Below are 141,939 nucleotides of genomic sequence, written 5' to 3'. Positions count from 1 at the left end.
CCATCAGGGGTAGGGATGGGGCATTCATCCAGGAAAAGTAGATAGAGTTCTAGAAAAACTATTTTTGGAAAAGCCAAAACACATTTTGGTAAGTGGAAATATGAGTATCATTTATGATAAGTAAACATGGTTGTCATCTATCCATTCACTGGTTTTCTTATTAAACTACTGGATGGAGCAGTGAACTGGTGTATCTGTCATGGTCCAAATAGGAAAACAGAAATTGCACTCAGTATTAGAAACAGAAGGAATTTAATACAGAGAATTGGTGACAGCTGGAGAGCTGTGAGGAAACCCAGAGATTAGCAACAGCTGGGAGCTGCTAGGTTGTAGGGACCAAAGGAGGAGATGGTGGTATCAGGTCCCAGGAACTGGAACCACTTAGAGGAAGCTAGAACCACAAGGGGAGAGAAATGGTACAGGTATGTATACCTTCTGAGGCTTCTACAGAAAACAAGAAATACCCTGGCTTCTCCCATCTTTCCATCCTCAGTCTCCTGTCTGTGCCTCCCATCAGCCAAATCCAGACAGGAGCCAACTGCTTCAGGAGGCCAAGACCTGCAGCCTGGAGGGGTCACAAATGCCATACTGCAGAATGAAGCAGGGCAGGGGAAAAGAATGGATCTGCAATCTCTCCAAGGTCAGGCACAAGTGATGAAAGTAGTACAAGAGTAAGTAAGTCTTGTACTAGACTTTCTTTTTTAAAGCTACAGGATGATGAAAAGAAGATGCAACAAGTACTTTGAGGGAGGGTTAGGAAAGCTTTTGGGAAAAGATAACATGAATTAGGTGTTGAGTGAGGAATGACAATTTGAAATGAAGGCATGGAGAAGGGCATCTCAGAAGAGGCAGAGGCATGAGTAGAACCATACCGTCTGGAAACAGCCTGGCCTCCCCAGGGGCTGTGTGTGTGTGTGTGTGTGTGTGTGTGTGTGTAAAGCAGCCACAAAGAAAGCAACAGCAAGACATGTACAGGCTTCAAGTGGTGCATGGAGCAATTCAGACTCAGCTTGGAGACCAGGAGAGTTTTGCTACAGGGTAGTGGTAATGGGTGGGATGGAGTGCATTTTGGATATGGAGGAGAACCTGCCACCTTCCTGCCTCCTTCTCCTTCCCTGTTTTTCCTTCTCTTCTTCTATTAAACAAAATTCATGCATCGACTTGAGTGCTCAGACTTTAGCATTTATTCCAATGTCAGGATCCAAAATATTTTTGTAATTCTCCATGGACAATTTCCTTCCCATCTTAAGATATGTTATTTAAAAGAACAAATCTTTGCTTTGGAGGATAGATTCATTATTTTGGAACCTTTATAGGGAATCAAATCAGATGCATAGTATGGTCTATCAAGCTACTATACTTTTTTAGTTGAAACTGAGGTGTAATTAACAATCTGAGCTGTGGTGCAAATGTTCATTAGAACACGAAGATCACCTCTCTGGGTGGCTGCTCAGAAGAGTGACTCATTCAAATATCTAAATAGCTTTTAAAAATCAGTGTCATTACCTTCTGCTTAAGTATCACTTGTGTTAACCTATCTATGAAGAGCAGACCAGTCCCCTCTGTTTATATAGCACCTTACACTTTCTAAAACACTTGCACAAAATCAAAGGAAGCACAAAGAAATAAAGGAAAGCAGAAAGGCAAGAAAGTAATTTATTCTTATGAGACTTAAAAAAACCCTACACTGTCAAGAGAGACAGGAAGTCAATATCTGAGCATATTTCAAGAAGTCAATATCTAAGGGTATTTTAGAAAACTCATTGTCAGAGGTTAGGAAGTTGTAAACCATAATATCCAGTTAACTAAAAGATTTCTGACAGGTTAGTTTGAGTAATCTCAAGATAACATTCACCATTTACCCCCACTGCTTATTTCTCACTTTAAGGAATGTAAACATATCAGTTGTAGCACACATTTTTGGGAGCCTGCATAGTAACCATTTTCTCCTGCTTACCCTTTCTTTCTGTCCCCAAACTTTTCCCCTCTCTTTTTAAAATGTGTCCCCCTCCTCCTTCTTTCCTAAGCCTATTTGACTTAAGGATTAAAGATGTGAATTCTGATTGGCAGGAAACAGCACATGCTCCTCTTCTCAACAAAGTGATTGGTTCAGGAATGAGCACGGGATCTAAGCCAGTCAGAGGTAGCAGAGGTCTTTTGGCCACCTGTGAGAAGGTTTCCTTTTGCTCTCAAACCCAACTTGGAAATGAAATAACAGAGGCTACTGATGCCAGACTGAAGCTTACCAGACAGAAGAGAGGGTGATCCTTGAGATGCTGGATGTAATAAACCAGCCCTACGGCTTAATACACACTTGCAAGTCCGAGTAACGTCTTCTTTTTCCAGCAAATACAGACTTGGATGATAACAAAATATCCCTTCAGAATGAAAGTATTACTAATGTGAGACCCAGTAGATTTTTTAGCCAGCATTTATTTGAGCTGAGAGTATGTTTCAAATATTTTCACATGCATTGTTTCATTGAATTTTCCTATATTAATGCTACTTTTAGATGAGAAAACCAGGGCACAGAGGGATGATATGGCGTGCTTTAATAGTCAGGATAGTTGGTCACGGCTGCTATAGCAAAGAACTTTCATATCTCAGTGTTACAGGACATGGAAGTGTGTCTTACTCATGTCTTAGTTTGATGAGAATCTGTTGTTCTCCCGGTTGAGTGTCCTTTAAGTGACAATTCATGGATTTAACTCCCTTTCTTTGTGTGATCCTGGCATCCTGAAATACTTATTTCCATTGGTGTGGATGTTGAGACAGAGGGCGTGTGAACATTCACTAGGGGGACTTGTGGGGTAATGACTAGAAATGCTGTTTCCTTTCTGCTCATTGACCAAGAGCCCCACCCCAGCTGTGAGGAAAGCAGGAAAAGACGGCCTTCTACTTGAATAGGGGAAGAGGGAGAGCCACTCCTGAATCCTGCCTGCTGCAGGTTGTACATGGATCCAGGATTCTGTGCACAGTTCCTGTTTCTCCATCTCCTCCCTTTCCCCCTAGCTCATCCCCCCATACTCATTCACGTTTAGTCATTCCCCTCAATAAGTCGTTGTCCTGCTTACCTAAAGGCCAATTTGAATTTCTTTCCTTAGTATCTTCTAAAGCAAAGAGGAAACTCTCAGCCTCCCTGACATTTCACAGGACTACATAAGTGGTTACTACCTCAGAGAAACTTTGCCACACAATGACGAATATGAGGGACTGGTCATTTACTTACTCTCAGAGCACATGGGCTTTATAAGGAGAAGTACTCTGTAATGCAGGCAAGGCTGGGAAGAATAAATCAAATTTCTGTGTGTACTTAGAGGAGAAAGAATTATTCAAATACAAGGTCTGCGGTTTCAGCTCCATGCACTGAGCTGGCAATCCTGCATCATGGCCACCAGGGGGAGCGCTAGGCCTGTCTCTGCCCAGACAACTATTTTTAGAGACTGCTGCTACCCTCAAGGAAGAAGCCAAAGAAATAAAAGACTATTATATTCTCTCTCTTTCTCTCTCTCTTTTTTTTCAAACCGGACCAGCTTATAAATTATTTGTGAGTCCAATAAAAGGCAATTATCAACATTTCCTACTATTTCAAGAGTAATATATTCTATGTAAGAAAAAGATTCAATTTATTTCATGCTATGATTCAGACAATGGGAAATTGGAGGCAACTACAATGAAGAAAAAAAAAAAAAGATGTTGCCCTGCATAACTCTGTCTTTAAAACCCAAATCAGAGCATGTGTTTTGTGGCCCAGGTGGGCATAAGGTATTTTCCCTGAAGGCAGTGGAATTTGGTGGACTTGGGGGTGAAGGTGACTGGAGGTGGGGGGTATGGATGATTGCCTTATTCTTCCTACAGCACAAGGGAGGTGAGTGAGAATCATCTTGTCCAAACAACTGAATAATGAGCATTATAGGATTATTTTACGAGGAAGAGTTGTATTATTTCCAACTCTATAGGAATGCAGTGTAATGGAGCTCAGAAGAGCCCCGGCTGTAACTTATGAAATTGTCTTCACAGATCCCTCCTGCTCTTCCTTCCCAGTCACCAGCATGAACAGGATTCTTTTGCTAAGCAGCAGCATGGCATAATGGGACAAGTGTGGCCCTTGGATTTAGAAGAAATAGCCTGACTCTTGCCTCTGTGAGGCCATTAAAATAGGACTTTGGGCAAATGACCCTCCTGGAGTTTCAGTTTCTGCAATACCTATCTCACAGAATGAACATAAAGATGAAATGTGCGTGCAGACTGAACTCATCATAGGTGTTCCACAAATACTTGCTTTCTTCTTTGTTAAGGTCTCTTACTTCCCTGAGTATGGTACTAGTGGACTTGCATGTTCACAAATTCTGAGTCCATGAGCCTAGATTAATAAACATTTGTTCTGAAGCCATGGCATGAATGAGAAGTGGATGATGGTGGACCCACCTAGGTCTGGAGGTTCTTGTCCTAACTCCCTTAGCTCTAAAGAGAAGGCCTGTTTCTGCAGGTATGGGTTCTCTTGAGAACTTGGGTACTGAACTGAATCAAGGAGAACAAAGCCCTGGACACTGGGAATGAGAGCGCACAGACTCAAGATCACACCCAGCTGCTAGGGCTACTGAGAGATGCTTCCCCTGCCTGTGTGGAGAGCAGACAGTACCAGCTGCTCAGATTAATGCCCTTCTGACTACAATAGCCCAGATGTTTGTGACCCTCCCAAATTCACGTTGAAGTCTAATCCCAATGTGATGGTGTTAGGAAGTGGGGCCTTTGAAGGGTGATTAGGTCATGAGGATAGAGCCCTCCCAGTTAAATTTGTGTCCTTATAAAGGAAGCGCCAGACAGCTCCCTTACCCCTTTCCTATGTGAGAACAGTGAGAAGACAGTTGTCTATGCACCAGAAAGTAGGTCCTCACCAGACAGGCATCTGTCAGTGCCTTGATCTTGGACTCCCAGCTTGCAGAAGTGTGATAAAGAAAGGCTTGTTGTTCCAGCCATCCAATCTGTAATATTCTGAGATCACAGCAGCCCCAGATCAACCCAGTGAGCATCTGAGGACCATGTAGGTGCAAAGCAGGGGTCTTGGAAGAAGAGCGGGTTGCAGGCATCTTGCAAACTTCCAGGACTTAGAGAGTTAAGGCATAGCTCCAGAAATAAAGAAAAGCTGACAATCTTAGTGGGAATATTGTACGTGGCACAAAGTTTACCAGCTAGCCACACAGTGAACTCCCCACTCACAGAATTGGTTTGAGCCACTCAGTTCCTCCTACTCCCATTCTTCCTGGTTTCATCCCTTTGTGACCACATTCAAATCTCAAACCTCATTTTCATCTCTGCTAAGTAGTCTTAATTTCCTTCCATGCCCTCTCCACCTTTTCTCTGAGCTCCTAGAGGCTGACATGCAGAGAACATACCACCTGGACTTCTTTACTCTCTCCTTCAGGGTTGGAAGCTCTAGAAGGAGGTCCTAAAACGAGGGAAGAGGGAAGTCAGGGTAGCTCCCTTGTCCCCTCCCTCTTCCTGCTTTGGTGTGGACCTCAGGCAGTATCTGTAGCCTTCCTGTACTTTCCTATGGCCTTCTCCCTGGCTCTAGGGAAACCCTCTCTTTCCTTGCTTCCTTTAGTCCTGGGTGGTAATGACACCTGCTCTTGCTGGTCTTGGTGCCGCAACCTCCCATGTCAATTTCTCAATCCTATCCACACCTCCTTGACAAGCCCTGTTACTAAAATCTGTCCTTTTGGACCTCCTGGGGTGAATTGTTTTTCACCATGGCCTGATTTCTATATCATCTCTTTGTAAATATTATTTTTATTATCTGTCTTAGAAAGGAACTTATAACAATATGCAAAATGAGAAATCACAAAAACTAAAAGTAGAATTTAAAAAGGCTGAAGTTGTAACCAGAGATAAAACTAAGGAAACTGCCTGGTGTCAGAATCTCTACACTTGATTATTGGAAGGACATAAACTTAGCCCTTGGTTTTCCAGATGCTCACAGAAAAGGTAAAGGGTCTATTCATTCAGAGTCTATGAAATATAACCAAACTGATTGACTTGCACAGCTGCAACTGCATGGAGACTGGAGTTTTGGCAGAGAACTACACAGACAGCATCAAGAAGTGGAAGTGAAGGGCTGACCATGAAGATGTCATTGGCAATAAGGGAGAAGGGGAGGTTCCAGGAATCCCAGAACAGGATCTCTTTGTAACCAGCCCTCCTATCAGGTGCCTGGATCTAGGGACCTCCAGCAACATCAGCTGCAGGGCTCCCTGGATCTGCACCCCAGTGCCTGCCATTAGCACAGCTGAGCTGCATGTCAGCATTGCCTTCTTTCTGTCTCTCCTTCTGCCAACAAATCGCTTGCTGGAATGTCTTTGGTCATCATCCTCAGAGCTCTGATTACTGGAGTTTCCACTTGCCAATAATTTCATTTGCACAACATCAGATTATTCAAAGTCTCAGATCTATCTCACGGCCTTTCTCTGAGCACCCAACCAGCCTCACTTCCTGCTACTAACTGGATTCTCCTTGTTGCTTTTAGTTCAGGTTCCTCAGTGAACATCTGATTGGTCAGCTTGCCCCCTCTTTGGGTAGAACTTCCCATGTTTGGCCACATCCTAATTGGTCTTTCGTCAGGTGTACACCTCTAGAGTGATTGGGGAGTTACCGGGGTGGGCAGAGTCACATGCTACACATGGTGGCTCCAGGGTTGCAGTGTGGGTAGCATGGAGGAGGAAAAGTGACCCATATGGACTGTACCACATGCCTTCCTCCAGTGGACAAGGAAAACCCTGTGTCAAGTTTTGCTCTTTCTAAAGACATTGTGGATGATTTGTGAGCATATGCTGATTGTGGCATATTGCATTTCTCTGGGAGTCTCTACCATGGCCCAGTTCTCTGTAAATCTGCTGGTGTACTCCAGCCCTGGTGGCAGGACCCACACAGGATGGGGAAATATGGTCTGGCCCAGGATTTTGAGTTTAGTGACACCATTGGTCCCAAGTACACCAGAGAGTGAGCTGGAGGCTGCAAGACAAATGCTGAGCAATGAGAAAAGTTTACAAATGTGACTCAACATAGTATGTAATAAATATGGAAACCAGCAGGTGAGGACAGAGCAGGACTCTGGCCTGCAGTGAACTGATCCAAGACATGGAGGAAGTGAGCTATGGACCGAGGCCCTGAAAGGGCTCCAGCTCCACATCACTGGGAAAGCAATGGCAACCACTTATCTGACCTGGAGAGAGGGTTCCTCTACAGAGTGCACTGCCACCAGGGGAGAATTTTCCCCCAGAGTTTAGCAATGGTCAGGGATAGTCAAACTCGAGTTCTGATTCTGCCACATAGCAACTATATGCCCATGGAAAAATTCCCTGATTGTCAAACCTATGTCTGCCTATGTAAAATATGGACATTAAGAGCTACGTTGAGTAGCTGATGCAAGAGATCCATGGTTGAGTGGTTATTGAGCACCTGGAGATCAAACTTTCTAAACGCTGTTTTTATGATTACAATTATTGGTGGGGCTACTGGCCTGTTTTCTGATATTTACAATAGAACTTGGACTCCCAATGACTTGAGAGGAGAACAATCTTTCAAACCAAGGTTGGGGAACTGTGCTACCTACGCCAGGGCTGTGCTAGCCAAGCAGAGGCTCAGGCTATGTGCTTCATGCAGCTCAGTAGGCTGTGGGTTAAATAATCTATTGCGAGGCCCAGATTTGAAAATAAACTTTTTAGAAAGGCAGCAGCATAAGAACAGATAATGGCTCTCCCCAGAGGCACAACAGGCTCGAAAACGTTTTCTTGCATGAAGTCAAGAGAGTGTCTCAGTCCATCATGGCATACCCTTGCCTCTGAAGTCCAAGAGTGGGTAAGGGGAGGCCCAGGCAACCTTGACCTCATATTCCAGTCATCTTCTCTCATAAAACCCCTCCCTCCCGTAACTGAGATCCTTTGTTCAAGAGAGAATTCGAGCCAGGAGCCAAGAACTCTCCCAGTGCTGTCCAGGAGATATATTCTTTTATTATTCATATGTGTATACAAGGCTTGGTTCATTTCTCCCCCCTGCCCCCACCCCTTCCCTTACCACCCACTCCGCCCCCTTCCTCTCCCCCCACCCCCCCAATACCCAGCAGAAACTATTTTGCCCTTATCTCTAATTTTGTTGTAGAGAGAGTATAAGCAATAATAGGAAGGAACAAGGGTTTTTGCTGGTTGAGATAAGGATAGCTATACAGGGCATTGACTCACATTGATTTCCTGTGCGTGGGTGTTACCTTCTAGGTTAATTCTTTTTGATCTAACCTTTTCTCTAGTACCTGTTCCCCTTTTCCTATTGGCCTCAGTTGCTTTAAGGTATCTGCTTTAGTTTCTCTGCGTTGAGGGCAACAAATGCTAGCTAGTTTTTTAGGTGAGCAGGAGACTTTTCTTTCCTGCCTTCTATGGGAAGACACTGTTCCCCTTCAGCCCAAGGGGCCCTTTCTCTGTCAGAAGGGAGGGAGCCCCTGCTTGGTTTTTCTGCCAGGCACAGGCTGAATTGTCTTGCAAGAGTAATTGGAGCCTACCTTGGCTGGAGTCGGTAAGGTTGTAAGCTCACTTCCCCGAGGCACTCCAGCACCCAATTTGGAGATGAGTGGGGATTTACATGATTCACTGAAATGTTTCTTTCCGGTGTCAGGGCTCAGTCAGTCGTGAAGGGGGAATTTGTGAGCAAAGCTTAGCAAGCAGCCACAAATGTGTTTGAGCTTCATTCTTGTCCTGAGGGGCTGATGGAGTGAAGGCTGAAAGGGCTAAATCTTTTGGGGGAGGGAAAAATAAATGATGCTCCAGGGTGGGATATGTCCATCCTATGGTAAGTCTATGGTGGTCTCTCTTATTGGGGTCAGTGAAGAAAACTTTTCTGAGTCTGAATCCATAATAAAAAGGACTCTCAATTTACGGAAGACTTATTATGGGCTAGGTACTATGTTAAGTCATTTACAAAACATTTCTCATTAGGTCTCTACAGCAACTCTGCAAAGTAGGTGTTTTTGTCCTCATGTATAGCTGAGGAAACTGAGGCTCAGGGAAGTTAAGTGGTGAGTTTCAGGTGACATAACTGGAAAGTCACTCAGCTGACTCAGTACTGCCCTAGGAATATACATAGACCTGAATATGTTTATTTCCAGGTACAAATCACTGAATCTGAGAATGCAGTGAACACTTATTTGTTTTGCACTTAAAGTCCATTCAGGGTCTCACTAGAAATGGGTCAACAGGCAGCTGGGAGCTGGAAGGAGATTGTGTCTATCTAGCAGCCCCAAGGGGTGGAGGATAGGCATTGGAGACTTCAACCAACCAGACTGAATTTAGAGCTATATGGATCCGCTACCTAGGCATGGAATATTAAGCAAGTCATTTGTCCTTTCTGATCCTGGGTTTCTTCATCTGTTTAAATGATTGCAATAAAAACCTCAGAATGATTGTCAATAGGATTGCCTAGCTATATAGTATAGGCTCCATAAATGACAGGTTTGCCTCTCTTGCTTACCTATTGTGGTATGACGAGCCATCTCAAAGCATAGTGGTTTAAAATTAGAACAGCCATTTAGTTTGTTCATGAAGCTGCAATTGTCATCTCATTCTTGTTCTGTTCAGCATTGGACAGGGGCTCTTCTCTCCAGAACCCTCTTCCAAGATAGTTCACTCATATGGCTGGCAAATCTGCCTGTCAGTTCCTTTCTACCACAGTCTCTCTGTGGCTTGTCTTGAGCCTCCTCAAAATATGGTGGCTGGGTTAGAAAACCAAGTGGCACAAAAGACAGGAAGCTGAAGCTATAAGTTTATTAAGGCCTGAACTTAGAAACTGGCACAGTGTCATATCATTTCTGCCATACATTATTGGCCAAGAAATCCCAGAGTCCAGATTCAAGGGGAGGAGACATCAGTGACTATGGGAATCATATTTTATAAGGTACTTGTGGGACTGCCCTGGCCACTAATTATTTACATTTATTTCACGGTTTCCCAACAATGTCAAACACCTCATTCCATTGTGGTGTTAGGTTCACGTCAAGGTTCAAAATCAGGTCCAGGTCATCTAATCAAGTTAAGACATCCGCGAAATACCTTGAGTACAGTGCTTAAGACAAAGGTCTTTCTTGAGCAGCAGTGGTATGAGCTAAAACACAAGCCATGTGCATCCACAGCCACTGGTCAGACAGACAAATTCAAATGACAGAGCAGCAGCACGCAGCAGAAGGGGGCTACTGTGTCAGAGCTGGGAGAGAGAGAGCCGCCTAGTGTCATGGACTGAGCTTGAACCTCCCAGTAGAGGATCTACATTCAAACCTTGACTTTACCCCTGACTGTGAGTGGCAATATGTCATTCCATCGCTTAAAACCTCAATTCTCTTTTCTGTAATCTGTTATGCACAGCCTGTGATATTGAAATGAGGTGCTTCATTTGAAACTGCCTGGACTTAAACTTCACGGTATAAACCACATGTCCAGTATGTGAATAAATTAAGCATAACAATACTTACTTGCAGAGTGAATGTAAGACTCAAGATATATCAAAGGGATTTGTAAACTGTAAAGTTTGGGAGAGAATACTGTGTACATTTGCTTCTTTTGCTAACACTCACTGAGAATTCCCAAATCAAGTTCCCAGCACCAGCAAGATAGGGTCCTCTCTGCTCTGGAGCTGGCAACAGCTTGTCTCTGTGGCAGAAGCTGGGAAAAAGACTACTAACTGGAGATTAGCTAGAGGTCATGAGACTTTTCCTTTTCTTTTGTACTTGCTGTGCCTGGAAGTCACCAGATTTCACCTATCTGAAATTTCACTCAAATGTAGTGATCCAGCTTTTTGGTGCTAGGGGAGATTTCTGGAGAGGATGGTCAGGGATGGCAGTGTAGCTCCTCTTTCTGAGAGTCAATGACAAAGCAAAATGAGTATGTTCAGAAAATGGGCAGCCTTTTTTGGCTATGGGATGTGGGAAACAGTTGTTGTAGAAGGTATTGAGGCAATGCATGGAAAGAGTTCGCTTAATGCTTGATGAAGAGGCACAGCCAAGCAGATGTTTCTTTATTATTGGGAGAACACAAGGCCACAATATCCACCTCTTCACCTTGTATGAGGATTGTATGAATTGCATGCTGAACACCTTCTCAGGGCTAGAAAGTGTTCAGGAAATGATGTTGCCATTAATAATTTTAATTTTAGCATTAATAGTGTTAATTGCACTTGACTAACAATCTTTGGGTGTTTCTATAAGCTTGGCAACAAGCAGGTTTAAATTGTGTATACAAATACTACTGGGAAGATTTCTCCCATAAGTGCTAGGTATATAAACAGCTTATTGGCACAAAGCAAGAAAGTAAAATATAAACAGAAAGGGAGTCACATGGAGACCAGTGCCCACAATTTTGTCAGTGGTTCTGGTGATGGTGGATGGTGGAATGTCCACTTTGAAGTTGAAACTGGGAGTTTTAAGCAGGGAGAAATTCTAAGTAGAGAAGGTTTACTGAGCAGTTCAAACTAGGACTACAAACCAGATATGGTTTTATTTTCTAGTACTAACTTCAGTTAAGCTCTGTCTAAATCTACTATCCCATATCTTATCAGTAATTCCATAGCTTTTTGGTCACTTTCAGCAGTGATGAGAGATTCAATCCTATATTTCAACCCCTTATTCTAGCCATACTTCACCATGGTTCCTGCATAACCTGGCTGGCGTGACTACTCCAGCAAGTTTCTTGCCTTCGCCTTCAGAAACCTGTAGAAAAGTAGGTGTCAGTTTCTTTTGAGAACTTCCTTATTCTGGTTTCATCCATATCAGTCTTATGCTGAGACCTCAAATTCTGCAGCTCCATTGACAACAGCCCAGGGAATATAATGCTATCTTGACTAGCTACTGTAGCATAACAGCTATTCCCAAACTCCGAGGCTGAAGTCACGTTATTTCCCACAGATCTGTGTTCAGCTGAGCAGCTTAGTTTCAGGCTGTGGAAACTGAAGGACCAGCTGTGAGTGTGGATTTGATTGAGCAGGTCTATTTCAAGTTGAAGGTGTGTAGGTTTGCTGGGTTGTTCTGTTCTGTCTCTTTTTCTCCAGAACTGGAAGGCTATGCGGGGCATAATCTTTTCAGGATGCTAACAGCATCTTCAAGTATTATGCTATTGTACAACTAGGTCCAAAAGCCTGAAAGGAAGTGAGGATTCTCCTTGAACAGCTCTTCTTTTTCACCAAAACAGCAGGTCTCCCTCAGAAGTTACCCAGCAGATTTCCCTCTGCATCTCATCTGCTAGAAATGGATCCTATATCCATCTTTAAGGGAATCTCTGGAAATGGAAAATAGAAGGCCACATTGGGCTTAGAAAATACTTGTTGAGTGAATTATTTCTCATGAAAAAGAGCAGCTGTCCTTTAGGTTTCAGTGTCTCTTCTAGGAACAAGCAAAAAGTGCATCCAGGTTTATGGTGATTAAATAAAAGGAAATGAGTAGAGGAAGAGGAGAAGGATCTACCTTCATTTTTTGCTGTACTGGGGCTTGAACTCAGGGCCTTCACCTTGAGCCACTCCACCAGCCCAAGTTTTTGTGAAGGGTTTTTTGAGATAGGGTTTCACAAACTATTTGCCTGGGCTGGCTTCAAACTGCGATCCTCCTGATCTCTGCCTCCTGGGTAGCTAGGATTACAGGCGTGAACCTCTGACACTCGGCCTTCTTTTTTTTGGTTGTTCACAACTCAGCTACACAAGCACAATTGCATAGCTTCAGTAGCATAATGTGCTCAAAGTTTGAGGATTACACCAGAAATTCCCAGGTCTGGGGTTTTCATCTTACATTCAATAAAATAAAAATAATAGCATTAAGGAACTTAATAATAATTATAATAATATACTATCATTAGCTTCAATAGTAATTAGTTACTAGTAATACTTATATAGTACCAACTAAGGACCAGGCACCTTCCTAAGTGCTTTGCACATATAAATTCATTGTTATGTGTTGCTCATGAGGATTGATGTGGCCAACTGGCATCAATGAACCATACTTTTTGAAATTCATGTCCTTGTGTGATACATCCCACACTGATCCTGAAAATGCCATGTAATTTGTTTGGTTAAACTGGGAGTGTGAGGTTTACAGAATTCTCTCTTGGGAGTCAGCTCCTATGCTGTAAAGAACCCTAGATTAGATGACTGAATGAGGAGAGGCCATGTGAAAGGAAGTCTGGGAAGAGGGGAGGCCATCTTGCATGTGTTTTACCTTCACTCAAGCACTCAGCTGAATGCAGCCCTATAAATAATCTTCACAGAATACTGGGCAACAATAAATCAATATTGTTTGTGGCCCCTGAGTTCTGGGATGATTTGTTACACAGAGTTTGCTGTAACACATGTGTGCAAATGGCATGGACGATTTATGTGAAGGCTTTTCTTTTCTTTATTATTTGTTACCAGTGGGTGATGATGGGAATCTTGTTGCATGCATTTGACACCTATTTACTGAGTGCCTGCTTATATCCCAGGCAGAAGATGCAGGAGACACTGCAGAAAGTAAGCATATGTTTTAATTAATTCAGAAATTCAGCCTCTCTGTCTGATGCCTCTCTGAAAAGATTCATGGTTCTCGCACAAAATCATTTATTTGCCTCATAGCCTACTGTGTATCTGTCCTCCATCTCAATCTAATATCCATCTCTATAATTCCAAAGACAGGGGGCATAGGCAAACTTTGAAGTCAGACTAACTTGGCCTCATCTAACCTAGCCTCTCTTTCCCCTCACATACTGCTTTTGGCTGGTTTCCTCATCTTTGGACTGCTCACAAGAATTCCCACCTAAAGTGATCATAAAGATTGCAAGAAGAGCGCAGTACTCAAAAATATTTGTGCTTTTCTTTCTGAACATATAGACTGAACACCTACATCCAATTTAGGACAATTTTCATCAGAGGACATTTCACAGGCATCTGGTCTGTATCCCCCTCCTGTTTTCTGTGATTCTGATGTGGGTAAGAACTTTGAAGCTGGCTGATCTGAGTGCTCTGTACCTGCCCTGACTCCCTGATCCTTTGCAATGGAAGGCTGAGCCTGTGATTCTTGATGCTGGGCTCCTGGCCTGCAGAGCTTTGCCAAAGGCTCTTATGTACATTACCTCAATTACCCTTTCCAGCAGGCCTGGGAGGCAGGTGTCCTTACTTGCATTTCACCAAGACACTCAAGGCTTGGAGAGCTGAGGAACTTTTGCAAGGTTACAAAGAAAATGAGTGACTGAGTTTTTCTTGCTACCCAGGTGCCGCCCCCTGCTCTTAGGCTTCTTCTAGATTCTGTGCACGGCCTCCCTGCATACCCTCCCTCAGTGCCCCATACTGCATCACAAAGATGCCAGACAAGTGAAGCCCAAAGCAGGGTGAAGAAAGTGGGGTGGGCACATTATTGTTTTCTTATACTTGTGTACACAGAAGGCATTAACATTCACCCAGGAGCTGCTGAAATCCACTCAACTGGAACTATGACTGGCGAGAAGGGGACTGGCCAAATTTGTTTACAGTGGCTAATCCAGTGCTGTCTCTCGCTCCACACAGCCTGGCTTTATGAGTGGGGAGAAAGTCTAATTACAGACTGACAGCCGGAGTGTCTCACGGGAAGAGAAATCTTGAATAAAAGTATCAAAGGATACTTGAATGGCTTGGAAATGTGTGTGTGTGTGTGTGTGTGTGTGTGTACACAACGTATATATTTTCTCCAGTTTTCAGTTCTAAAAGGTATTACCTAGATCAGGATTCTAGAAGCCTAAGACTCCAGACAAGGAGGCAGTGACAATGGACCAACCCTCAGGAGGGCACTGAAGCCCAGAGAGGTCAAGTGACCATTCCACAGTCACTCAATGAGTTCTTGCACAGGTTAGCATAAGAATCCAGGTACCCAGATCCAGAGCTTCTGAGTTCCTTAGGGTCTTCGTATGGCAGGTGCATGGCATTCCAGCCCTGGGAGCCAGTCTCTAAGCTGGTTTCTCTGCCTCCAGCCTCGGCCCTGCCTGGTCCATCCTCATTATGGCCTACAGAGTTCAAAGTGCAAGTCTGATTGTGGCGCTCTGCAGCTTCAGTTCCTCGGGGATGGACTCTCTCTCATCTTCATGAAGAAACAGAAAACAAATCCACAAGACCCAAGCCCTTTGATGTGAACCTTGCCAGTCATTTCTGCCCCCGAATCCTCTTTGTATAGTCTGTTCTGACCCATCAGGAATGGCCTAGTGATCCCAGCCCCACCCTGCTACACTCCCCTCCTCATTCCTCCTCCACCAGCCAGGCTACTTTGCCTCTTCAGCTTCATGGCTGCTGCTTCCTCTGTCTGGAATGCTCATGTTTCCTTCCTTGATCTGTTCAAAGAAACATCCGCATCAACCAGCTTCCTAGTCCCCCAAGCCCAGGTCACATCTACGCAGCTGATCACTGATGCTCTCAGATCCCAAGGCCACTCTGTCCCAGGCATGGTGCCCTGCATTGGGCAGGGGCTGTGCCCTCTTCATCCCTAAGTGTTTAGTGTCCACCACATTGTCTACTCCAGCCCTCAATGGAATGGATGCTAAACTGACTTATTGCCACGTGTGTTCCATTACTGAAGTGATATAATGGTGAACAAACTGATCAATCCATTGGGTCACTATTGACCCAGGACTTAAACACACAATATCTTTAAGGGACCTTATTTAAATCCACATGCCGACAATAGAAGATATATAAAATATATATAAAAATGGCACCCACACATTGGTCTACTATGTCAGTTTCTTAGTAACCTTCACACCATTATTGACTTCTCAGATGTTATCCTGAGCACTGTCTGACAGCATGTCCCACGTGAGTGACTGCAGGAAGGCGTGTCTGAGGCACAGTGCCTCAGGAAGAGGACTCAGGACAGGAAAAGTAGTAAGTGAGAGGATTACAAATACAAAGAGCATCCATTATGATTTTTCCTGGAAATGTGTGTTCATTATATTTATAAACCTAATTACCACTAAACCCATTATACAGGAAGTGATTAAGGCATGGTAGTGCAATAGTTTATCCAAAGTTGAACAGCTGGATAATGGTGTTGAGATTTCAATCAGGCATGTCAGACTTAAAAGCCAAAATCTTCCTATAATAGCATAAAATGTGCGCCTATTCTGTGTGAGGCCCAGGAATAGGAAGATGATTTAACTCATGGTCCCCACTCTGAAGAAGCTCACAGTGATAGCAAACAGGTAACTTAGTGTGTTGCTGGGAGAGGAGGAATGAGAAGAAACTGTGGGCATTGCTTAGAACTGTCTTCACTTGTGTCTGCACAAAGCTAACCCAGTTCCAGGAGATTCTAGTATAGGTTTTAGTCCTTTGGCACACACCAGGCCTGCTGGAGAACATATGATGCTAACCCAGCTGCAGGAAGCTAGCTTGTTCACTGACTCTCACATACTGATGCACAGAGGCTCTGAGCCAGACACAGCCCTGCCTTCCAGGAGATCACAGAAACCACAAACATGGTAAGTAAGAAACCATCACTTCTGTGGTCTTTAAGCAAGGAAGTGTGACTAGGCTCTGTGGGAAGAGGGGAGGGGCCACCCTGCACCAAGCTGTGAGTGAAGGCATCATACAGGAGATGACTGGCCACCGGAAGGAGCCTGGAGAATTTGCTCAGGTTCAAAATTGACTGCTGCTTATTGCAGCCCAATTCCAAGATGGATTTCCCAAAGGCCCACCCAGATTTGACCAGAGCTGCTTACAATGCTGAATGCCTCTAGGAGAAAAGGTCTTTAATTTCTACTCTAATGAGCCAGACACTGACTCCCTCTCATCCCACCCTGCAAATGCAAATACAGAGCTCAGTATGAAGTGGGGAGCAGTAGGCATGCATTAGCCCATTCGGTGTAAAGTCTCTGATTGAGACCAATTATTTAACCCAACCCCACTTCATTTCCAGTGGAAAATCCACCACTCATGTCTGTTGGCTGCAGCCAGGGCCTGATGAAGCAATCAGGAAGAAAACAGAAATAATAGATATGTAATCTCCCACAGGGTGGAGAGAGGAGGTGGGGAAGGCAGTGGGCGGGATGCTCGTTTACTGTCCGCAGACTGTGCCGGGCACGATACTTCTGCAGTGAGGAGAGGATCATCACCTAGCCCAACGCACCCCTGTGCCTCCCCCTCCCCCCTCAGAGAGACGCCTCAAACAAACCCATAAAATGATATTCACACTACCTGTATTGATGCCAGCCAGTAAGCTGCTGGGAGAAACATGTCTGCGATGGCCATTGTGAGACTGCGTGTCCAAGTTGAAGCAGCTACTTTTAAAGTTTTAAAATTTGGAGGTGCCTTAAAGGTACTGGAACCTAGGCAGAGATAGGGGAGAGGGGCTTTCTACTATTTTGCCACCAGGGTTTGCAGCAGGAGTCCTTTTATGAGCCCCTGCTGATAACATGCACATTTCAGGGTGACTCAGAGTCAGTCCAAGGTACCTGGGTGTGGACTTCCACATTACATTCTCCTTCAGTAGCCTCTTTGACAGAACTGTCCTTTCTACCACTTCTCCCTTTTCTTGGTACTTAAATGAAAACTCCCATTGCATGTAAATCAAGAACGATAGATACAGGGAAGTAGAGCACTGTTTCAATAATGCAGAAACAGCTATTCAAAGTGCCCACTTTGTGAACAGATTTCTTCATTAATGTGCAATCTTACCCTGTTACGTAAGCATTATTTTATCCATTTTACAGATAAGGAAACTAAGGCCAGAAGACAGTAAACTGTTCCTGGCTCTTTCTGACCTATAGCTGTGTTCTTTCCTCTCCAGGGAGCTCTTCATTTTGCATTAGATGTGCAGAAGTTATATCTCCTACATGGCTTGTGCAAGCTTCAGGCCCAGCACAAGGAAACCATCTAAAAGCTTTCCAGAGAGCACAGACCTGGATGTCACCCTGTGGTGGCAGCCTGGGCCAACAGAGAACATGTTCAGTTCTGAGGCCATAACTCATAGTCTGATTTAGATAGTGAAAAGTGTTTCCAAGAGACAGGAGACGCATTTTCAAAATGAATTACCAGTTTGCTGTCTATTCTGCATGGTATTTTATGACTATCTGTCTTTGATAGCAGAATGCTACAATTAAGGTGAAATCCACATATGCAAACTTAACAATTTTTGTCATTTCCTATTCATCTTAGAACATTTTGTCTGAAAGCAGATGGGTGCTCCACCCCCACCCTCCCAGCACACCCAGTGTGCACTCACGTGCTTTCTCTCTCTCTCTCTCTCTCTTTTGCACACACATGCTCTCTCTCTTTTTCAGAGGCATGCAACAATCCCATTTGACTTAGCTTCTCTCTTTTGATTTCATTCTATGACTATCTCTCAGTTCACTTTATTTTGCTTTCCTTGTTCCTTGGGAATTGTATTCATTCACTGCTAAAATATAATGGACAGAGACCTGGACTTGATGCTAGAAGACCTAGCCTTCGTCCTGAAATGGCACTTTATGATTGCACAACTAGGCCAAAATGAGCTCACATTTTGAGTGGGACAGATTATAAATATGATTCTGAGACTAACCAACAGTGTAACCACTCTGAATCTCAGTGACTTCATTGTCAAAATGACATTAGTAGCCAGGCGTGGTGGTAAACATCTATAATTCCAGCACATGGGAGGTGGAGGCAGGAGGATCACAAGTGGTAGACCTGCTTTGACTACACAGCAAGACCCTATCTCAAAAAACCAAAAACCAACCAACAAAGCAACCAAACCCCCCCAAACACAAAAAAATGTACAAGGGTATGGTGTACACCTGTAACCCTAGCTACATGGGAGGCATAGGTAAGAGGATCATGCTTTGAGGCTGACCCTGGGCAAAAACATGAGACCTTATCAGAAAAATAACTAAAAGCAAAAAAAAAAAAAGTAAGCTGGGGGTATGGCTCAAGTGGTAGGGCACTGAGGTCCAGGTTTAAAACCCAATACTGCAAAAAACAAAACAAGACAACCCAAAAATAAAACACACACAAACACACACACACTCACTCTCACACACACTCAAACTCACACATTCACAACTCCATTCGTGTGTTCACGACTTTACAAGATTGCTGTGAGGATTAACTAGACCTGTAAGGTGACAGGGTCTAGTTAATCCTCACAGCAATATTGATACTCAATATATCTTAGTTCCCTTTTCTTCCTCAATCATTGTCTCTGACTCTTAGAATTCTCTTCTAGATAATGATATTTAACTCATAAGATCATTTTGAGCATCAAATAAGAAAAATATTCCTGAAAGTACTACAAAATACTGGGGATTGAACCCAGGGCCTGGGGGATGCTGAGCAAGCACTCTACCACTTGAGCTATACTCCCAGCCTTTTTGTTTCAATTTCGGTTTTGAGATAGGGTCTCAGCTAACTTTTCCCAGGTTGGCATTGAACTCTGGGTCCTCCTGCCTCTACCTCCTAAGCAGCTGGGATTATAGGCATGCATCACCATGTCCTGCTTAGTGATCTATTTTCAGTTGATTCATTTGCTTATTCATTCAGTCAATAAGTATCTCTCATTAAAGGTTCAGCGCTAAATGACATGGGAGATTGCGTGGAGGAATCAGATACAGAATTTGCACTAATGTAAGGTTCATTCTCCAGATAGCCCCACTCCCCTAGAAAACACAACATGAGGCAAAAATTAAAAGTGTTGCTACTGTGTTTATGAAGTTTTGATAACAAGGGGATTCCTTCCAAATGGAGCCATCTGCCTGGGACCCATGATGGACCTGACTTTGGGAAGGCACTTGGTAGAAAGGTAGGGGGGTGATGGCTAAGTGTTGTTTAGGTGCAAGATCCTGTGTGTGAGCAAAGTCACCACTATGACAAAGTGTGAGGAAGACAGGAGGAAACTAGACTCTACTGTTGGGACAACTGGAGAGCTCTGGTCAATGAGAGCAATAATGATGCAACTGGCAAATCCTGCAAGTGAGAGAATCTTCATCTCCCCAAGGTCATGGAGACAGCCGTAAGTCCTTGGGCAGGTTAGTTCTCTGCTCTGGGCCTCCATTTCTCCAACTGCAAAATGGAATTCATAATTTTCATGTCATAGACTTGTTATGAGGACTAAATAAAGTAAGACATATGAAATGCTTGTTATATGCTATGTTTTTCTTTTTCTGTCTCTATATCTACCTATCTATCAATCTGTCTATCTCAACTTAATTTATGTCTAGAAGTATAACAAGTTATGACATTATCAGTGCAGATTTGTGGCCATATTAACATTCTAATTCTAGAGAGTGCTTCTGGAGGTGTATATTTAAGACATCTGGCCCTCTTATGACATAAATAGGCTGTATCTTAATGATACCCACTGCGGGTATGGTAAGTGAAGAGTCCAGTGAATTCATGTAGTTCTCAGGCTCCAGATGTTATGTTTGCCAATATATAGAAGAACCTCCATGTAACTGGCAGCACTGCCTACATTTTCCTGGTTGCTTGTGTCTGAGCCAATACACCAGTATTAACCTTGTTTTGATCTTGCCAAACAGATTGATCTGACTTCACAAGTTTGAAGAGCCATGCAAAAAAACCCAGAATTCTGCAACTGCATCTCGAGTTGGTTTTTGCCTCTCTCTACAAATAAAATCTCTTTAGTAAGCTAATGTTTGTCAAATCTCAGTTTTCCTTAACCACATGGAGATTGTTTTCCAAAAGGTCTAAAGGACAGTGGCCTTTGGTGTTTGGGCCATTTAGAAGGTGTTTGGCCAATCAATGCCTTGGTTACTAGTTAATCACCTCTGAATGGGAATTGAGTGAGTTCTGTTAGTCTTAAACATTCGATAGATGTTACAGGTCCCAGCTTTTAGACATTTTTTGCTGCAATCCCCTAAATAGATAGTTTTATTCCTTCAAGTTTTATGTAAGGGAGGGGCTTCTGGATGAGATGTTTGCTGTTGCTTTCTTCAGCTTGTTTTTGGTGACGTGGTGGCCTGAGGTAACTGCACAAGAGAAGGTGAACCAGTAAGTGGGCCCTATGTCTCTGCGAGATGGGAATCATCTAATGGAAACTAAAACACTTTATGATTGTAACAGGCTGTGTTAGGATGGAATAGAACTTCTTTTCAGGTGTTTTAAGAATCCAGTGAAAAGGATGGGACAGGGAAAAGGCCAGGTACCAGGAGTTGCCCATGTGTGAGTCAGAGCTCTAATGCTTAGAAGTATGATAATCTGGAATAAATCACTTCATCTGTTTGGTCCTGTTTTCCTAGCTATAAAATGAGACTCACAATGCCTCTTTATAAAAGTTAATGCAGAATTACGATCCGGGATTTCAAATGTAGTCAGTATACAGCAGGCACTTAATAAATGGTAGTTCTTTTGAGTGATATTAAACAGTTAACTTCTAGTTTATTATGGATAGAACAGAATCATAAGAATACCTATCTCATAGTGGCTAGGGAGAATAAAATTACATAATGAATGCAAAATTATTTTGGTAAAGACAGGAGACTGTAGAGATGCTCAGTCATGCCATTCTAAATCTGAGTTTACCTCTTGATTTGAGGTAATAAAGGTGATCTTTTCATATGTACATTGCCTTTTACCTATCCAGTTTCCTTGAGACTTCCAACCTGGCTCTGTTTTGTTTACATCTTAACATCCAATAATGTGTTTTGCTTAAACAGACCCTTATTTCACCTTTGGGATAGATTTTAAGCAGTCTCAGTCTCTCAAACCTTGAAGGTTTTAAACAGTTATTTTATTCAAATTCTTATTAGTTGATTCAATTTTAAATCATTATTTCTTTTAAATGTTACAGCAAGAAAGATTTCCTTTAGGTAACCATTCAGAAGAGGGGGAAAGCATTTTTCTAGTTCTTTTTTAACTTGTATTTAAAGCAAATACAATTATTAAAAATCAGAAAATTCATCTCTAATAATTAGAAGATAAAGGCAACAGAGCTGTGGTAAAAGAAATCTCTGCTGAGATAGTCTTAATTATAAAAGCTTATCATTGTAATCCTTTCTGAAAATGAACAAAGAATTTTCATGTTTGATGAATTTATCAAACAAGACAGACCAGTGAAGAAGCAAATTTCAAGTCAAGGCAGAAGAGAACCAATTAAATACTTTACAAAGTGCTGAAAAAAGAAACCATGCAGTTTTTATGTCAAATGCCAGCATGTCTGACATTGGCTTTGAAAAGAGTCTACTAGGTTCATTCTGGCATTGGCGTTTACTAGCTGTGTGATCTGAGCCAAGTTGTTTAACTTTTCTGAGCTCCGCTTTCCTCACTTGTAAAATAGGAGAGAAGTAAGAGCGTGAATTAAATGCAGGAAAAGTACTTAGAACAATGCCTAATGTCAGTAAGCATTCAGGGAATGCTGTTATGTTGCGATTGTTAGTGCTATTTGTTGTTATTTCCGTTCTCTTGGACAGTTGACAATAATCAGACAGAAGACATTTATAATGTGCCAATTGGCATGGGTCTTCCGGATCAATTATGGATTGCGAACTTTTCTTTCTTTCTTTCTTTTGTTTTTAACAATAGCACTCTTCGTCCTCCAAAATAAAATTTCACATGAACCCTAACATGGAAAACAGATCTATATATAGTTACATTTTTAATGGTGCACACCCATTTTTATAGACTCGTGTTTAACATTTGCTTATTACAATGTCTTAATAGAAATATGGGGTCGTTTGAGAAAAACATTTTAAAGCCATGGTGATGGAAAGAGGCTATAATCATTAGTTGCAAAATCAATGGATCTCTATTACATATTTTATACAACTAACACCTTTTGATTTGGGTTGCTTGGAAGATTTTAAATTTTCAATTCTTTTAACTTTTTGTGAATGTAGTTGGACTGACTATTCCATGTGCATACAAAAAAATGTGCTATTGTTGAGGAAGTGGCTTGTGCTTATAATCCCAGCAACTCAGGAAGTAGAAATCAGGAGGATAGTGGTTCAAGGCCAGCCCAAGCAAAAAGTTTGTAAGACCCGCATCTCAACAAATAAACTAGATAGGGTGGCACATGTCTGTAGTCTCAGATACTAGGAGGCATATATAGGAAGACTGTGGTCCAAGGCAAGTCCCTAACAAAATGGTGAGACACTCTCTGAAAAATAACTAAAGCAAAAAAGGATTGGGGGCATAGCTCAAGTGATAGAGCACCTACCCAGCAAGTGCAATACCCTGAGTTCAAACCCCAGTACCACTCCCTGCCCCCAAAATATGTATTCTTCTGTTGTTCAAGTGTATACTATTAAGTCAATTAAGTCAGACTGGTGCTACTAAATTTTCAGTCTCCTTGTGTTATCAGTTACTTGGGGAGGGATGTGGTTATATGAAATTTTCATTGTGGAATGGGTTTGTCTATTTTTCCTGCAGTTCTATCAGTTTGTGCCTCATGCATTTTAAAACTCTGTACTTCCTCATTTTTCATTATGAAGGATTTCCTTATCTCTGGCAACTGTCCTTGTATTTATTGTCTATTAGTAATATTGTCATTCCTTATTTCTCATTATTTATGTATATCTAATATTTTATTTTAATGTATATGTCCATATTTTAAAACATGATTCATGTAGGTAGCCAAAGATAACTCTGGCTTTATTTATCTAGTCTAAAAGTCTCTGTCCTTTAATCATAGAAATTGAACCATTTACATTGAGTGTAATTATTGAAAGACTTGGCTTTGAATCTACCATTATCCTACTTGCTTTCTGTTTTCCATATTTTGTTTCTATCTTCTCTCTTTTGGTGGTCAACTTTTAGGTTTAGAAGTTTTCTAATTTTAAATTGATATACTAAGTATTTTACTTAAGATTAGAACAATGCAGATTATTGACTTATCACAGCCTGCCTTCAAATAACATTATACCACTTCTGATATTTTTCTTCTGCTGTCATAACTCTGACATTTATTATTAGTGCAGGTCTTCTGTCAATGAGTGCTTTTGTTACAGTTGTTCTGAAACTGTCCTTATTTTGATAGATATTCTTGCTTAATATAAAATGCTAAGTGATTTATTTCTTACTGTCCCCTCTCCACAGTACTTACTCTTCTGGATTGCATAAACTCAGAGAAGAAATCTGTTTTGTTTTTTATGTATTCTTTAGCTTCTTTTAAGATTGGCTCCTTATCATTGATTTTTAGTGGTTTTACCATATTGTATCTTAGTTCCATATAGTTATGGTTTTCATTAAATTTGTTTCAAAGAATTTCATTTATTTCCCATCATAATTCAAATATGTCTTCTGCCCAATTCTCTCTCACCTTTCCTTCAAACACCCCAATTGTGGAGATGTAACTTGATATGGTCCCATGAATCACTAAGGCTTGTGTTTTTCTTCATTGTTTTTGGCAATCTTTTTTATCTCTGTGTTTCACTTGGGTTAGTTTCTATCACTGTATCTTCAAACTTATTGATCTTTTCTTCTTCAATGTTTAATCTACTGTTAAGCCTATCCATTGAAATTGCCTTTTCTCTTATTGTAATCTTCACCTTTAATACTTTCAGTTGGAATTTTTTATGTATTCCACTTGCCTCCCTCCTCCTCAGGTTCATAATCATTCATAACTAATTAAAACTTGATTTTGACTCTTTTAAAGCTCTTGTTTACTGTTTTGATTATTTCTGTTTCACAGGTCTTTAGAATTCGGCAGGGCTCAACATCTGTTTTAATCCACTCATGTTCTAGAGAAAGAAACTGAACCCCAGAGAGAGAAAGGAAGCTCTCAATAAAAGACCACTTGGCTAGCATTTTATGAATGTTGGCCAATTTCATCATCATCACATACTGCTAAGATTGTTGTTTTTATGAGTCTCCCAGTTAAAGACCAGAGAAGAACAGCAATTTTCTATGTTCTGTGTCAGTCACACAGCTACTAGTGACACAGTCAGGCTTTCTAGCTCCCAGAGTAGTATTACTAGCTATCCCTCCACTAGGCCCATTCACCAGAAAACAAAACAAATCAATTCCTCAAAAAAAAAAAAAACTGTTTTGACAAGTAAGACACATATTTTATTTGAAGTTAAGATGCTCAAACATTTTCTACCCAGTACTGATGGAAACAGAATCCATTAATGGAGATGCAGATATGTAAATGAGGACCTCAAACACAGAGGAAATAATGTAAATGCTCTATAAGCACCTAATGCTTTTTTCCTTATTTTTTAATAGTTCATATTGGCCTGGGACCCTTAAAGAAGTTTCAATTATATTCCTCCATTTTATTTGATTGATTTTAGGGGTATTAGTATATGTTTGCCAAAGTATCCTAGGATAAGACCATACAAATGTTTTCAGTAGTTGTCCAGGTGAGTAGAAATTGATGCATTCAGGCGGCATGACTTTTTTTAAATCAACATAAATCAGTGGAATACTAGCTATGACTTACAAATGGATCATGGTACATGAAGACTTCTGTTCAGGGTAACTGGTCCTTAGCAATGCACCTAGTGGCATTGAGTATGAGCTCTGGAGTGTGATCAACTGGGGTTTAAGTCTTAACATCACCACTCAGTGGTTGCACAGCTTGGACAATTTACTTAATTTCTGCCAGACTTAAGTCTTTCATCTACAAAACAGTGATTACACATTTCTCAGAGTTCTTATCAGGAGTTAAGAAAGTTCATATCAGTACTTAGTACAGAACCTAGTAGATGGTAAGACTTTAGAAAGTTATTTTTTGTTATTCTATTTCTCTTTTGGTAGAAATTCTTCATAAATACATAATGGAATGCTAAAAAATGCAAAGACTTTGCAGTTCAATGCCTTTACTTAAACCCTGGCTTTGTTACTTACTACCCAAATAACCTTTAGTAAGTCATTTAATTTCCCATGAATCTTTTTACTCATCTATAGAATGAGTGTAATAGTTCCTACCCCATAGCAATATTGTGAACTAATATATTCATATAAAAATTTTGTTATTGAGCTCCCACTGCATGTCAGGTACAATGGAGAGTAATGCATTCTTCCGGGACGATTCACCTGGGGACAAGAATAAAGTGTGAGAAGCTCTATGTTTGTGGCACCATGTGCTAGCATAGTCAAGAGCAGGAAGGTCAAGAAAAGCTATTGGAGGAAATGAACTGAAGGTTTGGCCAGATGAGTGGAGTGTGACTAGCATCTGTGTGGAGGAAATAATATTATGCAGGTACCGCAGAATGGCCTGGCACATGCTTAGAACTAAAAGCGTGTATGGAATTCTGTTTGGCTTAGAGAAGGTAGTTTTTTGCACCATTCGTTTGTTCATCTAATAAATAAATTATTCTAGGTTTTCTAGTTACTAGGTAGTGACCTAAACAAATAATATCCCCTTCCTCATGTAATTTACAGTGTGGTGATGGGTCAGTGAGTAAACAAGTAAACAAAAAATTTCATTAACCATTGTGATAAATACTATGAAAGAATCAAACAGGACTCTGATAGAGAATAGCAGAAAAATCTAAAGAAAAGTAGTTGTATGTATGTGTGTGTGTGTGTGTGTGTGTGCATGCACTCATACGCTTACCCACGTGTAGTGTTCTCTGTGGAGAGGTGAAGGACATTAGGGAGAAATCACACAAAGGGAGGGGAAAGTAGAGCAGTCAGTCTGTGCTATGCCCTGTTGTGGGTAGTAGTTCTTCAAGCAGTAGAATCAAAGATGGGGTAGAATGAAAGCAAGGAATTATGCCATGACAGGATCTCAAGAAGATAGGCAGAGGCTACATCACAGAGGGCCTTGAACACCATGGTAGGGAATTTGGGTTTTAGTCTATGTGGAGCAAAAAAGAAAACCCCAAAAATCTCTAGATGGACTTATAAAGGAGAGGTATTATCTGATTTCTCATTTAAAAAGTCATTCTGTTTGCTCTATAGAGAATGGATTGGAGAAAAATGAAATGGAAGATCTTGGCCCAAGAGAAGTCATATAATCTGATGTGAGATAATAGCGTCTTCAATCAGCATGGTAGCTATAGAGATAGGCAGAAAGGAAGAAATCTGAGATACATGCTGATAGCAAAATTGACAGAAATTTCCAAAGGATGGAATAAAAGAGTGAAGAACAGGAATAAATGAGAAACCACTGTTAGGAGCACCTGCAAGTTATGGTGGTCACATTAATAATGTTGGCAAAACTGAGAGAAGAGTTGGATGAAGGAGAAAATTAGTAGCTTAAACTTTGAGTCATTAAGTTTCCCATGCTTGAGAGGCAACTAGATATAAAATGGGGCAGTTGGGTATACAAAGCAGGATTACAGAGGAGTGGTTCAGGGCGAAGATCTAAATCTAGGCGGTATTAACACAGAAGCCAATGAGATGAATCTTTCTTCACTAGGTAAAGTTAGCAGATGAGAGGGAGAAAAGAAGAGAGGCATGACTTCACCCTGAAGAATTTCAGTGTTTAAAGAAGTCAAAAAGAACTGGTCACAGACATAGAAAGAGCAAAGAAGTATAGTGTTGAGGTATAAAAGAGGAAAGATAGCTTGAAGAAAATAGTGACCAATAGAGGACAAATAAAACAGAGCCAGGAAATTGTCCACTAGGTTTAGAAACATAGAAGTGGCCGGTCGTGGTGGCGCACGCCGGTAATCAACGAGGCGAAGAGGATGAGGCAGGAGGATCACGAGTTCGAGGCTAGCCTGGGCTAAACTAAAGCAGATACCTAGAAACATAGAAGTGGCTGAAGACTGAACAAATTTAAAGTCAAATTTAAAATACCTCCATTTTATGATGTAGCTGAATGGGACTGGCTCAAGTTGATACAGTTAGTGACAATCAGCTTTGACTATAAGCTGAGCCTATTTATTAGGATATCCTCCTGGGAATAATGAGAGCCAGGCTTTCTGACTTTCTAGCCTAGGATCTGTAGGTAATTAATTATTTCCTAAATTGCTGAGTTGGCTGCATTCTGGGGTGAAGCATTTGACTTTCAGATTCCATATTCAATTCTAGGTTTTAAGTCTTTTGCTTAATATGTCAATCTAATTTGAAAGTAAGTGAGAAGTGTCTCACTAGCCCACAGTTATAGACAGAACATTTTTGATGCAGATGGAGAGGTTTGATCAGCATGTATGGGGTCAAGAAGAAGAGGAGAAGGAACTACCATGTGTGCTAGGCTTCTGCTCAGGCTCTATGAACATGATCTCACTCCATATTCAAGAGTCTCGCAAGTCATTATTTCTGGTTTTCAACTATGAGAAAATTGAGTGGCAGAAGTTACATTTTTAAAAAATAAATATGATTCAGTGCTTTTCTTATTCATTTATTCATATGTGCATACATTGTTTGGGCCCTTTTTCCTCCCTGCTCCCCATCCCCTCCCTCTTCCCCCCCACCCCCCTCGCTTTCAGGCAGAACCTGTTCTGTCCTCTTCTCCAATTTTGTTGAAGATAAGACATAAGCAATAACAAGAAAGACATAACATTTTTGCTAGTTTGACATAAGGATAGCTATACAGGGAGATTCCTGGCATTGCTTCCACGAACATGTGTATTACAACCCAAATTGATTCATCTTTACCATACCTCTTCACTACTTTCTGGTCACCTTCTTGTAGTGATCTCTGTCATTTTAAGGTTACCGTATTAGCTCCTCTGCAGTGAAGACATCAAACACTTTCAAGTTTTGGGTTTCCTACCTTTTCCTATTCCTCCTGTATGTGTTCTCCCCTTAGCATGTGACCCATGTCCAGTAATATTACTGCATGTGTTTTAGATCTAAAGTCCACATATGAGGGAGAACATATGATTCTTGGCTTTCTGAGAGTGGCTAACTTCACTTAAGATGATGTTCTCCAGTTCCATCCACTTACTTGGAAATGATAAGATTTCATTCTTCTTCATGGCTGCATAAAATTCCATTGTGTATAAATACCACATTTTCTTAATCCATTCGTCATTGGTGGGGCTTCTCAGCTGTTTCCATAACTTGGCTATTGTGAATAGCGCTGCAATAAACATGGGTGTGCAGGTTCCTCTGTAGTAACTTGTGTCGCATTCCTTTGGATATATCCCTAGGAGTGGGATTACTGGATCATATGGCAGATCTATGTTTAGATTTTTTAAGAAGCCTCCATATAGTTTTCCAGAGTGGTTGTACTAGTTTGCATTCCCACCAGCAGTGTATGAGGTTTCCTTTTTCCCCACATCCTCACCAACATTTGTTGGTGGTGGTGTTCTTGGTGAAAGATATTCTAACAGTGGTGAGGTGGAATCTTAGTGTGGTTTTGATTTGCATTTCCTTTATGGCCAGAGGTGATGAGTGGTTTTTCATGTGTTTTTTGGCCATTTGAATTTTTTATTTTGAAAAAGATCTGTTTAGGTCAGTTGCCCATTTCTTTATTGGTTCATTGATTTTGAGGGAATTTAGTTTTTTGAGCTTCCTGTATATTCTAGTTATCAGTCCTTTGTCTGGTGTATAGTTAGCAAATATTTTCTCCCACTCTATGGGTAATCTCTTCAGTTTAGAGACCATTTCTTTAGTTGTGCAGAAGCTTTTTAATTTCATGAGTCCCATTTGTCCATCCTTTTTCTTAGTTGCTGAACTGCTGGGGTTCTATTGAGGAAGTCCTTGCCTATACCTATTACTTCCAGAATATTCTCGTCTCTTTTCTGTACTAGCTTCAGAGTTTTGGGTCCGATATTAAGGTCCTTGATCCATTTTGAGTTGATACTAGTACAGGGTAATAAACATGGATCTAGTTTCAGTTTTCTGCAGGCAGATGACCACTTTTCCCAGCAACATTTGTTGAAGCGGCTGTCTATTTTCCATCATATGTTTTTGGAGACTTTGTCAAAAATAAGGTGGGCAGAGCTGTGTGGATTCATATCTGGGTCCTCTACTCTGTTCCACTGGTCTTCATGTCTGTTTTTGTGCCAGTACCATGCTGTTTTTATTGCTGTTGCTGTGCAATATAGTTTGAAGTTGGGTATTGTGATACCTCCAGCATTGCTCTTTTTGCTGAGTATTGCCTTGGCTAGTCATAGTCTCTTGTGTTTCCAAATGAACTTTAGGGTAGATTTTTCAATCTCTGTGATGAAAGTCATTGGGATTTTGTTAGGAATTGCATTGAGCATGTAAATTGCTTTTGGTAGTATAGCCATTTTTACTATGTTGATTCTACCAATCCATGAGCATGGAAAATCTTTCCACCTTCTGTAGTCTTCCTCAATCTCTTTCTTCAGAGGTTTGTAATTCTCCTCATAGAGGTCAGTCACATCCTTTGTTAAGTTTACTCCTAGGTATTTGATTTTTTTTGAGGCCATTGTAAGTGGAATTGTTCCCATATATTCTTTCTCAATTTGTTCATTGTTGGTGTATAGAAAAGCTAATGATTTTTGTAATTTGATTTTGTATGCTGCCACCTTGTTGAAGCTGTTTATGGTGTCTAGGAGTTTTTGGGTATAGTTTTTTGGGTCTTTGAGGTATTGGATCATGTCGTCGGCAAGTAGGGATATTTTGACAGTTTCTTTACTATTTGTATTCCATTTATTTATTTATTTATTTATTTATTTATTTATTGCCTTTTTGCCCTGGCTAGGAATTCTGGGACTATGTTGAATAGGAGTGGGGAGAGTGGGCACCCTTGTCTCGTACCCGATTTTAGAGGAAATGGATTCAGTTTTTCTCCATTAAGTATGATGTTACCTACAGGTTTATCATGTATAGCCTTTATAATGTTGAGGTACATTCCTTCTATTCTTAGTTTTCTTAGCACTTTTATCATGAAGTGGTGTTGAATCTTATCAAAGGCTTTTTCTTCATCTATTGAGATGATCAAGTGGTTTTTGTCTTTGCTTCTATTAATGTGCTGTATTACACTTATAGATTTGTGTATGTTGAACCACCCCAGCATCCCTGGGATGAAGCCAACTTGGTGAATGATCTTTCTGATATGTTGTTGGATTCATTTTGCCATTATTTTATTGAGGAATTTTGCATCGATATTCAATAAGGAGATTGGCCTATAGTTCTCCTTTTTGGAGGTGTCTTTGTCTGGTTTTGGGGTAAGTGTAATATTGGCTTCATAGAATGAGTTAGGCAGTGTTCCTTCCCTTTCTATTTGATGGAAAAGTTTAAGGAAAGTTGGTATTAGTTCTTCTTTAAAGTTCTGATAGAATTCAGCAGAGGATCCATCAGGTTCTGCACTTTTCTTTTTTGAAAATGAAAACACAAACTACCAGAATCTATGGGACAAAATAAAGGCAGTCCTAAGTGGAAAGTTTATAGCCATGAGTGCTTATATTAAAAGGACAGAAAGATCTCAAACTAATAACCTAATGCTACATCTCAAATTCCTAGACAAACAAGAACAAGCAAAACCCAAAACAAGCAGAAGTAGAGAAATAATAAAAATAAGGGCCAAAATTAATGAAATAGAGAAAAAAAACATACAGAGAATCAACGAAACAAAAAGCTGGTTCTTTGAAAAAATAAACAAGATTGACATACCCCGGCAAATCTGAGTAAAATGAGGGAAGAAAAAAACCTAAATCAGTAAAATCAGAAATGCAAAAGGGGAGATAACAACAAACACCATGGAAATCCAGGGAATCATCAGAGACTACTTTGGGAAACTATATTCCAATAAATTTGAAAATCTTGAAGAAATGGACAAATTTCTAGATGCTTATGACCATCCAAAATTGAACCAAGAGGATATTAACTATCTAAATAGATCTATAACATGACATGAAATTGTAGCAGCAATAAAGTCTCCCAAAAAAATGAAAAGTCCAGAAACTAAATTTGAATGTATATTTGGTAGACTCTAAAGCTCTTTCTGTTATATTAGTATTTCTTCAACTGTGTTTGTAGTCTTACAGATGGTGCATGAAAAGAAATGATCTGGGCTAAAAGATATTGTGGAAATGCTAGGTTAAGCAAAGGAAAGTGCAGAACTTCTAAGACCCTACAGTACATTTTTAGACATTTTAAATCTCCAAGAATGGTACATTGTACACAGTCAACCCAAATGAATTTTTCTGTGGAACTTTCTTCTCTCCCACTCATATCTGGATGTATATTTCAAGAACCAGTACTCTACAGAATATACTTGGAGAAAGTATGCAACAAATTTTTGACTCCTGCTTTTTCTGCAGATAAAAAAACCATGAAAGTTAGATAAAATCACTTGCTCATGGTAGCACAGAAATGCAGAAGAAAAACTAAAGAGTAGAACGAAATGTTTCTGATTCCTAGTACTCTGTATTAAATGTCTTATTAATTGGGTAGATTCTTGTTAGTTGAGAGCTGCTTTAAAAATATTTGTCAAGATTTTCTAGGCCACAGATTTATTAATGGTTCCTTAAGTGTATTAGCCCATTTTATGTTATAACCAAATAACCCAAGGCTAGGTGCTTTAGAAAGTAAAGAGGTTTGCTTGATTCACATTTCTGGAGGTGCAAGAGTATGGTGCCAGTATCTTCTTGGCTTTGGTGAGGGCCTTTTGTTTATATCACAACAAGGCAGATGGCATCATGATGGGAGCAAGTGTGGGAAGAAACACATAGTGAGACAGGAAGCAAGAGGTTGGAGAGGGGCTAGGCTCACTGTACCTCTAACCCATTCTTGCAGGAACTATATCACTTCTACCAGGCTCAAACCACTTAGAAAGACCAGGACTAATTCCACTGTGAGAGTGGTGCCCCTGTGATGAAATTACCTTCTCCTAAGACTTACCTTTTAAACATCTTACCACCTCAACACCGCAACCCTAGAGACAAAGCCTCCAGCACATGGAGCTTTGGGGTGTGTGAATTGTACCAAACCACAGCATTAAGTAATTGAAAAGTTGACACAATTCCTTTGGAAAGTCATTGGACAATATGTCATAAGCTTGAAAGTCATCCATCGCATTATACAGAATGTATCTTCAGAAAGTAACTTAGAGTACAGAAAAGCTGGGGGCTCAATAATCTGTTTAGTATTAGGGGAGTGGAACAATGGGTAGCCATCATGGTTTATATTTCTGCTCTACTAGTAAGTGGAAAAATCAAGAGGTAAAATGTTATACTCAGTATGATTTCAACTACGTTATGAAAATAGAATGGGAGAAAATACAACAAAAATATTAATAGTGGATTTGAGGTAATGTTTTCCTTTATAATCATTGTTATGTTTTCTTTAATGAGAATGCATTCCACTTATAATCATCAAAAATGAACTAAATTAAATAATTCAGTGGAATAAGAGAAAACATTAGTCATATTGGTACTGGCTGCAGACTGGAGCCCTGTGATGATTTAATGAGTAGTCCTGTGTACCTTCTGTACTCTGGCCTCAGTGATAGCATTACTGTGTGGGTCTCTGTCTAGACATCATGTCACAAGGCTTTTAAAAGTACAACAACACAGCACTTCTCTGTCTAGGCTTGTACTTCCATCCACTAATGCTGTTTCCTTCCATTTTGACTTCATAATGCAGTCTTTTGGCTTACAATGACATTATCTCGGTAATTCTATAGTGAGATGCAGAAGAAATGCTGGAGCCCTTGCTGCCTCCAAACCTTCACCCTGCTCCTTCTCTTCAGACTCCTTCTATTTTTCCATGTTTCTACACTCCATTCTTTTATTGTTATACTGCTGTCAGAAAAATGATGTATGAACTAAACCTTGAGCCATTTGGAATTTTAGATGCCAAAGTTATTTAATTAGATTCTAACTAGGAATCAGGTGCAAACAAACCTCTCAAAATGTCACTGCCTATTTCCCAGAAATTGTTTTTATTTACACCAATTTCTTCTTTTCTCTCCCTTTCTTCTTTTTTCCTTTCATAACTATTTACTGGGCATCTCCCATTTGTCTACCTGTGACAGGTGGTAGCAAGTATACAGGAAGTACCTGCATTCATAGAGCTTAGAATCTGGTGTAAGAGACAGAAGTTATACCAATATTGCAAGTGTGATAATTAAGTGTTGAGAATATTGCAAAAACTGACCAAATCACATAAAAGGTAATGTTTAACTGATCCGAGTATCGGGAAGATTTTTCCTAAGACATTGATGTTTATGATAAGACTGAAATATATCTGAGAGGTAGTGAGGTGCACAGGTGGATAGTTTGATTCACTCAGGATTGGGGTTCACAGGTGTGATGGAGGGGACATACCTGGTAAGATTTTAAAGTGACTTTCTTAGAATCAAAACTATCTATAAAGAAAAACAAAGATTAGAGAGGTGTCGGAGACAGGTAGAAACCCTTGACATCAAGAGGATGGAGGTCCCAATGAGGTCCAAGGAAAAGTGCAGTGGGAGCCCTTGAGTAGATAAGATAGAACAAGAAGAGGCTGTGGAGCCTCACGGAACTATTCACAGATGACTCATGAATTAGAGATTTGGAGAAAGAGCTGTTGCAGAGAGCAGAAGGTCCAGAATGTGAGCATGAAAGTATTAAAGAGAAGATAATGAGCGATAAGGAAAAGGGGCAGTTGAGAGGGCTGAGTGTTGCATGGCTTATTACAGGGGTGATGAGTGATAACAGGAGTTGAGGTAGAGAGGAAGTTTGTGAGCTGGGCACTAAAGTTTTCTTTGACAGAATGGTAGGGCTAGGGTTATATTCTAGCATCATTTTGTATATCAGAGTTCTCTAAGTGTGGTCTGCAGACCTCAGTGCAAGTATAAACACAAGGAAAAGTGAAACTAATGTCCTAGTATTAAGAAGAAATGTGTTTTGAACTTACAAACCAAGGTACCTGCAAACAATTTTTGTACTAATACTTGGATATCAGTTTCCTTTTCATTGTTTTTATACTGGCCTTGATGCTGGATAATGGTGGATAACCTATTGTGGCCTTGGTATAACTCAAAGCAGTGGCACTGGTTTCATAAGGAAAAACTTAAATTTTATTTTAAGAAGTCCTTCTTGAAGTAGAGAGGATTGTTAATTTTTAAAACCTCAATCCTTGAGTAACTACCATTTAAATATTCTATGAGAAAGCAAGAAGAATGCATGAGAATGCCCCATGCACTAATTGCTGGAGCTATAAATCAAAGTAGACACAGACTTCTACACAAATTACCATAGCCTGGGTGGCTTAAACAACAAACACCTATTTTTCACAGTTTAGGAGGCTGGGAAGTCCATCATCATACCACTGGCAGACTCAGTGTCTGGTCAGAGCCCACTTCCCGATTCACAGATGGCTGGGTTTTTCTGTGTCCTCACATGGCAGAAGCTGTGTGGGAGCTCTTTGGGAATTGTTGATAATAAGAACATTAATCCCATTTACAAGGAACCCTCCTGACCTAATCACCTTCCACAAGATCCCACCTCCAAATACCATCATGTTGAGGATTAGGTTTCTATTCATGAATTTTGAAAAGACACAAACAGTTAATCCATAAGACTACTTCCTTTTTGTAGAACACCATTTTATAAACTATGTTTATTCAGGCTTAGAATGAGACATACCTGGTCACAAAAGTGCAGAGAGCTTATTATTAAATACAAAACCAAAACCAAAAAACAAGTAATGTTATTTGTTTCTAATTACAAAATTTGAGCTTTCATGTGAAAATGAAAACATACCCACCACCATGAATTTGATGAGTTCATGGTTTTTATTAGCAAGTATGATTTTTCATATTGTATAAGAGAATGTGTTAATAGTTATGACATTGCATTTTCTGTAAACTATTATTTTCTAAAATTGCAATGCTTTCCGCTGGTAAATGGATGGAATTGGAGAACATCATTCTGAGTGAGGTTAGCCTGGCCCAAAAGACCAAAAATCGTATGTTCTCCCTCATATGTGGACATTAGATCAAGGGCAAACACAACAATGGGATTGGACTTTGAGCACATGATAAAAGCGAGAGCACACAAGGGAGGGGTGAGGATAGGTAAGACACCTAAAAAATTAGCTAGCATTTGTTGCCCTTAACGCAGAGAAACTAAAGCAGATATCTTAAAAGCAACTGAGGCCAATAGGAAAAGGAGACCAGGAACTAGAGAAAAGGTGAGATCAAAAAGAATTAACGTAGAAGGTAACACCCATGCACAGGAAATTAATGTGAGTCAACTCCCTGTATAGCTATCCTTATCTCAACTAGCAAAACCCTTGTTCCTTCCTATTATTGCTTATACTCTTCAACAAAATTAGAGATAAGGGCAAAATAGTTTCTGCTGGGTATTGAAGGGGTGGAGGGAACAGGGAGGGGGCGGAGTGGGTGGTAAGGGAGGGGGTGCGGGCAGGGGGGAGAAATGACCCAAGCCTTGTATGCACATATGAATAATAAAATAAAAATAAAATAAAATAAAATTGCAATGTTTGATGTTTAAAAAAGTCATATATGGACACAAGGTCCGTTCAAAGTGTGCAGAGACTAACGGATTTGAATATTACAAGAGTGTAGAAAAGTTCACTGAGTTGCTTTTGGATTTTTTGTGGCAACTAACACATAAGAAATGGCCATTTGTCAAGTTTTGGTGTAATACCAAAGGAGAACATCCACAGTTATTCAAAAAGACTATTTACAACAGTCCTCTCTTATTCAACTATACCACTGCCTAGGCTAGATTTTTTTAAATAGACTTTAACCACAGCAGCATAATAGCAATAGCTCAAATGGAAAAGTAGGAATGAAAATCCAGCTGCTTGAGGCCAATAGGAAAAGGGGACCAGGAACTAGAGAAAAGGTGAGATCAAAAAGAATTAACCTAGAAGGTAACACACACGCACAGGAAACTAATGTGAGTCAACTCCCTGTATAGCTCTCCTTATCTCAACCAGCAAAAACCCTTGTTCCTTCCTATTATTGCTTATACTCTCTCTACAACAAAATTAGAAATAAGGGCAAAATAGTTTCTGCTGGGTATTGAGGGGGTAGGGGGTAGAGGGAGGGGGCGGGGTGGGTGGTAAGGGAGGGGGTGGGATCAGGGGGGAGAAATGACCCAAGCCTTGTATGCACATATGAATAAAAAAAAAAAAAACAACAAAAAAAGAAAATCCAGCTGCTTTCAGTCAGGCGCCGGTTGTTCACGCCTGTAATCCTAGCCACTCAGGAGGCAAAGATCAAAGGATTGTGGTTCAAAGCCAGTTTGGGCAAATAGTTCATGAGACCCTATCTCAAAAAACCCTATCCCACAAATAGGGCTGGTGGAGTGGCTCAAGGTGAAGGCCCTGAACTCAAGCCCCAGTACCTCCAAAAACAAATGCAAAAAAAAAGAAAATCTAGCTGTTTTCTACTATGCACCACACTGAAAAATATAGAGCAATTATACTCTTCTCACTAATGATTTAATATATTTTAAAATAGAATTATTTTTGGTATGTGTACTGGGTTTATTATAATTTTAAATAAGTACTTTTTTATGGTATGGAATTTGAACTTAGGGCCTTGTACTTGCTGGACAGGTGTTCTACCACTTGAGCCACACCTCCACCCACTTTTTGCTTTAGTTATTTCTCCAATAGGGTCTCGCATTTATGTCTGGGTCAGCCTTTACCACAATCCTTCTAGTTACACTTCCAGCATCGCTGGAATGACAGGTGAATGCCACCACACCTGGTCTTTATTGGTTGAGGGGGTGTCTCATGAACTTTTTGCCTAAGCTGTTCTCTGAGATCTTTCTGATTGACCTCTACTTCTGAGTAAGATTAAGGCATAAGCCACCATGCCTAGCACTAAATGAATATATCTACATTTTATTGGCTGTTTTTGGTGGGACTAGGGCTTGATCTCCATTTTAATTTTAAATTCTGGGCATATCAATAGACCTAGCCCACTCAAAAGCTCTTTGGGGTCTTCAGTAATTTGTTAGGATGTAGACGGGTGCTGAGACCAAAAGGCATTAAAGATAAACATAATTTTCCTGACTACCCATGGCTCTTTACCTAGGGTTTCAACCAGGTGTCATCATTCACATGAATAGCCACTCATAATCAGCATGAGATTTGAAGCACTTTCTTTACTATGCTAACGAGATAACTGTGCCATCCATTGCAGCCCAGGCTGCCTAGCTCCCAGAGGTTGTGGCAGTTCTGATGGGTAAGGGACTACCTTCCACCTTTGTGCAGTGGGATGACCTGGCTTTGAAGCCACAATGGCACTATGGGAAGAAGCAAGGGCCTGGAGACCCAAGCTTGGGACTTGTCCACACTGACCTGAGTGACCTGGGCAAGCTTTGTAACTTGTGAGGAGGCAGCATGGGGTAGGAGAAGGCAGCCTTGGAGACAGACCAGTTCCCACCTCCTGCTTCCATTACCCTGGGCAAGGTCCTTGCTCTCTAACTTCTGAGGGCTGATTTGTATAATGAGGCAACTGCGTGATAAGGACAGGAAGTGGGCTTGGCCATTAAACCAGCTGTCATCCCTGGCTATGACTGCAAGGTTACTAAGCTTTTAGGACTCTCAGATTTCTTATATTTTAAGTTGGACTAGTAATATATACCTCCCATGATTATTATAGACTAACATGATATAGACCAGGTAATATCTCGGCATGTAGTACTCAAAGTCACATTTTAGAAAACACTTCATAAGCTTTTTGACATACTTTCAGTAACTCTATTAGGCAATACGCTTTTAATCATAGTTTTACAGATGGGAAGGCTATCACTAAGAGATGTTAAGTGATTTGCTCAAGTTTTTAAAGTCAGGAAGTGGTTAAGATTCAAACTCAGTCCTTTGACCTCAGAATCCACACTTCTAATCACTGAGCTTTCTGCTACTTTGGCTCATCATAAATTGTTAGCCCTCCTCAGTGCTAATCAGTGTCAGTGATAATGATTTCATCTATTTGGAACTGATATGGCATTAAAGGGATAGTTTACACCCTCCAGAACCAAATCCACCCTCTTCATAAAATGGCACAATAAATATTCTTTCTTCATTTTTATAATCCATGTTTTACTAGCAGAAAAATGTGCATCCTTTTCTCTTTTGATTAAGTTTTCTGTCTCAAAATTGATTCAGGGGCCTTTCCTTCCTTTAGGAGAGTGAGTCGAGCTGCAACCCCTTCAGCAGTTACCTGCCAACTGAGCAACTGGTCAGAGTGGACCAGTTGCTTCCCATGCCAGGACAAAAAGGTAAGCTATTTATGAGCAGTTGGGGAATTCTTCCTATTTAATTTGTGCGTTAGGACTTCAAATGAAAATAAGCAACTGGAACTATAAATCTCAGGCTCTGGGGAAAAACTGAACCTAGAGCTAGAAGCCTTGGGTACATGGATGGTGAAACTTGTTTCTACCTTTTCTGATTCTGTTCATAAGGCATAGTTGGGTGAGGCTGCAGACAATGAGTATGCTATGACTCGTAGGCAGAAAAGTGGTCATCTGGACACAGGCACATTTATCCCCCACAGCCTTTCTGGGTCCTGGCCAAATCATTGCCCTCTAGTGAAGGTCACCTAAAGGGACTTATAATGGCTTAGTAACAAAATGCCAAGCTGTCCACAGGCAACTGAGGAACAAAATGCATAGCTACCCATGGTGGTCCTAGATAAGCCAGGGAATGCCACAGCATTCCTGATTGAAAGCTCAACAAACCCAAGAAACAGAAATGTGTCTATCTTGCCCATCTAAATGTTCTGAATGATCCAAAATGGTCCCTAAACCCATTATCACATGAAGAGAAGGGAGCCCTTTTTTCCAGCAGGGAGGAGTATTACAATTCTAGCTTTGTTCAGAATCACTGGTTCATAGTTATAATAAACAAAAGCAATTTAACTTCTACTCTTTTGTATTATTATTTACAAATTCCTTCAGAGAACAGCTGTCTTTACAGGATGAATCCCTATGAGATGCATCCACTCTCCACCCCACTTCAAATACCACTGCCTGAACTCTGTGCGTAGGGACATTACTGCCAAATTCAAGTGTTGAGTCTTAAATTCTGCAGTATAGATCTGTTGTTGCCTCTTATTTTACTTATTTGATCCTCTCTGGGCCTCCACTTCCTTCTTTGTAACTGGGAGTGATAATGGTACCTGCAGTATAGAATTGTTGAGCAGTAACTGAGTAATGCAGGCAAAGCATTTTCATGATGGAGTAAGCGTTTGGGAAGTACTAGCTGTTTTTTATAATTACTGTCTCTCCAGCCCCATTCCCATGGCCTTGACTCAAGCCCTGCTATTCTCTCAACAGAGCTCCTGCAGGATCTGCTGATGGTCATCCTCCCTCTCGACCCACCTCTCAGTTAGACATATGACTTGTTCAGAGTCACAGAGCTAATAAGTAGTGGAGATGCAATTGGACCTAAATTTGTTCAACTCCAAAGCCTGAACTTTGTCATTCTCTGAGAAATGCCAAAGAATCCTAGGCCAATCCTGTTTAAAGCATCTGGCCCCAACAGTGCCATTTTGCTCTGACGTCTCGTACTTGTTTCCTGAGTCAACTGTAAGAAATTGCCATAAACTTGGTGGCTTGACAAAATGGAAATGTATTCTCTTGCAGTTCTGGCAGCCAGAAGTCTGAAATCAGTTGCCAGCAAGGCTGGTAAGACCTCTGGAGGCTCCAGGGGACAATCTGAGCTTTGCCTCATCTCACTTCTTGTGGCAGTCAACAGCCCTTTATTTGTGATCACATCACTGTCCTCTCTGCCTCCCTGGCCACATTGCCTCTTCTTCCATGGGTCTTCTCCTCTGTGTCTGCTTGCAATCTCCCTTTACCTTCCTCTTGTAAGAACTCTAGGATGGTATTTATGGCCACCCAGATAACCCAAGTAATCACATCTCAAAAACCTTAACCCTGTCTGCAAATAAGGACAAATTTACATGTTCTACAGAGGGGAACTTGATGTCTGTGTGGCCATTAATCAACCTGTTCAGCAATAGGGTCTCATGTGTTTCAGATTGGATGGCAGACAGCACAGGGAAATTCCTTACAGTTTACATCAGAGTGGAATCGCCTTCTTAGTGACTCAAAAAGACACAGGTATCTTTAAAATAATCCTGGAAGTAATTAAATTCTGTTAATTATTTAAGTAAAAGACCACCTTAGTTTCTTTTTATTAATGAGTTTCTTCGTCTCAAAATCACCCAAACAAAGATGTGCATTTCTGGAAAGAAACATTATCTACTAGCTAGAAAAGAAAATTATGTCTTAATGACACCAACCATGGGCAGTGGCACGGAGACATCCCTAAGGGAGTATTGGCACCAACCTTCCTGCAAACACAGTATCTTCATTATTTGATAGCAACTTAGGAAATAGGGAATGGATGGAAGTGAACCTGAAGGCTTACAGCATCATTCCAAGTATAGGAACTATAGCAAGGATGATAATGGTATTAATAGTCACCATTTATCAAATACTCTATTACCAGACATTGCTCTAGTGCTTTAAATAAATACATTGCTTAGTTTGACTTTCACAGACAACTGGAAAGGATAGGCGCCATCCCCCACTCTGTGGAGGCCACACATTAAGAGAAGGGCAGAACCTAGGTTTAAACTGTGGTCAGTCTGACTCGAAAAACCCTGAGAGCTGAGCGCTCCACTCTGCTACAGAGTAATAAGTGACAGTAGCTGTCACCTAATTCAGTCTCTTCTGGAGTGGCCCAATAGCTGGTACAGGATTGATGGACTGAACTAAGGGCCTTGTGGTTGTTACCCAAGCACTCTACAACTTGAGCTATGCTGCTAGCCCTTTTACTTTTAGTTTGTTTCTCATATATATAAATATATATGAGATAAATATATAAAGACTTAATTTTAGGTAAGGGGCTTAATGAAAAAAAAATCTGAAAAAAATCACTACCTCTGCTTGGGCTAGCCTGGAACTTGCAATATTCCTATGTCTGCCTCCTGAGAAGCTGGGATTAAAGTGTGTTCCACCATTACCTGGCCCTGATTTGTCTTCCTTCCTTCCTTCCTTCTTTCCTTCTTTCCCTCCATCCCTACGCTCTCTCACTCCCTCACTCCCTTCCTCCCTCCCCCTCTCCCTCCCTTCTGTTTACTGTATTATTACTAATTCTGGCAAAACTCTATGATTCATCCCTTTTTACAAATGAGAAAATTGAGGATCAGAGACATTAAGCAATTTACCCAGTGATGCCTGTCAGTTGGTGACTAAATTGGAATTCTAATCCAGCTTAAAATGGGGTTCATAAATGCACTTAATTTAATAAACTTGTGAAGAGTAAAGGCAATGTTTGACCAATCATAAGCACTCAATGAATTGTGGCTTCCATCACCAGTGCTATCCTGTTGATCACTACATTGGTAAAAAAAATAACCACTGAACTTTTTAATGAGAAAGGAAGAGAACTGGCTGGAGGTATGAATGCTGACCATCCCTCTATTTGTACACTGAGGGGAAAAATGTGGATAGAAATGGAAATATCTTAATATTCTAGAATTGATCATTAAGTACAGTCTCTTCCTACACAGTCTACAAACCTCTTACTGGTGGTATTAACTGAAAGGCAGGAAAGGGTTTGACCTCTTACCTCTCATTGCTACCCCTGCCTCTTTGCCAGTGAAGTTTGGTGGGCACAGGTAGGCATGCTAAGGTTTTAGTGGCCCCCTCAATTTCTTCATCTGTTGAGATCTGATTCATATTATGAGGTATTAAGTAGGTGGAAACTTAATCCAACTATGGTGTTTAGAGTTGGAGAACTTGGAGGTAATCAGGATTAGATTGGGTCATTTGTGTGGAGCCCCATGATTGAATTCTGTTGCCTTTATAAGAACAAGGAGAAGGAGTAGCCAGATACTACCTATGTGTTTCTTACCATGCAACTCCCTGTGTCACTTCACTTAGTCTGACAACAAAATGGCCCTCACCAGATGTATCCCTAGACCTTGTACCTCCAGAGCTTGGACAAACTTAAATCTCATTTCTTTATAACTTTCAACATCTGTGGTGTTATGCTATTAGCAACAGAAAGTGGATAATTCAGGAAAAGAGGAGAGATGAGTTGCACTTCTCTACGACTCACTCAGCTAAATCATCTGGCAAAGATTTCATGGATATGGTTAGCAATGTGGAAACTACCTGTGTTTACTGATAAGCCAGTCACAGGGCTAGGTACATCTCACATTCTCTTACCTAGATTTCACACAGTCTCTTCAAGGTAAATGGCATGTACCCATCTTACATACTAGGAAGCCCAGGAAAGATAAGCAACTTGGACTGGCAACTGAATCGGGTCAGAACCCAAGTTCACTGAATTCTCATGCCCATCCTCCTTCTACTTTAGGATTCAGGTGAAAGAATGAATTAATGAGGTCTCCTAGGCCAACTTCATTTATAAATTCATTTTACAGATTTGGAAACTAAGGCCCCCAGACCAGGCACTGTTACTTTATAAATCAAATAAGTAGATTCAAGATAGGAACTCACTGCTCCTGAAATTTTTGCTTTCTTAACATACTAACATTCTTGGAGGAAGGACCTCGAGCTGAGCCAAAATCAGAGTCAGCAGAAGACACGAGACTGCACATTCCTTGACCAGACACTCTGCTTGGAAGCTCTCTACACAGTGTGTTTTTTTGTATTATTATACATTTCATCTCCTTAACTATATTCTGTGCTTCTGCAAGGCAGGGATGAGACCTGCAAAGCAGGAATGTATTTCTCTGAATATCATAGGCTTCCACTTCCTCCTTTTACACTAATACCTGATACCACACACAGTTAGAAAGTCTTATCATGAAACCCTATCATCCCAAGAGTGGTATGCATTTTAATTCCATCAATGAGTATTTATTCATCTGCAGACAGGACACAGGGACTCAGATGATATCCTCACAGTTCTCTTTGTCCTTCATCTCTAGCATGGGATCTTTAGATATAACAGGCAAGGCAATCACTTGATACCACAATTCTCTGTAACTCTAGTAAAAAGAAGCTGATTGGCCTGGGTGAGTCATGCCAATCCTTAAAGGAGTTCTTGTAACTAAACAGATGGGATGCTCCAGTCAGCAGGACCTGGCTCAAATCCACGCATCCCTGTGACTGAGAAGAGAGATCACTCCCATCTGAACCATCTAAAATGTATCCTAAGGAAATAGAGGATGTCATGACCAGAAGAGATGCTGAAAAGGAAAAATTGTACCTGACAGTGCATCAGATGCAAATGTATGAAGCTACATAAGACACAGTCCATCCTTCCCTGCCCTCTCCTCTTCCCTCATATGTAAATAACTCACAGACTGGTGGGAGGAATAGACAAATCTATAGATGCTCCATCACAACCTTACATGACAAGTGCTAAGTGAAAGAGAAGCATGCAGACTTATGGAATATTCAACTGAGTTACGGAAGGCTTTTATGATGTTCCAGGAACATCATAACCTGGAAAGAAGACTATTAACTGGTTGAAGAAGGGATCAGAAGTTCTTCCTAACAAGTAGGAAGATCCTCAAAATATCTCTGTCCCAGTCTTTCATTGGTGCTCTGAGTCCTTATGCAGTATTCCAGCTGGTGACTGTGCCACCTCAGGTTGAACACCACTGTTTATACACAGTTGTCCCTTGGGAAGACAGCTCTGTAAGCAGCTCTCAATCATGACACAGTTGTTCCTTGTTGAGCTGAGACCTGTCTGCGTAAATCTTGGTTGATTGATTGACAAAACTGTGTCTGTTTCAAAATCCGATTTAGTACCGGCACCGGAGCCTGTTGCAGCCTAGCAAGTTTGGGGGAAACATCTGCAGTGGTGATGTCTGGGATCAGGCCAGCTGTTCCAGCTCCACTCCTTGTCAAAGAAAAGCACAGTGTGGACAGGATTTCCAGTGTAAGGAGACAGGTGAGTAGCACTCCAGAGAGCTAACAGCTGTGCCGGTCAAACAAAACATACAAAGCATGTACCCCAGGAGCTTGCTAAAATGCAGACTCCTAGTCCCTTCCCTCAGATGTCACTATTCTGAAGGTTTGGAATGGGGCCCAGGAATCTGCATTTTAGGCCAAGCAGCAGCCCATGTTATTTTGACTCAAGGTTGTAGGATCCTTTGTTGGTATAGTTAGAAAAAGTACAATCCATTCATTCATCTTTTGGGCACATATTGTGTGCCAGGCCTTGTGCCACCTGCTGCTAATATAAAGATAAAAATTAATGTACCTGACCTTATGATACTCTAGTCTGTTTGGGAGAGAGACCTACAAAGGGTCAATTACAATATCATGTGATAACCACTGTAATGAGCATATGTACACAACTGTGTGGGACTCTCTAGCAAGAGATTCCCAAATCCATACTGGGGAGTCAAGGCTGGCTGATTGAAAATGGTACTTGAGCTGAGACTTGGAAAATAAGAGTTTCTAGGAGAAGTGCCATGCAAAACCACAGGGATTCAGATCATTCCAGAATTTTTGCAGCTTCAAGACTTTGGAAAGAGAGACCGGTGATGGGCTGCTTTGGGGAACCTATGCTCAGGCGATAACTGGGGACCAGACTGTGGCATTTGGAAGAAGGGGTGTGGGGACCTGCTAGCAGATATGGAGCAATGGCCAGAATGCCATTTTATAAGAACTGTGGTGGGGGGGTTAGGCTCCAATGTGGAGGCTGGAAGACATGAGCAGGCCTGTGCTAGGGACTGCAGAGGGAGCTAAGGAGGCTGGAAGGAGGGCAGAGGCAGCGCAGACAGGATGCAGGGATGGGAAGGCCATCTTATAGGTGGAAAAAGCTTGGTGACTGTGGACATGGGCCATGAGGGGAGCAGGAGTCTCAGCAGCCTCCTCAGCCTTGCCTCCCTCTCTAGGTCGCTGCCTGAAACGTCACCTTGTGTGTAATGGAGACAGGGACTGCCTTGATGGCTCTGATGAGGAAGACTGTGAAGACATCAGGGTCTCTGAAGAAGACTGCAGCCAGTATGAACCAATTCCAGGGTCAGAGAAGGCGGCCTTGGGGTGAGTACTCAGGAGCAGTGGCAGTGGGTGGTTTCTCCTCCACCGTGAGCAGCAGCTTTGAGAACAGATGGCCTGTCCCTCTGGAGTGCACCTAGGAACCCACCCCACTGTGTCCTAAGGTGGCTTGCATGGTCCTGCCCACATGACATTACTCACACTTTACCTCTTCTCTGCATAAGAACCTTCCTCTCCTCTCACCCCTCCCCGGCCTACTACCTCTCTCCTCTCACCCCAATTCCATTTTCAAGGCCTGTTTAAGAAGTCATACCTTCCATGAAGCCATCCCTAATGTCACCAAAAGAGCTTTTCCTGAGACAACTGCCCTTTCCCATAGTCCTGTCTGCAATCTTCTTGCAAGGTAGTTGTGCATGTGAACAGGTTAACAGGGGGATGCAGTACAGAGAAAGAGGGCTTTGGGGAGAGGCACAGAGGGTCTTGAGCATCTATTTGTCATTGCTTGCCTCCACCCCCAGGCTTCAATTTCTTTATCTGTGGGGAGATTAAATCAGCCTCTGTTCTAATTTCTTTTCATCACACGCTTTATATGCTCAGGATCAGTTCTCTGAATGACCCTCTCTCCTTCTAAGCCTTAATAAACCGAGTTCCTTCTTTCTGGAATATCCTTCCCCTTGTTCCTAAGACGGCTGACTCCTTACCCAGTGCACATTGAATACAATCTTATGTCAAAGCCCCTAAAGTGATGGTACTCGCAGATGGGGATCTTAGAGAGGTAATTTAGGTTAAATGACATCATACAGGTGGGACCCTAACTCGATAGGACTGGTGTCCATACACAAAGAGGAAGAGACACCAGAGATCTCTCTTCCCTCATGCATATAGACAACCGTGTGGGCATCTTGATTTTGCACTTCCAGTTTCTAGGGATGTAAAAATAAATTTCTCCTATTTAAGACACTGATATGTGATATTTTGTTAAGATGGCCTGAACATATTAGTACCCCTAGGTATCTCTTCTAGCAAATCTTAATGTTTCCTCCCTCCCACCCCAACTCGCCTGCTCTTGACCCTGCCTAGGCTGACTTACTCCCTTCCTACTGATCCCAGAGACTCCTGCATATCCTACTCTCCCAGCATGTACCCAACAGGGCTTGGGATGACCAATGGGGCATCTTTTTGCTCAGCCTCAGAGTTCTTTATCATCTCTGCTTCTCCAGGTCCCAGCAGAGGGCTTTGTTCATAGTACCACTCTGTCTTTGCCTTGGGCCTTGTCCTTTAACTTAATATAAACTTTTTCAGGGCAGAGATCACTTATGACTCATCTGTTTCATCTCCTTGGCCTTGACAAGAAGACCTTGTCCTGTAAAATTGAGCATGCAATACTATTGGCTGCTTTGACAAACATCAAATAGGACCAACTGGGTCTTTACAGATAAGGAAATGGGGGATAAAGTTATTGTCACATGTGACCCAGCCATTTTGTAGCCCTCTCAGGGGTAGATGTGAGTTCTGTGACAGGCAGCTCTCGTTCATTTGGGTTTAATTGCTCTGAGATCACATCTCACCCACCAGAAGGGATTGAATCCTGTAAGTGCATGTAGACATAAACAATGTTTTCTTTTAGACCAATTCTATTCGTTCGCTAGGATTGTCATAACAAAATACTTGGAACTCTGTGACTTAAACAACAGAAATGCATTTTATCACAGTTCTAGAGGCTGCAAGTCTGAGAACAAGGTGTCAACAGGATGGCTTTCTTCTGTGGCCTCTCTCCTGGCCACTGCTTCCTGTGTCTCCACATGGTCTTCCTTCTGTACATGTTGGTATCCTAATTCTTTCTTCTTGTACAGACACCACTCACACTGGATGAAGGCCCACCTTAATGACCTCAGTTTAACCTAATTACCTCTTTAATGACTGTCTCCAAGAACAGTCACATTTTTGGCAGTAGAACTTCAACCCATGAATACTGGGGAGACAAATTCAGCTCATAATGCAATTGAAGAGGATTCTTGTTGATTTTAAAAGTTATTATGCAATGAACAGAGTAGAAGCATGAAATATTGAGGTGTTGAGCTAAAAAATAATCCCTTCCTTATTGACAAAAAGATCATAGAACGTGATCCTGCTCCTGTGTGACTCAAGTAGGAGCCCTTCCAATTCACTTCCTGATAGCATGTGTTTGTCTCACACTGAATTCCAAAAGCAGTGGTGTAGCCCCACCTCCACTCCCAGCAGTTGACATTTTGTTAATTTTTTACATATCAAGATCTAATGACCATTCTTAATACCTTATTTTTCCCCCTAATTTAAGTATGGCTCAGTTTCGAATTTTAATTTATTATTCAAAAAGTAGTAATATGCTTGAGGTAAAAACTGAGTCTTCATGGTCCCTCCCCTACCCGTGCCTCACCCAATGACCCTCTATCCCTTCCCTCCCTAAAGCTGAACCCTGTTAGCAGCAGGTACTTCCTGATTAGGTTTAAAAGTGTATTGACAACATATATTGTTTGGAAAACAAACCTGTATGCCCTGTGCATTACAGATGCTGGTAAATTTTACATAAATGTGATCATATTTCCTTAGCAGTCTATTACATTCTATATAATATAGCATTCCATAACAGGCACCAACAAACTATGGTCTGAAGGGAAAATTCAGCCTGCTGTTTTTGTAAATAAAGTTTTATTAGAACACAGCTTTCACTCTACAATAGCAGAATTTAGTACCTGCAATGGAGATCTATGGCCTGCAAAGTTTAACATATTTATTATCTGTCCCTTTATTAAAAAAAAAAGTTTGCTGACCTCTTCTATGGTACAACTATCAAATAATTTGACTATTAAAATAATTAGATTCTTCCCACTTTTCCTTTTATAAACAATGCTTCAATGAACATCCTTATACATATATTTTTGCACAGGTATGATGACTTTTATATATCAGCTTTTTAAAAGGTAGAACTTCTCTGATTGCTTTTTCGCTTTCACTGGGGCTTTTCAACCAACTTCTTCAAATTCTCCTCGGTTTTACTAATGTTTAGTGATTACACTCCAATCCAGGCTCACTGTTGCCTTGTGTTTGTGTTAGTCTGTTACAGAGGCTGTATTTATAAGCTATAAGCAGCAATATGTTTGATATGGGTAGGGAGACAGACACCGCAGGGTGGAATAAAGGTAAAAAGTTAGATTTTCTGTCAAAAGTATCTTGGGAAGAAATCTAGCTGTGACTATAGGCAAGTTTTGAGTTTCAACTTCTGCATTTGAAAAATTGTCAGAAGGTTGAAAGTTAATATATGCTAAGTGTCTAGTATATTATGTATTCAATTCATCATAGCTATTATTACATCACTTCTACTAATAAGAAGAAAAGAGACAGAGAAAGGAAGAGAAAAAGGAAGTTAACATACATTGACTTTCAATTCTATGTCAGGTGCTCTGTAATTATCCATTCATTCTTTGGGGTAGGTTGCATTCACAGTTTACCCCTTTCTCCTTTTCTACCATTGTGCCTTGTCAAGAGGACATAGACAATCATGGCAGATGCTATGCCAGAGATAAGTATTGAATACCATGGGAACACAGAGAGGGAACAGCTGTGTTCAGAGCATTCAAGGAAGGTTATGCAGAGGAGGTAACATTTGGGTAGGGTCTTAAAGGATAAATAGGAGTTTGGGAGATAGACACAAGCAATAATCTTTTATTTGTAACATAAAAGGCTTTGATTGTCCTGTCTTAGAATGCTTAGCTTATTCTAACACTTTTGTCACATTCTAACACAATGTCACAATCACTCACAGGAAGTGACAGAGTTGGGAGCTACAAGAGTGTCCCTGTGAACCACCTGACATCCCTGGCTGCCTCAAAGGCAATGAATGGCCTTTCTGAGATTAAGGTCTCAGCCCTAGTACTGTGCCTTACACCTGATATTTCAAAGTCACTTTAGTAGCAGAGCCTTTTCTGAAATAACACAGACAATAACAATAGAACATCTATTCAGTACTTAATGTATGCTAAGCATGGTTGATTATTTTATGTGTTATATCTCATATTTAACTCTGTTAAGGTGGTGGTATCATTAATTGCTTTTTACAAATGACTGAACTGAAGCACAGAGAGATTAAATGATTATCCTGTAGTCACACAGCTGGAGGTGGCAGAGCTGGGATACTGACCCCTGTGCTTGGACTCTAACAATCATGTACATTCCCCTCTAACTTACTCAACATTTAGGGGTGCCTCCTATATAAGGGCACTGGTCCAGATGTGGAGCAGAACTGTGTAGCTGCTCTGGTTAAAGGGAATCTGGCCCTCTCAGGCTTTCAGTGTTGCCTAATCTCCCAGTATAGCCTTAAGGTACTTGGTAGAACCCCAGGACTCCGCAGTGCACAGCTTGCAAGCTCTCACTCAACCTACCAGCTATATCATGTTCCAGAGGATGACATGTTGTATGATCTTTGACTTTCCAAGGCTCTGTCACAGAAGCTGCCTTTTCCACTCAGGTACAATATCCTAACCCAGACAGAAACTCAGAGTGTGTATGATGCCAGGTATTATGGGGGCCAGTGTGAAACCATATACAATGGGGAATGGAGGGAGCTCCGATATGATCCTGCCTGTGAACGTCTGTACTATGGAGATGATGAAAAGTACTTTCGGAAACCCTACAACTTCCTGAAGTACCATTTTGAAGTAAGTCTGAACAGCAATACTTTTAGGCTACTGTGGGGTGAGGCATGGAAGGAGATTCCTGTCAGTGAAGATGCCTTGCTGAGAGGCTTTGCTGGTGACTGAAGTTCCCTTCACACCTGCCGCCAACACATGCCCAGTGTTGAAAGTGCTGAGAGGGGAGGGTGGGACCAGAGAGAGGGATAACATGAATACAGTCACCCACCTGCTCAATCTTCGCTCCATTTCATTCTGATCTGGGACACCAGTCAGAAGACCTATTCTAAGTCAAGGTTCTGTTAGACTAACTACCTGAGCCCATGAGCAACTAACCCACTGCCACTCCCTGGGACACTCTTCTAATCCATAAATTGGGTGCAGATGGACAGGACTCTAGACCTATGCCCCTGCTTCACCAAGAGCAGTTCACAGTGATCATTTTCATGTCTTTTTTTGTCTGTTTATGGCAATGCTGGGTTTGAAATCAAGGCCTCATCTTGCTAGACAGGCACTCTTACTGCTTGAGCCACTCCGCCAGCCCTCATGCCTTTTTTTGTATATGATTTTGTTTAGAAAAAAAGGTTCCTCTGTTCACCAGTGCTTGCAAATTACTGATGTAAGAGTCAACATCTCTAAAATCCTGCAGTCTCCTGGTCAGACAGAGCACCACATAGCTCATAATCAGTTCCAAAGTTTGCTCATGGTCATTCATTTCCCTACTCGCACCCAATGGGACATCCATATGGCAAACATCACTGAATGCTTACAATGAATTAGATATCCTACTTCTGCATAAATTCTCTTATTGCATCCTCATGACAACGAAATGGAACAGATATTATCCTTGTCCCATTTTAGTCATAAAAAGAGATGTAAAGGAATAAAGTATCAAGCCCAAAGCTGTACTGCAGTAGTTGTCAGAGTCAAGACTCAAACCCAGATCTGTCTAAACTAAGGTTAATGATCATTTAGAATAGTGGAGATATCACTGTATATCTACATCTCTATCTATCTACCTATCTGTCTATATAATCATGTACATTGCATAGATTGTATATAATATGCACATTATATCTATAAAGACACACAGTAGGACACCAGAATTCCTAACAACTATCTAGGCATGACCTTTCTTCCCCCAAGTTTGTCAAGAGAAAAATAGTGACAAGATAATGAATGTCAAGCTTATGGGATCTGTTTGTAGGAAGTTTGTTTCTCCAGCCCCATACCCACCTCTATTGCATATGGTGAGCCAAGTCAGAAGACAAAAACACTGCCATTTCTCTAATCTTGAGGAAGACCTGGAATCTGTGTGTCAGGCAAGAGGGACTAGGCTATTTGTTGGCGCAAGGATTCTCAAGTCTTGATGACTATAAATAGCACTGTTCATGCTACTACCTGTTCACCCTCAACGGAAAGGGAATTCTGAGCATCACAGACCCTCAGGGACTCACCCTGATGGATGCTCCATTTCTGCACATGCTCTCAGAGTTGCAGAGTAAATGAGTCACATGCTCTGAAGGTTTACTTCTGTGGCTCAAACAAGGCACAAGACCATCCTTGATTCAAGTCAGCTGAGAAATGAAACCCTATTTTGCAACTGGAATGAAATAACCAAACCTTCATGGGTAGCAATAAAATATACCATTGCCAGAATTGTCATAATCCTCATGGCTTTCTTTGTCTCTTTTTTTTTCCTAGTCCCTGCCTGCTCATGGCTTTTTGTATCTCTCTATTGCAGAGGCAGCAACCTTCCTCCAGGAAGGATAAACCAGCTAGAAAGAAAAATAAAACATTTTATAAGAATCATCATCATCATCATCATCATCTCTCTCTTTCTCTCTCTCTCTCTCTCTCTCTCTCTTTGTGTGTGTGTGTGTGTGTGTATACACACGAGGCATATATTTTAGAGGTACCATGAAACACTTGCATTGCTGTGTTTTCTGTATTTTGGTGAATATCAATCTGATGCATGGGTTAGCCTTGAAAAGAATTATACTAATCTGAAACTTTAGACATTTTATAAAGCAAATATTTAAATGTTAAGTATAAATTGAAAAATAGCTTTGTGTGCACAAAGCTTAACATAAACTTGTTTCTTTTCAGCCCCTGGCAGATACTGGAATCTCCTCTGAGTTGTATGACAATGCAAATGACCTTCTTTCTAAAGTAAAAAATGACAAGTTTGAGTCAAATGGCATAACCATTGGCATAGGTCCAGCAGGCAGTTCTATTACAGCAAGTATGGGTGTATCCTGGTCAAAAGAATCTTCATTCTTTAATAAGTTAAGCAAGTATAATGAGAAGGTATTAAAATGTGTGTGTCTCACAGTATTCCATAATCTACAATGAACACGTATTACCTTAATTGCATTAAAAAGTACAGTAGTAATTGAACCTTAATTTGCTTGTGTAATTGGAAATGTCTGATCAGTGGTAATCATGTTTGTTTTTCTTATTAAGCTTTTGCACACAGAATCATCACAAAGGGAATAAAATTGGATGATAAGACTAGAACTCTTATCACTTTACCCCCCCCCCACCATCCTTTTTCATGGTTACCTGGTGCATATAAGGAAATACATAGAATGATAATGTGTTAAAAAATAATCAGATCCTCTAAATTTGACTTGAAAGATTTCTAAAATAAGCCTTGTTTTCTCAAATAGATCATAAGGAGCATGATCAACGAATCTTTCACTTATCATCAAACATTTACCAATAAGTAGCTATTATCTGGGGGATGGGTGCTTAAGAAATTGTTCTTTGAGGAAGGTACATCCATCTGAACTGAGTTTTAAAGATGAATAGAAGTTGTCCAGCCAAAGGGAAATGGAAGTTAACAAAGGGTACTTACATTAGTCAGCTTTCTGTCACTGTAATGAAAGGTCTGAGATAATTAACTTAGAAGAGACAAAGTTTATTTAGCTTGTCATTCTAGAGGTTCCAGTCCAAGAAGGGGCATGTCAATGGCATTGAGCCTCTGGTGGGACTGCTGGATCAGGAATGTGTAGTGGAGCAATCTGCTCAGATCATGGATCAGGAAGCAAAAAAGGAAAAAAGGAAGGGACCAGGGTCCCAGTCTCCTTCAAGGGTACATCCCCCAAAGACCTAATGACCAACTTGACCCATCTTCCTCAAGCCTAACCCCAGTGCCACTCCAGGGACCAAGCCTTTAACACATGGTCACAGTCAACATGCATACCACAGCGATGTTTTAGGCATGGAATCAGCATGCAAAGGCTTGGAGCTAAGAGAATGCCTCACACAAGTGGGACTGAAAGGGCTCAGCTGGCAGAAGCCCAGGATGCAAAGGCACAGTAGTAATGAAGATGGAGAGGTTATCATGGGGCAGAGAAATAGTTACTGAATTGATTAGAAATTCATCCAAAAGCCTCAGATACCAGGACTGAGGGTCTAGTTGGGCTTCAAAAAGTTAACTTTAATGATGAAAATACAATCATAAAAACTAACTTACTCAACAAATATAAATTAAGTTCTAGAGTTGTGCACAGATTAGATACTGATCTGAAGGATAAGTATTGCTCTGAATTCTGGCTATAGCATGATAATATAGACTTTTCTAAAAGCGGGCAGCCTCTTCAAACTTACCTTATCACTTTGAATCAAGGATTTTATTACCTGGAAGAAAGGACCATAGATGACCATCCTGTTCTAAAAACCTGTTCAACATTATCCTGGTGCTATCTCTTATTAAGTATGCTGCTTTTCTTTGTTATTTAGTTGAACAAGATTACCACTGGAATGGAAGCTCCATGGAGGCAAGAGTCTATTTCATTTAATATCATTTCCTCAGCACCTAGCACCATGCACGCAACCACAGGCACAACTGATATTTGCTCATTACATTAAATTAAGTGACACTTCACAATGTCATCAGAAAACATCCTAAACATGGACATATGTATGCATAGTATATGCGCACAAGACTGTGCAGTTCTTTGAAAAAACTAGGGAAAGTGTGGAGGTGACGATGGGCTGTGGACAGAACAGAAGGGGGCAGCAACCTGAAGAGACCACTGTAGGAACACCCAGGTGGGCGTTGATGTGAACTTGACCCAGGGAGGGCAACAGACATAAACAGAAGACAAACGCATTGGAGATGTCTGGCATACATTTGGAGATGTCTGGTGTCCAATCCATGTGTGTGAAATCTGTTTTATTACACATCTTTATATCAATATATTTTCCTTAGCTACAAAATGCTGACCTTTTGCACTATCTCATGTGGTAAGATGTATATTTCCTTTGTTCTTTTGCCCCAATCAATGGCGGTTGTTGTTGCAGAGATATGGCTTCATGAGAATTTTCACAAAGGTGCAGACTGCCCATTTTAAGATGAGAAGGCACAATATTGTGCTGGATGAAGGAATGTTGCAGTCATTAATGGAGCTTCCAGATCAGTACAATTATGGCATGTACGCCAAGTTTATCAATGACTATGGCACTCATTACATCACCTCTGGATCTATGGGTGGCACTTATGAATACATCCTGGTGATTGACAAAGAAAAAATGGAATCACTTGGTAAGTAGAGCAGAAGCTACACGCACACAGTGGTCAACACTTACACCGAGGCATGGTTTACATTTATCTAAGCAGATTCTGAGTCCCTGGTTGATCTCATTTTAGTTTGCATGACAACTCTATCAAATAGTATAAATGGCTAATTTCCAGTGAGGTGAGATCTATTAAAATGACTTGCTAACAAGCATCACAGACAGGGCCAGACTGGGCTAGGCTCCCTAAACTGTGTGCTTTCTATTACCTCACAGTTGTCTCTTTAAAAGTAATAAAGTGGGGGAGATTTTGTTTGTTGGCATCACTAGGATTTGAACTTCCCTTCAACATGTTAATGTGAATTCCACACTGCTTAGTCTTTAAAAGTTTTTTTCCCCAAACACTTAATATTTCTTCCTCATCTAGACAGCAAGATCTTTGAAAGCAAATAGCATGCCCAACACTTTCCCTTTTTTTTTTATTGTTTTACTATTCATATGTGCATACAAGGCTTGGGTCATTTCTCCCCCCTGCCCCCACCCCTCCCTTACCACACACTCCACTCCCTCCCTCTTCCCCCCACCCCCTCAATACCCAGCAGAAACTATTTTGCCCTTATCTCTAATTTTGTTGAAGAGAGAGTATAAGCAATAATAGGAAGGAACAAGGGTTTTTGCTGGTTGAGATAAGGATAGCTATACAGGGCATTGACTCACATTGATTTCCTGTGCGTGGGTGTTACCTTCTAGGTTAATTCTTTTTGATCTAACCTTTTCTCTAGTACCTGTTCCCCTTTTCCTATTGGCCTCAGTTGCTTTTAAGGTATCTGCTTTAGTTTCTCTGCGTTAAGGGCAACAAATGCTAGCTAATTTTTTAGGTGTCTTACCTATCCTCACCCCTCCCTTGTGTGCTCTCACTTTTATCATGTGCTCAAAGTCCAATCCCCTTGTTGTGTTTGCCCTTGATCTAATGTCCACACATGAGGGAGAACATATGATTTTTGGTTTTTTGGGCCAGGCTAACCTCACTCAGAATGATGTTCTTCAATTCCATCCATTTACCGGCAAATGATAACATTTCGTTCTTCTTCATGGCTGCATAAAATTCCATTGTGTATAAATACCACATTTTCTTAATCCATTCGTCAGTGGTGGGGCATCTTGGCTGTTTCCATAACTTGGCTATTGTGAATCCAACACTTTCTCTTTACTGCTAAGCACAGGGCCTATCTAAAACATAGTGACTGTGCAAACAAGACAGGGAACATTGATTCTGGTTTCTCATTAGAGTCGTTCATTAATTCATTCATAAGTCTACCTATGTTTTCTTTTAAAATAATTCAAGATGCTTTAATTAAACATCTCATATGTTTGTGCTGGGGATTCAATGGTGGTTCCTACTTGCAGCACAGTATTTTTCAAGCTGTGGGTTGCAATCCAATAGTAGGTCTCAAAATCAATGTATGGATCACAAGTAAAATTTTGAATAACACTGACAACAAAGGATAGAATATGAATAACATAGGGGATTATAGTCACTGAAGGTAAATTATTGCTTTAGCAAACTTTTTCCAGTTAAATAAAGACATGGATGCATGTATGCAGGTATACATGTGTTTATTTTGTATAAATAGATCATTGTAAAAAAAGAGTTTGAATAACTGTTCAAGCAGGTCTTTAAAAATTATTGAAAAATGAGTGGAAGGAAAAAGTATTAACATTTGTTGAGCATTTACTAGACTCCAGGTGTAATACATATATTTTCATTTCATTTTATGACAATATTTGGAGGTTGTTGTTATCCCAATTTTAGCCCCCCCACTCCCAACACTGATTCTCATCAAGGATGTGAATTACTTTGCATAGCTCTGCAGGAACCTGACCTCCAAGCCCTGGACTGGTGGTTTTCCCTGTCACAGTGGTTTGGGTATTGTTTTTCATGTGGGTTCCTGTCTTTAGTGTTGGATTACTAATTAATTGCCTGGAGTACATGGTTGCCCCTCCTCTTTAAAATATGTAGGGCAGAAATGGGCTTCCAAAGTGGTTAATATTCAAAAGAAGCCCACCAACAAATTGTCCCAGGGATAATTACCTCAGTTCTGTTTATAGGAACCCATATGTCGATAATAGCACAATTTGCTATTTGTGAAGGGCTGATTTTCTATAAATCGGGAAAGTTAGTGTTGCTTTTCTATAAATATGGAAATGTGCTAATCATCACCTCATCTGCTGGAGACCGCTAATAAATCAGAATGTCATTTACATATTAACCTACAAACGGCAAAAACATTTCTACCTTCTTTCTCTTTGACAAATAGCATCGCACATACATTTTTCCATAACTCATGTTTGGCTAGCTTTCTCTGTCTCTTTCTCACCCCCTCTCACATTTCCTTCCTTTCTAGATATCTGACTCTTTCTCCCCTCCTCTGTCTTTCCCTCTGTCACTGCCTTTTCCTCTTTCTATATCTTTGATCCATATGACTTTAATTTATATCCTATTAAGTGCTTGTTTCTAAGAGACACCCAGGGTGGTGTACATTCATGTCCTCAAATGGCTGAGCTTGGTGTGGGATGATTTAAATGAACATACTGGTCTGCACTGGGGGAGTCCTTTGTCCTTGGCTTTGCTTCAGATCCTCTCTGGGTTTTTCCCACAGGATGCACAGGCTGTTTTCTTTAATGTGTCTTTTAGATCAAATGCTTCTTCCCCAAAGACAGCACAGAATCATGCATCAAAAAATCAAGAGAAGTCTTGCATGTCGGGGAGGTGATATTAGACTTCAATGGGATCCTAAAACTTCCTCAAGGGCTATACCTGACAGCTTTCTGCCTTCTGCAGGAATCTTTGGACTTGAATTTCTGGATCAGGATTTTTTTCTCCTTCTTTGGAGCTTTCATTATTTGTCTTTGTATCAAGGTATAACAAAGAGAGAAGTGCATTTTCTATTCTGGCTTCTCTGGAGCATAGTCCACTTACAGAGCTGACAATTTACCTTGGACAGATCAAGGATTTCAATGACATCATTCTGCTTGTGTTGTATGTTTTCTGCCTCCTCTGCAATGCCATTCTTTCATTCTGTGAGATTCTTCCCTGTCTTGCTTACCTGACAAGCTTCAACTCACCTTTCTGAACCATGTACAGGCATCCCCACCTCTGTGAACCCTGCCCTGACATGTCTCTGCCTCTTCTCCTCTAGTTCTGTTTGTTCATACATTCATTCATTCAAACATGATTATTGAGTTTGCATGATGTGCCAGGTAAGAAAGATTGTATGGTTCCTCTTTTTGTAAAGCTCATGGTCCAGGAGAGGAAACTAAGTAATAGCCTTCCTTTTCCTCCCTGCCTCCTATCAGCAAGATCAGTGGACTGTACTTCTAAAGTCCACGTGGACATCTGTCTTCCCTTCTTTTTTGCTGTATCTCTAATGCAAAACATCAGTGTCTTTCATCTGGATACTACATGGCAGTCTTTTCTTTTTGCTTTTATTTATTTTCTTTCTTTTGTGGCCACCATTGTTGCTCCCGAGGAACTTTAATTATTTAGCCTAAGGTCTTTGTATTGGCTGTCTCCACTATCTCTGCTGCCCTTTCCTCTGAGGTTTACATAGTGATATTTCTATCACCCAGACCTCAACTTAAATCTCATCTTTTCAGAGAGACTTTGTTTGACCATGTTGCCAAATCCCTCTTTGTATGATCTGGGAAAATCTCTTTGGGAAGAGAGCTGAGAAAAGAGCTGAAGGATAAAGAGGAGATACCAAAGCAAGGGAGAAGGGCAGTTCTATGGTCTAACCCCTGTGTCAGCAGATCATTTGTCTACTCTCTAGAGCACAGACTAAAGAGGGCAAGAGAGGACTCAGGAAGAATACTTGCTTGAAGTCCAGGTAAGCAATAAGGAACAGAGATAGAAGAATATGGCAGATTTGGGACATATTTTGCAAAAGAATTAGAGAATTTATAGATGGACTGGGTACGGATTATGAGATATAAATTACCTTTCCTCTGAAGTAATATTTCTACTATACAAACACAGGTGGTGTTACACACACACTGTGGCAAGGACGTCTGTCAATCTGGAGATGCCAGCTTCCTAGGAGAGATGTCTGTAGGTATTTGATATGTGGGAAGAATTCTAGAACACAGATAGGACTGTGGCAACTCCAGGCCATCACAGTATGTCCTTCTCACCAAAACCTTGTGTATTCCTCTTCTGAATTCTTTCTCTACCAGAGACACCAGCAACTTCCTATTTAGCAGACACAGACAGGTGGAGAAAGAATTGACTATTTATTATGTTCCAAGCTCCATGCCTGGTGCCTTCATATCAGTCCTCTCACTTGATCTTTGCCATCATCTGGGAGAGAAGAGACATCTCCTTATTTCTACACATGGAAAGTATCACTAGTGAGTGAGAAATTCTCTAGATATTCTGAGTTAAAATCCACATTTTTATTCTGAGTTAAAATCCACATTTTTTCCCTTTACATTCCAGCTGCCTTTATTAGGAGTCCTTCAGGCTCTCTCTCCACACATCTCATTGGTTTCCTTCTCAGTCTCCACTTACCAGGCTGAGCACAATTTTCTCTGCAGGTTCCTCCCAGCCAGCAGGCATGCAAATGAGAAAAGTGTCAGTGTTAGATGAACATTACAGAAGATTCTTTGGGATTAAATTGGTAGCAGTCTGCTTTGGATGTTTTTTTTTGGGGGGAGTGCGTGGTAAGCTAGGTAGGTCTTGACAGTTTTGTTTCAGCTTTGGTCCCTCAAAATGCAGCGTAAAGTAAAATACTTCTTGTCATGGATGCCCTGTATTATTTAAACCAATAGACCTTAAGGTTACAAAGGTTCACGATTCTATGATTTTTGTCTATAGTAGGAGGGTTTTGCAAAGAACTTATAGAAAATGACTTCCATTGGTGCTTTGCTGTGAAAGAAATCAATAGTATTCTGTAGCCCCATCAAAGCCAGCAGGAAATGTGATAGCAAATTGAATTCTTTTCCATGAGTATCTTTGTTTTTCAACCAGACTCTGCCATTTGGATGCTCATATGTCACATCTATGAACCTTAGTTTTCCAATATATAAATTATAGTTACTTCAAAGGACTATTGTGAAACTGAACTTACTATAATCCCAGCACTCAAGAGGCTGAGGCAGGAGGATCGTGAGTTTGAGGCCAAGCTGGGTTACATAGTGAGAACCTGTCTCAAAAAGCTTTTTAAAAGGCTTTTGTGAACATTAACTAAGATAATAGCTATGAAAAGCACTGTGATAAGTAAAACATTGTCCAAACGGTAGTTACTATTATGGCTTACAAATTTTTTGGTGGTACTAGGCTCTTGAACTCAGGACTTTACACTTGCTAGGCCAGGACTCTACCACTTGAACCACTCTGCCAGTCCTGATTTGTGTTCGGTAATTTTGAGATAAGGTCTCACGAACTATTTGCCTGGGTTGGCTTTGAACTGCGATCCTTCTGTTCTCTGCCTCCTGAGTAGCTAGGATTATGGATGTGAACCACCAGTACCTGGCAATTTTAGGTAGACTCAGTAAGAGCCTATGAATTAAGAAATGTGCTGGTAGCAAAGAGTCTAAACTTTACAGTCAGACACACCTAGGTAGGTTCCTTGGTTCTACCATTTATTATATACAAGACCTTGATTTCTCAGAATCTCAGCTTCTTCAAGACCCAAACAGGAATGGTAACAAGGGTTTGATTGAGAACAAGTCCACATACATGTCATATGATAATTGTTCTGGAGATATGTTTCCTTTCAATGCAGCATATTAATATGGCATAGCAGTTAAAAGTATAGGCCCTACCCCTTTCCTACTGTGTGATCCTGGGTAGATTACCTAGTCACTTTAAGAATCAACTCTGCCTATAAACTGGACATACTATCGTTGACCTCATGGAGTTGTTGGGTGGAGTAAGTGAGCTTACCTACAGAGACTATTTAGCATAGTGCCCAGACTCCAATTAGCTCTCAATGAATTTGAATTGCTGAAGCAGGTTGTGAATCAAGTCCCGTCTGCACCATTTATCAGCCATGTGACTCACAGGCGAATGGATTAACCTGTGTGCCTCCGTTTCCTCTTTTTCTAAATGAGATAAAGACAGAATATAATTCATGGGACAGTTGTGCATATGAAACGAAACATCTATCTAAGAAGGTGGTCCAGTACCTGATACAGTAAAAGTTCAAAATTGCTTCTTGTTATTTCTGTACTAACTTGGTAGTTTTTCTTAGTCCATATTCTGTTGCTATAACAGAATACCTGAGTCAAGGCAACCTATAAAAAAAACAGAGATGTATTTTGTCCATAGTTCTGAAGACCAGCAAGTCCAAGAATATGGTACAGGCATCTTCTTTGCTTCTGGTGAAGGTCTCATGCTGTATCATAGCTTGGCAGAAAAGCAAAAAGGCAAGTGGGACCAGGCAGAAAAAAATTAGCATTTTATAACAACCAGCTCTAAGGAGAATGAACCCATTTCTACCAGAAAGGCATTAATTAATGGCCTGTCTTAAAGAACCCACCACCTCTTAACACTGTTACATTGGAAATTGTATTTTAATATGAGTTTTGGAGGAGATAAATCACATTCAAACCATAGCAGTTCTAACTATGTGATTATTTCTAGCTCTCCAGTTTTTACCTGTAATCTTAACTGTTCTTTCATCTGTAAAGTTGGAATAGGGAATAATAAGAAGACCTGTCTCCCAGGGTCTGCAACCAGTCAGTTCTGAAGTGTTGCTTACATGGAAAGGAAATCATTACCATTGTGTCCTGCCTGCAGTAGCTGATGTTTTTGCTGTGGATTTGGAGCCTCAGAAATCATGTCTCCTCCTCTGCCTGCCCATTTTTTAAATCAAGGTCATTCATTTCTGTCTCCAGAGCTTCATCCAGTTTTGGAGGGGCTGTTCTTCTCATTTGTCAAGGTCATTTTGGATCTTCATCACTATCTTTCAAAGTGTTAACAACTCTGCCCAAATCAGGGTGTGTGTTCCATCATCCCTGTCCCTGATAGATGCCAGATAACAGTGACCCTGGAAAGACCCTTCCAGCAAGAGTGTAGTACATCCAACCCATCATTGATCATCCCCTTCTAGTAAGAGTCCTTGGAGCAGCTGGCCACCACTAACACACAATATGGAACAAGCCACAGGGACAGAATTAATTATAACTCTATCCCCCTCTCCTTCTGCCTCCCTGCCTTCCGTTATTCATCCATTCCTCCAGTCTTTCACTCAACAAACAATTATTTATTAGGCAGACTTAACATGGGAAGAGCTGTCCAGATACCAACATAATGAATACATGATCCCTCTCATCAGGGGGTTCATAGAAGGTAATGGGGTTTCTTTTTGTTATAATCATCTGATTATAGTCAGGATGATTTACTGTGGGAACAGCCAAATTGTTTACTACACAGAGTGACTAAGAGTTTATTTTCTTATTCACTATACTTAGAATCAATCCAAGTATTTGGTTTTTAATAAAACACATTTACACATAATAACTCTTGATATTTATAAAGAAGCAAATATACATTCACTTCTGGTATTCAAATTAATCTTCATAATAGCTTCATAAGGAATTATATTATTATTTTGCCCATTTTCATAGAGAGATAGCTGTGGCAAACAGCTCAATTTGACTCAGTTAGTATTGAAACCAAGGTCTTCTGATTTAGTTTTGTGTGTCTTCCATGGATTTGTGCCTTTTCCCTTTCTGTCATTCATTCTGTTGCCGTATACCAGAGTCTTAGATTCTCGTTGTGGTGGTAAGGCAGCCAAAAGTTACTGAGCATCTGCCAGGTAGTAGACACTGGGCTAAGCGCTTTAACTGCACTATCTCACTTAGTCAGGAGACATCTAAGAAAAGGATGCCAACAATTTCTAATTTACAAAGAACAAACTGAGGTTCAATGATGTAAGATAACTTGTCCCAGGTCGCACAGCTATACATTATTGGACTCAGGGGCCAAATTGAGAAACCTATAACCTTAACCAACATGATGTATTTTCTTAAGCATGTCTTAACCTAGGGTTTTGAGAACTGTAGGCCATAGCCCATTAGTAAGTTGTCAAAGAAATTTAGGAGGTCACGATCCGCATGAATAATTATAATAAAATACAGTGCAATGAGATGGAAACTATCAGAGCTCACTACCCAAAGTACTGAAACTTCTTTTAGCTGACTATATGTGGACTGGATCATGATAGAAAATGTAATTTTACTTTTGGGGTCATCAAAAGAGTTTTAGAAACACTGTCTTAGCTTGTGCTCCATTGACTTAGACATGTATTTAAGCACTTTAAACAATAACAAAAAATCCACAATAGCCAGGAAAGAAACATTGGGAAGCATATTAGTTAGGGATCTCCAGAGAAACAGAATCAATACTATACCTCTATGTAATATATCTGTATAGTAGTGAAGATATTTATTGTAAGTAATTGACTTACACAATTATGGAATCTGTCAAATCACAAGCTCTTCCATTAGCAAGCTGGAGGACTTTCTTATCCAGTAAGTCCTCACCAAGCCCCCATGGTTTCTGGGAACACAGGGATGCAGCACACAGACCTTTGTCCTAGAGAAATGTGCAGTAAGTTTGGGGCTCAGAATATACAATGCTTGGATAGAAACAAATACAATAGAAGCACAAAGCCAGAAGTAAACCACCTTTTCTGCCCCTCCCATTTTCTAGGCTCCAAAGATGTTCAAAGCTTCTCCTTCAAAATTAGTAGGATTAAGTGTCTGCCTGGTAGAGAAGATGCTGAGGCTTCCTCATCAGGGAGAGTTGCACAGGAATGTCTGGACCAATCAGTTTGGGGGGTGGGAGTAATGAAGAAAAGAAGATAAGTGTGTAAGTTCACCCCAAGACTGGATTCTGGTAGGAGGGCTTTATAGATGAGAACAGTCCTGTGCCTGGGTTATCCCAGGAAGAGTGATGATGAAAGAAGTCAGGAAACAGAATCAGTATTGGCCTTCAGAAGCCACAGAGAGGGTGGCTAGCTGCAAGAGCCATGCAAAGATGAGCACAGAAAATGGGAGAATCCCTTATGTTGGAAAAGATGGCCAGCATCCAAGCAAGCATGCTCTGGCCTTGCTCCTACCTCCAGTCCCACTGCTATGCTGCACTGAGCTCTATGCTAGTTCCTTTCTCTCTCTTTGGGATTCTGCAGTCCAATCCCATCTTGTCTGCACCTGTCATCTTTCCTTCTCTCTAGCTTAGACAAAACTCTCCTGGGCAGTCATTCTGTCTCTACAATTCTGGCTTGGGAGTCTGTCTTAGGTGCTTCAGTGTACTTTGAAGTTGGCTGTAAGTGTCACACTCTTGCAACAGTTTCCAGTGTGCATCTTGTTACTATATATCCACAGAGTGCTACCCAGAGGCAGAAGCAGAGACTCTGTCTTTAAGTTAGGGTGAGTTAGAATCCTATATTTGCTGCACATTCTCTGGTGCTTTCTTTACACTCCACAGAGTCAGAGGTGGTATCCTAACGTTTCTGGGATGAATTGGACAATTGGGGAGGGTGAGGTAGGAAGAAACATGATATTGAAGGATTCTATATTCATGGCTAAGCAGTCTGGGATGGTCCAGTAGGTCTTTTGCTGTGCCCGCTAACCAACCAGTCACCCTGAACAGACAGTCACCGGATTCTAACAAGCTCCAGGCTTTATCCCCTGGTTACCATGACAACCAGGCTTCACAGTGATGGATGGTATTGATTGACTGACAGACTCCTGGTGTCTTGGCTCTGTCCCCATCCCTCTTAAGTCATCTGCATACACATGGAACTGAGAGACACTTGGTGCCACCCTTCTGATTTTGTCTTGATTTTGAATTTCCACTTCTAATATTGAAATAGCATCCTGCTTAAAGGGGAAAAGCTGAGATGGTGTCAAAATTCTTTCCAGAGACACCCTTATTCTCTGACCCATAGGCAGTATAATGTGGCATGGAGAACACAGGCTTTGGACACAGACCTTACTCCTATCCTGCTTGGTTATTCATTCATTGTATAACTTGGTGCAACTTAAGTCAAACTATCCAAGTTAAGTTTAAACTCTCTCAATTTACTCCTCTGAAGGAGGAATAATTGCACCTGTTGTGGTGTAATGCATGAACACTAAATGAGATAATGCATGGAAAATTCTTACCTAGCTCATGATAGGTATTTATCAAATCTGGGTGTTTCTTGATCCTTTACACTCACTTGTGGCCTAAGAGATTATACTGAAGAAATGCTGAGGAAGGAAATTTGTTCTCACAAACTCATCTGCTTCTCTTATTCTCCAACCGTCCAGATTCAGAACCAGGAGCCAGGAACCTCAGTGTAGCTGCAGCATTTGCAGCCACAGTAATAATGGCAACACTTGACCATGATTGCTAAGCACTGCTTTCAGCCCTAACACAGCATGGATTAATTCAGTTAACTCTCACAACAGCCCTAGGAGGTAGATGCTATTGAAGTCCTCAGCTTACAGGTGGGAGCACAAAGAGGTCAAACAATTGTCCAGATAGTAATTGGGCAGGTGTGGGATTCTAGCTCAGGTAATCTCCAATTTAGAGCCTGGCCTTCAGTCTGCTGCCTCTTGTCATGGCCAAAATCATCTAGAAAAGCCAGAGCATCCAAAGGTAAGCCCTCAGTAGATAGAAAGAAAGCTGGGACTGGACCAATATTACCACTGAGAACAGAGCTGCCTTTCACTGAGCTTCCTTGTGTAATGAAGTAGTCAAAGAAGGAGGGGCTTGACGGGGCTCCTTGGGGACTGCCACAAGTTCTCATGGCCTGTAGAATGCTCCTGGCAGGATGAGATAGGGCATCCACTGAATTTGGGTGCAGCGTACCTTATTTCAAAAACCTGATCCTTAGCTGGTGTGGTGGCACACATCTATAATCTCAGTATTTGAGAGGCTAGGGCAGGAAGAAGGATGGTGAGTTCCAGGCCAGCCTGGGCTACATAGTGAGACCCTGTCTCAAAAAAAACCAAAACAAAAAGTTAAAGAATTGATTCCTGGGTTTGTTAGTCATGGGATTTGGGGCCAGTTACAGCTAAGATTTGTTGAACACTTAACTGTGCTAGACCATGCTTTAGGGACTCACTTATACAAACTATTATCACTCCCATTTTAAAAACTGGGAAAATGAGGAACAAAGTAAGTAGCTTACTCAAAGTCACACTATTAATGGTAGAACTGTGCTCCCGGTGTCCATACTCTTAGCAGCACAGTTACCGCCTTTTCTGGTCTGCCTATAAATGGGTAAATCCTCCTTGCCCAGAAGACTTAGAATGAGACCATGAGATGAAGATGAAGAGGCTTTATAAAATATCAACTCTTGATTGTGAATATTAAAAATCTGTGATTTGTATCTTTCACTAAAGGAAGACCTGTGACTCCGTAAATATTTCAGATATATTGTCTACAGAAGCTGGAATGAGCTAATCCCTGATAACTCCTGGGGGCTGAGCTCTGTGCTGAGCCTTGCAAACTCAAGAGATGACTTGTAGTCTAACATGATCAGGCTAAGAAATTGGAAATTACCAGGGTGTATTAAATACAATGCTGGAGGGAAGCACAGAGGTACTGTATGGATGTGAGGAATGGTTTTCTGGAGCAGAGGAGAAACTCGATGAAAGAAATAAGGGGATTTTTTAGCCAGAAGGAACAGTACAGAAAAAAGCACAGAGGTACCCATAGTATTCTCAAGTCATTGGGAAGATATGTGAATTTGGGAAGCCCAAAGCAGTCAGGTGAGTTAGCCAATATGTCCCAGCTAGCCTAGTCACAGACGAACCCATTACCTTTCCCAATGCTACAGCAGGAAATAGACTATAGAATTCTTCCCTTCTGAGGATGTCTTTGGGGACAATCATCATAGCAAAGCAACACAGCAGATAGATGATAGAAACCTGAATGATTTTTGTTTGTTGCAAAGAGATAAATAATACATTACACCTGCTGTTTTCCACCTGATGCTTTTAATCTGAGGAATGACAGAAATTTTCTGTGTTCTGGTACCTTAATGTAAAGCTGCCTGGTTCTGCCTCAGAGCTACATTGATGCAGCAGCTCCAAGGAGGCGTGGAGAAAAGCTCTCATGCCTGTACCACAGTCAAGATTGAAAGGCAGTAGACATGGTGTCCCGAGACATGTCCTTGGCCTGCTGGACTCAAAACAGTTCTTAGCACCACACTAGAATGGGACGTAACCCAGGAGAGCCCTTGCACTTCCTTGGGTCTTAGTGTTTGCATTTCCACTTTTCCTCCTGGATGGGAAGTCACTGGGCCTTTCTGAGCAGACTCTAACTGTTGGGGACACAAATTCTCTTCATGGTCTCCCTTGCTCTCTATATTCTCCTTGTCTTCTTTGGCTATGCCCTGCTTTTCCTACTCGTGTCTGTCATCCTTCCTCTGACCACAAGGAAACCTTCCTGTCATGCTGCCCTAAATCACAACCCTCCTCTCATGGTACAACAGTTGCCTGTTTGTCAGTCTCCCCATACTTGACTGTAAGCTCATTGGCTCTCCTCAGACCCTGTTACTTTCAGGATGCCTTATGCACAATAAAACATCATTAGGTACTTGTCAAAGTTGTGTCAACTGTTGTTAAAGTGTTCTGGTTTGTTCTTAAAATTTCAGAATTTTAACATTAAAGAAGAGTCCACAGAGCTTTTCTATGATTCAATCCTTTCTACTATACCCCTGAAAAGCAGCTAATCAGTCTTTGCTTGGTCTCCTGCAGTGACAGGGAGCTCACTGCCCTCTGAGACAACTTACCTCTGCTTGGCCTCTGATCATCGTAATGATGTCTCATGTTGTGCCTAGGCCTGCCTTCCTGGAGCCTCTGTCCTTTTATACTTTTGCTACTTCTTGCCCTTGCAAGAATGGCTTGTGTACAAACAAGCCATTGCAAATTCCTCTCTCTCAAGACAGCCCTGGATAATTTCATCCAGACCTATCTCTTAAAGAGGTGCCTTTCTTCACTCCTTCAGATAAACATCCCCAGTTTATCTAAAGGATGTGGTTTTGAATATTTTCACCCTTGTGCTTATTCTTCTCTATTTTCTTTTTTAAAAGCTTTATTTTATTGTGGTAAGCGCCCTTAATTTAGCTGGGTGCAGGTGGCTCACACTTGTAATCCCAGCTACTCAAGGAGGCAAAGATCAGGAGGATCGAGGTTCAAATCCAGTCCATACAAACAAGTTGTGAGACTCTATCTAAAAAAAAAACCCATCACAAAAAGAGCTGGTGGAGTGGCTCAAGGTGAAGGGTCTGAGTTCAAACCCTAGTACCACCAAAAAAAAAACCAAGAGCACTTAACAAGACATCTACCCCAGTACCCATTAACCAAATTTTGTACATATAATACTGTGTCAATAACTATAGGGAAAATATTGTACAGATCTTGAGAACTCACTCATCTTGCAGAATCCAGGCTCTATTGATTAGCTCCCCAACTTTGCCCCTCACCCTGGACCCTGGAAACCATTATGCTCCTCTTTAACTCTATGAGTATGACTGTTTTAGATACCTCCTACAAGTGTAAGCATGCAGCATTTGTCCTGTGCCTGGCTTACTTCACTTAGCATAATGTCCTCCAGGTCCATCCACATTACCATATATTGCAGGATTTCCTTTTATTTAAAGGGTTAATAATGTTCATTGAAGGAAATTCTTCCTTCTTGATGTGTTGCTCCTATATCTTTGCACCAGGCTCTTCATTTCTCTAAGCTGTGGGGGGGGGGAGGCATGAGATTATCACCTCTATGTTACCAACAATAATTTTCACCTGGCTTTATTACCTTACTTTAGTTCTTCTGCTAAGCTCTGTCCATTCCTTATGGTACTCATGTTTTTGGTGTTCTGTCCCCATGGTGTAGGATGTTATAGTTTTCCCAATTGAGTCTCATTTGCAATGCTTGGTCTGTATATCCATCCAGTCTCTTGAGGCCATTTTTGGATCCTGACTAGTTAGCCTGAATTATCCATGGCTTTGTCTAGTTCTTATTTTGAGTGGATCTGATGAGCCTGGCTGCTATGTCCATATGTAAGGCATTGACAAAAGCATTAATTGAGCAGCCAGAAAAGAAGAGACAGTACACTGAGGCAAGCCACCAGAAGACCTCTATAGCACCCTGGTACTACAATGTATGGTCCCAGATACTCCACAAAGTAATCATCACAGATACTTGCTTAAAATACAGATTTCTGGTTTCTCAGATTCAGAATAGAAAGAGGTGTTCCTAGGAACCTGCATTTTAATCAACACTCCAGATGACCTCAGTAGGCAGCCGGTTTGGGAATGATGGTCATCATTGTTCACTAAATTTAAAAGTCCAGAACAAACTCCAGTTTGATCCAGTCCAAAGTCAACATCTTCTGAGCCAAGCCTTATGGAACAGGGGTGGAGCCTTGGCAGAATGAAGCTTTGGCAGAATGTTGCCTGGTTTTCCAGATATGGTCAGTTTACCAAAGGACACATTTCTGTGCTCCTTCCGCCATGTTCCTCTTAACTCCTTGCTTTTGTCTCTCTGTTCTGGGTCCTATTTCCCCATGTCAGTTTCAGCTCCTGGATTTTGATACTGGTTTGATTTCCTCTGCCCCATCCCAGCTGGCTGTCTCATGGGCTTTCTGTAGCTAGCTCTGCTTTTGGCATCTCCCACAACTTCCAGTGAGAGAACCCCTCTCCTTGACTGGGATATAGAAACAAGCAACTGTCAGATACAAATTAATCTTCACTTAGTACATTGCCCCACACCTGCTATCTTCCCAAGGACAGGACCTTTCTTATTCAGACTCACATCCTATTCATATTACTTTATTCTCAAGATGGCTGTCCTGGCTAACACACGATGTGCTCGTGATGGTGCACAGTAGATGCTTATTCAATTTGTCTCTCAGACAGCAGAATTTTTTTAGTCTGATGCAATAACTAGATTGATTGAAAATACTGCAGGCTTCTGAGCAAGACAGACGTGAATAAGAATCTCAGCCGCACCATCTTCAGCTATATGGCCTTAGGCAAGATAATTAACCATTGTGAACCTCAAGCATCTTGACTATAAATGAGGAGTGTGGGCTCGGTATCTGAGGGCACTTTAGCTCTCAGGTTCCACGACTTTTTTATGAGTCCCAGACCTCCCCTTGCCAACTGGTACCCTACTTTGGGGTCCTCAGAAGGCAATCCTTTACCGTCAAGTCTCACGGCTCAAATCAGGCTGGAATTCTCCTCTCCCAGCAGCTCGTGGCAGGCTGTTGGCAGATCCTTCATGAGCATAATCACTCCACAGGCATCCTCCAGCCCCCGTTCATCAGCCAGTCCCGTCACTTTAATTCGGCAGCACTCTACCACTTACTGAAGTAATCACTTTGGCTTCTGCCCGTGAATTCTTTTCATCCACTTTTGTTTATCACTGTTGAAGCCCTTTTTAATCAAAACAATTAAATATGCTAAATCTTCATCAATTAGTTATGCATTAAAAATTAGAAGTGCTTGAATGGAAAAGGCAGAAGAAGCCCTTTACTTGGTGGCTGAAGGCGGCGTTCAGAGCATCTCTTCCCCAGGCACTTCCAGCTCGGGAGTTATTTAGAAACTGATTTTTATTCAGTCATTGAGGACTGTGGATGAAATCGGACGAGATCAGGATAACCCTCTCCTTCCATAAACGGGAAACTGAGGCCCAGTGAGTGGAGTTGTGAGTCTTTTCCAAGTTCATAAAGGGTATTAGTGACTGGGATTTGAAGTTCTAAGATATCTTCTACCGGAAACCCTTACAAAGGACTCATGGCATTCATTTATACACTCATTTTTTCCCCCTTCATTCATCAATCATTTATGCTGAATACTTACTGAAATCCTACACTATGACAGACACTGTGCTGCTGTGCTGATGAGATAATCATGAGTTAAAAACAAGTCCTTGAGCTCACAGAATTTTTAGACCAGTGGGGATACAGGCAAGTAAAGTTTGATCCTCAATGCCCCTTGAAAATATTCATCATTAGATTACTCTTAAATTATTTTTTCTTTGCTCTTGCCAGAATAACCCAGTGAACTGATAACTATTGCAGTTTACTTATTTATTTATTGTTTGCTTGTTTGTTTGTGTGGTGTTAGGGATTGACTTCAGGGCCTCATGTTTGCTGGGCAAACACTGTATCACTTGATTTGTATCCCATCCATTTTTGTTTTTATTTTGTTTTTAAGATAAGGTCTCACTAACTTTCCCTGGGCTGATCTCAAACTTTCAATCCTCCTGCCTCTACTTGCCAAGTAGCTGGAATTACAGGCAATCATGCCTGACTAGGAATGATGTTTTAAAGTACAAATTCTAGTTTATAAATTTCAGAAGACCCTGATAGCTACAGATAAATTTGACCTCTGTAGCATGGTCCATATCTTACTCCAATATATTTATCTAGCCCTATCTTGTGAGGCAGACCTAGGCTTAGAAACCACCTCTGTTCTTTGACAAGCTGGATGGTCAGGGCAAAATAGCTTTACGGCTTTTAAGGATTATTTTCCTCATCTGCAAAAGGCAGGTTCCTCAGTGGGTCCTTGATGTAGACAAGTTCAGAGATAGGTAATGTGACACTGACAGTCTGTAGAGCAGACAGACTTCCTGTGGTGATATCTACATCTCCTAGCAGGATTCTGACCCCTCTGGGGCAAAAAAGACCAGGAGAAGAATTGTGATGAATATGACCATTCAAGGCACAAAGAACACTGGTACCTCTGAAGAAAGCATGGATTATTCTAATCTAAAATGGCTTCCTGGAGTAAATGATACCTGAATAAGAGCTTGATTGAACTGTAGAAAGAAGATGAAGAACGAGGGAGGAAGGCATTTATATTGAGGGACCACCTGTACAAAATAGTGCCATCCTGGGCCAGGCACTGTGATAGGCCCTGACCCATATGGAGATGGATGCTTAGAATCATTGTTCCAAGAAGGTTCAGAAGAGAATGGGCAAAAGAAAAAAATCCTAACATTTTGGAACAGCTAGTATGTATAACACATGACTAAATACATACATACAATATATACTCATTCTAAGAGGTATTTAAATTGGAACAATACAGAAGATAAATGTGAAATTGGGTTAAAGAACTGAGATTTCAACCCAGTTCTATGAGACAATGATGTTGAAGTTAGCTTTTGCTATGGTGAGCTGACTCTTCCATGTCAACTGTCTTTTATTATCTTAGCATTTTGTGTTTGTCTCCTACTGCAGGTATTACCGACAAATATATCAAGACATGCATTGGAGGTGCTATTGGCTTTGAACGTGATGACACGATAGGATTTGAAGGAAGTTTATCAGGAGGACATTGTGAAAAATTTGGATTTGGCAATGCTGGCAAGTGTTTAAAAATAGATCTTCCCAAAAGAGAAGCCAGAAATTCCTTCAAATACACAATTGGGGCACAAAAGTGATTTTCTTCCCCTAATTAATTCCATTTCAGTCAATAGTCACTCTTTGGATGCTAACTACCTCAAATCATGACTTGTGTATCTTGGGTTTATTTTTAATCCATCATACACTGAAACCACCTTAGAAATATTTGACTTATTCTGGGGAATCCTAGTACATTTCAAGCACTAGACAAGGTCCAAACAAGAAGCAGGATAAAAGTAAGGTATAGATTCAGTCTGGAAAAGTGGTCTGTTGAAATGAAGGCTCAGCAGATGAAAGTCTAGAGGAAGTCTGTGAAGAGAGGTCATGATAACCAAGTCCAAGATCAAAGAATAATGATTAGAGGAGTATACATGGAAATTTGTTGGTGTTTCTTAAACAAGCCAATATGAGTGTTCATGTATTGATTCGCTCATTTATTCACCAAATATTATCAGTATTTTTTTTCTGGTGAGAGGCAGAGGACTAGGGGATTATGAAAGAGTTTACAAAGCAGTGGGCAAAGCACACATTAAACAGGTTCAAGTTTCATCCATTGCTTTTGGTTACTCATCTTAAGTCAAATTTCTTCCTCTCTCTGATGTCCTTCCATCTTCTCTCCATTTACCTGGAAAACATTCACCTTCCTTCCTGATCCCCACCCTCTCCCACTGAATATCTAACTGCTTCTTTCCTTGTGTTCCCACTGAGCCCTATAATGATATCTGTCATAGCACCTATAATATTTGATCAAACCTACTTGGCATTGAGCACACACTAAGCTAACACTTGACATATAAATGAAGGAGAGGATGGCCATTGCCTTCTAGGCTGTAATTTCCCATCTCCTGATTTTCCATGTTGAACTGGTTCTTCCATCTGCTTTGTCCTGCTAGTTAACCAAGCAGAGTAGAAGAATGGGAACCAATTCTACAGAGAGCACAGAAACACCATTCCAAACCTCATCAGTGGAGCTCACCAACTACTACTTTGGCTTTTTGGGAAATCAGCTAATGCAATCATCTATCTTCTTGATAGGAGAGAAAGACAAGAAGTCCATGGCTGTGGAAGACATCATTTCTAGAGTGCGAGGTGGCAGCTCTGGCTGGGGCGGTGGTTTGACACAAAACAGCAGCACTATTACATACCGTTACTGGGGGAGATCATTAAAGTATAATCCTGTTGTTATCGATTTTGAGGTAAGTCTTTTCGCAGTTGAAGAACCCCTACGTCCATGAGGAATGAAAGTGAAGCAGACCAGATCATTTCATATTTCTTATTATGAGCCCATCAAAGTACAAGATTAAATGTAACGGCACACTGAACTGGTAGCCTTGCCCTGCCTAGAGTGAGGGTATGACTTTAGATCCAGTCCACAGAACTTTGGGGTCAGAAATTTACTGTCTCTTCATGGACTTTGCAAGTCCCAGAAGTTTGGCAGAGTTAGGTCACATTAAATAAATATTAACTTGTACTTATACATAAAAGATTTTAAAAGTCACATCTATCATATTAAGGGTTGGCAGACTTTTCCTCTAAAGGGCCAGATAATAAGCAGTTTTTGGGCTTTGTAAGCTACATTCATACAGTCTCTGACACAAAGTAGTAAGAGAGTATTCGTAGTTCTCTTCCTTCTCGCCCCTCTCGTTTCCTTCCTCTTATTCATACTCTCTTCCTAGAACTGTTAAAGACATAAAAAAATATTCTTAGCTCAAAATCCATACAAAAATAAGCTGTGACTTGGACTTGGACCCAGGCTATAATTTTCTGTTCTTGCTCTAAATGATCTCATCTCCTCATCAAAGAGCAATGAACCTCTTGCATAGATATGATTGTCCCATTAAAAAGATTAGGAAAGTGAGGTTTGAGGAAATCAATGAATTGTTTGACGCAGAGCTCATATGTGACAGAGCCTGGGTTTCAGATCCTTGGACTTAGTGTCCAACTCTTATGTCCTTCTTATCCTAGCACCATCCTTACAACAGTAGTTCTTAATCATGGGGAGAGGGTGACTTTGCTCCCTGAGAGAACTGTGGCAGTGTCCAGGGGAACAAGGGAAGTGCTGTTGGCATCTACAGACAGGCGGGGAAGGCTGCTGAAAAGCCCCCACAGCAAAGTTTTCTGACTTGAAGTGTGCCAAAGTTGAGAAAACCTGGCTTAAATTACCAACTTCACAAAGGGAATAAAACTGTATATAAACTGTAGAAGAATGGGCTGATTCCACCAGTTGTCTGACTACTTCTGCCAATATGTAGGGAAGGTACCCCATTTAAAAAAGTTGTGTTTCATACTTTAAAGCAAAATATTGTTTTCTCAGCCATTTTCTCTCTCCTTGCCCATTTTTTCTACATGTATTTAAAATCCTAGATATAGATACACTTCTCCTAAAACATTACCAACAGTTAAACCTAAAAGTCTATTATAACACCCTGCTTTCTATGAAGAAAGAGGTCAGATGGATTAACCTTGATTTCATTTCTTCTCCAATAACTAAGGGACCACTTTCACGCATCTGTAATTCACATAGGGTCTGAAAATTGCTATCATCAAGCTATTAGTGATTGGGCAAAAACTATAAATTGATATCAGGAGAAATATATAAACTTTCACGGTCAAGAGGTGAACTTTGTGTTTGCCTTAAGCAAAACTTCCAAGGGGAAGATAGAGATTCTCTATTTGGAGAATGAATACTAACTTTGGAAAAATGAGCCTGGTGTTTGGAAGGAAGGGGAAAGGCCTAGTAGGGGTCATGCTCAGCCACCTTTTCAATGTGTGACCTTGTATAAGTTACTTCACTCTCTCAGACCCACTTTCCTTGTGCATACCAATGGAATAACAGGTTTCTTCATAAGGTTAGAGAGAGAACTGGGTACTTAGTGAATGTTAGGTGAGGAACTAGGTTCCTGGAGGGTAAGTGACCAGCACAAGAGCTGAAAGCCAGCAAATGACACAGCCTAGCCTGAGCCATGTCAGACCGACTCTTAAATCCACAATCTCTGCCCCCTGAGAAGTGTTGGACTTGACACATTAAGCCACTGGCAGATTTTAGACTAGAGAAGCAACACAGCTAGTGCTGTGCTTTAAAAAGGGTATGATCACAGGAAAAGGAAAGGTGAAAGATCAGTCATAGAGGGGGTTAGTGGAGAGAGGGACAGACAGACTATTGGCAAGGAGACCAGTTAGGGGTTATGTGGAGCCCGATGTCCAGAGTAGAATCAGTGTCTTGGGTCTTGGTCACTAACATTTCCCCAGAACTTAGGAGTGATTATTTACAGCAAGTACTTAGATCAAGTGAATACAGGAGTATATTTTGCTATGTTTTATGTTATGTACTGTATGTGCTATGATGTGTTATGTGTTAGCTTATTCGGTATTGCTACATCATTTACCTTCTATGAATCTTTTTGCTCTTCTGTAACAAATGGAAAAATATCATTGTCAATGTTTTTGAGTTCTAAGATTCTTTCTTCTTTACCTCTATCCTGTCCCTAAGTCCCACCAGCCTTCCCAGGGAGTGCTTCCTGAGAATTCTAGTGCAGGGAGAGGGCAGAGAGAAGTGTGAGATGTGGAAATTGAGTGCTGAGGCACCTGCAATGTCCCTGACCTTCTCTGGAACTGAAAGTCATTTTTAACCAGGGCCACAGGGCAATAATTCTACACTGATGTCCTGACAGCGGGCCACATTCAGTGAACTTCCAGTAAGCGATCTTGGCTGGGGCCCCATCCAATCCTGCTATCACTTGCCTGGTGGCTGCTGCTGTGGCCCCTGACTGCTTACCAATGTCTGTTTGCCACCGGTCTTGATGTCCACATTTCCAGGAACTAGTCAAGGCTGTTGCAAACACCCTTTGTTGACTTCTGTTTCCAGAAAAGTGGGACTGCCCCCAGTGTGGCTCCAACCTGTTACTGACTTATTCTGTGACCTCAGCAAAACACTTCCCCCTGTTGGAGCCTTGGCTTCTTCTCCTTTAAAATGAGACACCTGGAGAAAAGCTTTCATTTTAACATTCTATTGAAATACCTAACAGTGTAAGGTGCTAAAGATAACCATATGCATATGCAATTTGAAAAACACCAATTTTTTCATCATATCTAACTAATGAAAATGGTGCTTGTTTTATATTATTCTTCCCTCTTGCAGTGGCATTGCACACTCATTACTTCTTTAAACCATAAGAATTCTAGAAAGCAAATACTGTCTTCAGGTAAAGACAGGGGCAGTTAAGAGTCATGGGCTGCACAGCTGGGCAGTAAACAGCATTTATTTGTGAGACAGGGTTTTCGCATGTGTCATCTCCCTAAATCCTCACAATAGACCTGAAGGACAAGTGACTGTTCTCATTTATGGATGAGAAAGGGAGACTCAGTGGGTCACCTGCAAAAGACCACACAGCTGGAAGTAGGAGAGCTGGAATTAGAAGCTAGGTTTACTGACTCCAAATTCAATGAGCTTTCTACCACATCTATTGTTTCTCAACCCAAGGCCATTTTGCCCCCAGGAGACATTTGGTAATGTTAGGGGACAGGTTTGCTTTTCACGACTAGAAGGGCACTGCTGGCATCTAGTGTGTAGAAGCCAGGCATGCTGCTAAGCACACCACAATGGAGACAGCTCACTCTGCCAAAAAAGAGTTCTCCAATTGAAATGCATGGTATTGGGCTGAGAGACCCAGGACTCCACTCATTACTGAAATGAGGAGCACCATTGCAGTGAAACCCCCACCCACCCCCACAACACCACCACACTTACATTATTAGAGGGCATTGCAAACTACCTTTCTCAATGTCTGCATTGAATGGTGACAATGAAAAACAAGAAAGCATACCCAAACATGCAGACATACAAATATGTTAGCTGACTCTTAAAGTGTCAGGAAGTTGACCAAATAATTTATAAACTCGCTTCTTACTCTGGGATTGGAGGGTATAGGTTCAGAGTGGCTCTGCCGAGTCAGTCATGTGAACACTCTCAGTCTCCATTTCCCCATCTGTGAGCTAGGGTGTTTAGTGTCCATTCACAGAGTGGCTGAAAGGATCATGGTGGTAGGAGAAAGTTGGGGCATCTGCCACTGTGCCTGGCATGCAGGATGCCTGGCCAAAGCTTGGCAGCAGGTTTTGGGGCTCTGGGAAGGTGGGAGGAGCCCAGGGAGGAACGCTGAGTTCTTCTTGTGCCTGCAGGTACAGCCCATCCATGAGATGCTGCTGCACACCAACCTGGGGCCTCTGGAGACCAAACGCCAGAACCTGCACAGGGCCTTGGACCAGTACCTGATGGAATTCAATGCCTGTCGTTGTGGACCATGCTTAAACAATGGAGAGCCCATCCTTGAGGGCACCAGCTGCCGATGTCAGTGTAGGTTGGGTCACCAAGGCCCTGCCTGTGAGCAGATTCAACTGGAGGGTAAGGCCCATGCATCCTACCCTGCTCCACCTGACCCAGCTTGAAGGGGCCAAGGCAGGAAGGTCCTTCAGGGTTCCCAGGATCTCCTTTCCGTGCCCTCTCATCCACTGCCCTAGGAATCCACACTCAAGAATTCTATTTTTGATCCCCCATGTTTAATAGATTCTCTCTGCCTTTAAGACTCTTTATTGTCTCAGTCTTCTGAAAGCTAGAAGTCCAGTACCATGTGCTATGGCTAAGTTGTTTCCTTTCAGAAACTCCAGGGAGAATGTGCTCTATGCTCCTCTTCAGCTTCTGTGGTTGTCCTTGGTTCATATGTTCCTTGGTTTGTAGATGCTTTGCTACAACCTCTGCATCTACCTTCACGTGGCATTGTGGCATTATTTCACCACCCCCCCACCGCTGCTTTTTCTTTCGTGGTACTAGGGCTTGAACTTGGGGCCTACACCTTGAGCCACTCCACCAACCATTTTTTTTTCCTTTTTCTTTTATTATTCATATGTGCATACAAGGCTTGGGTCATTTCTCCCCCCTGCCCCCACCCCCTCCCTTACCACCCACTCTGCCCCCTCCCTCTCCCCGCCCCCCTCAATACCCAGCAGAAACTATTTTTCCCTTATTTCTAATTTTGTTGTAGAGAGAGTATAAGCAATAACAGGAAGGGACAAGGGTTTTTGCTGGTTGAGATAAGGATAACTATACAGGGCATTGACTCACATTGATTTCCTGTGCGTGGGTGTCACCTTCTAGGTTAATTCTTTTTGATCTAACCTTTTCTTTAGTACCTGTTCCCCTTTTCCTATTGGCCTCAGTTGCTTTTAAGGTATCTGCTTTAGTTTCTCTGCGTTAAGGGCAACAAATGCTAGCTAGTTTTTTAGGTGTCTTACCTATCCTCACCCCTCCCTTGTGTGCTCTCACTTTTATCATGTGCTCATAGTCTAATCCCCTTGTTGTGTTTGCCCTTGATCTAATGTCCACATATGAGGGAGAACATACGATTTTTGGTCTTTTGAGCCAGGCTAACCTCACTCAGAATGATGTTCTCCAATTCCATCCATTTACCAGCGAATGATAACATTTCATTCTTCTTCATGGCTGCATAAAATTCCATTGTGTATAGATACCACATTTTCTTAATCCATTTGTCAGTGGTGGGGCATCTTGGCTGTTTCCATAACTTGGCTATTGTGAATAGTGCTACAATAAACATGGATGTGCAAGTGCCTCTGGAGTAACAGTCTTTTGGGTATATCCCCAAGAGTGGTATTGCTGGATCAAATGGTAGATCAATGTCTAGCTTTTTAAGTAGCCTCCAAATTTTTTTCCAGAGTGGTTGTACTAGTCTACATTCCCACCAAAAGTGGAAGAGGGTTCCTTTTTCCCCGCATCCTCGCCAACACCTGTTGTTGGTGGTGTTGCTGATGATGGCTATTCTAACAGGGGTGAGGTGGAATCAGTGTGGTTTTAATTTGCATTTCCTTTATTGCTAGAGATGGTGAGCATTTTTTCATGTGTTTTTTGGCCATTTGAATTTCTTCTTTTGAGAAAGTTCTGTTTAGTTCACTTGCCCATTTCTTTATTGGTTCATTAGTTTTGGGAGAATTTAGTTTTTTAAGTTCCCTATATATTCTGGTTATCAGTCCTTTGTCTGACGTATAGTTGGCAAATATTTTCTCCCACTCTGTGGGTGTTCTCTTCAGTTTAGAGACCATTTCTTTTGATGAACAGAAGCTTTTTAGCTTTATGAGGTCCCATTTATCTATGCTATCTCTTAGTTGCTGTGCTGCTGGGGTTTCATTGAGAAAGTTCTTACCTCTACCTACTAACTCCAGAGTATTTCCTATTCTTTCCTGTATCAACTTAAGAGTTTGGGGTCTGATGTTAAGATCCTTGATCCATTTTGAGTTAATATTGGTATAGGGTGATATACATGGATCTAGTTTCAGTTTTTTGCAGACTGCTAACCAGTTTTCCCAGCAGTTTTTGTCCACCAACCATTTTTTGTGAAGGGTTTTCTCAAGACATGGTCTCTTGAGCTATTTGCCCAGGCTGGCTTTGAACCATGATCCTCCTGACCTCTGCCTCCTGAGTAGCTAGGATTACAGGCGTGAACCACCGGCACCCAGTGCATTATTCCCATTTTGTCCCTGTTTTCTTTGCATTTCTTTTTGTGTGTGTGGTACTAATGTTTGAATTCAAGGTTTTGAGTTTGCTAGGTAGACACTCTACCATTTGAACCACACCCCAAGCCCCTGTCTCTTTTCTTATAAGAACACAAGTCATTGGATTAGGATTCACTCTAATTCAGTATGACTTCATGTTAACATGATTTTCCAAAGTCCCTATTTCCAAATAAGGTTATGTTCATAGATAATGGGGATTTAGACTTGATCTTATTTTTTAGGGGAATATAATCAAACCCCCTACAAGGGATAAGTGGTTGTTATTACACTCCTACTAAGGCGTTAAGACTAAAAACAAAGTTTGGGCAAATGACGTTCAAATGCAGGAGTGTACAGCATGAATTGACTGCAACAAGGAAAGAATATTGTCGAACTAGAGTAAAATATCCACCTCTTCAAGATGAAGAACTCTGGGGACCTGGACATGAATTACAACTTTTTCACTAATTCATTGTGGTTAAATTCTTCTTTCTGGGGCTTAGCTTTTTCATCTAAGCTTCTTTTGAACTCCAACAATCTCCAAGAATGTCTCATTTTCTAAGCTTACAATTTTCTAGGCACATAACTGCTTTAGTATGGTGCATTTGGGCTGCCAACTCAATGTATACATCAATCCCATTTGGCCACCATAATGAAGAAAATGTAAAGAAAGAAAGAAACAAACACAGGAAGGCTGGATGGGTAAATCCAAGATACTTGAGTCCATAAATAAAGTCAAAATATAGGGTAGACAGGGAGGAAGTCATGGTACTTAACATCCATGTGTAAAAAATGAACCAAGCATTTAGTCCCAGTTGACTCAATCAGATGCTCCCAGAGCAAAGGGCTAGGTTAACAGAGGTAAAGAGCTTGAATGCAATTCTTCTTTGACATGTCAGTTTTGTCTCAGTGCATGCTTCTTCAGACATTGGTGAAATAAAGTGGGAAACTGGGGGAATTGGAAGAGTCAAACCTCTGTCCTAAGAGGAAGAATTGGAAAGATCTTTGCATGGAGCACTCAGAAGGAACAAGTTCTCTGTGAACTACCATATGGGGAGGGACGAGACTTATTTTGTGTGACTACTGAGATGAAATTGCAGGACTAATGTAGTAAGAGGATTTGGGCTTAATGAAAAAGACCTTCTTCCAAGCACATAGTGGTATATATGTAGTGAGGAAGGGAGGTGGATGGTTGGGTAAGATGGCCTCAAGATCTCTTCTACCTCCAGATTCTCTGAGTCTCTGACCTAAACAAGGGATGGTAACATGATGAAAGTTGATAGTTTGAAGCTGCAAATTATCAAATTTACTTTGGTTTGGAAGAAGCCATAGATGGTAATTTCCTTAGGATTCAAGGAAGATCTCTACCAAGCAGACCTGGTTTTACAGTGAGATGGTGGGCTACTGCTCACTCATTGACAGAGTAGTTCCAAATAGGGGGCAAGATAACATAGCTCTGGTGTCAGACAAGATTTTGAATCACAGTTCTCCCAATTTTTATCTAGGCGTGTCCTGTAAAATGAGATTATACCAGTATGTTCTTCACAGGTGGTGTTGAGGATTAAACCAGCTAACACAAGTGGGAGGTTCTGTTAGAGTTAGCAGATGGAAGAGGCCGTTTCATGCAGGACATTCCATGGTGGAGGTTGTGCCCTGGGTTGGCTCCTTATGTAAATCTCTCCTTTGCTTCAAGAAGAAAGTACAACTTGGGTCCCAATATGTTGTCTGGTATCCTGTAGGGAAAATTCTAGCAAGGGTGACACAGCAGGGTGAGTGAAAGCCAAGTCCCAAGGAAGAAGGATGCAGAAAATAAAAATCAACAACCAACCAATAGAGCCAAGCCTGTTGCACAGTTTCCTCCTGTGAGTTGAAGAAAGCCAATTCCACCGGGAATTGGTGAGTTGGGAAAGAAAAATAAAACCATTCTGGGCTGAAAGAGCCCAACTCCAGCACTCAGGGCTCTCTTGACTTAACCAGCAGAGTGGGAACTAGGTTGCAGCCACTCTCTGCCAGCAACTTTCCCAATGGTACCAAAGGTCAATGAATAGAAATAATAACTAATCCTTATTCAGTGCCAGCCATTATAACAGCACTTCCTGTGTATGGTCTCACTTCTTGTGTATTTTCACAGGGTCCTTATAAGATGAATGAAATTATTAACCTCAATTAACAGATGAGGAACCTGGGCAGGAGTAATGTGAGATAACTTGCTCAAAGGTCATGTAACTAGAGATTGGAAGTCATTACACTTTACTGATTCACATCCTGAATTAGGATGTTCAACAAATTTCAAATGGGAGCAGAGGCTCTGAGACAATTTCAATGACTATCATTTTAGGTAGTGGAGAGGGAGTATATGCCAGTTCATAGTTATCAGGTTGGCCTGGCTTAAAGAGACACATGTGATCCTTCCTGGGTAATCATAATTATTGCTCTTCACAGACCCATGGGATCCTTGACTTGTTTGTATCTTTGTCCAAAGAGGCAGAGAGAAGAGGGGGTGTGGGCTACCTAGATAGACATCTTCCAGGGTCTGGGGCCAGGTTTAGTGGCAATCGTGTCATGTCATATGCATATGCAATGGGCAGTGAAAGAGAAACAAGATGCTAATAATCCAGGTTAGGGTAAGGGACAGAGGGCTGAATTCGAAATCCCAGTCCTCCTACATTCATTCCCTTATATTCAGTTAGCTGTAAGTAGCTCATGGAGCTCCATTAACCTTCTTCCAAGCAGAGTGTGGACATCAGGTGCCTTTGGGCCATCAAACTGAACTTTTACAGACAGGCTGGCAAGGAAATCTAAGGCTAGCGATACATCGAAAGCACCATGGATATCCTTGAAACCCTAGATATTTCCCCAGCAAATCTTTGCCTGTGGGGCTGGAGTGACAGAGGTGGGAGAAATAGAGAGAGAATCCTGCTGTGGCTGCCCATCAGGGAGTGTAATTACAGAGCTGGAAGGGACTTGGAGACAGTCTAATCTGATGGCATTCACACTGTGATTTGAGGAGACTTAAGGCCCCAGGTTCTGCCCCAGGGACAGAGGGTGAACCTGATAGATACCCCAGCTACAAATAGTGTACCCTACTTTCATCTGACCGACATGTTGGGGTTCATAGAAGATTTCATTTAGGAAAAAAAGGTTGTATTAAAAAAAATTGGATTAGTGCGGCCTTCTCAAATTATAGAGCCCCAAACTCAAATTTAGAGGGAGATAGGCTTTTCCAAAGATACAGAGCTGGTAGGAGCCAGCTACCCTGGTCTGGATTCTGTGCACTGGGTTTCCAGAGAATCCAGTTCGGTCTAAGTGTTCAGATGCTCTGTGCAGAGACTCTGTCACCCACCATAGCCCATTGTCAGAATTGGAGGGGGTTTGATTTGCAAACTCACACAAGAGCCCAGCAATCTGCTGCAGATTGGTGTCTGGCCACCCCTTACTTTGAATCCCCAGCATGGAGGCGCTCCCTGCTCCTCACCACCTCCAGTGACTTGGTGTCATTTTCCCAGGGGAGACTGTGTCTTGTCTTGCTCGGCAAACCATCTTCCATGGAAGCGCGGGTTCAAATTTCATGAGATGGGTTCCCAGCAGCCTCTTCTTACTCTGCCTAGAGTTTCAAATTAAGTGTGAGGCAGTGAGCACAGATGTCTTGGTTAATTACCCCAGGGCATTTCCCCAAGGAGGGACTGCAGACCACTGCAGGGCAACAGCAGTGCCCTTGTGTCCCTGCCTTCCCAGCCAGCTACTAACCTCATCCTCCACTGGCACATTTTCTCTGCAGGTGCCAAAGCAGATGGTCGCTGGAGCTGCTGGAGCTCCTGGTCTGCATGCAGAGGGGGAACCCAGGAGAGGAAGAGAGAGTGCAACAACCCTGCCCCCCAGAATGGAGGCGCACCATGCCCAGGGCAGAAGGTGCAGACCCAGGCCTGCTGAGCATTTCTGGGTGCAGATTGGAATGGAGGCTGTGGATGCTGCCAGCTGCACTGGCTACTGGATCCAGACTTCTTTCAGCTGAGAGAAAATGCGAACCAACAGACTGTTTTCTTCATCCACCCCCAGCCTCGAATCCTTTTTTTCTAGCATTAACCTCACAATTCTTCCAGCTCTATCCTTTAACAGGTTCTGTATTTTAGGTAGTTGTTGTTATAGCACACTCTCCCTTCTTTATTCTAGTCCATTCAGGTTACTGTAACAATAAACTGGGTAGTTTAGAAACAACAGGGATTATTTCTCATAGTTTTGGAGGCTGGAAGTGCAAGATTAAGGTGTCACCAGGTCCAGTGTTTGATAAAAGCTGGCTTTTGGTTTATGTAGGACTGTTCTTTTTTTTTTTTTTTTTTTTTTTTTTGCTATTTCCTCACATGGTGAAAGGGGCTAGAGAATCTCTGGTGACTCCTTTATAAGGACAATAACTCACTCATAGGACTCTACCTTCATGACCTTGTCTCCTCTTAAAGCACAGCCTTCTAATACCAGTGTCTTGAGGGCCAAATCTACACTACCAGTGTACAGTAGGAATGTTTGGTGACTGACACACATACTCATGCCTCATAACTTTTCACAGTTCTCAATCTTGTTAGGGTAGCAATATGATTTATACACAGTCATCCCTTGGTATCCACTAGGATTGGTTCCAGGACCTACTACAGATTGAAAGTCCACAGATATTTAAGTCTCTTATACAAATGGCATACTATCTGCATATAGTTATATGCACATCCTTCTGCATACTTTAAATCACCTCTAGATTACTTAGAATACCCAATACAGTATAAATGCTATGGAAATTTTATTATACTGTATTGTTTAGGGACTTATAAGAAGAAAAAAAATCTGTACAGCACAGTACAGATATAACCATCACAGGCCTAGCCACCTTGTCCTTCAAAAGTTGGTTGACTTCACGCTTGGATACAGAGGACTGACTGTATACATGGAACAGTTAGAGAAGATTTTAGGGCTAAAGGAAAATAACTGCTGAGTTGATATCAAAATATGCTGAAGGAGAACAGGATGGAGAGAGACTTATCTTCCCATGAGTGTGTATATTAGAGATGGCATAGGTCTGACCCAGATCTTGAAGAATTTTTCAACTGGGTTAACAGGGAGGAGACCTTTCAGATAGAAATCCAGCAAAATCATCTGCTACCTTTAAGAAAAGTCAAATGATCTATACATTTTCTAATGTATAGCCTCTGTCTTATCTAATACATACACTTGACCTAATAACTCTTACTCCTGGATTTGAGATATTTCCAGATTTCTCTAGTTGCCTCAATACATGTCATGAGAGCTTTTAAGAAACTAGCAAATAAGGGGACCAGTCACAGTGGCTCACACCTTTTATCCCAGCCACTTGGAAGACAGACATTGGTAGGATTGTAGTTCAAGACCAGCCCAGGAAAAAAGGTAATGAGATTCCCATCTCAACAAACAAGCAGAGGGTGGTGCACATCTGTAATCCCAACTATGCATGAGGCATAGGTAGGAGGATCAAAGTCCCATGCCGAGCGAGGCAAAAAGCTACATGCTATCTAAAAACAAAACCTAAAAGTAAAAAGGGCTGCACGTTTTATAGCTCACGTGGCAGAACACTTGCCTATCAAGATTAAGGCTCTGAGTTCAAACTCCAGTACTGCCGAAAATAAATAACAAAAGAAATTAGCAAATGAAATAAATCTTTGTTCAATGAAAAAGAAAGAAAGGAAGGTAGGAAGGAAAATTAATTCAGCACAAAACAAGTTTGAAGGTGAGAGTTTGAATGTTGGAGGGGCAGGGATTGTGTGTGTGTATGTTGGGAATGAGGAGTGGGGAAGATAATGAAAGCAAATGAAGTAAGGTATGTAAAACACATCACAATGCCTGTCACACAGTAAATCACTAGTATCGTCATCATTATTATAATTATTAATTAAAGCATTTGGCTTAGAAATTCATTTCTGAATAACTTAGATCTATCTGAAAGAAGAAAAAAGACCCCCTTATTGTTTTCCATTGTTTCATTAATTTACTTTTTACTGTTAAAATTAGTTTACATTAAAAATTAATTTACATTGATTACTTACCAGGGAGCAGCAGCTACTGACTAGGCTAGAAGATGACCGGTAGCCAGATGGGCCAGGCCTATTGGACAGTTTGCAGAGGACATTTGGTCTTGATCTATAAACAGTAGTTCAATAGTTCTCAACCTTGTGACACGATAGAATGCCTGGGGGAGTTTTATAAACCTTGATGTCTGGAAGCTGCACCCCAGACCAATTAAATCTGAGTCACTGGGGGCAGGAACCACATATCTGTAGTTTTAAAACCTCCCTAGGCAGTTCCAAGTGCAGCGAAGGATAAGAACCCTTGAGAGTGGAGAAGTCATCCTACTTGCATGGACAAAGCAGGCACTCTATTTCTTGAGCCATGCCTCCTGCTCTTCTAGCTCCGGTTTCCCCAGGCTAAACTGAACCAACATCCTTCCTATTTTGGCTTACCGCCCTTGCTGGGATGATAGGCACGTGCCACCATGCCCAGCTTTTTAGTGTAGAGATGGGGTCCCTGGAGAATCTTTTGCCTGGGCTAGCCTAGAACTGTGATCCTCCAGATATCAGCCTCCCAAGTATTCCAGGTGTGAGCCACACACACCCTGCTTCTATCTCTTATCAGCCATTTTTTAAAGTTTGCTTTATAGCAAAGGAAACTGGGTCTCCACAAGATTGAGTCTCGTGGGTCACAGAGCTGTCAGGCCATGGATGGAAGGCATGGTGTCCAGTACACACTTCCCTCCACACCTCTGCTCTGTATTGTCAGCCAGTAGAGGAACCAGAAGTTTGTGGTATATTTGCAAGGGGAAGAAATGAGAAGCAAGGGGGCGGGGGTGTTAGAATGTCTGTGCAGTAACTTGGGAGAACTTGGAGATTAAATAACTACCAGGATCACCTGTGAGCCAAAGCCATCGGTGAGCAAGGCCACCTTCCTGCCCTCTGAGCCAGAGAACCACTTCGCTGATGATGCTACATCCCCAGCAGTTTTAGAAATTCAAGCACAGCAGCAGTGGCAATTGCAAAAGGGGCCACGCTTTCCTAGATCAGTGCTTTTCCTTCCCCAGCAGTGATTTGTTCCTACAAAGCAAAAAGCACAAAACTCGGCAGCACATTTTCCCTTAGGTCCTTTAAGGAGATCTATAATCTCAGGTTTTATAGGGTGTGGGTGTAAACACATGGTTTAAAGATATAATCTTTGGCTTGACAAGGTGTCTTTTGAAAAGTAAATTAATGACAGAGAAAAGCAATAAGAAGAGGCTTTCTTCTTTTTTATTCTTTGAGAGAAAGGAAGATCTAAAGAGTTGAACATTCAATGAATCTCTTCTGAACTGTATGCCTTTAGGGTGAAGAAAATGGACAGAGAGAAAGGGCAGGCTTCAAAAGCTGTACTGCAGAAATGAGAGATTGCAAAGGGAAGCTATGAGCCCTCCAGAGGAGGGGATGTGATACAGTCAGCACAGGGCACTTCTCTTCCATGAGGGACATATATGTTGTGGCCCCTCCATTTGGGAAATGGGCCATCCACTTTCTGGTGATCTCTGATGCTAAGCTCCAGTGCTGGGTCCTGAAGGCTCAGGCCTGAGTCTGCCATGGTCCCACCTTGGAAGAATGCAGTCTCTGCTAGAGATTTGTGAAGATGGCATGGGCCCCAGACCAGGGAGAAGGCTAGGGGACCGTGGGACATACCCAGCCGGGGTGGGCAGCATGGCAGACAACCTGGAGGAGGAGGGACAGCCAGTCTTGGAATCCAGTGAGAATTAGAAACACAGCATAAAACAGAGGGACACAATGTTGTACAGGACATGACTGTGCAAAATCAAGTTGGAAACCCATGAGATAATCTGAGACAGTTTATGCCTAGTAGATTGGAGTTTGGAGCTGGTCCTTGTCAGGCTGGGAATGGCAGAGTCTGGACCTCAGGTTAGCTCACTGGGCCTTTCCAGGGAACAGTCTCTGAGTCCTACAGAGAGCCACTTTCCAGGCCACTTCCTGTTTACCTCAGGGTGCTCTGGGAGCTTTGACACCCCATGACTATCGTTATAAAGTCTAAGAATTTCAAACTGAATTTACCACTTTCTCTGTCATCTGAGTTCACTCTGCCTTTATCTCTCTTTTCAGACTCTCTATGCTCACTGTAAAAGAAATCTCATGTCCCTGACATGATGGACAAAGCCCTCTATGATAGCCCTCAGCCCCACCTCTGACTTCATTTCCTCTTGTTTGGCCCCTTCCTCGATCCTGTTACTCCAGCCACACAGGCCTTTCGGCTGTCCTCCCATGCTAGGCCCTCCTAACTCAGGATCTTTGCACTTGCTGTTCCCTTGGCTGGAAATGCTTGCCCCCTACAGGAGCTCATCCAACGATCATTTATTCACATTTCTGTTCAAATATCACCTCTTCAAAGACTGTCCCTGACTACTCTAGGCAAAAAGGCTCATCATGCCCTTCATTTCTTTTTTCTGGTACAGCACTTATCACTATCTGAGATTATAGATTTATTTGTTCTTTTTTCTTGGTGATGTGTCATAGAAGGCATGTTTGTGTCTCCCTCAAATTAAGGTTTGAAATGCAAACCCTAATGGGATAGCACTAGGAGCTGTACCTTTTGGGAGGGATTAGGTCATGATGGGATAGGGCCCTTGCAAGAAGAGACCTGGAGAACTTCCTTCCTCAGTGCCATCTGAAAGAGCTCAGGGAGTTTATTCCCTCCAGGCCTACTACTTCAGTCACTTCCCTTCCACATCCCAACTCCCACCTTCTCCCAGCTCCTTTCAGCACTTTTCAGGGCATAGGTCAGGTATCTTTTCAACCAGAAAGCCAGCCCTCAAACCTCCCATGACTTCACATCTCATCAGGTGCTACACACTCACATGGCTGTTTTCTAGCACTTTTCATGCCCTATCGCTAAGCGCACGTGTCTGAGTCTCCCACCCAGTGACTTCTTGCAGGGCAGATGGGGACTCACGTATTTATCATTGGAACCCCAGCACTAGCATAGTGCTTGATACATTGGAGCTCTCTCTCTCTCTCTCCCTCCCTCTCTCCTTCTCTCCCCTCCCTCCTTGTTCAGTACTAGAAGCAGACTAGAATAGCCTTTGTTTCCAGCATGTAGGAATGCAGGAAATCCTGAGAGGAAACTTAAGATAGCAGGATTCCTGAATTCCCACAACCTTCCTGAAGCAAAGTACTGCCAGCTGAGACCACATTATTCCCAGAGGCTGTACAAAATCAAGAAAGAACCATCCTTTCCACCCTAGTGAAGGAAAGTTCATGGACAGAGATTAAAAATTCTCATTCATGGCTTTGGGATTTTCCCCTTTTTCCCCTGGGAGAGATAAAGGGAAATATGTTTCCTTTCTATATTAACAGCTTAAAATGTGAGATAAATCTTCCCATCCTAACCTGTTTTTAACAAATAGACTTGGCTGTCCAGTGGCTCGAGACATGTCTGACAGATCTATTTATCCATTCTATTTCTTCAGAGATAGCAGCTAAGAAGTTTTATCTATTATTTGTCTCCCTCCCCCATTCCCATTTTCCTACCCAAGCGTGAGGAGCAAGCAGGTGATGGATGGATGGTGTTTGGGATAAAAGGGGCCAGAATCAGATAGCTTTCAGGATGTGAACAAACTGGCTTATTAACAAGGAGTCACCTGGCAGGAAGTGGGGGGGGAAGAAGGAGTGGATACCAAACAATGGCCAATGATAGATGGAGGAACACCTGGGGTTGCAAGGTGTGGAGTGGAGATAACTGGTGGATGCAGCCAGCAGCGATAATGGGAGTGCCCTGGCCCTCACACGGCCATCTGCTTGAAGGGAGGTGAATGTCAGGCCACTTGACTCCCTTTGACAATCCTCCAAGAATTCCTTACAGCAAATGTGACCCCAATTTCTTCTTTTTCTTCTGTAAAATGTTTCTCTATGCTCAAAGAAACAGTTGCTAGTCAGATAAATGAGGCAGCGAGCAGGCAGGCTTGTTTGTTCAGTGGGAAGACAGTGGAGCCCCTACCTCCTGCCAGGCACTTTGGGGGAATGCCATACCTTTAATATATGTCATCTCATTGGATCCTCACACTTGTGCCATGTGGATGAATAGCTCTATTTTCTGATGAAGCCCAGAGAGGATATGTGACTTGATTAAAGTCACACAGTGAGAAAATGATGGTTTTGGGCCTTACCTTTCTGTCTATCTGCTGCAAGGACCTCCAAAACCCTCTGGGTTTGTTCACAGCAGGGATGACAGACCAGGAGCCTTTCTCATGTCTTCTATGCAGGTGGGCAAGTAGGCCGCGATGCAGCTGGATCTGCTTCTGTTTCCAGTGGGAGATGAAGGACAGCAGCTGCAGCAGCTCCAGGACTGAGCTTGTTGGCTTTCCAGCTGTGTGGTCTTGGGCAAAGTACTCAGTCTCTCCGAGGCTCTATCTCATCACCTGTCAAAGGCAGGTAATAAATCCTTCCTTTTGCAGGCATTGAGAGGATTAAGCTGGATTAGGTATGGGAAGGTTCTTTGTAAGTGCTAATGCCCTCTGCAAATATTAGTTATTATGCTGTTACATTCTCCCTTAATAACCCAGAGCTCGGGATAGAAAGCCCTCCATGTCCTTTATTGAGACATCTCCTAGGAGCTGAACTATCTTGCTTCTTTTTGTTCTCATATATTGTAGTGGGTTTTGCACCGAAATGTCTTTAAAGCCAGTTTCAATGAATTGACAAAATTCCACCAACCTAGGGTTCTTGTTGATGTTTTGAGAATCCCTGGAAATGATGCTGGTATGACATAGCTAATGAAGGAATCTCCTAAAGGTCTCTCCTAAGGGTAGGAACCCACATGATGCTCACCATACCCCAGAAGGCTGACACTGTCACCATTTGTTAGCAGTGAGGAAATAGAGGCACAGATAGAGACATAACTTGCTTAAGGCCACAAAGCAGTAAGTCACAGAACGAGGCTTCATATGCCAGCACTTGACTTCAGAGCACATGTCTACGCACTTGCTGTGTTTAGTTTTGCCTAGGAAGTTGTTACATTACGCCTGCTGCAACCAAAAACAGGCCCTGGAGCATCTGAATGCCTCAGGCTTAGAAACTGGCCTGACATGGAAGAAAAGTAACTCAAGGTCAAAAACAATGTATAGAACGAACTGATTCCATGACAACAGTCAATCAGCAGAGCATCTCAAAGACCTCCCATGTACCATTCCAGTGTACTGCTAGGTTTTAGGTGGGCATTGCAGGTGTAAAGGTCTCCCAGAGGTGAGGAAACTGAGGTTGATGCAGAATGTTGGAAGGCAAGAAGCAGGCTCTTTCCTGCTTCTGCCACGTACAGGGAGGTCCTTTCACAACTTCTTGAGCCTTGGTTTTCTCTTTGGTCTCTGAATATGTTTCTTAGATTCACCCTGCCCATGATTACAGAGTTTTCCGCTCCCTTACTTTGTAAAATTCCTTGGGGATTCCTAGCTGTTCCCAAAGGGAACCAATACAACCTCCAAACATGCACTGTTGGTCCTTTCCTACATTTCTTCCTCTTTTATTTCACTTGTATTTTGCAGGGCTGCCCACACAGTGTGTCACAGGTGCTTCCCCTTCACTGCTGTGCAGGTTGCCACTGTCTCTGGGTTTCTGTGCCCCAAGTCCCACAATTCTACCATCTTGTGCCACCAATTCTCTAAAGTTTCTCATTGGGATGGGAAAGTTCTTCCCTTGGCCCCCACTCACTCCTTTTCATTAGTTCATTAAGTCACTCAACAATTATTTATTGATGACCTCCTGGTGCCAGGCAGTGTAGTCTGTCATTGGGCTATATTAGTGCACTGACCCTGACTTCATGGATGTGATATTTGAGGAGGAAAAGGAAAAGCAAAAGAAATACTAAAGGAGTAATTTACGATAAAATGTCTAGAAACATTGGTGAATAGACATGATGTCAATAAGGATATCTTCTGTAAAACAAAATACATCTAGGTTTCAGAATTCATGATCAGTCTTATACTGCAATGACTGTTATGGTGAGAGAAATATAGCATGAGATGAGAACAGAGAGAATAAACATCTGTAGTATATAACAAAATACTTTAGACAAATTTAAAAAGAAGAAAGTTTTATTTTGGCTTCCAGTTTTAGAGGTTTTGGTCATGGTTAGTTGGTTCCATTGCTCTTGGGTCTGTAGTAAGGCAGCACATCATGGTTGAGAGCACATGGTATAGGAAAGTTGCTTACCTCATGGCAGCCAGAAAGTGAAAAACAAGAGCAAGAGATCAACATCTCACAATCTTCGTTGAGGGCCCACCCCCAATGACCTAAAACCTTCCACTACGCTCCACCACTTAAAGATTTTTACCACCTTCAGTAGCACCACACTGAGAACCATGCTTAGACTATGGCCTATCCTACCTCAAAGAGGGAAGGCTGTCTTAGAAGAAGAGACAAGCTGCAATAGGAAGGAGGGTGAGTGTGGAGCTGCTGTTTCAAGATCCTTCAGTCAGAGTATTTCTCCATCAAAGTGCTGCAGGCACCTAGGGGACAAGTTCACTGTCCCTAACAGGCTTTCTGCACCATGTACATTCTGTCCAATCCAAAAGTGATAGCGTGCAAGCCAGAGCCTTCTTTTGTAAAACAGAGATGGCTGTTCCCTCTGCTACAACAGAGGAGTTTTTTCTCTTGGCGTCTGCATCCCCTCTTGGTTTCCATAATCATCTCATTCTTAGTAAGAATCCAGTTTCTGTTTGAAACTTTGTCTATTTGTCATCTGATAATTGTACAAATAACTACTCCATCTAGTTCAGATAAAAATTAAATGAGATAATACAGGTTAAAAGACTTCATAAACTGCAAATCACTTTATAATTGGCAATTATTATAATTATTGCTATTGTTAAACTAATTATAAGAGTTACTATTCCCACAGAAGATATAGTACTAGCCCAAGGTCACATGGGAAGCCTTCCATGTTGACATTAAGTGTGTGTAGAAACTCACAGTATCTCAAAAAATTATTCTCTTGGAGGCAAAAGTACCCAAGTCCAGGTATCTTATGCTGTGTTCATAGTTCCAGGACAGCTGCCAAACCACATTGCCTGGCCTCTGTTCACAGATTCTGCAGCTCTTCACAGGCACACTCAGGTGAGCTAGAGTTGCCAAGTCTCTCCAAAAGCAGGCTTTGAATTTATTTTGTTTAATTCTTACAGTATGTTTCAGCCTCCTCCTAAATGCATTTGTTTGCAAAAAGAGCCACGTGGGGAAGTTCAGCCCACAAATAAGAATATAATTATTACACAGTTCAGCAGCGCCTGGGCGTCACCCGGGTATTCACCGGTGCTCCACAATTCAATTGTCTCTCCTTCAAGACCATATTTAATAGGATAAACAATTTCTGCTAAATGCAATAAATGTGAACCTGGGCTGTCATCTCCATAATCAACTCAAATTTCCCATTAGAAGCAGTGGCTGTGATTGAGATTCAGAATTTAATTTGGCGGCACTCGCTTTGATGTGCAAGTGTCGGCTTCATGGGAGTTTCCCGTCAATGAAAGACAGAACTGCTCTTCCCTGTCTCTGGGGAATCTTAAAAGAAGATAGATTATAACTCAAGAAAATTATACAGCCTCTGTATAATGAAAGAGATAAAACATTATTGGATTAGCCTGTTGAAAAACCAGCAGACAGCAAAGCAATAATATTACGCCAAACAAGGGTCCAGACCCGTCAGTTCCCCTGCAGGGGACATGGGGACAGGAAGGCAAACAGAATCACCACACAGGCTGCCACTGCCCCTGGGCAATAAAAGGCAGCTCCTTCCCAGTGTCCCTCTGTTGACCCTATTCCAGGAAGATGGCTGGGCCAGACTGATGGATGACAGGGCCCTAAGTTTGATATCATGGAATATCTAGGTCTTGAATTCCAGCATCAAACCTAGCAGCAGACAAATGGTTGATGAACCAATTCACCTTTAACTCACTGTGCTTTCTCCCCATTAGTTTTATAAAGTTCAACAAATTCACCTGAAGTTCTTCACTCAGATAGGAAGTAACTTGAGAGCAAAGGAAATCTCAAGGGATGTTTTAATAGAATAGACAAAATGAGAGAAATAGATTTAAATACTCATTTGATCTAAAAAATAAAAATATTTTGGGGTTTGGTAACCTGGAGAAGGTAACTGTCACCTTCTCTTCTTCAAGCCGCACTCTCTTCCAAATAGTCTTTGCTTAAAGGCCTCAATGAGTAAAGTAGATTATACAGACATCCCGTGGGGACCAGGGAGGGACAACTGCATGTTATCCCACAGCTTCTTGATGTGGTTCTCTTTCAACCATCATGCCACATGTCATTCTTTTTCTCAACTTTCTCTCATGCAGTCATCAGTTAACCTAGGCTGTGGTTCCAGCTCAGGACCTTTCACGGGCTCCCATCCATGTTCCTACACTAATCACTATTTGTTTCTTCCCCACAATTCCAGTTTGGACAACTACACCCTTCCTATGCTTAGCACCAGAGGAGCAGAGGGTCCAAAACCCACCTTCCTAAGAAGGCAGCACAGGGTGGGGGTAGGGGTTGTCAATAACACATGCACAAACACACACACACACACATGTACATCCACACACACTATTTGCTGCTGCATTTTATTCTCATTCACTGACAGCAGCATAGTTAGGAGTGTAAAACACCACCACCCAAATTTCCTGCCCAGCTCTGCTACTTCCTAACTGTGTAACCTTGGACAACTTGCTGAACTGGACTAAGTCAGTTTCCCCAACTGTTTAACAGGGCTTATAATAGCATCTGCCTTAACTGTTGTCATAGGGAAGAGATGAATTCAGATACCCAATCAGGGGCTGGCATACAGCAATCATTCCATAAACACTGCTGACATCATGACTGAACAAGATGACGTGCTTGTCAAGGGAAGAATGACTTGGTGTCCACTCACTGACTCCTGATTGGACACCTACTGTGTGCCAGTCACTGCCAGTTGGTAAGACTACCTGGTGACCAACTCCCAACACAGTTCTTGACCGGTAGGAAATATGCTGCAATAAAATTGTCAAGTGGAAAAACTGAGGTTTATGGAGATGTTTTATCTCATAAGGAACTTAGGACTTTTGTTTAACTCACTGTTTATTCAAGTTGACGTGCATTTTATGAACATCTCTACTTTAACGGCCTGAATGCACTGTCTTCTTGGGAAGCCCAGTGGGAGCTGGTGTGGGGTGAGCTGGCCTGAATCTATGATGTCCGAGACCACACTGTCTATAGCATACATCTGGATCACTTGCTAGCAGTGCCCCTTCCCCTAACAGTTAAGCACTTCTGAAGCAGGGCCTGGGCAGGGGCTGCCCCCGTTTTGAGGAGGTGGATTTCTGCACTGCCTTTGTCTTGTTTTGTGTCCTCCAGAGCACGAAGACCAGTTGGACCAGCAATTCCACTTCCCATCAATGGGGACATCTATAAGAAAGAAGGACAACAAGCATTAATTGGCTCCTATTATATTCTGGTTCCCTATCAAATAGGGTGGGGTGAATAAGCCAGGCTTTGGAATTCTGAATCTCTCCTTTTCAAAAGAAAGTCTTTCTGACATTGTATTTGCTGTGTTCCCTCCTACCACAGGGCATTTGCACATGCTATTGTCCTTGCCTAGAACCCTCTTCCCTCCCTATCACCTGTCAATCCTATTAGATCTTCAGATCTCAGTAAAAGTATATTTCCATAAGGAAACCTTCCCTGATCCCTGACTCAATCAGTTCCCCACATTTTAAGCAATCAGAACATTTTTAGCCATTGTTACAACTGCAACTTTAAATGGATTTGTGGGACAATTCAAGCACTGATCTCTTTTATAATATCTCTCTGTGGTGGCATGAACTATATCTGATTTGCTTTCAGTGGATCTCAGGGCCTACGCTGAAACACAGGTGACCCTTGGAAAACATGTGTTAGATGGGTGGATGGATGGTTTCCAGCTTAGATACTTCCCAGGTGTAGGATGCTAAATGGTCACATTTTCCCAACCTATAAAAGGAGAGCTGTGTTATCTATGGAGAGCATGATATGAATTAAATGAGGTGATGATGACCACTAATGCTTGCTTCTCCTTGACACTTGTCTTCCAGTTCAAGATTTTTTGACTCTTAATGGGACTTGGTGAATAACCAATTATTCCATCATTATGTATCATGTGTCTAGCATTGCTACTAACTTGCTGTAGAATTCTGGGTAAATTACTGTCTATTTCTGAGTCTCCATATTTGTAAAATGAAAGAGTTGGGGTGAGTGACTTCCTCGGTCTCCTCCAACCAAAAAACATCCTGTGGTTAAGGAATGGAATAAGTCAGGTTACAATAAAGGCACCTGCATACCCATGTTTATTGTGGCACCATTCACAATAGCCAAGTTATGGAAACAGCCAAGATGCCCCTCTACTGATGAATGGATTAAGAAAATGTGGTATTTATACACAATGGACTGTTACTCAGCCACAAAGAAAAATGAAATTTTGTCATTCACAAGTAAATGGATGGAAATGGAGATCATCATCTTAAGTGAAGTTGGTCAGGTTCAGAAGGCCAAAGGTCACATATTTTCTCTCATATGTGGAATATAGACCTAATACAAATACAAGCAGTATTATGAAAAACAGGTCATGCTAATGGGAGGTCATATATGAGAGAGGGAGGGTAAAAGAAGGAAGTTAAGAAGGTGAATATGGTTGATGCACTTCCTATACAAGAATGAATACAGAATTTTTGAACTTGTTAAAATCACCAGAAAGGGACAAAGGTAGAAAGGAGAAAAACAGGTGATGAACCAATTTGGGTTATAATACATATATACGTGGAAATGTCACAAGAAAACTCCCCATACAGCTATCTTAAACAAACAAAATTGTCACTGTTTAAAATAAAATCAGAGAACAGGAGGGCAGAACAGGTCCTGTCTGGGAGTTGGTACCAGTGGGAGGGGGGAGGATGTGAAGAAAGAGTGTGAGAGAGAGAATATGGTGCAAATGCTGTGCAGACATGTATGTAAATGGAGAAATGAGGCCTGTTGAAACTATTCCAGGAATGGGGTAGTGGGGATAAAGGATGATGGAGGGGTGAATTCAAGTATGATATATTTAATATATTGTAAGAACTTTTGTAAATGCCACAATGTACCCCTCCCCAGCACAACAATAAAAAAAGGAAAAAAAAAAAAACCCATGAAATCATAAAAAAAAAAAAAAAAGTTCTGTGGTTGTGGTTGTGTATTGCACTTGCTGGGCAAATTTCTGTTTGGGGCTTGGTTGAAGTGTGAGAGGAGAGAAAGCAAAGAGCCTTGACCATTTCACTGAGAAAACAGCACAGGCCAGCTTTTAGATCAAAAGCTGTGCGGACAGTCCCAGTGGCTTGAGCCTGGGTTCCTACACTTACAGTAATGACCAGTGACCCATTGAATCTGTTTCTTCATATAAAGTGAGGATATCAAGAGAATCAGCTTCATGAGATTGTTGCAAAGATGAAAGGATTTATCATATCTAAAATACAAAGTAACAATGCACCCTAAAACAAAGGAATCCATCTATATTCTGCTTTTCCAATGTATCAGGCATCATTCTAAGTTCTTTATATGCCTTATTATGAACTCGAGCCAAATGTATGAGAAGGTAATAGGATCATCTCCATCTCAAAGTTGCAGAAATTAAGATACAAGGAGGACAAGCACTTTGCTCCAGGTCATAGTTATTAAATGATGAAGAAAAATTTGAGCCCAAGCTGAGTCCAAACACTCAGCAAAGTGCCTGCTACGTAATAAAGTGCCCAGTAAGTGTTCTTTGAACTGGATATGCCATGTCTGTTTTTGTCTTTGTTTTTTGTTTTGTGACAGGGTCTCACTATGTAGCCTAGGCTGGCCTGTAACTCAAAATCCTCCTGCCTCAGCTTCGATGGTGCTGGGATTACAGGTATGCACCCAGCACTACTACGTTCATTTTTAAGGTCACATGAAGTACTGAAAATGAGAGAAGAGTGAGAGGCTGAGAACTCTGATAAACTGGCCAAAGAATTTGAGAGACAAAAGGGAAGCTTAGTCTTTCATTTATCAATTCAATATATATCACTGACCAACAAGTGTGTGGGGCCATGGAGATGTAGAAGTAAACGGGACATGAGTCCTACTGACAGAGGGAGGGGAGACAGATATACACGACACAATGAGTGATGATGGATACACTTCAAAGTCCTGTGAGTGCCCAGCAGAGGAATAAACTAATTCTACTGGGAGATTAGAGACATTTTTTACAGAGAAGGGAGGTCTGTTCTGGATTTTGAGAGCTGAATAGGAGTTTACTAAGTAGAAAAAGTATAAGCACTCCAGAATAATCCAAAAAGGACTCAAAAATATCATGCACTGGCAGTCAGTAACATGAAGCATTCTCAGTTGTAAAAATAATGAAATACAAAAGGAGCCAGGATGGACATCAGGTTCCACAGTATCTAGCCTCCAATTCCACACTCTACCTTGCTCTCATTTTTATGAATTATTCTCTGGACTCCCCCAGAGTTCCCTTTTCCAACCAACTCTTGAAGACTCCTTACCTTTCCGAGAGGTGACCTCACAGGCTGGGCCTTGGAAGCCAACAGGGCAAATGCAGTCACAGCGTGATCCTGAGTAGACCAGGTGGAGAGGGTGTGAAACACTTGAGGTGAAGATCCTGGAGCTCAGTCATCCCCATCTTGGCCTTTCCATTGGGTTAGCACAGGGCAAACAGGGAGTTGGGCAGTTTGCAATAAGCAGGTTCAATGCCAAGAACACTTGCTCTTTTCTAGAGAGTTCTTTGTTTGTGAAAGGTGTTTATTACCATCATGGTGAATTATGTGGACTGTTGGGGAAAATTACTTCTTAGCTGATGTTCAACCCACATTTATAAGCTTTCAGTGTCAGAATCTACATTAGCAGTCACTGAGGCAAGCCATTCACCACAAATAATGTTTCAACCTCCACTTGAATACCACTAGGGACCAGAAACTCATACTCTTACAGGACTCATCCTACCATTGCTGGCTCTGAGCCTTTGCAAGTGATTCCTTATGCTAATTTGTAATCTGACCCCTGAAAGCTTCTCTCATCAGATCATAGGGTAGGAACCACTTTACAGAATTGTCCTTCACAGGACATATTCTGTGAGGTTTCCAGTTTTTTTCCCCCTATTTTCCTTCACCACCACTCTACAACCTCAGGTGGACACCGGCTTCTAGGTCTACATTTCTTGCAAGGCAAGAGGGATTTTGGCCCCCTGGACCAAAATGTGTTGATGCACCGATTCCACTTCCTATAGACTCAGGGAAGATCCTTGTGCTGATGGAAGAACCTCTAGGCCTTATCCCTCCCTATGTCTGCTTTGCTCAGATCCATCCAAGAAACTACACACATATACCTCAGTGCCACTCCCAGGCACTCTCAAGTACTCTCAAGAATCTCTTGTGATCCTTCTGCTGGGCTCCCTCCATCCACGTGAGCTGTGCCCTGTCTCTAGTTGGCTTACTCAGTCACTAACTTGAGTCCTGTTAGCCCATCATAGAGGGAGCATGACATCCCAGACTCCAACCCTCTTGGTTTGCCCTGTCCATTCCAGTAACTCAAGAGATGACCCCCAAAGTTAACAATCAGGTTTTATCCTTACTGCCACCTTCAAATCTTCTCACTTCATATTAGTCAGGACATGTGCAATGTGTTTCACCAGCTCACCCTGGAGCCTCTTCTCAGTCTAGGAGATATTCCCTGAGTCTAACTGACCCTTGTGGCAGAACACTTGCTTCAGCCTACGCTGGCTCCAGCTAAATGCTGTTGTCCCTCCTCTCTATCCCTTGAGGCTGGAACAACAAGAGGAGTATCTCCTACCTGCCTATATTCTCACTCCTTGGGAAATAAAGGTGGGCAAACACTAAGCCCAGAGTCAGCCTTCTCCAGAGAATGGCTTCCACTAGGGACCCCAGAGGCCTGGAAGTGGTACCTTTCAGGACAGGGACTCCATTGCCTTGGCATGGAGCACAGTGGCAGGAGCTGATTTCTCTCTCAAAGTCCTCCAGGGCCCGCTTCATGTTCTGTCTCACTGTGCTGGAGTAGGCAAAATCTGTGGCTGTTACCAGTTCATACAGAGGTTCGGCCTGGGAAGGGAGAAAGAGCATTTCTTTCAAGAGCAAACAATCATCAATTAGAGACCTAAAGCAAGGCTACCAAGAAATGGGCATGGGTCAGTGCATAGAAAACACACAGGATCCCTGTGGAACTGGATGGATGCCACAGCTCACAGATGGATGCCCATCCTCTCCACCTGCCCCACCCAGCACACACAATTAGTTCATGCAACTTCAGGTCAACACGGAACACCCACTAAGTGCTAGGCATGAAGTATAAATAATGAGTCATGCAAAAATCTTGTTCTTCAAGGAACTCAGAAACAGAAACAAAACACATCAATAGATGATTACAGACCACCTCTGAATTAGAAAGTTTCAACTTACAATTTTTCAACTTTTAGAGGATATGAAAGTGATTTGCATTCAGTATAAATTATACTTTGAATTTTAAATTTTGACCATTTCCCAGACTAAGGCTATGATTTATGATGCTATCCTATGGTGTTGGACAGGAGTGACAGAGGCAGGGAGCCCAGCATCCAGTCAGTTCTGTGATCATGAGGGGGAACCACCTGTAATCTATGCATTTTCCACCATTGGTGGTTTCCATTTATGATGGGTTTATCAGCTCCTCATGGTAAGCTGAGGAGTACAGAGTACGGCATGAGGAGTACAGAGGTACAGCATGATGGTTGCACACAACAGTGTAACTTGTAGAAGAGCAGGTGGGAGGGAGAGAGGAGTGGAAGGTAAACCTCTGGGGTCTAGGAGGTGAATTTCCAGAAGCTCTTTGAAAGGACTGTAGGATCATTGTGTCCACATTGCTCTTCCTCCAAATCTGTCAGGATTAATCACATCATACAACCAGCCCCATCAGGAAGCATTTCCATTGCTCCAAAGCTCACAAAACCCCTTCCCTCAGGATGTTATCTGTACCATTAATCTGATCCAATTCTGGTTTTCAATTGCTTCTTTATAGTCATTAAATTTTCCCAAGTGCAGATGACTCTCTTTTTCTTCTCTGTTTGGACTGTAAGCCCCAGGAGACCAGGGCTACATGCTGCTCAAGTTTGTGTTTTAGGGTGAACAGCCTCCAACTTGGGAGTAAAGAGGCTCGATGAAGAAGACCAGAAGGCCTTGGTAGGGCAATGGCAGCGGGCATAGAGGAGAGGGTATGACTGTCACCTGTATGAAGCAGAAACCACAACTGCCAGTCACCCAGTGGACATGGCAGTGTGGTGGATGTGGCACTGTGTAAGAAGAACCTTAGGCACAGTTCAAAGAGGTGATTACACTGGAGCTGATTCAAGTACCAGCTCCAGAGCCAGGTTCCTGTCCAGGTTTTGTTTGTGATCCTGCCCTAATTCAGCCTTGGAGAGTTTAGGGTCTGTCTAAATGCAGGCAATCATGCCTAATAGAAGCCTCCAGTGGGAAGAAAATTGCTTCCATTTCTTAATGCATCTGATGCTGACCTTCGCTCTAGTGGGCAAAGCAAGGCCCCTCGGTGGTCCCATTGTCTCACCAGTTTGTGGTCAATGAATTGATCCACAAGCTGTTTGCAGAACCATCCAGCCTGCTGGCCACACACGGGGAAGGGGCTGAGAAGGAGAGAGGAAAGGGGAAGCTTACTGTACACCACTGAAGAGCTACTCCAACAGGCTGCTTTTGCTCCAAGCACCTCAAAGGCTGCCTTTAACCATTATGGCATTTTCCTACCAGGTCACAGAGACAGTCAGTAGCCATACCCTAGCAAATCTTCCACATATACTGTACCTCCAGGAGCTGCATGGAGGTTTGCAAATAGGACCCACAGCACCCTCCCAAGGTCATGATTATTAGCTCACTCTCAGATGAGGGTAAGTATTTAGATTCAGGTCACATAACTCATAAAATGGCATTGCCAGAATTCAAATCCAAAACCTGTGTTTTTCTTGCTGGTTCATCACGATTATTGATACAAGTGGCTTGATTCTTTCCCTTGCTAATATCTCAGAAAGAGAATGTGGTTTGCCTTGGCACTGGCAGTGACTCTGCAGCTCCCTTGTTAATTTAACATGGCACACATGTCTGTTCTTTGTTTTGCTGTTCCTTTCCTCTTGTCTCTCCCCCACCCCTTTCTCTCCTTCCTCCCTCTATTTTCTTTATTTTTTTCTCCTTTCCTCTTACCTCTGCACCTCTCCCCCAATACTCAACTCTAAATATTTACATTGTTCACTGGATCCTTCACAAACCTGCACTTGTGAAAAGTGTATTTATCACACTGTCACAAGGAGACAGTTGGTGAACTCCATTAAACTCCATGCAGTCCACCCTCTACAGTGGACCCTGGTGCTCTTAATAATGTCAAGTAACTACTACCATAGTTCACATTTATACCTCACACTCGTCATCCAACTTAACCTTCATGACCATCTTTTGAGTTAGGTAATCTTCTCTTTCCTCATCACACAGATGAAGAAAGAGCTGAGGCACAGAAGAGTCAAGTTGATTGAGAAAGGTCACACAGGCAGTGAGTGGTGAATAAGGATTAGAACTCCTAATATTGTGCTCTGTTTCCTTTCAATATATGTATTTTAGATAGGCAAATGGATAGATAGTTATACCAAGTTGGTGCCTAAATACAATTTTATATCCTATTTTTTCACTTATCACAATGTGTTTCCACACAGTGCACTGTGCATGGGTAGCATTTTTGTTCAGTGGCTCCTGAATATCCTGCTGAGTGGATGAAGTACAATGTATTCAGCTTTTCTGTTGTCTGGCATTAAGGTGTTACTTTTCTTCTTTTCCCTTTTGCTACTATAAATAACTAAACCCAGCATGTCTTTATACATCTATTTTTACCAACCTTTAAAATGAATTCTTTAGTAGTTTCTTCCATTTGGGATTATTAGATCAAAAACCGTAAAAGTTTTTAATATTTTCGAGAGAGCATTTCCTAAATTGTACCAAGTTGTATTCTCATCCTGTTTTACGAAAATACCCATCTCATCACTCCTAAGGCTTTTGCATATTATAGTTTTAATCATTGTCAGTTTGATAGGTAAAAACTAATATTAATTTGCAGTTTAGCTTTTATTTTTTATTGCTAGAGACATTAAATTTTTGTAACTTTACTAGTCAACGGAGTGTTGTCCATTTCCTTTGATACTGTATCTTTCTTATAAATTGTTTCATTGCTCACATAGCAAGGACTTCATTTGTGGCAAAATTATTATTATTATTACTGTGATGAGCTACTTGTCATGTGATTATCCTGTTTTTCTTGTCTAAAATTCAGATTGTATTTTGGGTGATGAGATCTATCAGTCCAAATCTGACATTGTTTTATCAGCTAAGTATAACCACATTGCATTTTATGGCTTTTTTGGTTTGGAGTAATTTTCTTTTAGAAAATCCTGGAGAAATTTTCTTTCAGAAAGGGGTGATAGTCATTATTACTGCTTACCAAATATTTCACCTTTTTTTTTTCTTCTGGACTCAAAGTTAGTTCATCAAAACCAGGCTTGCGCATGGTGGGACTGCCTGCACAGAGGCAGGTTGGCAGTGTGACTTGATCTGACTAGCAAGAGGTGAACAGAAGAGTGCCAATTCCAAGTTGATGTTTCCAGAGCACAGTAACTTGTTGCATTCCTTTAGTTTCATTGCAGTGATCTTGGGAACATGTGACAAGATAAAGCCCCCTTTGTCTAGATTCCCGAATGACCACATTAATGAAACCAGTAACCAGTACTTCTTGGGCATGCTGTGTGGTTGAGAAATAAGCTTTTGTTGAATTCAGTCACTGAGTTTGCAGGTTATTTCTCTGCAGCAAGACCAGGCTCTCCTGACCTCTGTGACACCATTCACTATCATACTCTTTCATTCCACCCTAGGTAATGCCTGAGCTCCCTAGAGTGGCTTCTCCATTCTAGGTCCCTGCGAATAACCTAGCCTCCTGACTAGTACAGAAATACACACAAATGATAGACTATGGGGCTAAGATTAGCAATTAAATGCAAGAAGTTACATTTGATTGTCAGATAAACAATAATTTGGCAATCTTTTTTGTGAGTCCTGTTTGTTTTTTTTTTTTTGGTGATTTCTTTACTATTTCAAAATGTCTTTGGAATTCTTCACTCATAGATGAACACTTCATCAGGTCACAAAATTTTTCCTTTAAGACTTTAGTAATTATTACTCTATTATCTTCAGGCATTTCATGTTACAAAGACTCAAAGGAACATTTTGATTTTTATTTCTGTGGGATATATTTGTTTCTAAAAGTAAAACATTCAGCAGGATGTGTTTCAGTATTGTAAAAAAAAAGTATAGTACTTTTGCCTGGTTTACAGTGAGCTGTTATTTTTGTAGCATCAGCTCAGGGAAGTTTCTCTTATTATGTGGCTGATGAATGTATCTTCACGTTTAATCTTGTCTCTTTCTCAGGAAGAAGTCTTTGTATTTTAGATTTCCACTTCTGTACTCTATCCATCATATTTCTTTTCTGTCATTGTTTTAATCTCTTTGTCTTTTGTTTCTACATTATAAGAACATTTTTATAGCACCTTCCACATCAGTGACTCAATTTTCTGCAGTGTCAGTTCTGTTCTTTATAGTTTCCAATGTAGGTTTTAATTTTGCCATTATGCCTTTGGTTCCGTATATCCAGCCACTTCTCTTTCATCTGATTAGTGTCTAAACATCTCAGCTTCTATTTTTTATTTCATAATTTCCTCATATTTTTGAATTTTATTATAGTCACAAAGCAAGTGCATTTTAAAATTTACTTCTGTTTTTCTATTATGTAGACGTGCTCATTTTCTGCATCTTAAACACAGTTTCCATCTTTTGTATCCAAAATCTCTTCATATATCCATTTCTGCTTTTAACTTTTCTTTGAACAAGGAAGTATCTAAATGTCTAATGTCCATGTCTAAAGTAGATAGTGTGAGTGGGTTCTTCTGTGGTTTCCCCCACACCCCCTGCCCTGGCCTATCTGGTGACTATAGAAATCATGTCTCGAATCTTGATCTTAAAGACTGTTAATGTACTCAGGCATTAGCCAACATTCCTGTGTCTAGGAATTTCTTATCTACTGGGCTCTGCTGTCCTGAAAATCTAATCGATAGGTAAGCCATCTGGTAAGCTGGTTCTGCAGAAAAGAATTCTTCTGAGATAATGTGAAGCCATCTGCAGTTTTTCCTGACCAGAAAGAACGCATGAAGCAGGAGATACCTGAACATATGTTTCCAGCTCAGGTGAGGGAACTACAGAGGTGCATAGAAATCCTCCATACTCTTGCCTTTCCCACTCCTAAAAACATCTCACATTGTATCACATGCTTGGCCTTGGCAGTCCAGGGAATTCCCTTGGGTCTCAGTTTAAAAAAATTTCAGATAAGATGTCTCAGTAGAAAGTAAAAGCCAGGGACCTATTTTTCCTCTGAACTCTCTGTTGTCTGTTATGCCAGGCTGTGATGTCAACCAGTGTCATCCTGTCACCAATCAAGTCTAGATTTCACTGCAGTAGCTGCAGCCTATAGTGACTGTGCCTTGAGTGTCACTATTGAGGAAAAGTGGAGAGGATTTGAATGACAGCCTTCTTCTTCTCTGGAACTATGCATTTGACACACAAGTAAAGACCCTGTGGGAAACTGTGAGGATTGGGACTCCAGTCTATTGTCAAGCTCCTGCCTCTTATTCCCCCTCCTTGACTGCAAGGAGGACTCTCAGGGTGGACAATGAACTGCCAATGATTGTACAGACGCTGGAGAGAACAAGGGTAAGGTGTGCTATGGGTACCACGCAGAAGCACCCACAGATGAGGACCTACTATTGCTGCTGTGTCTGTCAGTTCTGTTCTTACAGGCATCTTTTTAAGTGTAAGATTGCAAACCTCCTTTGGCATGGGTGACAGGGGTTTGGATCATTATTTTTTATTCACCAAGGAGTTGAAGACTCTTGTTGGACCTAACAAAGACTGTTGATCTCCCAGAGATGGGTATAACCTCTCTGACTCTTGATTTGTTATCAGTCATGGAAGAAGGTAAGCACACATATAATTTGCAAGGCACTGCAAGGATTCAATGAAATAACATTCCTAAAGCCCCTGGCAGAGTGTCACGAACACAGCACATGCTCCAAGCATACTAGTGATTATCATGGTGTCTCCTCCTGTCCTATAATTCAGTTATGCATGTATGTATCTCACTTTTCATCCAGGTTTTATTCTTCATCCTAGCCTCTCTCTCTGTTATTCCCAGTACCTTACTTCCTGTAACACAGCAGGAACTAGCAACTATTTGCTGGTTGAATGCTTAAGTGTTTAAATAGGCAAATGATAAACTAGTGATTTTCTGATGAAATACAATATTAATTTAGGAAATGTGGAATCAGAAGTTGGTTGTTGATTTCCTTTAGCAACGTGAGGTGAGGTGCAAGTGAGAAGGTGCAAAGTTCTCTAGGTAGTACTGACTGCTGTGGTGAGGTTCTTTTTTTTTTTTTTTTTTTTTTGGTACTGGGGATTAAATTCAGGGTCTTATGCTTGCTAGGCAAATGCTCTACCTCTTGAGCCATGTACCCAGTCCTTTTTTGCTTTAGTTATTTTTTGGATGAGTTCATGTGTTTTTTGCTGGGGGCCAGCCATAGACCATGATCCTCCTACCTCTGCCTTTTAAGTAGCTTGGATTACAGGCATATGCCACCATGCCTGACTTTGAGCCACTGTGTTCTAATTTGTTCATCTCAGATATATTTTCTGCTGTATTGTATGTGCCTCAAGATTGGGATCTGTGTCTGACTCATGTCTACATTCCATACTCTAACTCATCATGGGCCCTCAGAGACTGTGTTCTGACTACAAGCAGGGTGGGGAGAGCAGATGTGTGTACCTTAACTTTGATGATGGCAGGGTTGTACTGCACAGCATCTCCCCACTCCTGCATCAGGTCAGCTGTCGGCAACTCCTTGTAAACCAGGGTGGTGATGTGCTCGCTTGTCCCTCCTCGTACAAGGACCACCAAGTCCTCTATCACGGTGTTCCTCTTGTTTCTGTCTGAAATGGGCATTAAAAAGGGGGCATGTCATCAGAGGATCCATTTTTACACCCTAGAATTTACTGCAGCCCAACCAACAATTTGGTTGTTCTAATGTTCATTGAATTTGCCTGGGAGATATGGGAGAATAAGACACGACCCTGCCTACATTACATGTGGTAAAAGGTTAGCTCACCCAATTATATATAGTGCAGGCTGGAGGCAGGACAAGGAAGAGAGATTTGACTCAAGCATCTACAAGTTTCAGTCACTGAGTTAGTGTATGGAAGATGGGTAGATGATAACTAGACTTTATACACATATGGATCAATAGATGAGAGAAGGCAGATAGATAATAGATTGGTAAACAAGTAGATTGATGGGTGGTATATAAATAAACATATGTGTAATAGATTTGTAGATAGAAGATAGATAGATAACATATAATAGATTGGTAGATAGATAGATAGACAGACAGAAGACAAAAAATAGATTAGTAAAAGTGTAGAGTGACAGGTAGGTTATATAGCATTTTGCTATACCTGATGGCAATTTTATGAACCAGGCATCATGAGTTCTACTTCACAAATGATAAAATTCATACTTAGAACTTTTAAGTCACTTGCCCAGACCCACACATTCAGTAGCTGATAGATTTTTAAACAAGGTCTGTCTGGGTTGATAATCACTGCTCCTGGTCAAATAACGATCTCACCAAACTGGTTCCTTGGACTCGAGTATGTGGGAGCTTGAATGACAGAAATGGTTCAACCTCCCATCCCCCTGCCAAACACTTCCAGCAGGCCTGAACCTCAGCTTTGACTTCATCTAGCCTTACGGTCTTAAACAAGTCCTTTATATGGGATGAGCTTTCTCTTTTCCTCATCTACAGTGAATCCTCTGCATCCACATGAAGAATAAGTGGAAAGATAACAGCTACTGATTAATGATCACCTCCGGGTCAGTCGCTAACCTAAACATTGTGCATGTGCGTGGTCATTTAATCTTCACTATAAAGTAGGAACTAGACTTGGCTCAGCATGGAACAGATGTTTTCTGAACAGTGGCTTCTATAAAACAATTATTATTTTAACTTCTCATGGAGTTATCCAGAAAATTCCAATCACATCAATAAGCATTCCCATTCTGAGTTGACTATGTAAGATGTTCATAGCAGTACTGATTCCAATTACTTAAAAGAGGAAATAATCCAAATAGCCATCAAAGATGCACAAGGAAATGGACACAGAATAGATTAGATATACATTCATATGCTACAAGATTTTGAAGCAATGGGAGGGAAATAACTATAGTTACAAGCACAAACATGATATTGAATGCAAAATGCAGGACTGGAAAGATTACATACCATCCATATGAAGTTAAAAAATAAGCAACACTAAGCCATATCAGTTAGTGACTATATATATATGGTAAAAGTATAAGGAAAGGAAGGACATTTTTAGCGTAGAAGTTGGGATAGTGGTAAGCATGGTGGAACAATCTCAGCTATTCAAGAGGTAGAAATTGGGAGAATCTCAGTTTGAGCCAGCCTGAGCAAAAAGTTAATGAGAGCTCATACATGCAGGGTATGGTAGTACACATTTGTAATCACAGCTATGCTTAAAGGCATAGTTAGGAGGATTGCAGTCTGAGGCTGGCCCAGGCAAAAAATGCAAGACATTATCTGAAAAATAACTAAACTCAAATAGAGCTGGGGGCATGGCTTAAGTGGCAGAGCACCTGCCTAGCAAGCACAAGGCCCTGGGTTCAAACCCTAGTACCTCTGAAGGAGGAGAGGAGGAGTTGGGATAGTCATAGGTTATCTTGCAAAGGATGGGAGACATTGTAATCACAAGGCCTTGTGGGTATGGGCCATAGTCTACTCCATTCAGTAACTTGGATGAGGGTTGCTTCACAAGTCTTCTTTAGTGAGTACCTAGCCCCATCACAACGAACAAATAAGCAATGTCAACAAATCAGTCTCAAGTACAAATGGTTACTTGAGGTCAACAGTTAATTTCTGTGGTTGTGCTTTATTGTGCTTTGTCTCAGCTGTGGAATTCTTCACATGCAATTCTGGCAGGAACCCAGCAGGGAGAGCAGGTAATGGCAGAGCCCCATGAGGTACAGAGGGTCTAGGGGCTGCAGTGCTGCCCTTCTGCCTCTTGCCTACTCCATTGCTGTGTTGATTCCTAACTCCTAGCACTGCTTCCAGGTTCCCTGTTCCCAGACAGGGCTCTACACTCTGGCTGGTTCCATCTCCACCCCAGGTCTGGACTTCCCTTGCCATTCGGCCGCTGCCACATGACCTGTTACTATGCTACTTTTCTACTCTCCTTCTCCTAGGCGAGGCCCAGCCTCCTCGACCTGCCTCAATCCCAGCATCCTACCTCTAGCCAGGCCAACTCCCAGCACCCAGGGTAGAATTATTGTTAGGTTATTTTTCCTGCCTACAAAGGACCTGGACACTTTAGTTCTCGAGTTGTTTCCCTCCTCTGGCAAACCTGTCTTGATGCTCTAGCCTGGGTGTGTCTTGTCATTGCTTATTTTGCTGCTTGCCTATCTTACATGTGCACATGAGGTTAGGAGTTGAATCCTATTCCTTTCAGTACACTCAGCACATTCTAGGAGCTTGGTAGATTTTTATTGGATTGACTACTATTTTAATTGCATGCCTTGGAAAATCCAGTGCTCAGTTAAGAGAAAGACTGGGACCAAGAGTGCAAGGAAGGTAAAAGTTGTAAGTGCAGAAGTCACATGCCTTTTGCTCTCACCTTTGATTTCATTCAGAATCTCCTTGCATTTCTTTTCTGACACACCCAGCTTGACATAGACACCCTTAATGGCACCACCAATTTGAAAATCTAGTTTGGCACAAGCTTGGACATCGTCAAGGGAATAATCTGGAAGAAGCAAGGAAAGAGGTCTGAGACTTGCAAGGTAATTCACTCTGTTCTTTTTCGTAAGAGTGACTCTAGAAGCCTAACCCTTCCTTGGATGTCACAGGAACAAAGTTTCAAATAAACAAGTCACCAGTTTGATGCCAAGAAGTGCACGCAGTCACTGGCACCAGAGCAGAGACCTCACAGAGATCATACCTAACTTCCTGTTTCACCCTCCTCCCAGGACTTTCCCTGCCTTCAAAGAGGGGAAGTGCTCAGTTATTCTCTCAAAATTGGCCTCCTTATCAGGTTCCCAGGGTTCTGATTTAGGAAGTACAATGTCTGCTACAACCTTCCTGCCTTCCCCAGACCCACCCTTCTTTAATTTTTGATAAAGTAGTCAAAGAGGATTATTAATGAATTAAAGTTATGTATACAAATTGTCTGGTACTGTCTGGTACTTTGTTCCTCCCTAATTCTCTTTGAGGCATCCTTCTCCCCTGGTCTGGCTGAATCTAACACATGACTGATAAGCACCTGTCTTTAGTGCTTTGGAGCTGAGGTAGGGAAGGAAGAGCAACTCTGATTACTAGGATTGCTAGCAAAACTGCAGAAGACCAGGTTCTCCCAAAGCATGTCCCCTGAAACACAACTCCCATGAAACATTAGCAGGTGTTACAAGAAAAAGAATTTTGGGGTTATGTAAGTGTGACAAATGTCACATCAAAAGAGGTGCAGTGCTCTGGTTATTTTGCTGCATGCTGGTGGAACTCTAAGAGTGGGAGCAATTCTACATTTCCTGGGTTATGAGATCACAAAGGCCTTAAGTAAGAAGCAGCTTTAGGAATCACAGAGAGTAGTTTTAAGAGCACTATTTTGGAGAAAGGCATCCCTTGGTCTTGGCAAGACTGAAGTCATACTGACATAAACTTACTGTCTACCATGTGTCCTCTTGCAAGAACCTGGGACATACAATTAAGCCCTGAATCTGCCTCTGTAATTTCCATGACATAGAGTAGAACTGAACAAGTGCCCTGTTGTAGGGCAGAATACTGAATTAGAAAGTAGGATTCACCCCCGAGACTGGTAGCTGAGGGTAGATGGAAAGACCTGGAATGCCTGTAGGAAAGATGGACTATAGGGAAAGATTGGGGGGTGAATATTAGCCTGAAGACTACAGTAACCTGAGTCCTTGTTACTCAAAGTATGGCCTGTGAAATAGCAGCATCATCTCTAAGCTTATTAGAAGTACAGAATTTGGGGTCTCACCCAAAGCCTATTGTGTCACAACCTGCCTTTTCCAAGATTTGTTTGTAATTCATATTCATATTAAATTTTAAATGTGAAGCCTATGGTAGGAACATGAAAATAAAAAATGTAATTTGAGGTAGAGTTGAAGGAACTTGCTAATAGACTGAAGGCAAGAAAAATAATTAAGGTTGACTCCTAGGTTTTTGGCTGGTTCACCGGCTGGGTAGAACCATTTCCAAGCTGTAGATGACTTTAGAGGACACATATTTGGAAAAGAAAATCAAAAGTGCTTTTGGAAGGCATGTTACATTTGTGGTGTTTGTTAGATATTCAAATAGAGATACCAAGAAGGCATTTCAACAGAAGATATTAGGTCCAGAAAAGAGACCAGGATGAATAAAAAAATTAGGAGCTATCTGCATTTTGAAAGTGTTTAAAGCCAAGAAGCAGGTATGATTGGACAGAAAGAGTAGTTGTGGGCAAGAGGACTCCCTCAAGGGAGCACTAGTGAGGGATTGACATCAATAAGCCAAAAAGAGGAGGAGGATGAAGAACCTGCCAATGTGATTGTGAAGGTGGAGCCAGTAGTTAGAGGAAAACTAGCATCACAGCTTCTGACTCCTGTTCAACTTTAATGTGACATTCTTTCCCCATCAGCCTGTCCCTCTGTGTGCCCCAGAAGGAAGGCCATGGCCCCTCGGGTAGCGCACCTGCTATCTCCATGGCCTCTTTGTTCATAATGAGTGTGTATTCATAAATGCCCCCAAGCACAGCCTCCGTGATGTAGTGTGTTCCAAAGTCCCGGAAGAGATCTCTGTACTCCCCATAGCTGTACTCCAGGGGCAGCTGCTTGACTCTCTGAAGGAACTCGTAATGGAGCATGAGGCTTCTAGGTTTCAGCTTGTAATGAGCTACTTCAAGGTCAGAGCGTGCATGCAGAAACTTGCTTTTCTAAATGAAATACCAACATGGGAAAATCAGACCTTTAATGTTTGGAATCAGGAAAGAGAAGATGAACTTTACAAATACCATCCGATGTTCTTGGCCAAGGGTCATCATTCTTATGATTCCTTCAGGATATTTGAGGGAACATGGCTTCTTTGTCAACCTTTCAATTCTTATAAAGTTCTGACATCCTTTTTGGCTTGGAGGAGTTTGTTCTGAATTCACCTTCTTACTGCAGTAAATAAACAGTGAAGGGTAGCCAGAAACAGGCAAGGTGGGGCAGGTGGGGGCGCCTGGAGATACTTGGATGGGAGCAGGGTGTGGTAACTTGCAAACACAACCTGTTTGCTTTTATCTTTTAAACTCAGTGAAGGAAAGCCATTCCAGAAAGACTAAGACATTCTTTAGGAAGGCCAGATATGTAGCTTATGGGAGAGCCAGCAGACCACGGCCTATATATCAAATCTGCTGCCTGTTTGTGTATTGTCTATAGCTGTTGTCACACTAGCAGCAGAACTGAAGTTACAATGGAGCCACTAGGGGGACAGAGCTCAAAATATTTACCATCTGGTACTTTCCAGAAGTTTGGCATCTTCCTGAGGTATGAAATAGACTGAAAGCTGGTGATTTCAGAAGAAATAGAAGGAAAGATAAGCAATGAAGGAGGTCTTATTACAACCTAAGGTAAGAGGTCCCTATACTGAGGTGCAGCCAGAAGAGAGAAACCAATGGTGGAAACCAACAGTGAGGTTCATTCAGCAACAGTCCCCAAACCTTCAGTTCCATAAAGCCATGCAGTTCTGTGTGTTCCTGTCACCCAGGTCCCCATTTTTCCCTCTTGGCTTGCCCTCACCCAGTTCTAGTCCTGCCTGTGGCACATGACTCCTCCTTCTGCTTTAGCCTGCCTGCCTGTGTCACTAGGTACTCTGTTCCTGAAGTTTCTAAATCTTTCTCTTTTTGAGCTTGTGAAAGTTGTCAGAATTAATATGTTGTCTATTTCATCAACTCTAACAAAAAAATAAATCAGGAGGTTGAAGGAAGGGTTCTCATGTATGATTGTCTAAAAATAGTGACTATCACAAAAGTCTGATAGAATGATCTAGAATGATAACCTTGTATGAAGGCCACCACAACCTTACACCAAAAAAAAAAAAAAAGCTTCTTTGAGGATATTTGCCCTTTAGATAGGTGCCACCTATGTTATTAATCCAATAACCTAAGGGTTACTGTTTAAAAACATGTCATACTATTCACTTTTGTCTTTAAAAACTTCCCTTTCCAAACCTCCTTGAATATTCACATACTTTACTAAGGCTGCTTATTCCTATCCCAATGCTCAGCAATTCCCAAATAAATACCCTTTTTCTTTGGAGAATCTCTCTCCCATGGTTACTTAGGTCATTATAAAAGATTCCCCATTGAACTCCCTTCTTCCTCTAGTCTGCTTTCAATGCCCCAATCAGAGTTAACTTCCTAAAACTCTGATAGTATTATGATAATACTCCCTAGGGCTTAAACAGCAACAGGAAACTCCTTCATTGGCTCACTAATGTCTTCAGAATTAAATCAACTCCCTTACTTTGCCTATACAACCTTCACAATTTGTCCTCCAATAGCCTCTTTGGCTTCAGTTTCTACGACACTGAAGTGCTCCTCTCCATACCTGGCCTTTTTTCACCAGCCACACTGTACCTCAGCATTCATCCAGCTTTGTAATGTTCCCCAAACCTGCATTCCCTTCCATGATATAATTGTGCACCTGCCATTCCTTTGGTCTGAAAGGTTCTCCCTTCCCTTTTCTGCTGGATACACACCCTACTTACTTTTTAAATCCCCACTTAGCCATCCCCTGATATCCCAGACATGCACTCCTTTTCCAAGATTGCATTGCTTTTTGCTCATCTTTCTTTTATAGCATATGGCGTGCTGTATTGATCTGCTTATGTGTTTACCTTTATTCCTAGACTGTGAACATGAAGCCAAGAACAATTTATTACATATTTAATAAAGAACTAGAAGGAGGAGTTTGAAGGTACCTAACATAAAGAAATAAGTGATTACAGAGAGGAAACACTAATTAGTCAGATTTCATCATTATACCTTATATAAATGTATCAAGTTATTGCACTGAGCCTCATAATACACATACTTAAAAATAAGACAGTAAGTTTGAATAGAAAAAGGAACCATATGGCATTTGTTTTAGGTCTCAAGTCTAGTGCAATGCTAAGCACAATGTTAGCATCAAATAATGCAATTTGAATCAGGGAGGTGAGGTAGGGATGGGGGAGAAGGAGAAAGAGAAAGTAAGTGGATAGAATCCACTGTTTTCCCTCCTACAAAAGTAAATTGATTTTAAGCTGTCCTATCCTTCATCCCTACAGTTCAGTCTTGAGTACCTACTAAATGCTATTCTTATCTAAAAATGAAGGAAACAGCCTCTGCCCCCAAAGACCTGACAGTGTAGAAGATGAGGCAAGAGAAGCACAGATAGTTACTGTCTAATTAATGCTAAGTTCCTTTTTCCTACTGGCTAATATTTTGGCAGCAGGAATCTTTCTGAATCCCTTACTATTTGTTTGCTCTCCTATGAATCATTGTTGGCTTTCAGTTTTGATATTTCCATGTCTACCTCTGATTAATTTTTTACCACCTCACTCCTGAATTGAAAATGCTCAGTGGGTATAAAGAAAATGCACCTTCTTCACCCTGGAATTCAGGGTTACTCAAATCTGCCCATCACCTGATTCTCCAACATCATATCCCATTGCTTCCCACACTCATCACTCCTCTTCCTCCAAATCATGGATTCTGACCTTTACCTTCTGGGCAATAGGATCAGACATATGATTACATTGGTATTGTAGAAGAATCTCTCCAGCAGCACACACATGTAAAGGGGCAAGTTGGGTGACAGGGGGAACATTTACTAGGGCAGAACAAGCGATGAAAGGGCCTGGGCTAATTGAGATATAATAGGAGTTAGGGTAAAAAATATTAGAGAGTGATACTGAAGGTTTGGGTGACCAATAGCTGTGGAAACAAAGCAGAAGTGAGCACCAAATATCATTCTGCAATTCTTAGCCTAGAAAAGTAGAGGGGAAAGATGCCATCCACATCGATTGAAAATGTAGAAGGAAGAAATTTATTTGGAGTGAGCCAAGCATCTAGGTGAGGTGGTCAGATGAGGGGACAGGGCATCCCTGGAGCTTAACAGAAAGGTAGAGGTAGTAATGAAGCTGGTGGCAAGGTAAGTAGAAGAGTAAGGGAACACAATGGCTGTAAATTGAAGAAAGAATAGGCTTTGATATTTAACCCAGGAAGGAAACTAATAAGAAAGCAAGGCAGAGAAATAGGAGAGAAATGCTGTGGCCAGCTCCACCAGATGCCCCAAGAAGTAAGGTAAGAGGTTTAGGTGACATTTTAGAAATGTGTCTGAGACAGTAGTCAAATTTCAGTGGACTGAAAAAATCTTCAGTGATGTTTTGATTTAACAACACTACATCTTAAGTTTATTGGAAACCAAAGGAAAAGATGTATTAAGAACAGTAGAAAATAATTATAGAAAACTTTCTTTGCTTAGCCTTTCTAAAAAGTAAGTTAATGACCAAAGTATTTCTTAACAAAAGAATTTCAAGGCAACAAAAATTTCATTGGCTGTTAGGACTACAAGTAATGTGGAAGTCAGACACATCTATAGGCATAAAATTTAAAAAAACACATATATTTAAAATCAACAAAAGGGTACTTACAGTATGGGAGAATCGTTTGGTTCTGCTAATATAAATTTTCCCTTGATTGCTTGCCTTATTAATGCCAAGTTCAAATGTGCCAGATATTTTAAAACCAAGGTTGAAACTGGACCTGCTAGTGGCTTTTTCTGTGACATTGTGTTCGAAATCTGAGTACGATTCATATTTTGTTAGTACAAATTCATATTTGCCTTGGGTCTAAAAGAAGAGAAAAGAAAATGTTTTTTACTTCCTTTGACTCAGATGGGTTCACTACACTGTACTTTTGTTGTGTGCCAGACCTGGACTAGGTAGATGTTCTAGACACAGAAAAATTAGGGCAAATGCATCCCCACCTCAGGGGTCCTAACCCAGCAGGAGACACAGGTCTAGTCAACATTTAGAAGTTGGAACTTGATTTGGATTTCAGTTGTCAGAAATGCAGGGGAGATGTTCTGGGATATAGGTTTAGTAAAGGTACAGAGGGAGGTGGAAATGTCTGAGAACTTTTGAGATGCTTGTGTGGTTGAATCAGAAGATGAAGGAGTGAGGGACACAGGTGTTGGAAGAGAATGTTCTGGCATCAAGATGTAAGGGTTTTGAGTTACTTTGTTTAATGCAAAGAAGAACCCACAGAGGGAGGAGAGGAGCCCAGGAAGATCACTCTGAAAGCATGGTGGTTGTACTGGAAGGGATGAATCTGGAGTCAGGCAAACCAGACTGTATGGGGAGAGGAAATGACTGTTGACAAGGATCTAAAGTCCCTGAAGTGGATGAAGTTTGGCCCATTTGTCTCAGAGAGAGCTTAGGGAAGTTGCTTGCTCAAACACCAGTGTTCACCATCATTGCACAGGGGAACTGCCAAGGGTACAGCCTCAGTGGCCCTGGAGTGACCAATCCTGAATCATCTCCACTCCATTCCCATCAACTTCTGTGGACACCTGTAATTCCCTTAAGAGCACAATCCCTCCACAGCACAGGAGAGGAACAGCAGTGGTGTGGATGTTAGCTGGAGACAAGGCTGTTAAGATGCATTGTGTCATAGCCCTTGTGGGTGAATGACTTTAGACAATGACTTCACCTTTCTAGGTCTCAGTTTCTCTATGTATAAAGTGGAGATGATAATCTCCCTCCTACAGGCCTGTCCTGAGGATTGGGCCCATAGAGGCAAAGCCCAGCACAGTGACGGACACAGCACTCATGAAGTGCTGGCTGTGGAGAGTACAGGCTTTTGTCTACATGTGCTGCTCATGCTGGGGTCTGTCTTACTCTGGATAATAAATGGCAGATCTAAGGTCCCCCTACGCAATAGAGGCTGCAGGGATGGATTGGGCCCTTGTTTTGGTCCTAAGCTAATTTTTTTCTTTTTTAGCTAATATGCATTGCTGGGGGCAAGAAAAAAGGGGACAGGGTTAGGGTTTCATTGAGATCCTCTAGTCCTGCCCTTTACTTTAAGGATAAGAAAAATGAGGTCCAGAGTGGAAAAGGATCATAGGTGAAAATAAAACTGGGACCCAGTGTCTTCCTGTCCAATGGCAAGTGTGTGTGTTGCAGTAACACAGTGTATTCAAACACTGCTCTGAGAGATAGGCTTCTGAGTGTGTACACAAATCACAGAACAGGTTTACATGGGTGCAGCTTTTTAGAACTTAAAATGTTTAGAACAATTCCTGGATTGACTGGCAAGGATTTGGCCACAATGATAACAAGAGTTAACATGTACTGAGGACTCCCTGCTGTGCTAAACACCGACATTATCTCACTCATCTCCCTGCAGATAGAAACTTTCTGGCTCCCAATTTAAAGACAGGAAGACAGAGGCTCAAAGGATTACATAGATGGCAAGTGGATGAGCCACCAGTCCTGTGTGACTCCAAATCCTAAACTACCCTCTATCTTCGGAGTGGCTAGCATTACTGCTACTACAGCTCCTCTTAGCGTTCCAGCCTGTCCCTTATCATCCTCAGCTCAGGTCTTGAGGCGCTCCCTCCCACTTTGCAATGAAAACACTGAAGCTCAAAACAAAAGTGTGTTGAGAAAGGTCACACAGCTAGCAGGCTGCAGGTTCCTCCTCTAGTGCCCCTTCACTGCTCTGTAGCAGCTACCCCACTATCCCTTACCTGTGGGGTATAGCTTTCCACATTGTATGGTTTCCTAAACCTCGTGTTCAGGATGTAATGAGGGGAGCATCCACCAGCATAATACCTGTGATCAAGAACTGGGCCCTCCAAACTGTTTGTGAAGAGATTTATCCTGTGAAAAAGGCACAGAGAAGATGAAAAGGCTCGGCTCGCAGGTGGCACAGACTCAGTTGGCAGACCCCACTGAATGAAATAGAAAACTCCTGTCTCAGCAGGCAAGGCTGTTGGTATCTGGTACACACCAGGTCCCCAGCTTCATCTTTGGCCACTCCCAATACACCTGCAAATCCTGTTCCCTCACCTGTGCTTTTCTCCAGGCTTGTCTGCTCCTTCTATGGTAAATGTCCCCTCCTATAGGGTCAGATTGGCTCTCACTTCTGATTTTGGATGTCCATTCTCCTGCTCTCTGACTGTGTGATCCCTGGAGCTTATTTAATTTTTAGGGCCTCAGTTTCCTTATAGGGAGGTCGGGATTATAATCTCCAGTGAAGAGTGTGTCTCTGATAACAAACTTTATGGTTGAGATCTGACATTTGTTAGGGAGAAGGTGATTTCCATAAGGGTCACTGCTTGCCTCTCCAGCAGGATCATTTACAATGAGTCTTAACAGACATGAAGGGGGAGTCTCGCTCTTTCACCTGTAGGCTGAGAAGCTGTAGAATGTGGCAAGAGAGTAGGGTGAATGCCAGGCCAGTTTGGCCTCTTCTGACCCTGCTCCTCTACCTCACCAGATGACTGGACCAATGCACAGATCTGCAGAGGCTTGAAACAGATTGATTATAGACCTGCCCCAGAAAGCCATTCCCATACTAGCCACTAAGAGCCTCTTTTTCTAGTACATCAGGATGCTGGAGCCTAAGGATACAGTAAGATATCACCTACTTTGCCAGTTCTCAGCTGGGTTCAGGGGCAATGCTGAGGAAGCTCCAGAAACAGATGAACTACAGATGTTAAGGTTCTTCCCCAGAGCTCACAGCAGCCCCAGTGGTTCCCATGTACAGCTCTGTCCCAGGGTCCTAGGCCGGCCTTTCTGTGGCCCGTGTCTGTCCAGGGGACATGCTTCTGGAGCAACTTGGAGCTGCCCCACAGAGAAGCCAGAGGCACCCACTTCCTTACACTGTAGTCTTTTTATTTATTTATTTATTTCAGAAAGGAAACTATTCATTCCAGCTCCCACCTGCCTTCTCTGTTCTCCAGAGTTCCATTCGGTGCCTTCCCATCCACATGGCAGAAAAACAGTAACTTACCCACTGGCCAGACTGCCAATTGCCCAGTATTGGTCCATTTCCTGCTGACATTTTTTATAAATTCTTCTACAGTTTGCCTCATCTGACTGGTCTCCACAGTCATTGTCCCCATTGCAAAGGAGCCTGCGGTTCACACACCTCCCTGGAATGAAGAAAGGAGATTGTCACAGTCGTGTGGCTGCTTTTAAAAGAGGAGCTAACACAGCATAAGCACAACCAGGTGCCAAGCATGTGGCTGGGCTTGGAATGCCTGTTTGCACTAGTCCTTGGGTGCCAGGGCAGATTTGTAATAGCACCAATTATTTATTCCCTCTTGCCAGCTCCCCCCAAAAGACACCAGCCTTGCATTTCTACAAATGTACTTTTTTTTTTGCTCTTAGATATTTATTAAGAATGAAAACATATGCCCACAACACAAATGTGTATTGTAGCTTGATACACCGGAGTTCAAAACAAAACAAAACAAAAACTCAACACTGATAAACACTGAAGGGATAAATAGGTTGTGGTGTATGTGTAGATATACACACTCACAGATACATAAACACACACACACACACACACACACACACATACATACAGGAATCCTAGTCAAAAATAAAAATGAAATGAACCATAATGAAGAGCATCATGGCTGGATTCAAAGACAGTCTGGCAAGCAAAAGAAGCTAGATATTTAAGTATATGCTGTAAAATTCTGGTCTGTGAAGTTCTAGAATAAGCAACACTGATCCATTGTGTTAGAAGTCACCAGTGGTTGTCTGGAGCAAAGGGTGGGGTTTGGCTCCAGAGGTGCACAAGGAGACTGGTAGTCATGTGTTATAAGTCACATACAAATGCACTTTCAGGAGAAATTATTGGAACCATTCTGCAAGGCAGGGAAAGGCGAAGTGCCTGAGAATCAGGGACCAGGCATCCAGACAGGAGGCCAGTTTGGACTTCTCTCCCTGAACCTAGGAAGAGGTGGGTTTGGTGGATCCTACAGTAGCACTAGCTTGTTATCTAACTTCCCTGCCTCAGTTCCCTCATCTGTAAAATAGAGATGTTACCATACCTATTCTACAAGATCATAGGCAATTTGAATTAGTAAACAAAATGGTATTGACTCATGGTAAGTATTGTGAAGGCGTTATCATCACTATGTTAGTGTTTTAGAGGGCCAAGTGACATTGCTAGTAAGTGTTTGCAGCAGGATTGGAATTTTTAACTAACCCATCCTGCCTTCAGCACCACAACCGTTTACATTACTTTTGCTGCCTCTAAGCTTTTCCCCACTGACATAACTTCCTTTCTTATCTGTACATTGTTGGGGAATAGAGTTCATGAGACAGGTGTCCCTGCTTTCTTGGCCATATTAGGTCATTTTTAATCAATATCAGGATGTAAAAGGCAGAAAAATAACAATCCGGTCTTCAAATGTTTCTTACAAGGCATTTAAACTAAAGCTTGCCTGAATAACCATTATGACTTTGGCCAGAACCACGGAACACTGCCCATAATGAGTCCATAGACACACTGTAAAAGAGTCTCTCAGATTTATTGGATGGAAATTTTACATTTGCAATAAACCCTAAAATTCGTACTGAGAACCCCCATTTCTTTTTTAAAAGATCCTGGAGCTCAATCCACAAGGGTACAGTGAATGTAGAGAGCTGCAATTCCCATCTAGATAATTTAGGTCAAAGTAGCCTTATTTTTGCCAGGTACTTGCGGAAATAGGTAGATATTTATTTGGATTAGCTAAATGCATGAGTTGGAAAAATACTCAAATAAGTAAATAATGTTTACTTGTTTCTGCAGTGAATAATTATTCATTGTGTGCTCCTTCCTTTCTTCCATTTGTCCATTTTTCCTCTTTATTTTCTTTCCTTCTTTTTGATAATCAATAATTTTAACAACTATATCATGCATTAGAGATTTTCTGGATTTGGGAATGCAGAAAAACAAATGACAGGGACTCTGTCACCAAAGAGTTTTCAAAGATAAGTAATATTAATGACTACTCAACTGTTTTGGATTTTGCCACATGATACTCAGTCCCAGACTCTGAGCTCTTAACAGAGCTATCAGTCTACAGATTCATTGTCACTTGATGCTTATAACAAACTTGTAAGACACTAATATTACCCTCAGTATTCTGCTGAGGGAGCCATAATGCAAAAAAAAGATTAAGTGTCTTCTCCTAGATCACAAAGTCAAAACAAGACCTGACCTAGGACTTCTGATTCTACCATAAGTATTTTTGGTGTCAATGAATGTAAACTGAATTTCTAAATTTCTACCTTCAGTTCTTGGATCCAGCTGCTGAATGAATTGAGGTAAGTGAGCTGTCCAAGTGTGTATTTCTTTGGTTGTGAAGTGTGGATAATAATGACACCTACATTATAGAGATGCTTATGCAATAATATAAATAAAAGGAGGTCCAAGATTTGAGGACAAGCAGTTCTTCTGACCTGTCCCATGACCCTGATAATGAGTACTACATAGCCCATTATGCCATTACCATGTGCCATCATCTCTTTCACAAGCTTCCCTCCCACTCCTACACCCACCCAGTCATACCTGTCTGTGCACACACAAAGCCTTCACATCGCACCTGATTTCTGCATGGTCTGTTTGTAACACAGTCTTCCACCTCCTTGTCAGAGAAGTTGCACGGTTCCCCAAGGAACTGAGAGGGCCGGAGCAAGTAGGCATCTCTGTACTACAGCAAAGAGGAGCAAGGTAAACTGAGGGCAGAACCTCAGGGACCTCAGGGATACTGTATGCAAATTGGCCCCAGCCAGGGAGTGGTCTCCAGGAAAGCAGAGATTTGTCTGATTGCAGCTCTTCCAGCCTTTTGTACTTTCCCCATTATATACACCTGAGAGTCTATGTTGTGACTGGCTGTTTGCCTAACTTTTCCCAACTGGACTGACCTCTCTGAGGGTGGTGACCTCAACTTTAATCTCTGAATCTGTAGTGATCTATCAAGATATGCTGAATCTGGAAAAGGTATGGACTTTGGGATCAAAGAGGAATCTTGTAGCTGTTCAAAAATTGCAACAAACATGATCTCTTAGCATAATTACTCCGATGGGTTGGTTCATGTCTTCTCATTTATTTCTCAAGGTACTGGCATATTATAAATGAAGCATGTGGTTTGAAGCCACAGTCAACTCTAACACTTTCTAGTCATGGACTGTCAGGCAAGTAACTTAATCTTCATGAATCTCAATTTACTCCTCTGTAAACTGGGGACAATGCATTTATAGAGTTTAAATTATATATTTGTATATTATATATTATGTACATTATATATAATATTATCTATACTATTCACATATATTATAAATTAACTTATACATCATACATATTATAATTTCAGTGTCATTATCTTTCTCTGGTACATAGTAGCTACTTGATTTCTTATAGTTATTTTTCTTTTTATTGTTAGTGTTTTTAGCAATCAATACTGCTATATCCCTACCTTCTTGTTCATTTATTCTGAAAATATTGATTGAGTTACCCCATGTTGAAAATGAATTCCGAGCTTCATACTTTAGCCACGCCTCCAGCCCTGTTTGCTCTGGTTATTTTGGAAATAGTGTCTCTCTTAAAAAAGAGAGGCCCAGAATGACCTGGACCACAATCCTCCTATTTTAAGCTTCCTGCTATTGCTGGGATGACAGGTGCATACCACCACATCGACCTCTTTTCCCTTGAGGTGGGGTCTTGCTGACTTTTTACCCTGGCTGGCCTCAAAACTGTGATACTTTTGATTTCAGCATCCCTAGTAGCTAGGATTACAGGTGTGAGCCACCAGTGCCTGGCTTATTGGATGATTTAAAATCATTGTCCTATTCTCTAGCCTGCCTTCAAGGGGAAGGGATCACAGGTGGTCACAGTGGGCACCAGGCAGTGACAATATAGTGTGATGGGTGTGTGACAGAGGAAATGCAGAGTGGTAAGCTCATAGTGGAATCCATAATGAAAACATAGGAGATGGTGGAAGGCTTCTAGAAGAAGTGACATCAGGCTGAAACTTGAAAGCTGAAGAAGAACATCAGGAAGACATGGGAAGCAGGTGTGAGGATGGCAGAGAAGAGCAATCTGAGTGGAAGAAGTTTATGGGCCAAAGTTGAGAGACTAAGTGCTTTGTTCCAGAAATCAAAAAGAAATTCATCATGACTGGAGAGAAGAATGCAAGAGGGAGAGGGAAGAGAGCTAGAGAGTGACAGAAGCATGGGGAGGTAACACAGGGACCCCAGGCTTTGTGAGGCTGACTGCACAGGGGAAGCAAGTGATCTGATTTGAGTAGTTGCCAAATGTTCATTGCCATCAAGACTTTCGTGCACAAAAGTGGGAAAAACCTGAATAGCAGCCCCGCTGCAGAATGCCATATTAACAAGGCATAGTTATTACTTATATGGAACCTTTGTCTGTGGCTCTGGAGATAGAAAAGGAAATCTAGATAACCATTCACTCACACTCCTTTGTACTTCCAGGGAGTCACTCTTCCTGGAAGGTAGGGCAGACATAAAACTTGCAAAGAAGACTGTGCGAAAAAACTCCTTGACAAACTGGTATGGAAGGAATATCCCTCAACTCAATAATGGCATATATGACAAACCCACAGCCAACATCATGTTGAATGGGAAAAATCTGAAAGTATTTCTTCTAAAATCTGGAACAAAAGAGGGTGACCATTTTCACCACTCCTATTCAACATAATAGCCAAAGTCTAAGCCAGAGCAAAAAAAGCATCCAAACTGGAAAGAGAAAAGTCAAATTATCCCTGTTTCCATATGATATGTTCTTATATGTTGGAAACCCTAAAGACGCCACCAAAGAACTAATAGAACAGATGAAAAAATTCAGTAAAGCTGTAGGATACAAAACCAAATATACAAAATAATAGCATTTTTGTATACTCAAAACAAACAGGATGAAAAAGAAGTTTAAAAAGAAATATGTTCTTAATGTCCACAAAATAATAAACTACCTAGGACAAATTTAACCAAGAAAGCAAAAGATCTTTATAATAAAAATTTTAAGAAGACACAAAACATTCTATGCTCATGGATTAGAATTAACATTGTTAAGTTGTCCTTACTACCCAAAGTGACCTACAGATACATTGAAATCCCTATCAAAATGCCAGTGACATTGTTCACAGAACTAGAAAAAATTCACATGAGCTGGTTGCCAGTGGCTCACGCCTGTAAGCCTAGTGACTCAGGAGGTAGAGATCAGGAGGATCACAGTTTGAAGCTAGCCAGGGAAAATAGTTTGTGAGACTCTATCTTGAAAAATCCCATCACAAAAAAACAGGGCTGGTGGAGTGGCTCAAGCTGTAGGCCCTGAGTTCAAGCCCCAGTACAACAAAAAAAAAAAAAGAAGAAGAAGAAAAAGAAAGAAAGGAAGGAAGGAAGGAAAAGAAAGAAAGAGAGAGAGAGACAGAGAGAGAGAGAGAGAAAGAAAGAGAGAGAGAGAGAAAAAGAAAATTCTTATGGGACTACAAAGACCTAGATAAGAAAAGCATTCCTGAGAAAAAAGAACAAAGCTAGAAGCATCACAATATGCAATTTTGAAACCTACCACAAAGCTATAGTAGTCAAAACAGCATGGGACTTGTTTGAAAACGTGGACCAGTGGAACAGAATAGAAAATTCAGAAATGAATCTGCATACTTATAGCCAACCAATTTTCAACAAAGAACACACACTCTAGAAATGCTAGTGCATACATGTGTATGCAGGGAAAACTGTATATATGCAGAAGAATGAAGTTAAATGCCGCTCCCCTATGTAAAAATTAAACTCAAAATGGAACAAGAATTTAAATGAAAAATCCCAAACTATGACATTACTAGAACAAAACACAGAGGAAACACTTTAATACATTGGTACAGACAGATTTTTCTTTCCTTTTTCTTTTGAATGAGACCTCAATAGTATAAGCAACAGAAGAAAAACTAGACAAATGGGATTGTATCTAACTAAGAGTATTCTGCACAACAAACAACAGTGTTAAAAGACAAGCTAAAGAATGGGAAGAAATATTTGCAAGTTATTTGTCTGACAAGGGGTTACTATCCAGAATATGTGAGGAACTCCACTCAAGCCCCATTTTTAATCTGTTTAAAAATGGGTAAAGGAGCTGTATAGATATTTCTCAAATGATTATATACGAATGGCAAGAATGCAGAGAAACTCTTACACACTGTTTAATGGCAATGTAAGTTAATATAGCCATTGTAGAACTCCTCAAAAAGCTGAAAATAGAGTTATCATATGTTCTAGCAATCCCAGCATTGGGTAAACATCCAAAGGAAATGTAAACATTATATCAAATAGGGAGATAACTACAACCCCATGTTGATTGCAGCACCATTCACCATTGCCAAGATGTTTGTGAAAGATGAATGGATTAAAATATGATATAAATTACAATGGAATATTATTCAGCTATAAAATGGATAAAATCTTGTCCTTGGTGGCAACATGGATGAGACTCAAGAACAGTATGTTAAATGAAATAAGCTGGGCACAGAAAGGTAAGTATCAGATTCTCATTCACTGCAGAAGTTAAAAAGTTTGTTCACGTAGAAGCAGAAAGTAGAACAAAGGTCTTTAGAGGTTAGCAAGGGAAAAGGGATAGAAAGAGGGTAGAAAATGTATACCAAAGCACTGTTATCTGGGGGGAAATGGTTCTACTATTCTGTAGCACAACAGGGTAACTAGAGTCTATGATAATTAATTATACAGTTCAAAATAACCAGGGGAGAAGAGAGTCAACACATCAACACAGAAATGGTCACATTTGAAGGACTGAAAATGATAATCACTCTGATTTGATCATTATATATTATTAAAGAATAAAAACAAAGCCACATACATAAGAGAAGACTGCCAGAAGACTAGCTCCAGGTTCCCAAGGCAAAGTGGGTTCAAGGGATGTGGCAATGGTGAAGGAAATACAACTCCAACTCCAACTCCTCTGGGTTAAGAGGCTTTTGCTAAACCATTAGCCATGACCCTGTAGACAAGGACTGTCCGGTGAAGGAAGTCCACAGCAAGCTCCAAGGAGCTCTGGATGACTGGCTCACGCTGAGGCTTCTTGGTTTACAGTGCAGGTGAAGCAATTATCCAGATAATTGGATCAATGTTGATAGCTTCAGCAACAAAACCTACTGGGAACAGAATGATCTTTCTTGGCTCTCCCATTGATCCAATTAACTGTGTAATTGTCCTGGGCCTCTATCCACAGCCTCTTTAGAGTTCTAGACAAGACAGACTTGGTTTTCTGAGGTCTGGGGAAGCAGCAACAATTCTTTCCTCTCTGACATGTTTGCTGTACTCAGAGCTGGGATCTGGGTCAGTCCTCCATTACAAGGAAGGTTGAAGGACAAATACTGTGGAGACTATGGTTTTATTGATAGAAATGTAGAACTCAGACAGTGGTCTGAGTTCAAGGCTTGTACTTGCTACTAGGAGATCTCTAAGAAGTCACTTCTCTACTCTAAGTCTCTGTTTATCTTTCTAACAAAGAGTGTAACATCCACCCTCTTTTCCTGGGAGACATAGAATGAGTTCAGAGCTTGTTAAAAGTTGCTTTATCTAACTGAAAGTGGGACAGAGGAACAGTCAGGGAAGGCTTTTCAAAAGAGGTGGCCCTGTGCAGAATTTCAAATTAGTAGTCACTGTTAACCAGTGAAGGGCGGCCATAGGAATGGTCATTACTGCCTGAGAAAGCAACATGAACAAGGGCAAAGTAAGCCATGGCTGGAAGAATGCAAGGGCTTGGTGGATTGGAGGGGAATATTTTGTGGAGATGCAGGCCAAATTAGGTGTGACCACAAGTCTAGCCTTGATCCTCAGGGCCATGGGTCGGCTTTGAATAGTTTCAAGCTCAGAAAAAAACAGTCAGATGTGGCTTTGTGATAGCTATGTTGGCTGCACCAGGAAAGATAGATTGAAAGAGCAGGTTGGAGGCAGGAAATCCAATTGGGAAACTGCAAACACAGATGTGTTTGGAAAACACCAAAAAACCGAAGGGGGATTTGATTGCTACTTGAAAGCATGGAGGAAGAAGGCTCATTAACTAAATCAGCCAACATCTTTGAGTGCCTATGTGCACCAGGTCCCACTAACAATGTCTCAGCCAGACTGGCTAAGACCAGGAAGATCCTGGAAGCTCAGCACTCACCCGACCCTGGGTTCTTACCCTTTTCTTCTGACAGGGGTCACATGTAGTCCAGGAGGACCAGCTGGACAGCTCACAGTCAATAGGCACTGGGGTAACAGCCACACTCCGTACTTGTCTGCTCTTAGCAAGGCTCCTGTTGACTGCATTTAACTCAAGTGAATGCAGCCTCTCACTTCTGAGAAACCCTCATAAGAGAAGACAGTAGAGTATCAGAAGATTGCATATACTCCAACCAACCACACATCATCCACCCAATAAATATATATCTGCTTATTCGTGCAAGGCTATTAGTTTAGTATTCCAGTAAAGGTTAATTCATCCAACAAATATTTATTTAACACCAGTTAAGTGCTTGACGTTGTAACTACTGTTGTCAAAAGAGCATCAAACTTGGATCAGAAGATACCCCATAAGCAGCTGGGTGATCTCTGATTTTAAAACTCCATTTCTTCAACATAACCAGTTAATCATACCTACCTCATAAGGTTATTTCTGGGATTAAAAATATTAGTCTGTGGGAAGGCACTTGACAAACTCTAAAGTGCTATAGATATGTAAGGAATACAGCCACAGCTAGATGTACAATCCTGAGCAACTCACTCCCCATCTCAGGGCTTCTGTTTTATCCCCTGGAGAATGAGCTGTTTGAGCTAGATGGGCTTTAAGATGCCTTTTAATGTTAAGAGTCTGTGAAACATTTGCTGAAAACAAGTAATATTGAGGATATTGTGGAAGAAGGGTTACAGAGAAAGACAGGTTCTGCCTTATAGAACTCAGTTTTGTTTTAAAGTAGGGAAAGAGAAAGATGTTGCCCATCTTAGCTCTATGAGACTTTACATTGTAGGCAAGATTTTGAAGCATGCAGGTCCCATAGCCAGAGCTGTGCTTGAGGACATGCGTAGGCTATGTGGGAATCAGGAGATCCTGGCAGCAGGGTAGCAGGTGCCAGAGTGCCAGTGACTGAACTGCAGCAGAGGCCAGGGGAGAGGGAATGGGGATGATGGTTCTCAGGTGGAATGTATAGAAAGTGATGGGTACATGGAAGGAGTGGAGGGGTGTTGGAGGGAGGAAAGAGTTTAGATTGATGCTAGTATGCAGTTTAAATTCACAGATGAGTGGAGACACAAGAGAAAAGAAGTTGTGTTAGGAAAGATAGTTGAGACCTGCTGAATTCTAGTTGGCTATAAAACTTCTGCATAGACTCATTGGGTGTGTAGTTCCTACATGGTTTTGGAATCCAGGAAAGAGATCTGTGCTGGAGATACAGATCTGATCATGAAAAGCTATGGAAAGGAGAGACTGCTCTTGAGAGGAGAAGCAGGCCAAGGAAAAGTCCTTGGGGAACTTGGGTATCACAACAGACCTGAGAGACAATTCCATGCCAGTCTAGGGCCCAGAAAGTCTGTGGAGGAGAGTGAGGGTGGGGTGGGGCCTAGAGTGGTAGAGGGCAGATCGCAGACAAGTCACATCTGCAGAGCAGCCAAGAAACCTAAGACTAGAAGGTAAAGCAATGATCTTGTTGAGAGCCTGGAACACAATGAGACACAACTGAATGAATGAGCATGTTATTCAATCTGCCTAAGCCTCCAGTTTCCCTAGCTATAATATGATGGGTGTCTTATGATTTTTTTTTTGTTCTACCTGAGTACATTATACTCTGGTATGCAGTGGCATCAGGGTCTGAGCTGAGATCTGTTTGACACTAGAGCCTGTACTTTGTCTGTTGTCCCATGCTGTCTGGAAGGGAACTGGACCAGCTCCTCCTTCAGTAATCCCCAATCTCTCTGTGAGGCTTCTTTCATTTCTGTATCCAAGATTGAGTCATTAGGGAAGAGCATCACAGTTTTCACAGTTAAATACACAGGATGTCACCCCAAACAAGGTCATTAACAACACGTTCTCACTTGGCAAAAGCCCTAAAAAGAGGATAATATTAACTACAGTGAAATCCATCTCCACGACCGCCCCAGAGACCAACAAAAATCAATTGCCTAGTGAAGTTGGATCTTTAAGAAAAGGTCAAAGACTCTAGTGGAAACCACAGGTGGATACTTGAAAATGGTTACTTGAGGCAGGACGATGCATACCAGCAGGAGGCCTCAGAATAGGCTCCTATCTACTAATTTGCCCAGGTTTGACAAAACAATACTGTCTGTGATTTGGCTTTTCCTAAGTATGTATTTGACAGCTCTGCAGGGTACCCTCTTTCTATTTCAACTATAAAGCAGTTACACTGTGTTTTTTTTGCAACTATCAATGGAATTGGGGCCACAGTGGAGGCTGAGTGGATTAGTAATGTATACACTAGCTATTAAGTCACAATTATTTTCTTCTTTGAGATTTGAAAGCCTGTTAATGGGCAAGATGATCACTTACAGAAGGAACTTGGTAAGAAGTAGTTATAACCACCAGATTTCTCATTTTTGCACCCAATTTCCATTATGGAGGTTGCAATATAATGAAGTAATCAGCTGGATAAATAGTATGTTTGTAAATTACAGTGGATAAGATACATGTGGCTTATTAGTGCTACAAAATGCAAACCTAAAAGAAGGCCAGATTTAAGTCTCATCTTTAATTCCTGAGAATTGCATGGAGTTACATAAAGCTTGGGACCAACTGGGGTCTCTTTGTATGGTTACATGTAGTGTTCACCCCTATGAATTGCTATAGAAACAAACCCAAATGACATTTTGATCAAGTTGCTTGACTTCTGTCATTCAAAATCTTCTGTATGCCTTGCACTTTGAAAAATTAAATATGTCTAGAGAAGTACCACAAGTAAAATAATAAAACACCCATGTTCTCACACCCACATTGACAATTATTAACCTTTTGGCATATTTGCTTTAAGTATTTTTTAATTTAAAAAATCCCTATAAATTGAACATCTGTGTTCTACACTACCTCCATGTACTATTTCTCTCCCCTTCTCTTCAGAGAAGACAACTGCCATGAATTTGGTGTGTATCCTTCCTGTCTCTTTTAAATATTTTCATATGTATATATGAAACGCACACACACATACATATACACTGTGTATTATATTGCTTTTGTGTGCTTTGCTCATATTATGCATATTGCTTTCAACTTGCTTCTTCCAATCACTGTTGCATTTCTGAGTTCTATCCACGTTGAATCATAATGGGACCTAGTTCATTCTTTTATCTGGATGTTCTATCCTAGGACATATGTTGCATTTAATTGATTCTTTTTCTTTTTGAAGAACACTTATATTTTCTCAAATGTTTTGCAATTGCAAGTAATGCCACAATAGACCTCCTTGTCCAAGTCTTTGAACACATACATGCTCCCTCTATATTAGGGCTGAGAAGGTTGCACCTTCACTTGGGGTGCATGGAATGTCATTGCCAGCATTGTGACATATTTTAGTGCCTTACTCTCTTTCTAACAGGCATCTCTAATCAAAATAAAGATGGATCCATTGAGTACAGCAGGGTTAGGTCAGCAGTAAATTTCAAGCCATCAGCTTATATAGAAAGCCAATGTAGTTTGGCTTTCTGTAGAAATGCCCTGACGCAACAACTTTCTTGTCACACACAATTTGTTAGGCAGCTGCATCCCTTTACAAGCAGCATCTTCCTCTTTGCTGGAAAGGGCAGCTTCTGTGTGGCAGGTTTTCAATTTCTGTTCTCTCTGTCATTTGCTGTTGTAGACATGAAATTTAAAACATCTCATGGCAGCAAACATGGGGGCCAGAGACAGAGAAACAGGGGAATTCAGCAAGTCAGATCTGTCTTGCACATGTAGAGTGGACAGCACCTTAGTGAGGGCCAGAAAGATACAGAGAGAATATAGGTCGTGTGAAACCTCACCCCCACAAAAAGCTGAATTTGAATCTATAGTCTACTATGTAATAAGTGAGAAGCCTTGGGACATTACATTATCTCTCAGAGCCTCAGTTTCCTTCTTTGTAAAACTGTAAACAATAGCATCTACCATGAATAGATGTGAGAATGAGAGCTACTATGTGCAAGTGCCTGGCACAGAGTGGCAATTGATAATAATCAATAGGTCTTATGACACGGTGACTTGATTGCAAAAGTAAATGAAAACAGAAAGCTTTCAGTGAATATTGAAGGTTTAGGCATTTTCTGCTCCAGAATTGAACTCTTTTCTTCTGTTTCATGTCTGAAATTCAACTGTAGGTCATGTTCAGGACAGGTGTGTCAGAGTCAATGATGGGGATCAGAACATTAAATATGGATTCAGGTGAAGGTTGGAGACTAACTAGACAGGAGTGGCTTTCTTCTCCTTTCAGAGGATCAGTTTGTTCTTCCACATAGTGAGAATAAGAGCTCACAACCTTCATGATATAGCCGTGAAGTTTCCCAGCCTGTGCTTTACCCACCTCCCAGAACCTCCATTAACTCCCTCAAAGGGTATTTCTTAATACATAAATCCTGCTGTGTTGCTCCTTCACTTCAAACCTTCAATGGTTCCCCATTGCCTAGAAGATATGGCTCAAGTCCCTTAGCTGCTTAGTCCTACTCTGCCTCAGCCCTGTAGTTCCCACCTTGTCCTATTCCCAAGGTGATTGAAATGCCTCCAGGACAAACCAGGCTCTCTCTAGCCTTTGCTATGCTTTCCCCCGACCTGACCCATGCTTCATCCCCGTTCCAGATCCCATGCCAAGGAGAGTTGCCACTCCCTGCCATGGTTCCTGTTTGCCCCTGTACTTTCCCTTGCAGCAGTCCAGGTGGTATGTGCTCACAGGTTGGCATTCTCTCTGAGAACCTGGGCTTCTTGTGTCTTGTTCATTTCTGCATCCCCAGAGCCCAACAAGGTTCTGTGTACAGGGACACAGTGCTGGGGGGAAGGAGTGATGGCTCTATGAAGCCCTCCATCCAGACATAATTCCTTGCATCTTGCACGCTTTCCTGGGCATATGTAGGACACACAAGGAAGGCCCTGACCACACAGTTCATCTCTGGACCAGGTTGAGAGTCTTGGTAATCCTAATAGTATTGATTTGAGCATTCAGTGAGTGGTCTCAGGGGAGCTGCCTCATTGGGACTGAGTAGTCAGAAGAGTGCAACCCAGAGGGTGGGTCTAAATAGGTGGATGGTACTGCTGCTCACTAAATAAGAAGTTTTGCTCAGGTAGCATTTTTGGAGTCTCTTCCCATAGGAGTACTCACAGCAAGTGTGGGCTGCCTAAGTGTTTTAGCATTTCCTGGTGGAGTTTCTCATGCACTGGCAGTGTCCCCAAATGGCCAGATCACTGGCAGGTCTTTCACTAGAGTCCAAGACTGAGCCCCAACTAGAATATTTTCTTTAGCTTGTTTTACAACCTACTGATGGAAACTTAAACTGATTAAATGAGTAATTTAACTGTTGGGAACAAGCATCAGTGTGTGTGTGTGTGTGTGTGTGTGTGAGAGAGAGAGAGAGAGAGAGAGAGAGAGAGAGAGAGAGAGAGAGAGAGAGAGAAGGAAGGAAGGAAGGAAGGAAGGGAGGGAGGAAGAAGGAAAGGAGAAAGGGAAGAGATTGACTTAGGGGCTGCTAAGCAGGTAGAGTGAGTCACTCATATATTCAAATCATTCACACGAATTGGCTCTTTTTCACGTATAACAAACCTTCTTTTGCAGGGAGTCAGACCGAGGCTTTGTTCAGAATACAGAACAAGTATCCTATTCTTCTTGACATGACAAAATGCACTTAAACATGTCAGTTTCTCACAGGCACTTTTGTTAACGTCAGCCATTTGGTTCCATGACAATTAAAAGGGAGTTGTTGGTATTATATTACCAGATGTATACAAATTGCTTCAAAAGAGGTTCCTCATTCCACAGGCATGCAACAAAGACTCTGTCAGCATTCTGTGGCTTTATGTTTCCTGTCATATGATCCATAAGGGAATCCTTTGTACCCGTCACTTACCTGGAGCCAGGCAAACTAAGACAACCCAGAGCAGCACAGAGAAGAAACGCCTTTACCAGTGCCCTCCAAGTCCATGCCCCTGTGTTCATGTTGTCTGTGTGACTGGAGCTCAGCTAAGGCTTCCAGATCCAAGAAAAGCCTGAACAGCAAGTGCAACTGTCAGCTTCTGCCCCCACAGAGCAGAGCAAACAGCTCAGCAAAGCAAACAGAAGGCACCAGTGCCTGCAACTTCTGTAGACTTTGCACAGAGAAAGTTACCTGTGATGCTGCAAACCAGCAAGAATGATGAAAACTCTGTGGTGATGTGGCTTATATTCCTTTGTAATGCTATCTGGGTAAGCAATAGACAGAATGACTGCTAGTGAGGTAATAAACACTGTGGCTCGAGGTTCAGGTGGTCTGGGATCAACTATTTCTCTGCCACTTACTAGAACACACGTGAGTTACTTTACTGTGCTTTGGTTTCCTCACTTGCAGAATGGTGAGATTTAAGTCAGTTACGGAGCACAGGCCATGTTAGGCCCTTGGACGTATGACTGTTGTTACTAAGTAGAGTGCAGGATTTGGAATTAGATAGACCAGGATTGCATCCCTGTTTTACCTCTTTCTAGCTATGTGATTTTGAAGAGGGTTCCAGTGCCCATCTACCTGAATTCACATTCTTTCTAAATAATTCACCAGTTATGTGACCTGGGAGAAATTATTAGTCCTCTCTGGGCCTAAGTTTCTTCATCTATGAAACAGGGATAATAATTGTACCCTCACAAAACTATGGTGAATATGAAAAAAATCTAAATGAGGCAGCTGATGTATCTTATGACTTCTCTGATTCTGTGTCCTCATATTAAAATTGGGAGGGCCATGCCTACCTATCACTCTGAGTTGGGAGAATAAGCTGAAATACTAGATGTGAGGATGTTAGGTAAGTATAAGGGAATAATTATCCAAATATGTGTGGTGGGGGTGGGGATGGTATAACTCATGGAGCTTTTCACTATGCTTAGGGGGAAGTCAGTGGTTTCCCTGACCTCATTGGAAAGGGTAATAGAGCAGATGATAGGTAGAGGTAGATTTATCACTCATCTCTAATATTTGCTAGGGACCATCAGAGCCGCAGGAGATAGTCACACCTGAGAGGGACTCAATAAACATCTCCATCCTTTTCCTATCACCTTACCCACATTTCAGGTCTAAGTAATGTCTGTCCTTCCTCTGAGGCTGAGTACAGCTAAGGCAGGTGTCAGTCATATCTCAAGAGTCAGGCCTATGTTATTTGAGCCTGGATGAGTGCTTCTAGCCTCATCTTTCTATTGTTCTGGAAAGTTCACAGGTTCACTTTCCCCATTAAACTGACTTAAAGGAAAAGATCCTACTAAGGCACCCTAGAGATAGCATAATCCACGTGCGTGTTTCCCTCAAAATCTCTAGAAATGCTTTCCAGGTTACCTGTGACCAGGTAGGGTTGGTATTTTCACATTTCAGTCCACTTGTACATAGAGGTTTAGCCCTGATTCCAACTAGGGGACAGTGACACCTGCCCGTGTCCAGGAGTACAGGACTATAAGTACTAAGCAAACTCAATGGCAAATGCAAATGACTGAAGCTCTCAAAAGTACCTTCCTCACTCTCCTGAATCAACAAATTAAAGTATAAATGACCCTGGAAAACTGCAGTTATAAAATCTATCTTCAGCCCATAAAGGACGGCATCAACATGGTGGACAATGGGCCTGTTGCTACTGAAATTTTGGGCATATGTGAGGAACCTTGGAGGGGAAAGGTGACATGTAATTTGTGAAGGTGTGCTAGGGACAGGATTTTTATTACCTTTAGCAAGTTACATAATTTCTCTGAGACTCTACTTTCTTACCTATAAAATGGGGTAACAATTAATTAATACCCACTTCATAAAGTTGCCTTGAAGTTTGAATGTATAAAATATGAAGCCCTTAACCTCTTCCCTGACATCAATTTGAGTACTCTTACATACTAAGCCTACTCTTTTCCTGTCTATCCCACCATGTCTGCCAAAGTAGTTGGGCTAGAGTTAGACATGCAAAAATGAAGAGTATCAGGGATGGAGAGAAAATTACAAAGGACGACAGTTCCTTCACATTCATTGTGTCCACACACAGCACACAAGCTCTGCTGTTGGACCATGGTGTGTGCTGTTGTTATCATTAACTCAAGCACAAGGCACTCTCTCACCATTGTCCCCAAGGATGCAGTTGACCCGGACTTTGACACAATTGATTGTGTTAAAGTTAATCATTTATAAATAAGCAGAAATTTGAGCTCCAAGAAATATCCCTGTCCTCCCCATATCTGCCTGCATTTAAGAGCAGCTAGATCCTTATGCCGTAAGGTTGCCTTTGGACCTCTTCAACATGAGGTACCCAAGCAGAAGCTTGCAAATCTTAGGGAGGACTATTATATGAATGAATCACGTGCTCTCACTTGAAGATTTTTGTGCATGTTGTGTACTTAATATGTGCAGCTTGGCTAAACATGACTCATTTTATACTAATGTCACTTGCACAAGAAGGCTTTCCCAGTTGACTCCCTGGGGCTCTTTGGTTCCAGGCTTCAAAAGGTCTCCTGGAATTTTAACCTCATGGCGCCTCCTTGTGGTTCCAGGTGCTGCTCACCTGAGGTCATACCAGGGTATGGCAGCTCCAGGCTTCAGGTGTAACACTTGTTTTTTCATTGCCAGGCTTTAGCAATTTAACAGTCTTCCCATTCATCATCCTGTTTGATCTGAACAATAAGCCAACAAACCAAGGCTCATCTTCATGCTTCTGAGACAGGGTTCCCCAGCTGCTTCCACAGCTGGGAAGTAGCAAATCTATGGTTAAATACGAGCCTTTTTTCTGACCCCCAAACTCTGCTTTTTCCAATTCTGAGACTTTCTCCTGCTTTTAGAGAGTGTTGGCCCTTCCTTAGGTCTAGAACAAAAATCACATCTTGCTGCTCCTCTGGTTTATCTGTTCTTCCTAAGGACCATAACTCTGTTGCCAAGTGTGAGAAAGCATTGAAAATGAATGATATGTCCTTAAGCCTTTGCACTGTATGTTAGAATTTACAACTCTACATCCATGAATCCACTGACAGTTCTTTGTCTTTCCAGCCTTTGATTACTGATTTTGTAGCCTCTACCCAATTCCATAGTCAAGGCCACATGTTTCAGGTTTTTGCTATGGCAGTACTCCACTCTCAGAGTCTCTTTTTGTGTTAGTTTTTGCTACATAACAAATAATCTCCAAATATATTAGCCTAAACATCAATCACTTCTCACAGTTCCTTGAGTCATTAAACAGATCTAAGCTAAGCTGGGTAGTCTACTAGTCTTGCCTGGGTTCAGTTAGCTGATGGGTTGCCAGGACCTGTTTGATCTAGGATGGTTTTTCTCACCTGCTTGATGATTCATTCTGCCTGGAATTTGGTGCTGGCTGTTAGTTGAAGTGAGGAGGTGACTGGGCCACATGTCTCCAAATAGAGAAGTCAGATTGAGTCCCCCTTAAGGGTTAAGGAGGACTTAGCAAAACAAAGGGAGGGGAAGTAGACAGAGGACAGCCAAATCAAGATAGAAAGGTAAAAGGTCACATAGGGTTCTGGATAGAGATTCAGTATTGCAGGAGCAGAGCTCAGCACAGCCAGTGGAAAGAAGTGGAGAGGTCACCAGGAGCTGTGTCACATAGGACCATGAGCAGTGCTAATGATATAGATTTTATCCCCAGTTCAGGGTGCCTTTGAAGGGCATTTGGAGTGGAAGGAAGGGGTGGCTTCCTTTGTGAGAAATTCCTCCTGTGCAGTGTGAAGAATGGATTGGGGGTGGAGAGGCAAATTGGAACAGAGAGCCCCATTAGAGGCTGTTTTAACAGTGCACTAAGAATCACAAAAGCCTAAAGCAGGGGGTTGCTGGCAGGGATGCGGAGCACAGAATCAACATAATGTCCATCTCATGTTGTTCAGAGAAGTCAGTACCACAGTATCTGTGAGGGGCTTTGGGAACAGCACATATCTCAGCACAAAGGAGGGACTATTATGGTGGAGATTATGGCTCTCTGTTAAGGGAGGTGTATTATATCCCCAGGGCTGAGCCATGCAGAGCAGGAATGTTGTGGATAGCATGCTTTCTCCATCACCCAGAAGGCATTGCCTTCTGAGCTCACTCGCACTGGATCCTGGGAGCAGCTCTATCCCCTCCTATTGCTCCAGACTTTCAACAAGTGCCTGGGCAGCCCTGACCTATATGTTCACCGTAGGCTTCTCTTTGAGGTCTGGAGCCTCTGATTTAAAAGAGCCCTTAGCAGATGACTGGCTGTGATGACGATGTTCCCTGGAGGTGGCTATGCATATCAGAATTCCTTACTCATGGCATCATCACCGTGGCTCACCTAGAAAAACGCAAGGTGGACTGAGTGGGCAGCATAATTTCTGGAAGACTATCTAGGGGAAAATAAGATCTAAAGGAAAATAGCTCTATTCCCAAACAGAAAAATATAAAGGAACAAAATAAAAGGAAGAATGACAGCTCAATGTTAAGAAAGAGTCCTTTTTGTGGCAAAGTGAACAGCTGTTTATGGCCATCACATTCCCTTCATCTGCTCCTCTGCATTTCCCAGCTCCCTTTGCTACCATATGTGCCCTTGTGACTAATATCTAGCCAATGGAATACAGGGAGAAGAAATGTGTGTCACTTTATCTCTGGTCCATAAAAAACCTTCCCAAGTGCAATCCTACTGAATCTCTTTTCCATCTGAAGCCTTGGTGCGGATAGCCAGTGTGACCTTCACATCCAATCTGCCAGCTTGGCTTCCTGTGTGACTGCATACACAGAGCATAGTCCCCCCAACCTCTGCAAAGCAGATTTCATGAGCATGAAAGAAACTTCTACTGTGCTAAGCCACTGAGATTTCTGTTTTTCAGCTATAATGGCAAGCATCACCAAATCTATTATTTCTTCCTTTCCCTGATTCTCATTCCCTACCTTACAGCATGGCAAGCATTCATTGGAAAAGTTCTGGGTCAGAAACATCTGTCACAGGAGCCAGGGTCCATGGCAGATCTGGTGGTGGCAGAAAGTTAGTGTCTACTTGGAAGAGGAGATTCACTGCCAGTCCCAAGGTTTTGTCCATTCTGTGTTGACACATAAGGGAAGTATAGGTCCTCTATTCTGGGTGTCCCTGCAAATAGAAAATGGACATGTATTTCTGTGTTAACATGCACACATTTCTTCCTATGTGCATGTTTTATGAAGTACAGACAAGCATTTTTCTCTACAAGCACAGAGGGATAGTGCTATGGTTTAGCTATGGTTCATATGTTGGAGCCTGGTCTCCAGCATGTCAGTGGTGAGATAGTGGAAACCTTAAGAGATAGAGCCTAGTGGAAAGTTGTTAGATTGAGGGTAAATTCCTTCTGGAAAGATCAATGAAGTGGATTAATTTTTGTGAGCATGCCTTATGAAGCCAGGCCACCTCACACACTTGGTCTCTTTTGCAAACACCCATTCCCTTTCCATGTTTCCACTCTATTATGTTGGGTCATAGTCTGTAGGCTATTGCCAGGATACCAGCACCATGTTGTTTTTGAACCCTCTCGTCACAAGAATTGTATGCCAAATAAACTTCTTTATTTTATAAAGTTCGCAGTCTTTGACATTTTGTTAACAGATATATAAAACAGACTACTCAAGGTAGACTTAGAACACCATGTGTAAGCTACACAGGGTTTTTAAAAAATAGAAAGCATAGCAAGCTTTGATCTGCAGTGCTACTAGTACCATATATAATAGCCAGGTAGATACAACAGGCTGATGGAATCTTCCAAGTGAAGGGCTGCCCAGAGTGCTGAAAGAAGAGCTGACTTTGCACCTTTATCTCCAGCATTCAGGGTGTGCTTGTCAAATACATTGAGGGGAGATAGGCCTTGTGGCTCAATTTGGTTTAATCCTAGTGATTTAGGGCCTGGAGTAGGCACTCTGCTTGGCTCCTGATTATTGGCAATGGTGCTAGCCACAGAAGTCTAAACTGTATTATGAGAAAAGTAGTCAAGAGGAACACTTAGAAAAAGAAGGTGTACCATGACAGAAAAGAAAATCATGTTTTCAGTGGATACCCCAGCTGGGGGGAAAGTTTTAGACATTGAGTGTGGACAGTAGTGTCTCTGGGATTCACTCATGGGTGGCTCCAACATTTGGATGGTTCACAGGTTACCCAGCAGTTCTTAGTGTTTCTGTACAATTAAATTTCGAACACCGGAGGTGTAGTACACCATATTTTCTATTAATCACTTTTCTTGTCTCTAAAAATCTTTGAATATTTTATTTACCTCATGAGGCCTAGTAACATTATTTGCATGATCAATGAAACATCTCAAATTCAACTCAGAGCAACAGATTTTTATAAAATTTAATATAAATACAAGTAATTAGATTTTAAAAAATACTCAGAATACTCATTTTCTATTGCAAATATTTCCAGGAATGCTAGAAATGAATGTGGAAGGAAAAATGGGATTCCACCAGCAATGTGCCATGAAACTAATTAGCTGGAGGACTTTAAACAACAGGATGGATTATGTAGTTGCATTGATTTTGTGGATTAACTGTGGCAAATGGTGAAATTTAAGCCACTTTGTTCATCTGTTTATTCACTCACTACAAGACCAAGTTCAAACTCTTTAGCTCAGCAAATGAATAATTTCTCATTCTCTATGCTTCCACTACTCTGAACTTCATGCCAATCTGAACTTTACCTCAATTCATTTACACATTCAAAAATAGTTTTTAATGTCCACTGTGCACTGAACCAAACCTTATGCTAAGGCAAAGGAAGCAGCAATGAATATCACCCTTTGTTCCACGCCTTCACGGAGCTTCCAGTTTCATGGAGGAAATAAACTCAAGTAATTGCATATGTGTGTAATTATGAGGTAGGTAACCATAGGCAGAAAAATCATACAGTTTCTTGATTTCTCTGGATTGGTGGCAGGGTAAGGAAATTTGAGAAACTGTCTCTATGCTTATAAAGTCCCAATCCAAGGAGTGAGGAGGTTAAAGAGTCAAGCTGACATTATGATGCAAACATTGATGTTACATAGTAACACACAGGGCTTCAGTTAGCTGGTATTGTCATAAGAAGTTATCCTACAGCTAAGTGGTTACTTAGTAAACATCAACTATGTTTACTATCACTGGCAATTCTGTAGGTCAGGAAACCAGGCCCAGCATGGCAGCAATGGTCATCCATTTGTATGATGTCTACCAGGGCTGGAATATCACAAATGGTTTCTCCACTCACTGGGCTGCTTGACTGTCTTGTCTGGGCCCCTTCCTCTCCAAGGATCCACTCCACTCCACATTGTCCACTAGCACTAGTGATGCTGGACATTTTACATGGACGCTCAGTGCTCCCGGGAGCTTAAAAACAGAAGCTGCTATATTTTCAGAAGACTCTAGCCTGGAACTGATGTGGAGTTGCTTCCATCATATTCCTTGACTAAAGAGGGTCACAGGGTGAGCCCAGACTCAGTGTGGGAGAGAGTTACACAAGAAGTATAAGTACAGCATGGTGTGGTGCATTGGGAGTCATCTTAGAAGACTAGTTACCCCACCCAGGAAGTGGCATTGCTTGGTAAGGGATTATTTTTTAAAAAAAATACAAGTCAATCGATATGGTTTATATACAATATGCACCCTCCCAAAGGCTTATATACTAAAGGGTTGGTCTTTAGCTGGTGATGCCATTTTGGGAGGTGCTGGAAACTTTGGGAGGTAGGTCAGCTGAAGCAAGTAGGTCACTGGGGGTATGTCATTACTCCATATCTTGCCTGGTCCTCTCTTATATCCCTCCCTCTGATTCCTGTCCACCATGAGGTGAAACGCCTCCACCACATGTTCTTGCTGACAGGATGTTTTATTTCATAATCCATAGCACCAAGGACTGTGCTGAAAACTGTGAGTCAAAATAAATCTTTCCTCCCTTAAGTTGTTTCTGTCAGGTATTTTGATCACAGTTATGACAACTAATTGATAGGAAAAAGTGGTACTACAGAAGTGGGGATCATTGCTCTGACTATACCTAACCATGTGGTTCTTAAGCTTTTGGGGGAAGAATTTGGTAAAGTTTGGAGAAGCAGGCTAGAGAAAGCCTGCTTAATGGGTGATTTTGGTGGGAGCTCAAAAGAGCAGATCACCACTAGAAAAATAGAGTGAAGGCCAGGCTCCATGAGGTTTTAGGTAGAAATGGGAACTCTACTGGGAATAGAGGCCATTCGTGTTACATTCTGGCAAAGAATTTGTCTATTTTATGTCTGTGTCTTTAGATTTTCAGTGAAGCTGAATTTAAAAGTGATGGACTAATTAATTCGGGGGAATTTCAAGACGGACAGCATTTAGGCTATGGTGTGGATATTGATGCCTACATTTAGCCAGGTTTAAAATGAGACTTAGGAGCAAAAATGCAGAGCAGAAAGATTCGAAAAGTGCAGTTTGGTCAGAAAAGAAGCATATTTAAAGTTACAGACAAGCTTATTAAAGAGATTAACACCATTAAAAAGAAGCCAAACACTTTGCACTGAGATCATAGGAAACATGCCTTGAGAG

The 141,939-nt window shown here is 41.6% G+C and overlaps 2 protein-coding genes across 3 annotated transcripts; one reads left to right on the top strand and one right to left on the bottom strand.

The window, feature by feature from the left end:
• The first annotated feature begins 20,794 nt into the window (after nucleotides 1–20,794).
• Nucleotides 20,795–84,193, top strand: C8a (complement C8 alpha chain). Its single transcript, XM_074080008.1, has 11 exons — nucleotides 20,795–20,994; nucleotides 38,909–39,002; nucleotides 44,520–44,664; nucleotides 45,617–45,764; nucleotides 50,224–50,413; nucleotides 52,496–52,696; nucleotides 54,698–54,938; nucleotides 72,163–72,288; nucleotides 73,363–73,523; nucleotides 77,503–77,725; nucleotides 83,666–84,193. The coding sequence occupies exons 1-11, from the start codon at nucleotides 20,918–20,920 to the stop codon at nucleotides 83,815–83,817; spliced, it is 1,758 nt and encodes a 585-aa protein (XP_073936109.1). The 5' UTR covers nucleotides 20,795–20,917; the 3' UTR covers nucleotides 83,818–84,193.
• Nucleotides 84,194–92,013: 7,820 nt separating this feature from the next.
• Nucleotides 92,014–133,506, bottom strand: C8b (complement C8 beta chain). Of its 2 annotated transcripts, XM_020152685.2 has the most exons (12): nucleotides 133,333–133,505; nucleotides 127,448–127,604; nucleotides 121,802–121,943; nucleotides 119,240–119,381; nucleotides 117,972–118,104; nucleotides 115,873–116,070; nucleotides 111,886–112,126; nucleotides 109,817–109,945; nucleotides 106,896–107,059; nucleotides 99,898–100,051; nucleotides 98,483–98,551; nucleotides 94,027–95,354 (listed from the first exon to the last, which is right to left on the bottom strand). In XM_020152685.2, exons 1-12 carry the CDS (start codon nucleotides 133,419–133,421, stop codon nucleotides 95,203–95,205), a joined length of 1,770 nt encoding a protein of 589 aa, XP_020008274.2. In that variant the 5' UTR covers nucleotides 133,422–133,505; the 3' UTR covers nucleotides 94,027–95,202. The 2 variants fall into 2 exon arrangements, with proteins under 2 accessions (XP_073936108.1, XP_020008274.2); XM_074080007.1 differs by lacking the exon at nucleotides 109,817–109,945 and having other exon boundaries at nucleotides 92,014–95,354; nucleotides 133,333–133,506.
• Between the last annotated feature and the right edge of the window lie 8,433 nt (nucleotides 133,507–141,939).

The sequence above is a fragment of the Castor canadensis genome, chromosome 7 (assembly GCF_047511655.1).
Source record: "Castor canadensis chromosome 7, mCasCan1.hap1v2, whole genome shotgun sequence".
NCBI classification, from domain to species: Eukaryota; Metazoa; Chordata; class Mammalia; order Rodentia; family Castoridae; genus Castor; species Castor canadensis.
The sequence above is the reverse complement of the archived record's forward strand: the minus strand, read 5'-3'. Positions and strand labels throughout refer to the sequence as shown.

Coding starts and splice junctions, on each gene's coding strand:
- C8a (XM_074080008.1), top strand. CDS start 20,918: ATGTTTGCTGTTGCTTTCTTCAGCTTGTTTTTGGTGACGTGGTGGCCT. Junction 44,665..45,616: donor TTTCCAGTGTAAGGAGACAG/GTGAGTAGCACT, acceptor CTCCCTCTCTAG/GTCGCTGCCTGAAACGTCAC. Junction 45,765..50,223: donor TCAGAGAAGGCGGCCTTGGG/GTGAGTACTCAG, acceptor TTTTCCACTCAG/GTACAATATCCTAACCCAGA.
- C8b (XM_020152685.2), bottom strand. CDS start 133,421: ATGAACACAGGGGCATGGACTTGGAGGGCACTGGTAAAGGCGTTTCTT. Junction 127,605..133,332: donor CTTAGTTTGCCTGGCTCCAG/GTAAGTGACGGG, acceptor AGGGTTTCTCAG/AAGTGAGAGGCTGCATTCAC. Junction 116,071..117,971: donor TGGAAAGCTATACCCCACAG/GTAAGGGATAGT, acceptor CTCTTCTTTTAG/ACCCAAGGCAAATATGAATT.